Here is a 137327-nt window from a genome sequence, read left to right on the forward strand (position 1 = left end):
CCTTCCTCTGTGAGAGTAAACTTGATCTTCATATGTCTCTCTTTTTAAGTTTTATTTCACTTTATAGTACCGGGGCTTGAACTCAGGGCCTTGTACTTACCCAGCTTGCTTGCTCGGCTGTCACACTCTACCACATGAATCTCATCTCCAACCTAGATTTTTGCTGGTTATTTAGAGATGGAGGCTTGCAGGTATTTCTGCCCGGGCTGGCTTTGAACTGTGTTCCTCCATATCTTAGCCTCATGAGTAGCTGGGACTACCAGCAAGAGCCTGGCATAAGTGTTGTTTTATTTTTGATTTAGCATCCACTTGCAGTAAGAAGGGGTTTCGTTGTGATATTTCCTGCACACACACTGTCCCCTAGGAAAGAATTCACCTGCATATGTATTTTCCGTGAACATTTACACGTAATGCTCTCATCTTTTCTAGCAAGCCTGGACAGCGTGAGCCCTCTCTTTCAACTTGTCCATACTGAACTCGCCTCTCAGCATCAGGATCACCCCAGAGGCGATTCCCAAGGAGCAGGGAGGGAGATGTACGAGTCAGGAGTGAGGCTTCTTGTGACGGCCTTTCCACGCAATCCTCGGTGGCAAACCTCCCTGGACGCTGCAACTCTGCCTCTGATCCTGTTATACTTTTATTCTATAAAAGAAAACGCTATGGATAGCATCACTGCTCTTCTTACTGCTCGACATTTACGTGTTTTTGTCCCTTATTCTTTGAAGTGCTAACATTAAAAATGGGTCTAAACATTGTTGATTGGTCACGGGCTCTTTTTGTTGTTGGTGGTGGCCGTGGGGCCTGAACTCTGAGCCTGGGCGCTGTCCCTCAGCTCTTCAGCTCAAGGCTAGCGCTCTACCACTTGAGCCACAGCAGCACCTCCGGATTTTTCTGCTTATGTGGTGCTGAGGAATCAAACCCAGGGCCCCATGCATGCAAGGCAAGCGCTCTACCACTGAGCCACCTTCCCAGCCATGGTCATAGGCTCTTTTGCAAGCAAATGTATTTGTGAGTGTTGTATTCAGCTCTGGAAAGCTAGTTTTTGCTGCTGCTTTCTTATTTTCTGATGGCAGCCTCCCCTGGGCATAGGTGATGAGAGGAGGACACTCCCAGACCTGCAATGAGTCATGGAGGCAACTTCGAGGAAGAGAAAAGGAAGCTGGCAAGCCACCACAGAGGCCCAGCGTGTGAAGTGCTTTTCGGCACCGACCCCAGCCCTTACATCTGCGTGAAGCTGGCATCCTCGTCGAGGATAGCAAAGAATGGTGTCATTGGGAGGCCCTGGGTCCAGCCAGAGGATGTACTGGAGGTGCACAGCATCCTGCACGAGGGACCGCTGGCCCGGCAGGCAGGCAGGGAGACAGCATCGCACCTCCCACCAGAGAGGGAGCCCCTGGTATGGCTGGCTATCCCTGGCGGTGCCCACTGCTGTGGGTTCATGGAGAACGAAGTGAGGGCGTCTATGCTGGAAGGAACTGGCCTTTCAGAAAGAGCGAACACTCCACAAGTAAGCCCTCCCTGATCTGAGCACAGTTACAGCTGCACGCGCACAACAGAAACCCCACCAGGTCTGATGGAGGTCGGAGATGCTCCAGTGAACTTCTTTAATTCTGAGACTAAACACCAGCCCCATACAAGCCTTGTAATAGGGTGGAAAACAAAACATGAAGGAGGGAAACGAGGCTGGTCTGAACCTTCCCACTGCCAAAACAAGTAGCTAGAAGAAAATGGAGCTGCATCTGTATTTTAAAAGAGAAGCACGTTTGTGAGGGCAGTAGAAGGAAAACAAAGATGTGAGAGTAGAGGAAAACCATCTGGAACCACATGCCAGGTTCTTATAGAGACAGGGAGGCCAAGGAGGGAGGAGGCCGAGGAGGGAGACTATGAGTCTAAACAACAAGTGGAAAATGTGGAAGAGTTATTATCTTCAGCTTAAATGCTTATATTTCACCTCAGGGTAGAAAGATTTGAAGAGACTTGGTGAAACATTCTATAATACCAAAAAAAGGAACCAAAGAGAACATGAGGGACTCATCTGAGCATGTGGAAACCTGTTTTAAGGTGAGGAACATCATTAGACACCATCCCTCCACCTTGCTAGCGGCCAAAGCAGAGTGCGCATTGTGGTCAGTTGCAAGCCCCACAATAGCCATAAAGGAGCCTCGGTCCAGTGGCTCACACCTGCAACCCTAGCTACTCAGGAGGCTGAGATCTGAGGATCATGATTGGAAGCCAGCCCAGGCAAGAAAGTCCATGAGACTCTCACCTCCAATGAACCAGCAAAAAGCCAAAAGTGGAGCTGTGGCTCAAGTGGTAGAACACTAGCCTTGAGTAAAAAAGCTCAAGGACAGCAGTATGGTCCTGAGTTCAAACCCCAGTACAGTACTGGACGGGCAAAGAAAGCAACAGAGTTGTGCTCCCGATCCCGAAGGCAGGATGGTTAGATGCTCCCCTGGGACAAAGCGGGAGGGAGGGAGGAGGAGGAGGAGGAGGAGGAGGAGGAGGAGGAGGAGGAGAGGAGGAGGAGGAGGAGGAGGGGCTCTTTCCGGTGTTTGGACAACTCCACCACTTGATGGTGGTGGCAGTGACACAGATCTACTCTTGTGATAAAATTGCACACAACTCTACACTCGTGAAAAGTGTGCGTGAGGAGCAGGTGACATTGGAGCATGGTCTGTGGACTGCTGGGTCTTGCACACTCCTGTCAGTGTGCGTGCTATTCCAGTGATGGGGGAAGGAAGCTGTTTTTCTAATTTCTTGTGACTCTTATCATTATTTAGAAATAACTCCCCCCCCAAAAAAAGGCCCGTGCCACACACTGAGTCTCAGGATGAGAAACACAGCCCTGGCGCCCTGGGGCCATGGACCTGGCCGGCTCCCATAGCGTGGCTGCAGACCTAACGTCCTGAGCACATCTCAGTGGCTGTCACGAAGCTCTGGAGGGGACGCGGAAGGAGAGCGTGAGCACTCACCAGTGCAGAGGTGTCTTTATGTATCCACATGCGACCTCTGTTTGCTCACTTCCATCTATTTGCCTATTGTTTTTAACTTATATGGTCCTGACTTTCAGCCGTCTCTGAGGGGCCTGGTCAGTTCTTAAGGGGGGGGGGGAGGGAATTAATGAATGAACTTTAAAATGCTCTCCTTCTGCAGCTCTGAGAGAGGAAAGTGTTGCTGACTGAGGAGAATGTTCTAAAGGGCCCCGCACCAAACCTCAGTCACGGCCTCCCTTTGCTCCATCAATTATTCACGAGAGTAATGAGTGTGACACTCTCAGAGGCTTCAGATAAAAGTGACAGCACCCTAGCGCATGCACACACACACTCTTGAAAGAGAAACTCACAGGCCGAATGCCTCGGAACATTTAAACAACTATTTATCAAAATGAATTCCAGGAAATGGAAACATGACATGAGGTGGTGGTGGTGGTGGTAGTTTTTTGTTTGTTTGTTTTTTGTTCTTTTTTCTGTCTTTTGGGACGTAAAGGGGGCACAGAAATGGAAAAAGGGAGGAAGGGAGGAAGGGAAGGAGAGAGTGAGGGAGGGAGGGAGGGAAAGAGGGAGGGAGGGAGGGTGCACAAATGCGGCAGTGGCACTCACTGGACACTATGTTGAAAATGAGCTATCCAACTTGTGGGTGGGAAGGGAGGGGAAACTGGGAGAAAGCGAGGGAAGGGGTGACACTGTCCAAAGAGAAATGTCCTCATTACCTGGCTTATGTAATTGTAACCGCTCTGACATCTCCTTTTTAACAACAATAACATTGTAAGCACAGTGACAGCGTCTGCACAGCCTCCCCGTCCTCAGTGTGGCGGAGCAGTGCCGGGCAGGGATGGTGGTGAAGAGCCCCAAGGTCCCACGGGGGTCACCGCCCACCCCTGGCCTCTGCCCACCCCTGGCCTCTGCCCTGGAGAAGGACTGAGATCTGATTGGCTGGAAGCCTTCTCCTGTTTTTCCCATTGTCTCCCTCAGCCAAATGCTGGAAGTTCAAGCAAACAAGTGAAAACTGGAAAAGTAGCAGAGGTCACAGAGGTGGCAAGGCTGCCTGCTCCACTGCGCAGAGGTGAGCAGAGGAGGAGAAAAGATCCGAGGTGCTGCTTGCTAAGAGCCTCCTGGACCTGGGGGAGGCCCTGGGGCCTAGAACCCAGGAATGACACCAAGCCTTAGGTGAGATCAAGAGATCAGTAATCCATGAAAACAACTCTGTTCCAACTTTTAAACAAGAAATCCACAAGGCACTGGTGCCCCACACCTAGAATCCTATTCACTCAGGAGGCTAAGATCTAGAGGATCATGGTTCAAAGCCACCCAGGGCAGGAAAGTTTGTGAAACTCTTACCTCTAATGAACCACCAAAAACCTGGAAGTGGAGCTGTGATTCAAGTGATAAAGTGCTAGCCTTGAGCACAAAAGCTCAGGGACAGCCATGAGTTCAAACCCCAGGGCTGACACAAAAGAAATATGGAAGGAAGGAAGGAAGGAAGGAAGGAAGGAAGGAAGGGAGGGAGGGAGGGAGGGAGGGAGGGAGGGAGGGAGGGAGGAAGGAAGGAAGGAAGGAAGGAAGGAAGGAAGGAAGGAAGGAAGGAAGGAAGGGACGGAGGGAAGGATTCAAAGTCACAGTAGGGAAGAAAGTCCTTTCTGCTCTCAGGACTGCAGACCGAGGTTCAGGCACGGTGTGGTGCGTACACTGGGACTGTGCAGAGCAGAACAGACATGAGCCGCACCTGCGGCCCGGGAGTTCTCCTTGAGAACGCCAACCCTTCCCCTCCAAAAGTCAGTGTGTTAATGGACTTCAAAATTAAACAGAAATGAGATCTTCAATTATTCATCTGCCTCCTCAATTGTTCTCCTCTGGCTTCTAAATAATACAAACACTGAGATTGTTTCAAGCAGCGGAGCAGATGTGAGGACCCACCGTATATAGAAACAAGTTGGAGCGACTTTTCTCACTTTTCCTCTCAAGGCATCTTTACCACCTGCAAGCATGCTTCCTGGATGCCCATTCCTGTCTCACCATAGTCTTCATGTAAGAAACACTTTATTCAGATCCTCATTAGACGTAAGGAAGTAGCCCAGACTGACAAGCGGTGCTGGTGGTTGCTTAGTAAGCTCCTAGCGGGAATGGCCCTCTGTGCCAGCCAGACAAAGGACAACACAGCTCTGGTCAGAATCACTCGAAATGCTAGCACAGATTTCTGCATTTCTACATGAATCCAGATGAAGAACAGACAGATCTAGGGCCCAGCACCTTGCCTGACCACCCAGCTTTGGGAAGGATCAAAACTTGCTTAAAATCCTCCTTGCAAAGCTAACCGATGCCCACCCCGGAGACACGGCACTCTTTGGTACCTCATCTGAGCAAGCATGGAAGCTGGTCACTTACCCCAGGGGATGCGTTCTCAGCAAGGATTGTCTTGAGCTCCAAAGCCTGCTTATGTCTGCTCCTCATGGGAGGAGGAGGCGTTTTATAATGGAGCCTCCTCAGCTCCACCTCCTTCTGCAAGCCTCTTTGCAAAGGAGGAAGGAGGGAAAATTCTCCAACCAGGGAGAGAAGAACCCCAGTGTATGCAGAAGGCAGTACTGTCATGCTCATTAGGTCGTTGTTGTAAATTCTCCCTCTAGGCCTGTCAGTATTGTGGCAATATTAAATCATACTGCAATTTGATCTCCACTGTTAGTGGCATTTTTTAAAACCACAAATGAAATGGCAAATGCTCATGATGGGAAGTATTAGGACAGGATTAATGAAAAGATTAATGAGAAGTTTTTAATTACGAGTAGGGGGCAAAGGGTCTTAAAGAGAGCCAAGGTAGCTGATACTGGGGTTTTGCTTGGTTTGGTTTTGCTTTTCATTTTATTTTGGATTTTCCAAACTCCAACATGTATCCTTCATTGGACTAGTTAGACAGGCTTGTGAGCATTTCACTGAAGCTCGCATTACCAATTTACAGTAGTTTCTATGTCGCCCGCAAACTACTGTTTCTTGATAAAACCTTCACCAAGAGAGAAGTAATGTTGAGCATCTTAAATGAGGCTGCACAATCATAACAATTTTGTTATAACTGAAGCTCTGAGCATTGTCTATTCTGTGTTTACTTGAGAAGTCCAGGTGGCAGACGTGTAGAAACAGAAACGTGTCATTCAAAGTTAAGGCCATAATAGAAACAATTTCAATGGGGCTTGAAATTAAACAAGATTCAGGCTGAAGTGCTTTCTTTCAAATAAAGACAGAAGGATGTGTGCGAGGACCGGAAGGCAGGAGAGCATCCCAGTAATGACGCTTACAGAAAGTATCCTCCACTCCTATCCTTGACACACACAGAAAAACAACTCAACTCAGCCTCTACTTAAATATTCCATGCGCCAAACCTGTAAGAAAACCAAAGCAGAAACAAGGCCAAAACAGAAGGGCTGGGACTGTGGAAAACTAGAAGTGATTGATTTCTTATTTGAATGAAGATCCAAGTAGGAAGAGATCTTGCTAGAAACTACAGGACAGAGAAATAGGAAACCTCTAAGTCACCTTTCATGGAGATCCTGGGACTCAAACTCCCCGTGCTTCTAGGGTTTCCTTCCCTACCCCATGTGCTCTTCCACCCCATGGCCAGGAACCCCCTTCCTCTCAGCCAGTAATGTCGTCAGCCTTCACCAGCACTCTTCAGAGGTAGAAAGGAACAGGAAAGCAGAACCAAAAAGTCCTGATCCGAAACACTAAACACATGAACTAGAAAGTTCTAGAAAAGTGTGGGCACTAAGGCATACCCACAGGCTCAGAGCTGAGAAAAGAGGAGAACAGGTTAAGAAATGGCCGCAACACTGCCACGATCAATCCAGGAGGCAGACAGGAGGCGTCCGCTGGTCCAGTGGCAGGAAGAGCTGTGGGAAGCTGTGACTAAGATGCCCGGTAGATCTAGACGTCCGTCCGCATGGCGCCCCTGGAGCTGTGTTTGCACTGAAGCTTCACAGGACACACAGATCGTTGTGTATTGTAGCTCAGCCAGTGTGTGTGCTCTGTTTGCCAAAGGAGGAAGCCCCACAGGTAGAGGAGGCTGGCCAGGGGCTACAGCCTCGCAGGGCATGGGGGGCGGGGCGGGGAGGGTGCTGCTGGGAGGATCCCATATGGGACTGACGGTTTCATGACCTCAAAAGAGGATGGGGAATTGGATTTGATTTGAGGTTGATCTCCTGTTGTAATCAGTGAGGGCTAGACAGGAAGGGACACGAAGGTCCCAGGCAGGCTGAGTTGCAGGTCCACTGGCCACTGGCAGGTGCTGGTCCTGGGGGGCGGAGGAGGTGGGGGTCTCCGGTTCCAGGAAGCCACTGTGATCTCGGAGAGAGGGAGCCAGGTCTGGACTCCAGGCACGGAAGCTGCACCTGCTTCAGGTATGGGATGACTCAGCCTTGCTGACGCCTCCCAAAGTACTGGACTCAGCCCCTGTGGGTGCTGACCTGTCCTCTAAGTTCTGGTGAGGAACTAACCCTGCTGTCCCTAGAGAGATGATGAAGGCGACGTGAGGGGCTTGGCAGAGTCCTGACCTTCCGTATAAAAAGACAAAGTTTGAGCACAGACAGACGAGGATGCCGGGAGGAGCCGGCCTGGGCAGGCCAAGGGGCAAGGTCTGGAGGAACTATGCCTGCCGGTCCCTCATCCCAGACTCCAGCTTCCACAGGTGAAGAAAGGCACTGGCGCTGTTTAATCAGATGCTATGGCTTCTGGCATCCCAGCTTTCCAGAGGTCAAGACCAGGAGGAGAGTGGCTCATTCTGAGCAAACCGCCAGTGAGACCTTACCGCAACCAATAAGCTAGGTAAAGGGGGTGCTGTTTATCATCCTGTCTCCATGGGAGGCTGTAAATAGGAAGGTCTGGATAGGAGGGTGGCCTTGGGCAAAAACAGGAGACCCTATCTGAATATTATCTAAAAGCAAAACACCAGCCGGGGGCATGGCTCAAGTGATAGAATGCTTGTCTTGTCAGCATCTTGCCTTCAATGCAAACCCAATTACTGCCCCCAAACAGGAAATTTTTGTTTGTTTTAAAGGAAGGAAGGAGGGAAGGAAGGAAGGAGGGAAGGAAGGAAGGAGGGAAGGAAGGAAGGAAGGAAGGAAGGAGGGAGGGAGGGAAGGAGAAAGAAGTAAGAAACTTCTAAGCCAGGCTCTAGTGGCTCACACCCATAATCCTAGCAACTCAGGAGTCTGAGATCTGAGGATGGCAGTTTGAAATCAGTCCAGACAGGAAATCTATGAGACTCTTATCTCCAATTAACCATCACAGAAGCCAGAAGTGGAGTGGTAGTTCAAGTGGTAGAGGGCTACCCTTGAGCAAAAAAGCTCAGGGACTAAGCCCAGGCCCCTGATTTCAAGCAAGCAAGCAAGCAAGCAAGGAAAGAAGGAAGGAAGGAAGGAAGGAAGGAAGGAAGGAAGGAAGGAAGGAAGGAAGGAAGGAAGGAAGGAGGGAGGGAGGGAGGGAGGGAGGGAGGGAAAGAAAAGAAAAGAACCATCTGGTGTTTAAACACCTAGTGTGTGACATTTTGTGGTGGCAACCTAGCAAACAAATACAGTCCCCAAGGTGTAAATGTAGAAGTTACTCAACTAACACTTCCCTCAGGACACCCAGACCACCTTCATAAATACCCAGGAATGGGGAAAGCCCCAGTGAAGGCTTTGGCACACATGCACACACACACACACACACACACACACACAAGTCACACACAAAATGCACATACACACATGCACAATACACAAGTGCACACGCGTGTACGTAATTGTGCACACATGTACATGCACGCACACACACACACACACACACCACCTCTTCAACACAGTGTTTCAGAACAGCTCAACGTCAGAGGGAAACATGAGCTCCCGCTGAACTGGTGAACCCAGGGCCCGCCCCTTCTCAGGGGCCAAATGAGATGAGTGACCTTGAATGTTCCTCAATTATTTTATAGTTGCTAAAGTCAAGCCCTTTGCTTCACTCTTGTTTGCATTCTAATTCCTTTTTTTTGGGGGGGGGGGTCAATCATAGGGCTTGAACTCAAGGCCTGGGCACTGTCTCTGAGCTTTTGTGCTCAAGGCTAGCACTCTACCACTTTGAGCCACAGCTCCACTTCCTGGTTTTCTGATGGTTGATTTGCAATGAGTGTCATAGATTTTTCCTGCCTGGGTTGGCTTCGAACCATGATCCTCAGATCTCAGCCTCCTGAGTAGCTAGGATGACAGGCGTGAGCCACCAGCGCCGGGCAGCCGCACCGTCTGTGATGGCCAGCAGGGGGCTGCCCCGAGCAGCACCTGCCTCACCAGAACCCTCTGGCAGGTGAGAACAGTATTGGGCCTGCCAGGCCTCCAGACGTTCCTCTCCTCACCGGCCAGGACAGCAGAGCCACCCCTCACCCGCCCCCCACCCCACAACCTGCAACCCCAGCCTCGCGGCTTTGCTTCCCTACACTTTGTGCTGTGCGAAGGCTTGTCAGGAGCGGGTGAGCTGGAGGTGAGCGGTGGTCTGGTACAACACCTGAAGCCACGGAGCTGCGCACCGACCAAACCATCAACGGGGCCTGAAGCCTGAACTCAGGGCCTGGGCACTGTCCCTGAGCTCTTTTCGTTCAAGGCTGGCTCTCTACCCTAGCTTGAACCACAGCTCCACAACTGACTTGTTGGTAATTAGAGAGACGGATCTCCTGTCTAGGCTGGCTTCAAACTGTGGCGCTCAGATCTCAAGCTCCTGAGGAGCTGGGATTCTAGGTGTGAGCCCTCAGCACCCGGTTACCTCATGAGCATTTTGTTGCAAACACTGGCTGAAAGCATCTTGGTCTGCCCCAGGCTCTCACACGGCCCAGGGAAAGCTCCCGAGCCCTCCTACCGCCTCAGCCTGTCACTGTGTCTCAGGGGTGCCAGGATTCCTCCGCCTCCCCACAGTTCAGAGCTGGGTACTGGGCAGGTATCTGGCAGAGGCTGGCGGGGCCCCACCCTGCATGGTTCAGAGACGCTCTGACCCACCTGGTCCACTGTGAGTCCCCCTGTGTGTGACTGGGTCCCCAGCCCCAGAGACCGGCCTCTGCCATGTTGCCCATTATCATCTGCACTGTGACCTTTAAGAAAAAGCAAGATCCAACCGGGTGCTGTGGTTCCTGCTCTTATTCCATTGATGTGGGAGGCAGAGACGGGGGGGGGGGGGGGGGTTGGGGGAGGGATAGTGATGAAGCTCGTGAGAGGCAGGCATGGCACTACCTGCCATCCCAGCCATGGAGAAGGTGCGAAAAGGCTCACGATCTAGGCTGGCCCCTACAAAAATGAAAGACCCAGGGTGAACAAATGCAGCAGTGGTACTCACTAGACACTGTGTTGAAAATGAACTACACAGCTCGTGGGTGGGGACAGGAGGAAAAAACTGGGAGAGAGCGAGGGAAAGGGGTGACAGCGTCCAAAAAAATGTACTCATTACCTAACTTATGTAACTGTACATCACCTTCATAATAACAATAAAAAGGAAAAGTGATGGGCCCTATCCCCAAAAAATAATGAAAGAAGAAGAATTGAGGCTGCCTTGTAAGTACCAGGCTCTAAGTTCAAGAAAGATGAAAAAGTGAAGAAAGGGGAAGAAAAGGAAGAGAGGGAGGTAGGGAAGGAGAGAGAAAAAAAGGAAGGAAAGAGAGAAGAAGAAAAAGGAGGAGAGGGGAGAGAAAGAGGGGAGGGGAAGTGAGGAGAGGAGAGAGGAGGAGAGGAGAGGGGAGGAGAGAGGAGGGGAGCAGAGGAGAGGAGAGGGGAGAGGAGAGGAGAGGGAGAGGAAAGGAGAGGGGAGGGGAAGGGAGGGGAGGGGAGGGGAGGGGCTATACTTCCGCCATCAACATGGCAGGTGTGCCGTCTCTCTGCAGACACACTATCCAGGAGGAACTGAGGCGTCCACCCCAACTCCTCTTCTAGGAAGCAGTGTTATCCCTGTGCAAGTTTCTAGTCCATGCTGCTGGTCCACAGAACACAGGACAACTAGCAAGAGCCCCGGAAAGGCCCTTGATTCTGGCCAGCACCATGGTCAGCTCCAGAGCTTGCTTCAATGAGGACAGCGGGAGGGAGGGAGCGGTTAAGAGAAAATAGCACCGGTCTGAAATCCAGCCCCCAGGAGAGGCCACACACCCCTGCTGGCCGGTCAGCCCAAGGGGCCCACTGGGCCTGGTGCTCCACAAGTCCATCCTGAGGGAATCAGATTCTCCTGGTCTCCCGCCTCTTCTGGGCTCAGTCTCAGCCTAGATTGCCAGGAGGGCGGGGCTCACAGAGCACCTCCCCCTAGCCACCTGCAGAGCTCCACCCTGCTGTAAAGATCCAATTTGATCATCGATTGGAGAACACCCCAGGAAAGATCTTCTCACCCATGCCACAAACCGAAGACTTCCCTGTGAGTCTTTCACAGTAGCTGCGTTTAATGCACTTTTTATGATTTTCTAGTTTCAATGGAGGGCTTTGATATACCATCTTCCTAAGTTCTGCTCTTCATTCTCAACTATTTTGATCCACTCTGCAAAGTATCTGAAGCCTAGTACTGCATTTACACAAATGTCTGCATGTGGTCTTTTCGTATATGGCTTCTATCTTAAACTCCGCCACAGGGCAACGGTGGCTCACGCCTGTGATCCTAGCTACTCAGGAGACTGAGATCTGAGGATCGAGGTTCAAAGCCAGCCTGGGAAGAAAAGTCTGTGAGACTCTTACATCCAATGAGCCAGCAGAAAGCCAGAAGTGGAGGTATGGTTCAAGCCGTAGAGTACCAACCTTGAGAAAAAAAAAATCCAAGTGTGAACATAAGGTCCTGACTTCAAGCTCCAGTACTGGCACACAAAATTAGTAATCATTTCTCAGCTCCTTTTATCCCTTTCTTAAGTACAAAAGAAAGCTGATCTCTTACCTACTCTCTTCTTTCTGAGAAGAGCAGGAAGTGTGATTATTAAGTGTGAGGTCAGGTTGTGTAGGACTTGATTTCTTATAAAGATTTGTGTCTTCATTCTCAATGTCACTCGAGGCCGCTGGGGAGTTCCAGTTATGAAAAGGAGAGCTTTGTTCCTTTTTGTTTCTAAAAAGTCCTTCAGACTTGAGTGTCTCATTGGGTAGGAGGGACGGGTGGTGTGCTCTCTGGTGGCTGTGCCCTGGCCCAGGCTTTCATGGGGAGTGGGGGAGGGGGCTTGGACTCCCCAGAGCGGGTGTGGTTCATGCAGGCGGTAAGATATCGGCATATTCAGAGTGACTGTGGAGGCTGGGGGACGGACCAGCACAACGTGCAGATGGTTAGAGAACCGCGCCTTGTTGTGTGTGAGTGTGTGTGTGTGAGTGTGTGTGTGTCTGTGTTGGAACATTCCCCCAGTTGCAAGAACCCAGAAGAGGAACAGTAAGAGATACAGATTCCTCCCAAAGTCCAAGACAGGAAGCAAGAGCTTCCCCCCAAGGACAGCCTTCCTCGCTACGCTCTCGGACACACCAGACACAGACACAGAGCCCAGTGAGGCTTCTCAGCGGTCACTCACCCAGACTGGACCCACGGGAAAGAGTAGATGATACCGGCAGAAGTGCGGGTGGAGGGAAACAGAAAGAGAGATTTATACAGAGGGGACAGGCAGGCCAAAAATAACACACAGATCTAAGTTCTTGGTGTGCACCAGCATAAATGGAAACACAATGTGCTTCTGCTCTCCTGGGAAGGGTCTTGGATCAGGCACAATGCGACCATCCCTGTGCTCTGGTGCTGTGTCTCTGGAGTGAAAACAGGCCTGAACTGAAGTCTAGACTCCACGGTCCTTTGTTTAGGTGTCCAAGCCTCTCCATCCCTAGCACCTTTACTTGTAACCTAACAGCATCTGCAAAGCTCTTGCTCCAGCCTCCACAAAGGGTAGAGGACCGGTGACTGCCAGTGCCATGGGACAAGATGGGACTCTGGGACACAGCGCTGGTGTGACCTTCGATGTCAGAGTGGCTTGTTGATTCTAGCTGGTCGATGTGGATGGGTTAGAAAGAGGCTACGTAGCACATGCCTGTAATCCCAGCACTTGAGGGACTACGGCAGGAGGAACAGAGTTTCAGCCCAGCCCTGGTTACATAATAAGACTGTCTCAATAAAAGAAAAAGGAAAAGAAGGAAGAAGGAGGGAGGGAGGGAGAGGAGGGAAGGAGAAAAGGAGGGAGGGAGAGTGGGAGGGAGGGAAAGTGGAGGGCAGAAAGGAAGGGAGGAAGGGAGGAAGAGAGGAAGGGAGGAAAGATGGAAGGAAGGAAGAAAGGAAGGAAGGAAGGAAGGAAGGAAGGAAGGAAGGAAGGAAGGAAGGAAGGAAGGAAGGGAGGGAGGGAGGGAGGGAGGGAGGGAGGGAGGGAAGGCGGAAGGAAGGAAGGAAGGAAAGAAGGGAGGGAGAGAGACAGAGAGACAGAGAGACAGAGAATTATGAGGCCTAAAGTGGGTAATTTAAAAGGACTCTATTTGAACATCTGTCTTCAAGTGGCCGGCAGGGTGGGTTGCTTTTGAGGAACTCCTCCGGGCCAGCTCCAGCCCTTGCGTTTCAGTTCCTGAGTACAGCTGAAATTGAGACAGGAGGTATTAAAAATTCACATCCTAGTCCATTTGGCCTATATGACCTCTCCCTGCCCCATTTTAGAGCTCCAGGCAATAAGAACCATTTCTTCCCTTTTATCCAAATTACCGAAACTGGGCTTGAGAAGACCAAAAGAGTTCTGAGTGATTCCTGACCACTTACATGCGGTCACAGGGCAGCAAGAAAAACACATTGCAGGTGTCTGGCTGCCCCACCCCCATCCCCGCCTGGGCCTGAGGGGCGGAAGCCCCTCTCCAGCCCTGCCTGAGCCTGCCTGTGCTGAAAAGCCGGGAGGAGGCCGGGGTGAGGAAGGTAATGAGAGGCTGCAGCAGCAGCCACGGTGCAGGGACAATTAGCATTCTTAGTTTTACCATTCCACCGCGAGGGCCCTGAGGGCAGAAGGTTCAAATGGCAGAGACCAAAAATAGCCAGATGAGCCCAAATGGGTGTTGAAACCAGCCCCGAAAGTAACCTGGCGGGAAAGACATTTTCCAAGAGGAGAGGGGCCCCGGGGCCTGCTGGCTTGCCCCCCCCCATCTCCCCCACGTCCCATACCCAGCATGGGCTGGTGGCAGGCTCCAGGCTGGGGGCTGCCAGTGCAGGCCTGCATGTAAGGCAAGACCCCACCCAGATGTGCACACACCCATATGCAGACACACACACAGAGGCTCACGTCAACTCAGGCAGACACACACACACGTGGCCACACCTGCACAGACATGTGTGTGCTTGTGCACAGCTGGGCCAATGTGCATGTACGTGCGCGTGCAGACAGACACGCATGCACACCCTTGTAGCAATGTGCACGCATGGTTCTCAGGGTCATAGGCACAGGCCTGATGACACTCGGAGGCGCACCCCACTGTCTGAACCGTCCTTCAAGCTCGGCTTTGGGGGATTAGGTATCCAGATTCCCCAAGAATGTCCTATGGCCCCACTCAACTGCAGGCTGTCACCTCAGCCTTCCCAGATCCCAAACTGAGTGTCCCGTCCCACGCATGGCAGCCCTAGCCTGCACGGCCAGGCCTCCCCGGGTCACTGACCGCCGGGTGCCACCCCTCCCGCTCCTATCTGACCACCTCCCGGCCCTGACACCAGGCCACCTCTGACTCTTCCCTAGAAGGGGACCACGGCTGCCGGCTGGCCCGTGGACTCCCACGTTTGCTCCTGCTCCTGCGATCCCAACTTCCAGGAGTCTGCTGCCGGAAGACAGGTAAAGCAGATGCCGACCTCAGGCTCTGGACGCTGAGCAGAGGCTGCTGGGAGGAGAACCCCACCCCCACCCGCACCTGTGTGACCCTGTACGATGCTCCTCACCCAGAAAATGCCGAGCAGGGTTCCTGTGAGGACAAAATGATCCAATCCCATTAAGCATTTAGAGCAATGCCTTTCTCCAAAAACGGTTGCTGCTGCTATTATTTCTATCATCATCATCATCATCATCATCTGCAATGGATTTCAAGCTTGCACTCTGGAGGGTCAGACCACCATTTACCATTGGCTGTGTGACCGTGGACAAGGGACTGGTTCTCTCAATGCTCAGGTAGGGCTCAGATATGCAATATCCTCCAAAGAACCAAGAACCGTAGGCTGTTCTTTAAGTCAGTGGTCTTCAGAAGTGGCCAGACCAAGAGGGCTGGCCCATTGACGAGTTCGTTGCTGAATGGACAATCGAGAACTGGAGACTGTAGGGGGGAAGGGTCTCCTAGACTGTGAAGATCCTAGGCTGTATGAGAAAAACTAAGCCGAGGACTTGACCCTTTACTAAAAACAAAGAGAGGCCATAAAGGGAGACCTTAAAACGAATTTCACACAGAATTTGGCCCTATCTCATACCCTGCCCAATTAGAATGGTGCCCGCCATGCGACGCCGTGCATCCCACCCCGTGACTGATTGCCTCCTGCTCCAAGGGAGTCGATGCCTTGGTGTGCACATTGTGCATCCTCCTGTAGCTATCTCTGTAATAAATCTCCTGTAGCTGTCTTGGTAACCACCCCCAGCTTCAAGGATGCAGGGGCATATGACATTACATTTCTGGAATGTACAACCCCCACATGTAAGACAATCCACCTGCTTTGTGTGGGGACCCCGAATTCATGCGCCAGTTCAAACCAAAATGATAGGTTAGTTCAAACAGTTCCTAGGAGATAGACTGTAACCCCATCGGCCATGGACATAAACATGCAATCTTTATGTGTGTGCTATAATCCCATTGGCCACCTGCGTGTGGCCAGGCTTGACTGCATGGATTTTGCCTTTAAAAACCCTAGCTTGTGGGCCGCTCAGGGTCACAGTTTCAGCCCCCGAGTCTGTGCTGCGTCCCTGGCCAGTCAGCTCTCCACTTCCCCAATAAGGTCATCTTTTTACATGAGGCTGTCTCTGAGTGGTGGACTCTTCTCCCCATAACAGACTAGATGTAGGAAGTCAGTCACTGGGCACTTGAGTCTGAAGAATGAATCTTGTCTCTGGCCCCTTGCAGTCTACAGTATCTGTCTGTCTGTCTGTCTGTCTGTCTGTCTGTCTGTCTGTCTGTCTGTCTCTCTCTCTCTCTCTCTCTCTCTCTCTCTGTCTCTCTCTCTCTATCTCTGTCTCTGTCTCTCTCTCTCTCTTTTCCCCTCCCTCACACTCCCACTATGATGCCCTGCTTTATCACTGACCCAGAAATGACACAGCCAGATGACCATGAACTTACACTCCTGAAACTGTAAGCCAAAATAAGGCTTCCCTCACGCAGGCTGATTTTCCAAGGAACTTGTCACAGTGACAAAGTGAGCTGACACCAGTTTTTGTATTTATAAAAACACAGTAGTTTATTGTGCCCTCATAGATATCTTGTCAGGATTTTATACGTCAGCATCGTGTTCGGCACCTAGTGAGCCCTGGAAAGGGCTCATCATGAAGGCTGGAGGGGGCTCACATGGGAGGCGCCTGCCCGGCCAGGGCAAGGCCCTGAGAGGAGGAGGAGACAAGGTCAGAGGAGGAGACACAACCCTGGACGTAAATCAGAAGAGAAAGTGTGTTTCTGGCTTTGAAGAGGGAAGGAGTGGCCACAAGCTGAGGAACGATCTGGAAAAGACAGGGAACCAGCCCTTCCACAAGGAACGAGTCCACGCCAACACCCTGGTGTTAACCCATGGAGACCCCATGTTGGACTCCTAACAGACAACTGTAAAGGAAGAAACGTGTGCTGAGTCGATGTCGCAGGCATGGCGTACTTCGCTGAACAGTTTTGGAAGCAATTCATTTCTCTCACACTCTCTGAATCAGCTGGCATCACGTGACTGCAACAAAATTCCTGAGCCGGGCAACTGACAAAGAGGAAACGTTCCATGATTTAGCTCAGAGTTTGGGAGGCTCCAGTCCTGGGGTCCCAGGCTCTGGACTTTGGAAAGGATGTCAAAGGTGGAAGCATGTGTCAAAGAAAATGGTCGTTGTCAGCCAGAGACAGACAGGGGGAGACTCAGCTCCCATCATCCCTTTTGAGAGCAACCTGCCAATCACCTGAGGGCCTCCCAGTAGCTCCACCTTTTAAAGGTCTATAGCAACTCTCAGTATCGCCAGGGCACCGAGGAGCCTTTACTTACAGATGTTTTAGTGACATATTTAAATTATAGCCCACCTCGTTTGATTTCACAACTTGAACAGGAACTTATTCCAAACCCTTCAACACTTACAGACTGGGGGAGGGAGTGGGGCCTGGGTCCACTCAATATCTCCCCCCTCCCTACCTTGTCTCTCCTATTTTGAGTGATGTTCTAACATGGAAAGGCAGGCCTGGGTGGTCACAAGGTTCACACACGTAACATAAAAGTTTCCTTTCATTTTTTAAACTCTGAATGTAAGGAGTAGAGAGATGAATGGGTGTTCCACTTCCGGCAAGACAGGCATCTGTTTTCCAAAGTCTTGACTGACTTTTTCCTCCTGCCACCTTTCCTTCCTCCCTCCCAATCTCCCTCCTTCTCTCCTACCACACAGATGTGATCGTGATAGACAACAGAGAAATCATGAAGATAAATGATGATCAGATTCCTCCCCAGGGTTTGATTGAAAACATGCATGTTTCAAGTTGACTGTAACAAATGCCCAAGAATCAGAACCACCCCCCCACCCCCACCCCCTGTTCCACTGATGGGAACCTTCAGTATTCTCATTTGAAAATAGTAAGCAGCAGACAAGCTCTCTGCCAGCAAGTTCATCCATCCTGTTATTTGCCCTTGAACATTCAGAACCTGAAACAGAGAACCGAGCACATAAATGGTACCCAGTGGGTATTTATTGACTGGGAAAAAAGGAGAGAAATTTGTGGTATTTTCAGCCACCATGCTTGTGGGGAATCTTGTCACAACAGGGAATAAGAAATTGATATAGTCTAATAGAAACAGCACACTTTAATTTTTGCATTCATTTTTTTCATCTATCTCTGGAGTACTTAATTCATTTACATCATTACAGAAGCAAACAAAACTGGCAGAGACAGAAATTAGAAATAAACATATTAGACTCATTTTTGTCTTAGAGCCTTTAAGCGGTTAGAATTCAAATGCTTCCTAAAATTGACTTGTAAGCCAGGTGCCAGTGGATCACACCGTAATCCTGGCTACTCAGGAGGCTGAGATCTGAGGATCGCGGTTCAAAGCCACCTGTGGCAGCAAAGTGGCAGAAATGGTGCTGTGGCTCAAGTGGTAGCTTCAGCTGAAGAGACCAGGGACAGGGTCCAGGCCCCTGGAGTTCAAGCCCCACAACACACACACACACACACACACACACACACACACACACACACGTGTGTGACATAAGAAGCAAAGGTTGGGGATGTTATGGCCCAAATCCAGCATCTTTTATCATAGCTGATAGTTCAACTACATAGACACCAATTGAGAACACTGCTATTATAAACTTCATTGACTAACCCTGCTCTTTCCACCATGGCTAGCCATCACTGTACTGACTGTGATAACTTAGAGAAGATGGAGAATGTGGTGGAACTCCAGGCAGGCATGGTTGTCTAGATTGTGCTGCCAACAACATGACTCAGTTGAAAAATACCCACAAGCACAGGCTGCCAGCCCGAGCAGCTGTCCCTTGGCCGCCTGCGCACCTCTGGAATTGTCAGTGGCTCTGTGTCCACACCTGTCCTCACAGGAGACATGCCCTGGCAGCGCGTAGCTTTAGATCCTGTGAGACATCAGTGGGAAATTGAGACTCTGAGCATGGAACTGATGACTGTCATTTCTAACTACATCGCACTGACTACAACTCAGCCTACCTTGAAGAGAGTCAGGGAAGTGTGGCCCAGCTGTGTGAGTGGGAGGAAAAGAAAACGGGGTTTAAGAACTGCTGGCCATTTGCTACAAAAGCCATCTAATGAGTGGAGGATTTTATTCACCTTTGGCCTCAAATCCACATCTGTATCCTGATCACTTCAAAATGACATCTAACACTCTGTGGCAATTAAAAAAAAAAAGAAATGTTTCCTTTTTTTTTTTTTTTTTAAACTTAGCATATACTTCAATTCCCCAGGCTCAGGCCAATCAAAAAGGAAGAGGAAGGAGGAGGAGGAAGAAGTGGAAGAGGAGGAAAAAGAAGAGGAAGAGGAGGAGGAGGAGGAGGAAGAAGAGAGGAAATGAACTGAAAAGATAAAGATTACAAGTTTTCCCTCAGCCACTTATTTTCTGGGATTCTTTTTCCGTCAGCCTTGGGACCGCTCCGTGGGTTATCACCTGAGATAGCACTGTGCATTGCCTACCCAGTGTTGTACTGACTGGGAATTTTGTTTTGTATTGGTGATTGGCAAGTGCTCTGCTACTTGACCCATTCCCCTAGTTATTTTGCTATTCCATTCATTTTTCAGGTAGAATCTCCTGCTAACTTTTGCCCTAGCTGGTCTCTGCCTGTGGTGGTCCTATGTCCACCTACTGAGTAGCCAGAAGTTACAGGAGTTCACCACCACACTCAGCTGGGACTCATACTACACACTATAGTTTGGGTGCTGAGTTTTTCTTTGGCAAGTTTGCCTGGTAAAGCTCTCATAATCCTTTGACAATTTGCTAAGCTCTCCAGGCAGTGTTTGCTCATTGTTGCTCTCCTCGTACAATCATATGATCCATCTCTGAACACATTCATACCTTGGAAGCCAATGGCTTTTCTCATTATGAATTAAGGTGGTCCCAGTGAATTTTCAAATGCTATTAGTAATTGTACCAAAAGCATTATACTTGTGTTTATTTAATTCTCCTAATTACCCTAAGGTCATCATTATTATTCTGTCTCACAGAGGTGGAAATATAAAGTAACTTGCCCAAGTTTCAGCTTGCTAGAAAGCATCAGAATCACTGAGGGTGGGGCGAGGGAGTTGGACTCTATCGGCAGAGGGTTGGACTGACAAAAAGTATAAATGAGAGTGAATACAATCAAAATACAATACAGCTATGAAAATGGAACAAGGAGCGTACTTGTTCTGAGATGGGGAAAGAGGGAAAGAGAACTAATAATAGAGGGAAAGAGATGAATTAGAATATTATAAATATGTGAGAACATAACAACGAAAAACCCCACATGTAATTAACATAAGCTAATAAAAAATGTGTCAGAGTTAAAAACCAAAACCACAGTTTGACACTGCAGAATCTATGCTCCTGATGACACGGCATTTCCCAGGCAGGAGCTGCTGCTGGCTGGTGTTATGATGTTTGTTTGCTGTTGCTGTTGTTCTTTGTCTGCACAACTGTTCTGGCGAAGTTAGAATATGAGCTGACATCACCATCCTTGCTTCCTGGACTCATTTCACTGTGGAATCACATGTCTAGACTTAGCCAATGGATTTCCACTTGTGGGCCCTGAACTCACTCCCAGCACCTACAGGCTGCCAGAGCCATCCCTCTCTGGCTCAGGCTTGGTGTCATCTGCTCAGAATGGGCCGGCTGCTTTAGCATCCCCAGAGGTCTTCCTGGCCGTCCCTGTCACTTTCCGTGGTGTCTCCATCTCGGCCAGAAAGTCGGGCAGCATCAGAAAGGAACATCAAAGCCCCAGCTTCTTGGATGCCGGTATTGAGAGAGGCACTCTGCCACAGAGAGCAGTTGAAAGCAATTAGGGAGAGCAATTTAAATCCTAAATACACTGAATTTTAGAGAAAAAAAACTGCAGTGAAATGACACTTTTATGAAAAATATATGAGGTTGCTTCCAGTAATTATAGATCAGTGCGGATATGTTTCTTTCATTGGCCATTAATTTATATCCATTATTTATAGAGTCCTGTGATGCTGTATGCTTCACATCACTTAGCACTGGCTACTTCTACGTGCTCTTTAAAGGAAAAGAGTATAGATCCCACGGCATGATCTTTTTCCCCCTATGTATGACATAGAAAGGAAAAATCAGTAGTTGAGATCAAACTCAATCAGATTCTTAAATTTTAGTGATTTTTCCCAATCTTCTACTCCCTGAAGTTATGGTGAGAATTTTTACTACTTTTTTTTTTTTTTTTTTTTTTTGCTTATGTGGTGCTGAGGAATCAAACCCAGGGCCTCAGGCATGCAAGGCAAGCGCTCTACCACTGAGCCACCTTCCCAGCTCTTTTACTACTTTTTTTGCCATTAGCTTTTCCTCAAATCTGTAGATGTTCTTAAGAGCATCACTGGAATCTAGCTGTTCATGGGTCACGCCAATAATCCCAGCTACTCAGGAGGCTGAGATCTGAGGGTCAAGGCTTAAAGTCAGTCCAGGCAGGAAACTCCATAAAACTCTTATCTCCAATGAACCACCAAAAAGCCAGAAGTAGAGCTGTGGCTCAAGTGATAGAGCGCTAGCCTTGAATGAAAAAGCATCAGTGCCCAGGCCCTGACTTCCAGCCCCAGTAGGGGCACAAAACAAACCAATAAATGATTATCTTAAGCATAATAAATAAACACCACTGGCCATCCAAAATGACCAGTATAGTACAGCAGGAATTGTTCTAACCTAAGATACATTGCTGACTAGAGGACAATTGGGAGATCTTCCCACACCTGTAATCCTTTCCGCCCTGCTCCAAGATACCTGGTTACGAACGTAGGTAGTGGATCCTTAGCTCTTGAACAACCTGAGATCCAGGTGACATTAGTTAACATATGGCTGTTTTATTCTTTCCATCTTTGTGTTGTTTTCTGGTCTTAAATCTTTAACTACAGATAAACAAAAGGTGTGTCCTATATCGAATCTCATGATTTTAAGTTTCTAAGAGAAAAACTATGAAAAATAGTAAGACCGTGGTACTCACTAGACAATATGTTGTAAGTGAGGATGGGAGAGAACGAGAGAAAGGGTGACATTGTCCAAAAAGAAATGTACTCTGCCTGACTTATGTAACGGTAGCCCCCCTGTATATCACCTATATAATAACAATAAGAAAGCAAGAAGAAAAGTAAGTGAGACTGTATTAAAGATGGAATAGTGGCATTAATATCCTTGGGCATGGTTGTTTTAACTTCACGGTGAGCTAACTGCTCATTTTCCAATACCTTGGAAAACTATTTGCCAGTCTAGATCAACATGTGCAATTCCAACTCAGCTGACAACTCCCAACTCCAGCCCTCCCAACTGTACTTGAACCCTACCAAGCAGGCTGGCCAGCACCTCTTCTTTCTCCAAAATTGCTGGTGAGCAAAGTACTGGTGGCTCACGCCTTTAATCCTAGTTATGCAAAAGGCTGAGATCTGAAGATTAAGGTTTGTGCCACCCTGGGCAGACAAATCTACATGACTCTTACTTCCAATTAACCAGCAAAAACAGCCCTAAGTAATAGAGCAATAGCCACGAGACACACAGCTGAATGAGGACGTGAGGCCCTGGGTTCAGGCCCCAGTAACAGCACACACAAAGAAGTCAAAACTTTCTCATCACCTTTCAAAGTATCACCAGCCCTGACCTGCCTCCTGCGCGGATGGAGAAGCCCACAGGACGAGGGGCACCTCCAGCCGGAGCCTCAGCACAGATGCTGGTGACGGCAGCTCTTCGGGGATTAGTCCTACTGAAGGGATCCCCAGCCCCAGGAGGAGGCCCTCCCTTGAAGGGCCCAAACACAGCTGCTGATCCAGGCAGCAACCTAAAACCCTGGCCATCTTGGTCCGACAAGGAGAGCTCTGAAGCATCAGCAAGCTCCAGCAGGCCACACTGGGCCAGGCTCTGCTATCTGACCCCATCCACGCTCTCCCTCTGCTCACATGCATTGCCATCCTCGCCCTTCCTCCGGCGTGGCCCCAAAGTGCTCCCCACTCTGCCTCAGAAGCCCTTTGCAGGGAGACCAATCTGTGACCCCAGCACCGCCCCATGGGAACACATAGTGGGCTTCATGCTTACTAAGGGAGAGTGACGGTGTTCTTATCCCAAAGTCAGAGGAAAGACACCAGTGAGGTATTCAGGTGTCTCTCACACCCCTTTTTGGCCTCAGGACTTTGGGGGGCATTTGCTTCTTGACTATTTTGCCAACATTAGCAGCTTGTCCCATGCAATCCTCTGTAATGGTGAATCTTGTTCTAAGGGAGAGAGAGGGGAATTGAACAAAGCCTGCTGATTGCCATCACTATTGTCACTGTGACTCGGTGGTGGCGGTACCGTGGTTTTCTGTCCCCTCTAAAGAATAAGAAGGAAGGATCATTTACTTCATTTCCCTTGCAGTCATCAACCCCAAGTGCCAAGTGGAGCTACAACTAAGGGACTACTTTCTTCCCAAGCCTTCTCACCTACGTTTCCCGGTACGGTGGCTTGGTGAAGGTAAGTGGCAACGGGAACCTTTTCAGATGGCCTGGCAAGGCCACCTGTTCCCCTTCGGACCTGCAACAGGTCTGATCAATTCTGTGAGTGATGAATAATGAGGTCCCTCACTCCCCACTCTTCCCAGCAATGAGCCCAACGCTCAGGATGTTAATTTCACAACAAATGGACCCCTTCACGACATTAACAGACACTCTCCCCTCCCTGCGATCTGTACTCAATTATTAAGACCAGGCAGACCAAAATGGATGTCTAACCCCCAACGTAAATGGTTCTCAGAGCTGAACCTCTGCTCTCCAACAGATGAGAGGCTCCGGGGAAATTCGCCCAAGAAACGGAGCGGTTTAGAAATTTCCTCACTCTTATTCTCAAAGTGATCAGAAAGCGTTAGTAAAAGCCTCGCACTCCAGCAAAAAGGAAAGCCACAGCCTTCAAGGCAACGTGGCCTGTCCTGGTCATTTCAAGGTTGTGGCAAAGAAGTGTGAGACTGCAGACCTCTACGGGGCACAATAGTCCATTAAGCCCCACTAGCAACACAGTAGGTGTGCAGTAAAAGCCAAGAGAGAGCGTGAAAAGCCAGCACCTGAAAACGCTGGAGTATTGCCCTCCCACAAAGAAGAGAAGGAAAGTGATTTAGTTACTTGTCCCCCGCCATTTAGAAATCTCTGCCCTCCTATTTGCACTAATACTTATTTAGTTCCCATTTGGCTTTTGAAAACCATAAAGCTAGATTCAAGAGTTGTGCTCTAAAATAAGTTGGTCATTCTTTCCAGACAATTTCTTTTTCCAGGTAATTTCTTTTCTCAGAAACACTGTCTGATTTGGGATGGCACCTGCAGCCAGCCAGCTTCCTTTCTTACCTAGGTACCTCGGATGGCCATATTCCCATCAAAGCCCCTTACTTCCCTGCAGGGGGAATTGGAAGCAGTTGCTCTCTTCTTTGTATTCTCCAGTTCCGTGCCTACATCGTTATGGAATCCAGCATTCCTTACGCAGGCAGCATGTTTATGCCCCAAAATTGAACTCTGCCTGGCAAATTTTACTTTGTCCCTATAACTCTACAAAAGAGATTCCACTCCCATTTTACAGATGACATCTGTCCATGGGAATCTACTGGAATAAATTCTGTAAATCTGCAAGTCTTTTGCCCAAGGTGACCTAGGTTACAAAGTGCAGAATTGATTCTTCAACACATGTGCTTTCTCTCCTCTGTTTGGATGACAGAAGAGCACAGCACATGGGATCTGCTTAGCACCGTCTTTGCTCTGTGATTGTTCTAAGAACTTCTAAGAAGTGAGTTGTCCCAAGATCCATCTACCAATCCCAGTATATTATCCAAAACAGAGTCATTCAGCCGTGGGCCCCGATAAGACCCACTCCTGTGCTCATAATGTGTGCGATAGTTTGCATCTGCGTTGTCCCCACAGCTCCATGTATTAAAGGTCTGATTCCAGCCAGTGGCACTGTTGGGAGACGGTAGATCCCTTAAAGGGTGGAACCTAGTGAGAGGTCTTCCGGACTTTGATGGTGCACTTGAGAGGACCCCAAGCTCTTTCAAGTGAGCATCTCTGGCCCTCCCCACACTGCTCACTGTGATGTCTGCCTCCCCACGGGCCCAGAGGCAACAGAGCTCCTGCATCATGGACCAAAACCTTGCAAAGGGTGAGCTAGCGCAAACCTGTCATTGTTTAAAAGTGATTCATCTAGGATATTGGCTATACCAGTAGAACTCTAACACGAGGGGCAAAGACAAAGAAAAGGACAGCTTACCAAAAAGAAAGGGGTGAGGGGTCATGGTCATTAAACCAATGAAAATATAATAAGGAACACTGGAATCAGATGTGATGTTGCCTATCAGATTAGCAAATACCAAAGCTTCTAATAACACTCCACGGTCAAGAAGAGAGTGTGTGTGGAGGACTGACTGTAAGCTGGTGGACCGCCGCTCCATGTAGGTGGCTTTGGCTATCTCTGCACAATATTATGTGGTTACCAACTTAAACGAGTTCACCACCTGTGACTGAGCTTGTTTGCCTACTCTCAAACCTGCAATGTGTGCATGTAAGGAAACTTGGGACACTGTTTTCTTTGACAGTCAAAAAATCACAGTTGAGAACCATAGGATGGGACTGTCACTCAGCTGTAGGACAATTGCCAAACATGCTTAAGGCCATGGTGTTCAATTCTGGGCAACACACACACACACACACACACACACACACACACACACACACACACACACACACACACACACACACACACACACACACACACACACACACACACACACACACACACACACACACACACACACACACACACACCCCACACCCCATATGCTCAATGTGCTCTTCAGTAGGAATCCTGAGGCTTGAACTCAGGGCCTGGGTACTAAGTTTTTTTTTTACTCAGGGCTAGTGCTCTACACTTTGAGCCACAGCTCTACTTCTAGCTTTTTTGGTAGATAATTGGAGATAAGAGTCTCACAAACTATCCTGCCCAGGCTGGCTTCAAACCTCAATCCTCAGATCTTAGCCTCTTGAGTAGCTGGGATACTGTGGACACCTGTAGGAATCTTTTGAACAAAGAACGCTGCACTGTACAGCTGCATGCTCAGTAACTATTAAATAATTAGCATATTTAAAAATACAGATTCCAGAAGGCTCGTCTATCCTTAAACGAGAAAGCAGAAACACACAAAGTTTAAGGGGTCAGCCAGAACTTGGAGTCAAAGCAGACACCCTGAAAACATTACAGGAAGGAATAGGAGAAACTCTAGGTCTCCTTGGCACAGGCCAAAATTTTCTTAATAGAGACCCAGAAACACAACAAACCAAAGAAAGGTTTCCACATCCAGGGAAGGCAGAGGCAGCCTTTGAAACCTATTCAAGAAAGCAAATGCTTACTCTTGCTTGCTAGGCTGCAGGCTCGTGGGAGACTTCAAGCCTAACACATCTCCATTACGAAATAGCAAAGAACAAAAAGAATGAAGTAGGCAAATATGTTAAGCCAGATAACAACACACATGCAAAGCAAGAACGGGAGCTTAAACGCTAAATATAAAGTAAGCCTTCATAAATTATAGCTACAAAATAAATATAAACCACTAAACAATCCCACCTAGGAAGACAAAAAGGGAAAGCATAAAACATGAAGCCTGACAATTACAATGCTGGCTGAGCCCCCCCCCACCCCCCTCCCTTCAGCCATGAGGGCTGAAGCAGAGAACACTGTCATACAGCCAGGCAAGAAAGCAAGACTGAGATGCCGCCATGCTGGTCACAGCTCAGACCATCCCACATCACCCTTATCCCAGCCTTAGTGTTAGTAGGAAGAATAAATCCAGATGCCAAAGCCAGATGAGTAGGACCGTGGCAATCCTAGCTATCCAGGATGCTGAGAGTTGAGGATTAAGGTCCAAAGCCAGCCTGGGCAGGAAAGTTTGTGAGACTCTTATTTCCAATTAACCAGGAAAAAGCCAGAAGTGGAACTGTGGTTCAAGTGACAGAGCACTAGCCTTCAGCACAAAAGCTCAGGGACAGTGCCCAGGCCCTGAGTTCAAGCCTCAAGACCCATACAAAAGAAAATTAAAAATAAAAATAAAACCAGGTGAATTCTCCTCCATACAATTCTCAACCAACCAATAAATAAATAAATGCTTTTTAATAGATGATATTGCCCCATCCAGTAAGAAAGAAATTTCTATTTTGACGAGAGATGAGCACGAACGAAATCCTTGTGTTCAATTTCATCTAGCATGTAACTGGAAGGACTTTCCACAGACTGATTCTGAGGCATCTGTCCCTTGTCCTGCACATGAACTCCAGTACTGTGTATATAGAACACAATCTCTGATTGTTTGTCTATAACCCTGAGTGATTCTAGGCCAAGGAGGTAGGCAGAGTCATGAAGATTTTCCTATTCCAAGATGGCTACCAGTAACCTACATATTCAGAGGAGTAAGGGAGTATTACAAAAAACATCTGCACACCCCATTAAACCCAAGCTAGGGTTCTATGAGTCAGATCCTAAACAATGGCTATGGTCAGTTGAAAGACACCAACACCATCATAGCTGAGTACAAGCGTAAGTGAAAAGAGTTATCTGTTATCATCAGCATCAGCATCACCATTTTGGCATTACTGGAGATTGAACTCAGAGCCTCCCTGCCTTGCTAGGCAGGTACTCTACCATTTGAACCACACCTCCAGCCCCTTCTTTCACTGGGTCTTGCTTTATGCTCGGTTGGCCTGGACTGTGATCCTCATGTTACTGTGTTTCGATGTGCCCCTGAGGATGACAGGCACAGGCACGGTGGCTGGTCATGGGCTTCCCAGGAAGCTGGGACCACGCCCCCTCTCCCAGCCATTGGGCTGGCCTTAAGCCATGATCCCCTGATTTCTGCCTCCCAAGAAGCTAGGATTACAAGCTTGAGCTACATCAGGCTCGGTTGTCTTCACTGATTACATATATGGCTTCTTCTGGGTTGTTATTTTAATAAAAAGCTATTACCAAGTCAATTTAGGATAGAAAATAGGGGTCTCTAAAACTTGAGCTTTACTGGCCTCATCAATCTCAATTTTTCCATTTAACTAAATTTTGGCATAGTTAATTAATTTGAAAGGAGAAAGTCTTAGTTCTAAATCTTTTTTTTTTTTTCAGTGTAGAGCCAAGATCCCTGGATACCCTCAGCAAGCTCCCTCACACTGAGCTCTATCCCTGGTCCTCAATTCTAAAACTTGCTTGGCAACATATATAAAAATACATTCCCATCCAAGCACAGTGGTGTGCACCTGTAGCTCCAGAACTTGGAAGGCTAAAGCAAGAGAGTGGCCCGTTTAAGGCAAGCCTGGACTATAAGAGACACTGTCAAAACATACAAACGGAAGAACAAGGAAGAACAAGATGAGAAAAATCACAAGAAGCCACAAGACAGAGAAAATGACTTTAATCATATGACAAAGAGAGATACATTTCAATTTAAAATATTCTATAAGTAAATAAGGAAAAGGCATTTGATTGTTAACAATGGACAAATGTATACAATGAGCTCACCAGCGTTCAAGCCATGGAAGTCACAGTTGGTGTACTATACAAAAGTTCCCTTTTTAGTAACCGGCAAATATTTTTAAATGATCATGTACAGTGCCAATAAAATAGGTTAACTGGAATGCTCAAATACCAGTAATGAAAATGCAAATTGGAGTAAAATTCCTGAAAATCATTGGGTATCATATGTCAAGAGCTTTGAAATATTCATGCCTTGAGATAGTTCTTCTAGGAATGTCTCATAAGGAATTTATCTGAAATACAGACTAAATTTACATATAAATATGTTTCCTGACACCATTCTTTCTGCAGCAACTTTTTATTAGCACACGCTAATAGTGCAGGGGATTCCTTGCGATGGTGTCACAGAAGCGCACAGTGTGCTTTGAACAAGTTCACCCTTTCCATTACATTTTTAACACCTCCTCTTCTTTCTTCAAATAGTATATGTCTTTAATGTAATTCAATTCTCTTCACTCCTGATTACCTCCTTCCCCCCTCTCCCTCCTACTAATCTTTCTCCAGACGTTCTCCCTTTTACACTCATGACCCATTATCTTTATCATCTTCTTATGGCAGACACCATTCTAAGTTATAAAAATAAGCTGGGCACCAGCGGCTCACGCTTATAATCCTAGCTATTCGGGACATCTGAGGATCACAGTTCAAAGCCATCTCAGAGAGGAAAGTCAGTGAGAGAGCTGGAGGACCACAAATTGAAGCCAGTTGAGGCAAAAATTTCCTGAGACTCCATCTCAACCAATGATGGACACCGTGATACATACCTGTCATCCCAGCTACACAAGAAAACACAAATAAGATGATCAGTATCCAGGCTATGAGACTCTTATTTTGAAAATAACCAATGAAAAAAGTGCTGGCAGAGGGGCACCAGTAATATAATATCAAGCTATACCAAACAAGAAGAGCTCCATCACCCTCACATAATCAGATAAAGAAGAGCTCCAGCACCCTCACACAATCAAGATGCAGCAGAGCTCCATCACCTTCGCATAATCAAGAAGCAGAAGAGCTCCATTATCCTCATATAATCAAGATAAAGAAGAGACTATCATCCCTCACATAATCAAAATGCAGAAGAGCTCCATCACCTTCATATAATCAGATAAAGAAGAGCTCCATCACCTTCATATAATCAGATAAAGAAGAGCTCCATCACCTTCATATAATCAGATAAAGAAGAGCTCCATCACCTTCATATAATCAAGACACAGAAGAGATCCATCCTCCCTCACATAATCAAAATGCAGAAGAGCTCAAGTTGTAAAGTGGCTCAAGTTGTAAAGTCTAACCTTGATTGCAAAAGCTCAGAGACAGCACCAAGACCCTGAGTTCAAGCCCTATGACCAACTGAAAAAAAGAAGTAAGGAAGGAAGGGAGGAGAGAGGAGAGAGAGAGAGACAGAGAGAGAGACAGAGAGAGACAGAGAGAGACAGAGAGGGGGGAGGGAAGAGAAAAAACAGGCGGGGAACTGGTGGCTCACATGTATAATGTTACTCAGGAGACTGAATTCAAAGCCAGCCTAAGACTCTATCTCCAATGAACCAGCAAAATACCAGGCTGGAGGAGTGGCTCAAGTTGTAGAATTCCAGTTGTGAGCAAAAAGCCAAGTGAGCATAAAGTCCTAGGTTCAAGTCTCCTCCTCCCCCGAAAAATGAGACTAGCAGCCAAACGTCAGGTGATAGGATCAGGTGGATGCCTGAAATCCCAGCTGGGCAGGCAGTGGAGGTAGGATTATGGTCCAAGGCCAACCCCAGGCAAAAGGGAGACCCTACCTGAAAAGTAAGCTAAATCAAAAATAGCTGGGAGCATGACTCCCAGTGGTACAGCTCTTGCCTAACAAGCACAAAGCCCTAAGTTCAAATCCCAGTCCTTCCAAAAACAGCCTAGGAAAAAAGTGAGTGAGACCCTCCTCTCATCTCAAAAAAAAAAAAAAACCTTACCAAGCAGAGCAGTTCATACATATAATCCCAGCTGTGTGGGAGGCATGAATAGGAGGATTACAGTACAAGGCTGCCTTAAACATAAAGTAGAAGACACTAGCATAACAATAATAACAATTATTATTATTAAAGGAAATAAAGGTGGGGACATGGCTCAAATGACAGAGTACCTGCCTAGTGTGAATTCCAGAGTTCAAAACCAAGTACTGCAAAATACATACATGCATACATACATACGATAAGAAGAGATAGAGGAAACTTCTAGCATGTTACTTAGTGAAAGAAGTCTGTATGATTTCGATGTTATGCTAGTCTGGGAAAAGGAAAGCTATAAGCTCAGTGGAAGCTCATGGAACCCAGGGTACTAAGGGGCAGGGAGGGCCAGCAGGTAAGCCCAGAGGGACCGGGGACAGTGGAGATACTGTGTGCAGTACATTAACAGTGAAGGCCTGTCTGTGTGAACTCGCGCAGGCCCACCAGTGCCTCACACCCAGAGAGACCCGAGGTGGACACAGACATGGAGCCACAGGGCCACCCAGCGGGGGCTGGTCAGCCACAGAGAGCCCGGGTGGGGGAGGGGGGGGAGGAGCGGGAGGACTCCTGGGCTCCCGCTGTGCTGAGCCAAGGTCATGCTTGTGTGTGATGTCATCTGTACATAGAGACATATATGGTATCATTTGTATATAGATAGATAGATATAGATGTGTGTGATCTCATCTGTATATAGAGAAGTGTGTGATGTCATCTGTACTTAGAGACATGTGTGATGTCATCTGTACATATATATACATGTATGTGATCTCATCTATACATAGAGAAGTGTATGATGTCATCTGTACTTAGAATCATGTGTGATATTATCTGTACATAGAGATTGTGATGTCATCTGTACATATAGACTTTGTGATGTCATCTGTACATATAGACTTGTGTAAGCTCATCTGTACTTATACACTGTGTGATGTCATCTGTCTATATACACTGTGCGATGTCATCTGTCTGTATAAACATGTGTGGTGTCATCTGTCTATATAGATGTGTGTGATGTCATCTGTAAATATAGACTGTATGATGTCATCTGTCTATAGACATATGTGATGTCATCTGTCTATATAGACGTGTATGTCATCTGTACATATAGACTGTGTAATGTCATCTCTATAGACATGTGTGGTGTCGTCTGTACATATAGACTGTGTGATGTCATCTGTATATATAGACTGTGTGATGTCATCTGTACATATAGATGTGTGCGATGTGGTCTGTACATATAGACTGTGTGATGTCATCTGTACATAGACTTGTGATGTCCTCTGTCTATATAGACTGATATTGTCTATATAGATGTGTGTGATGTGGTCTGTACATATAGACTGTGTGATGTCATCTGCCCATATAGATTATGTGATGTCATCTGTACATATAGACTTGTGATGTCATCTGTACATATAGACTTGTGATGTCATCTGTACATATAGACATGTGGGATGTCATCTGTACATATAGACTTGTGATACCATCTGTACATATAGACTGTGTGATGTCATCTGTCTATATAGACTGTGTGATGTCATCTGTCTATATAGACATGTGGGATGTCATCTGTACATATAGACTTGTGATGTCATCTGTACATATAGACTGTGTGATGTCGGCTATCTCTATAGATGTGTGTGACCTCCCGTTCCACGCTGGTCCCCGCCTGGATTCCACTTGGAAGATTAAGGACATCGGGGTTCATTAAGTATTGGGCTTTTAAAGCTTCGCGTTTTCTGCCTTGAGGGCCACACAGGGCGGCCGGTGCCTGTGACCCCAGCTCCCCCGGCGGTGACGGTCACGGAGGCCGCAGCTGGCTCGGCCCGGAGCTGAGTACCAGAGGAGCCACCGGACCACCCAGGGCCGAGCCCATCCTTCCAGCCTCGGGGAGCTGCAGAGAGAGGATGGTTAAGGCCTCCCTGATCAAAAACGAAGGCCCCATTTGAAAATGTACCATGGGAAAATAAAATAAAGGCCGGGAGCGCGGCCTAAGTGATACAGCTTCCTGAGTTCACACTCCATTACTTCAAAAATAAGGAGTTGCATGATGCAAGCAAAACTACCTAACATAGAGAAGAAGAGCAATAGAGAGTTCTAAAGAGCCTCCATGCTGTGCATTTCAGAACAGAGCATTTAAGAAACAATATTGATGTAATGGTAAAAGTAGCCAAAAAATGAAGAAAAAGGAGAGACATGAAATATCATTAATTTAAGAGCTAATTTTAAATAAGAACTAGGTACACTGAATTTTTTGCAAAAATACAAAAGTAAGGATGTTCTGTGCACTGCAAATTCTCCACATGGAGGTAAGAACAAAAGCAATGCATACTTCTAAGGTAAATAATTAAGGAAAAAGATCTCACAAATTATAAATCAAAACTGCTATCACCTGTTTTAAAGTTCTCTACTCACAAATACCAGAAGGGCTACTCTTTGAATGCTCCAAAGAAAAATGTCCTGAGAGTTTTTAGATCCATAAATAATAGGGCTGATTAAAAATAGGTCATCCAAATCAATCTAATTGCCTTCTATTTTTAATGTAAATTCTTCCATTGATTTTTTTTAAAAAATGGGTAGCCCATTAAAACACATTTATCATGACTCTAAAAGTGTATTTGTCTTGAAAAAGGCCTAAGGTTAAGAATAAAAAGCTATTTCCCACCACACAAAATTGGAGCAAATGCTTTGCCAAAGGGGGGGCCCAGTTTTCCTTCTCCCAGGAAGAAATACTTCTGGGAGTGAGGCATCAGGATGAAACACCCTCTCAGCACAGTTAGAATGTTTGGGGCCTAGCATATCATACTTGGATTAAAAATCCTCCAAAAATGGCCAGTAGGCGCATGAAAAAATGTTCAACATCTCTGGCCATAAAGGAAATCAAATCAAAACAACACTAAGAGTCCATCTGACCCCAATCAGAAGGGCCATTATCAAGAAAACAAATAACAACAAATGCTGACACAGATATGGGAGTGGAGGGAGAACACTATTAAACTGTTGGTAGGGATGTAAATTTGTTCAATCACTATGGAAAGCAGTGTGGAAATTTCTCAAAAAATTACACATAAAAATATCCATGGATCAAGCAATTCCACTCTTGGATCTTTATCCAAAACATTACAAACAAGGATATAGTAAAGCCATCTATACAACCATGTTCCTTGCTACACTATTTACCCCAGGCAAGTATAGAATTAGCCCAGGTGCCCCTCAATAGACAAATGGATCAAGAAAATGTGGTATATGCCAGGTGCTGAGGGCTCACGCCTGTGATCATACCTACTCAGGAGGCTGAGATCTAAGGATCACAGCTCAAAGCCAGCCCAGACAGAAAAGGGCATGAGATTTTTATCTCCAATTAAACACCCAAAAGCCAAAGGTGGAGCTATGGCTCAAGTGGTAGAGCTATAGCCTTGGGCAAAAAGCTCAAGGACAAAACCCCGGCCCTGAGTACAACAAGCCTGAGGACCAGGTCCAAAAGAAAAAGAAAAAGAAAGTGTGGTGTGTATATATATATAGATACGCAATAGAATTTTACTTATCCATTAGGAAGGACATTTGCAAAGGGATGGGTGGGCCTGGGCAGGGGATACATTAAGTGGAGTAAATCAGATCCAAAGAGACAAGGGCTGCATGTTTTCTCTCATAGGTGGAAGCTAGACCTAATTTATAATTGTACAAGTGAACACATACAGGTTGTATGCAAGGGTACACAAACATATTAACCAAAGTATGGAATGTGCCGGGGAGAATTCAAATGACCTAATTCCTTGGAAAAACAAACTCACAGTCTAACAAAAGGAAACCTGGCAACTGGCATTTGAAAGGTATGGTGGGGAAGTCAAAGGGACCAGGGCTGATGAACGAAGAGAGGAAGGGGCAGCAGAATGCAGTCATAATATTCAATGCACATCCTATGAAATTAAGAAAACTGAGGGGAAAGCCAGGCGTCGGTAGCTCACGCCTGTCATCCTAGCTACTCAGGAGGCTAAGATCTGAGGATTATGGTTCAAAGCCAGCCCAGGCAGGAAAAGCTGTGAAACTCTTGTCTCTAATTTAAAAAACCACCAGAAAAACCCGGAAGTGGCACTATAGCTCAAGTGGTAGAGCACTCACCTTGAGCTGAAGAGCTGAGGGACAGCGCTCAGGCCCAGAGTTCAAGCCCCACAACCAACCAAAAAAAGAAAAGGAAACTGAGGGGAGAGGTAGAGTTGGGAAGGAAGGGGAAGAATGGTGAAAGGGGTGACGTTGATCAAAATTCGTTGTGTCCATAAGTGCATTTGTCAAATGCTAATTCATTTGCACAACTGCTTAAAGATAATAAAAGTTTAATTTTGACCCAAGAGCCAGTGGTTCACACCTGTAATCCTAACTACTCAGGTGGCTGAGATCTGAGGATCAAGATTTGAGACCAGTTCAGACAGGAAAATCTGTGACACTTTTTTTTTTTTTTGGGTCTGGTCCTGGGGCCTGAACTCTGGGCCTGGGTGCCGTCCCTCAGCTCTTCAGCTCAAGGCTAGTGCTTTACCACTTGAGCCACAGTGCCACTTCCGGCTTTTTTCTTTTTGCTTATGTCGTGCTAGGAAATCGAACCCAGGGCCTCATACATGCAAGGCAAGCGCTTTACACTGAGCCACCTTCCTAGCCCAATCTGTGACACTTTTATCTCCATTTAACCACCCAAAAGCTGGACCTGGAGCTATGGCTCACATGGTAAAGTGCTAGCCTTGAGCACTATAAAACTCAGAGACAATGCCCAGGCCCTGAGTTCAAACCTTAGGACTAGCACAAAACAAAACTACTACTAAAGAGAATCCACTCTACTATTAGAGATAGCCCTGAAACCATTTTGATATCTCTACACTCAAATTGTTAAAATATTCAGGCATAATATATATATATATATATATGTATATAGGTATGTATGTATATGTAGTATAATGTGGAATTTCCTTTTATATTCAAAACACATGTTCATTTCAAATGTGAATAAATACAGTTCATCAAAATTGCAATTGGCACACAGGTAGCTTCTGTCCCTTCCTCTAGCATGGTGACAGCACTGGGACATCAGATCCGCCAGCTAAATCTCTGCCAACATCTTTAATTACTAAGGATTATTTCAAGGAGTAACTCGTTAAATCAAAGAATAAACATGTCTAGAGTTCTTTTATTCACACCACCAAAATTGACCTCTGGAAACAACTGCTGGAATTAATGAAGTAGTCAATAGCCCACATTCTCACTAATATTTGCGTTATCCCTTTGTTTTTTACTAATTTCATAGGCCTTAAGTGCTGGTGCCCTGATGTGTGGCTTTAAGCAGCTTTGTCTGTTCTGATTTGTTGGTGATACCAGAGCGGGAATTCATGGTCAGCTTTCTTACTCTCAGCTGATGCTCTACCACTTGAGCCACATCTCTAGCCCAACTTTTTGCTGAAGATGGAGTCTTGCAGTTTTTTCTGGCCCAAGCTGGCTTCAAATCTTGATCCTCCAGATATTGGCCTCTTAAGTAGCGAGGGTTACAGTCATGAGCTACTAGCATGCTACTAAACTGGGATTTTTGAGGCAGGAAAGTTCATACTGATGGCTGTTAGTTCCATCTCTTACTGACAGCACTATAGGATCTTTGCCTTTTCCTTTCCACGGCTCTCAGGAGCCTGCTTTTCAATGTTCTTGTCATTTACACTTTGTCACATTCAGCCCCTTTCCTTATTTTTGTTCTTCACCTAGTAAATTTGTCTTATTTTTGGCACAAAGAAAATGTTTCATTTCTGTATATTTACATTTCTAAAACTAGTTTTTCTTGATATTTTCTGCCTTGGTCTTGGACAGCCTTTCCTGGCTCAAGTGGTAGAGCATCTGCTTTGTAAGCACAAGCAGCTGAGTGCAAATCCCAGTCCTGTCAAAAAATAAAACTAAAGACATGAATAGAATACTCTCCTAAGAAAGCCTTTCCTGATCTCAGTAAATGAATAAAGTCATTCATAACCTAATGAGATGCATTTATGCAAATAGAGAGGTTCTGGGTGGACCTTAGTGAAAGGCACTGCCCTGACAGGCAAGACACCAGGTCTTTTCCTCAACACCACCAACAGCGTCAACAGACACAACAAGTGAACATCTGAAGCCAGCACCCAGAAGCAGAAAGATGAGGGATCTGAGATACCAAGGAACAGGAGAATGAAAAGACTGAAAGCCAGATGCTGCTGCTCATGCCTGTAATCCTTGTTACTCAGGAGGCTGTGATCCAGAGGGTCTTGGTTTGAAACCAGCCTGGACAGCCAAGTCCAACAGACTCCATCTCTAGATAACTAGCAAAAAGCCAGGGTGGAAGCATGGCTTCAGTGGAAGAGTACCAGCTAAGCCAGCCAACCCAGGCATTGTGAAGGTCTGAATTTAACCCCAATACTGGAAGAAAAAAAAGCTGAAGTGCTTTTATGTAAAGCTACTGTAAGTAATAGAGGGCCCTATTTATATGGCTATGGTAAGAAAGGAGATCATTTTAATAGGAGAAAGACTACAATCATGTGCAAATGACTATTAGAAAGGTTTCTGTTTGCACAAATGTCGGGGCCCTTGCCTTCAGGATTGTGTCCAAGGGTTTTTAGAAACAGGAGGGCCCTGTAGCACCAGATCCTTCACCAATGGCTCACCAGAGAATGACTGGGAAGCCCAGGACCACACAGGAAAGTTATTTTTGATGGTGTTTGTGTTTGTGTTGGTCATACTGGGGGTTAGACGCGCAGCCTGGTACTTCCTAGGTAGATGCTCTTCCACTTGAACTACATCCCCAGACATTTTTGCTTTTACGGATAGGGTTTCACCTTTTTTTTTTGGCCTGGGACAGAAAACAGACCACAATCCTCCTATCTGGCCTCCTGCGTGGCTGGGATAATAGGTGCATACCACCACACCGGCTGAGTGCTGGATGAGAGTCTCCTTTTGGCCCAATCTGTCTTCAAGTCATGATCCTCCTGACCTTTACCTCCCAAGTAGCTAGGATTATGGATGTAGAGAAGTTTTAGAGTAGACCACTAGACGGTTGCTTGGAAGTTAAATGGCATATTGGAGCCAGTTATCCAGAAATACATTACTCAATAGTTAAACTTCATGATAAAAAAATCTTTCATCATATTAAAAAACTACTTCAATAACTGGTACTCTATAGAGGGGAAATGATATGTTTTTAAATAAGTATTATTTAATAAACTTGAGTGAGATCCCTGTAAAAATTTTGGCCCAAATCTCAGATCTGTTCTATTACATAGGTGGAACTGGCTTGATTGATTGTGCAAGAACTCCATTGTGACTCTGAAACTGTCCCCACTTAGCTGTGTAACTTTACATAGATGAAGTCAGTTTGTTAATTGGTTAATAACTCAACTAATTGTTCCTAGAAAGGTGGGTTAATGCTTAGGTTGATGGACTCAAATTATACTGCTAAGTAGACCTTTATATGTGATCACTGCAAGGCCACCGAAGTTAGTGTCAATACTCTTCTCCTCATCTGTGTGTCAAAAATATAAAATCCTTGAGAGTTGTTTTTAATAATGGAAGTGTATTGATTAACCCCATAATCATCTCCCTTGCTGTAATTGGATTAGCCTCACTTTTGTAAGGTTAACAAGGATTTCATCTCACTTTTTAAAATAACTTCATTTTCCATATTTTAATGTTTCATTTGTAATTGATGATGGCATTTTTTGTATCAGAGAATCAAATCTTTTTTTTAATCTGTTTCATATGGAGAGCCATTTTGCTACTCAGAACAAAACATGCCCATGCAGTCTAGGCTGGTCTCTAGATTCTCCGGCCTCTGCCTCTCCACTGCTGGGATTACAAGTGTGCACTCCATGTATGCCTGCTGCTTAGCGTTCATCAGCATGTAGTCTTTCTCTCTACACACCAGGAGCAGAATAGAGATATTTTTCAAGTACCTTCAGAACATTACCACAAAACAAGCCTCAACAAGTTTAAAAGTTTAAAATCATACAGATTATGTTCTCGGAAAATAATGGAAAAAGTAGACATCAATATACATCTTTAAGCTTGCAGAAATTGAATGACACATTTCTAAGTAATGCATGATCAAAGAAGGAGCCACAAAGGAAATAAATGAAAATTCGTAGACTTGAAGGAAAATAGCATTCCCAAAATACGTGGGATGAATTTTCAACAGTAGTTCATACTGGGGACATTTAAAGCACTGAAGTGTTTTTTAAAAAAACACAATAATCTACATCCCTACCTCAATTGGAAAAGGAAGAGCAAATTAAAACAAGCAAGAGCAAAATGTTATTTTTGGGAAAAGCATACAAAACCTTAAAGACACACCTTTTGCGTTGTTTCCTACAATCACATGTAAATCAATAATTACTTCAATAGAAATCTCAATTGAAATTGAGTAACTATTTTAATTGAAAGAAAAACTTTTCATGAATATCACTTAAAACTCTAAAAGCCTAACAAAAGATGAGTACATATAAAATTATAACTGATAAAATTATACTGATGAAATAGCAATTATGGAAAGAAATAGGATTCATTCACTTAAAAAAAAATAAAGAATTCCAGCAAAATAGATCATAGATTAGAAGACATTGTATTATAGAAACATGGTAATATCTCCTAACTGGTCAGTAAGACCAGGAAATTTGAATCAAAATGTCCACAGAGGTTTTGATTTGGTTTTTCTTGAAACAAGCTATTTATAAAATGTATGTGAAAAAAGTCCAATGTCAAGAACAGCCATGAGCTTGTTCCGGGAGAAGGGCCTCCCCGACCCAGTCATGAGGAGCAGGAGGAGGAGGAGGAGGAGGGCCTCCCCCACCCAGTCATGAGGAGCAGGAGCAGGAGGAGGAGGAAGAGGAGGAGGAGGAGGAGGAGGAGGAGGAGGGCCTCCCCCACCCAGTCATGAGTACAATAAAAATACATAAATAAAGACAGTACAGGATGCAGCAGTAGAGCACTCGCCTTGAGCTGAAGAGCGCAGGGACAGCGCCCAGGCCCAGAGTTCAAGCCCCACGACCGATAAAAAAAAAAAAGAAAAGAAATTGACAACCAACATTGAAATCATATGAAGGTGCCTTCACTCTCCTTAACAATTAAGGAAATGCAAATTAAAACTACCATGAGACATTAATTTGCCTTTTGGAGATAAGCAAAAATGTAATACTAAGTATTTGTATAAGCTCGACAAAAACTCCTCTGTACATTCACGGATGTTTGTTTCTTTGTTAATACCCATGCATTAGGCATACACAGATTTTTTAAATACAAAATTATTTAAGTTTTGCTGGGAAGGTGGTTCAGTGGTAGAGCGCTTGCCTTGCATGCATGAGGCCGTGGGTTCAATTCCTCAGCACCACATAAGCAGAAAAAAGCCAGAAGTGGCGCTGTGGCTCAAGTGGTAGAACGCTAGCCTTGAGCTGAAGAGCTCAGGGATAGCGCCCAGACCCAGAGTTCAGGCCCCACAACCGACCAAAAAAAAAATGTTTAAGTTTTGATTTAATAAAATACTTCTAGAATTTGTCATTAAGCACAGCACTAAGCCTGTATACTTTAACTATTTTCTTTTTTATTATTATTCTAGATTTTTTTTATTGTGAAAATACTGTACAGAGGGGTTACAATTACATGGGCAACTTTAACTATTTTCATACTCAATACCTTTCACATTAATAATGCTAAAATTTTCTCTAGCAACAATTGAGAGAAATTTTTTAAAACTACTGAATAAAATTTGGATTAAAGAAGAAATCAAGTGAATCCACAATCTAGTTACTAAAGAATGGATGGCCAAGCCAGATTCTAGTGGCTCTCGCCTGTAATCCTAGCTACTCAGGAGGCTGAGATCTGAGGATCGCAGTTCAAAGCCAGCCAGGGCAGGAAAGTCTGTGAGACTCTTATCTCCAATTATCCACCAGAAAACCAGAAGTGGTGCTGTGGCTCAAGTGGTAGAGTGCTCGCTTTGAACTGAAGAGCTGAAGAACAGCCCCAAGGCCGAGGTCCACAGTTCAAGCCCCATGACCGACAAAAAAAAAAAAAAAAAAAAGAATGGATGGGCTGAGATGCATTTATTAGAAAACAAGAACAAATGAGAGCTTTCATTTCAAGAGATGACAATAGAACAGATGAGCACAACTTACATAAAAGAAAGAAATCAATTTTAAAAATAAGCCAAGAGTTAATAAATGCAGCAGTGGTACTCTCTAGATATGTTGAAAATGAACTCTACAACTTATCGGTGATGATGGATGGGAAAAATTGGGAGAAAAAACAGGGAAGGGATGACTCTAAGGGGTGACTCTGTCCAAAAAGAAATGTACTTTTTACCTGATTTATGTAACTATAGCCCTTCTGTACATCACCTTTATAACAATTTTTAAAGTGTTAAAAAAGACAAGAAATTACAAAAATTAAAACACAAATGTATAGGATAGATAATAAACATTGAAACATCAGTTTCTTTAAAATCCAAACAAACTAAGAACTGTAAAAAGAAAGAAAAGAAAAAATCCAGTAAAACAGATCAATTTCAACAGTATAAGTAAAGGGAAACCAAATATACAGATACACAACACAAATTAGAACCCAGAGCTAATTGAACCACAAATGACATAAATACTTAAGCCAAATTACATAAAATGTTATTAGTTCAACATTTAAGCCATGCTGAAAATTGTTTTCCTTTTCTTTTTTTTCTTTTTTTTTTGTCAGTCACGGGGCTTGAATTCAAGGCCTGGGCACTGTCTCTGAGCTTTTTTGCTCAAGGCTAGTGCTCTGCCACTGAGCCACAACTCCATTTTCCAAGTTTTCTGGTGATTCATTGGAGATGAGTCTCATGAACTTTCCTGCCTGGACTGGTTTTGAACCACAATTCTCAGATCTCAGCCTCCTGAGTAACTAGAATTACAGGCGTGAGCCAGCAGTGCCGGGCTGAAAATTATTTATGAGACACCTTACATTCCTTTTTCACATACTGTATCTTTGAAATCAGGGGTGCCGTTTACACTTAAAGCACCCCAAAAAATTGCAATAGCTGGGATCATAGGCAACCTCGTATAGGAAGAAAGATTTTACAGACATTTGAGACATTAATATAGGCAAAGGAAGAAAGTTCACTGTGACTCTTAGCAGAAGCTGAGAATCAAATGCACCATCAACAACCCCATCATTACTTACCCTAACAGACTGAGCGGGAGCCGTTCTTTCTCAAGTTGATGAGGTCCTGACTGTCACCATGGAGGCTCAATAGGGTACCCAAGCACACACTGCACATTGGTACTAATCCAATCATTTGTCTTCAAGACTGGATCAGATTGGAAGTACCCAAGCACACACTGCACATTGGTACTAACCCAATCATTTGTCTTCAAGACTGGATCAGATTGGAACAGAGGTCAATCAACATAGGTGTGTATCTTATGGAACGCTTGTGCAATGAATAGACACAGGATGACCCAGCATCCAACTAAGAGAATTAGAACAAGACTTTCTGCTTAAAATAGTCACTCACAGCTGCACACACACACACACACACAAAACAAGAACATAAGCAAAGATATTTTCCAACCAAAAAGTCTAACCAGAGTCTGCAAAGATCTAGACCCAATTATTCCAAAGGAAGACTTAATGTGGTCACAGATTCTCAGGGAAGAAAACGAACTCAGCAGTGAGGCCCAGTGAACAGAGACCAACTCACCTGGCCACAGGTGTGAAGGAGAGAAGGAGCGTGTCTACAAGGGGCCCACAGAGCCCCTGCAGGGCTGAAGACGCCCTAAGACATTTGTTTCCAAGGGAGCACCTTTAGAATCTCTAGCCTCAAACTAGCAGAAACTCACCATGCTGGGTAGAATGAGACTTCACACTCACGGTCAGAACAAGAAAAGCTCCACACACTGTCCTCAGCTGCAAGCTGTGTCTGCCGACTCTAGCGGCTGCAGGGTGTTTGCAATCACATGTGTCTGCTTTGGATAAATGGGCTCTAACTCTGCGGCACCTGAGTAAAATCACATAATAGGTGTTCTGGTTCTAAAGGATCTCCAAAAGCATGCATTGAAAACTTACTCTGGCCTGACACCAGTGGCTCACTCCTGTAATCCCAGCTTCTTAGGAGGCAGAGATCTGAGGATCAAGGTTTAGAGCCAGGCCAGGTAGGAAAGTTGTGTAAGACTCTTCAAAAAAGCCAGAAGTGGAGCTTGGCTCAAATGATAGAGTAACAGTCTTGACTAAAGATGCTCAGGGAGGCTGGAATGGTGGCTCAGTGGTAGAGTGCTTCCCTCACATCATGAGGCCCTGGGTTTGATTCCTCAGCACCACATAAGCAGAAAAAGGTGGAAGTGGCACTGTGGCTCAAGTGGTAGCGCACTCGCCTTTTGAGCTGAAGAGCTGAGGGACAGCGCCCAGGCCCAGAGGGATAGCGCCCAGGCCCTGATTTGAAACCTCTGCTTAGCAACAGAGTTGACAGTGACTAGGCCAAGAGGCCAAAGGGAATGGATTCGGGTCATTATTGAGCAGTTGGGCATTAGAAGTGGAAGAGCCACGTCCTACCTTGCTCTCTCTCACCTCATGTTCACTCTCCATCCCCCCATGTGGGGTAAGGCTGCAAGAAGAACCTAGAAAGAGGCCAAACCCTTGATCTTGGATCCCTCAGCCTCCAGAATCAGGAGGAATAAAGATCTGTTCACGTAAATTACTGCCTCTAGTATTGTGTTATAGCAACACAAAGTACACCCCCACAGTTGGTCTACTGGGGGTTTGTTTTTGGTTTTTTTTTTATCTATAAGAGTAATGCAAGAATGCTTGTTCTGGAAATATGGCCAAGGAAAACTAATGTTGAAGATAATCCATCAGATTATCATCATCCAAAGAGAATCCTGACAATAAATATTATAGATAGATAGACAGATAGATAGATTCCTTCTAGAAAATATTACATGATTGATTAGTTGCATTGAAAAAACAAAAGTCTGCAATCAGAAATGTAGGGGCAAGTGTGATATATGTGTATTTAAACTATAAATTATTTAAACATATATATTTAAATATAAATATATAAAAACCCATATGCATTTACATATATTTTAACTATATAAATATAGATTAAAAACAAAATTATAATCTAGGTGCTGGTGACTTATGCCTGTAATCCTAGCTACTCAGAAGGCTGATATCTGAGGATCATGGTTCAAAGCCAGCCCTGTCAGGAAAGTCTGTGAGACTCTTCTCTCCAATTAACCACTAGAAAACTAGAAGTGGCATTGTGGCTCCAGTGGTAGAGTGCTCGCCTTAAGCTGAAGAGCTGAGGGACAGCGCCCAGGCCCAAAGTTCAAGCCCCATGACTGACCAAAAAAAAAAAAAAAAAAGCGGTTATTTAGGAAAACAAGATTGCTAGCATGATTTACCACAAATACCAAAAGAGCCATTTCCTATTTCCCCAAATATGTAATTATTATGGCACCATCATATTCTTTTATTATTCTAAAGATGGATTCTTAAGTACATATGCATATATACACATAAATAGGATACAGTACTGTAAATTCAGTAAAATGCTATATAATGATAATATAAAAAATTCTAACACCCTACCTATTCAACACAAGAAAAATGTCGGGAAAGATGGAGAATTATAAAAGTGTGATGTTGATCAAGATGCATCATAAGCTGATTTGCTGGTTTAAATCCCTTTGTACAACTACTTAAAGATAAATTTTTTTAAGTTTTTTAAAGAAGAAAAAATGTCCTCTGCATATTCAATTAACTTTACATACATCACATGCTGCCATCTAGTGGTAACCTTGAGAACCCACGAACCGTTGTTTTTGGTTCAGCCTACCTACTAATTTTTTTTTTTCCAGGCACTAGTTGTCTTGGACATTAACAAATCGGCTGCTTCCTTAGTGATTGCAATGGCATCAGTTATGTCCATTTTCCCCCAAAGCCCATGGCTTTTCATCATGGCAGTAGAATCTGCCCAAACATTAGAACCGTGTCTCTAGCCTTAAGGCACCCCCCCACACACACACACACAATGCTCTTATTTTTTGAGATCATAGTGAATGTGATTATCTTTACGTAGTCTTACAAAGTAGTTTATGAATACAATGCATCCTAATCACTGTTGACCATTCTCACCCCTCCCTCCCCAGCCCCCACACTAAATGCATTTTTGCTCCCTAATCCAGAGGCTGAGTCAATGATGTTCTAGTGTTTGGGGAAGAAAAATGTCTTTAATGTTTTCATCTTCTAGCATAATTGATTCAGGGTGCGCTGAATTGTTCTCAATGGCACTAAGAACTTTCAACAACAACCCCTTTTCCTCCACTTCCTCAATCATTCAATAGTGAGCGCTGCTGTTCAAGCCTTTGTATTACTGTGCCAAAATATAGAAAGGAGATCTTTTCTTTTGGGTCGAGATGATTTTGGATCGCTGGCACACTAAATACAGTAAGTCACATTTTATTCTGTGGCTAGCAGCATTAGTACATAATACTGGGGTCAAATGATCTTTAAAACCATTAAATCTTTTGCCTTGCCTAGTATTTTTGCTGCATACTGCATATGACCAGGGATCTTTTTCTAAAATAATCTTTCATATTATTCTTTTTATTATCAATCTTGGTCAGGATGCCTATAATAAAATATATATATATACCCATAAGATATTATAACTGGGAACCAGTGGCCCATGCCTGCAATGCTGCTACTCAGGGAGCTGATGAGACTCTGGTCTCCAATTAACCACCAAAAGCCAGAAGTGGAATTGTAACTCACGTGGTAGAGCATTAATTACTCTTGACCAGAAGAGCTTCAGGACAGCTCCCAGGCTCTGAGCTCAAGTCCCAGGCCTGGCACACACACAAAATTAATTATCATCACTATGATCATTATTATATGATTATCATTATCAAGCTTGGTCAAAAGACGCCCATAAATGTGGCCATTCTATTGTTCTCAAGCCTATAATAATCCGCCCACAAGGCGGCCTCCCCGCACCTAGCAATCCGCAGACCCCGAGGGCAGGGCCGGAAGATGCTGGAAGGCGGCGCAGGGGCGTGGCCGGAGGACCCAGCCCTCCCCCGAGGGCGAGCCAAAGCCTCTGACTCTGCCCGCCCCCAAACACCCGTTTCCGCCGGAAAGCGCACCTCGGAGGCGGGTCCGAAAGCCCAGCACGGATTGGCCCGGAGCAAATGCCTTGAACTCTTTTTGAAATGCCCCAATCAACGCCGGCCTCTGCCCGCCAGCCAATAGAAAGCCGAGATCGAGCGGGAGGGGGCGGAGCGGCCTGTTCGAGCTGCGCGCGCGGGCTGGGCGCGGGGATTCGGAGCGGAGTCTGTCCCGGGATGGCGTCTGTCATGGAGGCCGGGAGCCCGGGGGCCGGGGACCCGGAGGGGGAGCTGCTGTTGCGGAGGCTCAAGGAGAGCCGCTGCCGCTTTCAGAGGCGCATGCAGCAACTGATCGAGAAGGTGGGCTCCCGGCCCGCGGGCTGCAGGGGCCGGGCGGGCGGGGCCTGGGAGGACCGCGGGGGTCGGGGACCCGCTTCCGACGGGCCGGGGTCTGACCCGACGCTCTTGTCCCCACAGTACAGCCAGCCCTTCGAGGACGACCCCCTGGTGCAGATGGCCACCCTGACCTACGAGACCCCCCAGGGTAGGAGCCGCAGGGCCGACGGGAAGGGCGGGCCGCGTGGGTCCGGGTCTCGGTGTGGTCGGGCCCGCATGGGCCCGGGTCTCGGTGTGGTCGGACCGCGTGGGCCCGGTCTCGGTGTGGTCGGGCCGCGTGGGCCCCGTCTCGGTGTGGCCTCCGCCCTCCTAGCACCGTCATCTTTGCTTGGTCCTTTGCTGGGTCTTCTTGAAATTAGAACTGACTTACTTGGGATGGAAATGCGTGCTCTGCGCGGCTTGGGGAGCCCCTGTCTCCTCCTCGGGGGTGGGAAGGACGTGGCAGTCCCGTCCTCTGGGCGTGGATGTCTCGGGGAAATAGCGCCCGCGGCTCTTCGGGCCCCAGGAAACATTCACAGGGAGCCCGGCACGGGTGGCTCACGCTTCTAATCCTAGCTCCTCAGGAAGCTGAGATCTGGGGGTCAAGGTTCAAAACCAGCCAAGAGCCAGAAGTAGACTTGTGCCTCAAGTGGTAGAGCCCCATCCTCGAACCAAAAAGCTAAATGAAAGTGTGAGGCCAGTACCATTGGCTGTTTGTCCTGTCTTCATGTTTACTGTATCAGATATGCAGAAGCAGCTGTTTGGCATAATGGTGAAGTTGTGTAAACTACCTTTCATCTCAGAGACTCTCTGCTTAAGGGCCTGGAGAACATTTTGCACTGAATGAGGCCACTTTGATTTGCTGAAAGCAAGACAGGTACAAAAAGTCATTCCCTCATGAGCTGGTAGCTCATATCCTGTTGCTTATCCTAAAGACATTCATTTATTGGCTTAGCCTTTCTTATTTAGATGGTGCTGGCCCTATGTGCATAATAGTGTGAGTGCACAAAACAGGGCAGCACCTTAGCAGGCAAAGCAGAACTAACCGCAGCAATTGTGATGGAGACAGGAAAGAGTAGTTGTTGACATGTATTAACAGCTTACCGTCTGCCCTACATAGTTCATGTTCTTTTTATTCCATGTTCTCATGCCAATCAAAGGTAGGAGCCAATCAAACCCTCACAAACCTCTGGTTAGAGCACAGAAAGTTTAATTTGCCTCATGTCACTAATCCCAAGTGGCAAAGCCTTGGTTGGACTGTGAGCCCAGGTACTCTGAGTCACTCCATTCTAGAAAGGTTACATGGCATCATGAGAATACCAGAGAGTCACCGCTGCCCACAGCTCACATCCTGGCTCGCCACACAGACAGGTGGCCTGGTCTAATCATTTGCTTGGATATCTCCTTGCCTTTGCTCATCAGTAAAACTAACTTGATAAATCCTTGTCCCATAAAGTATTATGGGGGTGGGTTTTGAGTATAAAATGATGTATACTTGGAGCTGGGCACTGGTGGCTCATGCCTATAATCCTAGCTACTCGGGAGGCTGAGGTCTGAGGATTGAAGTTCAAAGCCAGCCCACTCAGGAAAGTCAGTGAGACTCTTTATCTCCAAGGAACCACCATAAAACCAGATGTGGCATAGTGGCTAAAGTTGGTAGAGCACTTGCCTTGAGCTGAATAGCTGAGGGACAGGGCCCAGGCTCAGAGTTTAAGTCCTATGACCGACAAAAAAAAAAATGATGGGTATTTGGAAAAGACTTAAACTAGAACCCAGAGCATTATAAGTGCCTTTCGTATTAACATTTTTCCAGGAAGTTTAGAAGAGGTTGGATAGATCACCCAGGATCTATGTGCTAGCAGGTAGCAAGGAGAGTCACACTTGGACCCCAGAACTCAGTGCTCGCCCTGGGCCTGGCCCTGCCCTATACACATCCTGCTATACAGATTGCCTTCAGAAAGCACTGTACTCCTGGCATTATGGAGAGTGCTGATGGTGCTTACTCTATATTCTGCCCTAAATAAGTGATATTTTTAAGGACAGTATCTGCTGTGTGTACATTTTGTTTAACGTTTCCAGTTAATGATAAAATCTGATGACCTGTTGCCTACTAAGTAGGAAGGCTGCCATTAATGACAACTTTGTCAAACCTTGATTTCTCCCCCTTCTCCTCTTGCGCCCCTCTCCCGGCCCCCATGGGGCTAGAACTCAGGGCCTGACCTCTGCTCCTGAGCCAAAGCACCGCTTCCTGTTTTCTAGTGGTTAATTGGAGATGAGAATCTCACAGATTTTTCTGCCTGGCTGGCTTTGAACCGCAATCCTCAGATCACAGCCTTCGGAGCAAGGATTTCAGGCATGAGCCACCAGCACCCAGCCAAACCTTGATTTTTTAAAAACTTGCTTCACAAAGATGAACAACCACACAGAACAATGACTATCAGGAGTGCACTGATGATTATCAGAAATACAATGTGATTGCTTTTCATATTAAATCCTTTTACTATCTGTCATGTTGGCTCTCTGTGAATGCAGGTTGAGCCAAAATGGAATGTTCGAGATTATTTAACTTGTTGTTTTTGTTTCTTAAGGATTGAGAATTTGGGGAGGAAGGCTAATAAAGGAAAAGAAGAAAAAACCAATCCAGGTATTTAGTGCCAAATTGTATCACTTAAATGCTGGGCTGTGGCAAAGTTCTGGTGTGAAAGAAACTGACTGGTGTGCTGGGCCCTGGAACGTCTGCTGAGACCGGCCGGAAGCCTCCGGGGGCCTGGTTTGCTCAGCGTGATGACCTGTGTTTGAGGATTTAGGGAGAAACATTTCTTCTGTTGCCTGGCTTGTCTGTGGCTCTGCTTCTTCGTCAGAGGGCCCAGGGCTGCCTGAGCTAGTTCCTACGTTCTGAGGTTGAGTGAGCCAGTTCTGCAGGGCATGCCCCAGCCCAAGCTCATGTTTTCCACTCCTCTGAGGACAGAAAAATGCCTCTTTTCCTCTTCTGAAAAGGGGAAGAACAGAGACAGGCCAGGTGGAGTGCAAGATTGCTTCTTTCTGCCTTTGTCTACCTTTCGAGAACAAGTCCTACATCCTCACCCTCACCCTGGGGCTCTTTAGCCCGTGATCTGCCCTTGTTTCCCAGGTGGCACCCATGTGGTTTGCCTTCTTACTGTGAGACCCTGTTAAGCAGCATTTGTTCACATAGCTAGTGCAAAGTTGTCTAATACCCTGTTTGACACCAGGTTCCCAAATAAATGACCCATGCTTCCTCCTCATGATCACAAGAATGAAAACTTTGAGGTTAGGGTTATACAACATTAACAGCAACCCTGCAACAACCTTGGTTGTTTTAGCCCTAGAATTATGTAGAACTGCTTGATGTTAGGCTGACCTCTGTGCACAGAAGGTCACTGGCGCCTCTTAGTTCGTGTTTCTTGCACACGTGTTTTATAAATAGATACAGTTCCACCTTTACTTACAGGAGGGCAGCCCTTGTGTTGGTCATCCATTGTGTAGTCCGGTTCCATTCTCTGAATTGCTCTTCTGTTGTAGACCTGGGGCCCTTTGTACCTTCTTTTAACATAAATCAGGGCTTGCATGCTCTTTCTGCCCAGGATCAGGAGTAGTTATTACAGGCTTTGCAGCTCTGTGATAAGGAAAAGCGGCCGTCGCCAATACGAGTAGGTGTGCATGGCTCTTAACAACTTGCCCTTGTTATGTAGAACTCACAGAAGCATCCTGGGACCTGTGTTCAGTGTGGGATTGGGAGCCCCAGGATGTGTTCCCTCTAACTTGCACATGGTGTGGCACCTGATCATAACGCCGGGGCTATGGTGGTTGTCTTGGTAGCAGAATGTTTCTGTCTGGACATTGATTTAAGGTTTTTGCTTACAAAGTAGGCGAGCCCCTGCCTGGCACTTACAGAATTATTAGTCCCTATCTTAGGAGTAGAAAGACAGGGGTTTCCTGTGAGTATAGTATGGACGCCCACAACTTCACTGGTGTGGTCTGGGCCCAAATCCACCTTGCCCTGACACTCCTCCTCCCCCCACGCTGACGGTTCCTGCAAGCCCTAACTCGCTGCTGTGGAGTCGGGGGAGGCCGTGAAGGAGGATCACTCCGAGCCGGTGCTACCAAGCAGCAGGGGCCTTGGGAGGACTGGCTGCGTCCCCATACCTGTCCAATCCGGTGCTGCCACTCCTCAGCTCTGCAATCCCTGACCCTCGGGTCCTGACTTGGCCTCCTGTCCCTTCCCCCGTCATCCCTTCCTCTTCCCCGTCCCCGTCCAATGACTGAAAGCAGGGGGTGCAGGAAGAAAGTGCTACTGCTTTGCCCAGGGGAACCTGTGCTCCTCCCCAGTCTCGGCCCTTTTCGAAGCAGAGAGCCCTTGCAAAGCCTCCCATCCTCAGCCAGGATGGCAGGTATGTTTTTACAGTGGCTTCAAGTGTGATGTTATTCAAACTCGCTTCTCTTCACTGATTTTTGCGCCTGGAGGACTCCCCTGTGAAGGTGGTTAGCCAGATAGAGGGCCTCGTACAAGCTGGACCCGGAAGCAGCAAGCATTCACCTTGTCGCCCGCAAGTTCTGAGAACAGGTGAGTGCCTGCTTATTGGAAAGAGGCTAGAAGGGATGGGGTCAGTACCAGTGTGTTACAGTGCCCAGCACGCAGATAGTACTCAGATATTTCCTGAATAAATGAACATATTCCCTTTTGACAAAGGGTTAATCTCATGAGGGGTACAGTAGTTCGTATCTATAATCCCAGCACTCGGGAAGCTGAGGCAGGAGGGTTGCATATTCAAGACTCTCCGGGGCCACAGAGCAAGACCTTGTCACAAAAAGCCTAAGAAAGCCAAGACTCTGTGAGACACCAGGACGTGGGGAAGGCCCCCTGCAGATCCTCCTGCCTGCTCACCCTCTTCCTCCCCTTCCTCAGGCCGCCACTGCCTAGGACCGACCCTGTCTCTTCTCACAGTCCCTCCATGCCCTCCAGCCCCGCCCTGCCCACGGTGCCCCCATCAGTGTTGAAGCCAGCTTGCCTTTCTCCCTGCCAATCCCCCTGCTACATCTCCCCACGTCCCTTACAACCAGGCTTCAGGAAGGAGCCTGTGTCTGGCCTCGGCTCCCTTGAAAACCAACCCTGGCCGGGGTCACCGGCCATCATGGCCAGTGATGGTTCCTCTTTTAAGGGGAACATTCCAGAAGTGACAGGATTTTTACCATAGAACACAGGCTGATAGAAAAACGGTCCTTAAAATGAGACTTGTGAACTTTCCTGCAAATTCTGGCTGCGATTTCCCTTTCTGACTCTTAGATGCAGACAGCAGTGACGCGTCTGCCGCTTCTGACTCAGAGGAGTCCTCGGCTGGTGCCTTCATGGTGAGACGTGAGGTCAGGTCAGGGACGGGTGGCCGGCGGCAGGGCCTCAGCTCTGGGAGACGGTGCGGCCTGGGGCAGTATCCCCGAGCCTTTCTGGAATCCTCTTCCAGGGCCCACTCTTGCTGCTGCCATGCGTGGGCGTCTGGTCTCCCATGTCGGTCCTGGCGATGGACTCGGTCCCTCAGTGGCAAAGGGACCCCGGGGCCTGCTTGTCCTCCGCAGTCCTGCTGCAGAGGCTGCCGGTCGCCTCCTGTGTCACTTCTACTGTTTAGAAAGAGGAGACAGACCCCAAGGAAGGCTACTGGAAGTGTCCGTGGCTGTACCCCGCTGCGCAGCACTGAGGGCCAGGCCTGTCTCCTGCTGTGGGGCCTCTGACTCGGGAGTGCAGTGAGCATGGCTGAGAGCTGGCTAATACTAATACTAATAGCTGACTCCTGACCTCTCCCACCGGTGTTCAGCTCATCTTTCTTCCATCGCTGCTGTTCTCTACGAGGCTGTGGTCAGTGCCCTGGGCCGTGTCTGGTGTGGGCCTTCAGCGCTGGGGAACTTGCCTCAGTCACCCCTCTGGAACAGGGTGCCCGTGCCCGGCCACTTCCTACTGCCCACAGCAAGGGCCGAAAAGTGACTTAGCACTCACAGTCCTTTCAGATGCGTGCATTAAAGAGCTTCCAGTTGGTTCTAGAATTCCCCAGAGTAGTGGACCCCCTCCCCCCGCCCCCCCCAAAAAAAAGCTGTTGGGAGCCCTGACTCCTCTGTTTGCAGCCGGCAGTGCCCGGGAGCCCCCTGAAAGACGAGCTGAGGAGGAAGTACCTGGCAAAGGCGGACCTGCTGCTGCGAGGCGCAGAGGACCCGCAGGTGCGTACCCCCAGAACCGCGCCAGGAAGGGCGGGCACAGTGAGCCCAGCACAGTCGTGTTTGGGGGGCTGTCCACTCAGAGCGTTTGGGGGACTTGTCCATAGTCATACCCTTGTGCTGTCCTTGAATGAGCACTGCAGGTCTCCTGGGGCTGAGCCATGGGGGACCGGCCTGGAGGGGGGGGCAGGGCCTCCATTGCCCGCGCTCCCGGAGCAGCCTGGTGGACAGTGAGTGTGGGGCTCCACGATCCTGGGTGACCAGTGGCAAAGCCTCTGTCCCTGAGCGCCCTGCTCCACACCCCCTCCCCCAGGGTGGGCCCCCACCGCCCACTGCCTCTCCCGTTCCTCCTCTGCCTGAAGATGGGGGAGGAGCCGTTTCTGCGGTGAGGCGGTGGAGGTTGTAAAGCCTTCTCCCATTTAGGGTCGTGGGGACTGGGAGTCATTCTCCCCTCCCCTCCTGAAACCCTTGCTTCCCCTGAGCACCGCGGGCGGTGTCCTCATGTGCCGTGCGGGTGACGGGAAGAGACTGGAACGAGGCCCAGGCTTCTCCGGTCTTCACCCACTGTCCAGCTGCCCAAGATGTTTTAGTTGGGCCAACACCCCCCCTCCCCCAGCCTCCTGGAGGAGGGGTCGCTGTGGCCAGGTGATGAGTGCTGCCTCATCGAGGACCTTTGCTCCGCGGGCGCCGTTACCTCCTGTCGGCTGCTCATCGGGGTCTGCTCAGGGAGGCAGTGCTGCCCTGCTGGGGGCGCAGCTCCCAACGCCGTCCCCGGGGACGCCATGTGGTCTAGAGAGAGCCCAGCTCCACGCGCCCAGGGGCTCGAGGTCCGGCCGCTCTTGTAATGGTTGGTTTTGCTTGCAGGGTGCGCACGGTGGGAAGGATATCCTGGTCATGCCGGCCCCCGCCTGGGCCCTGCCTGCTGCGCCCGCCCCCGGTGAGTGGGAACCGAAACCTCAAGTGAACCGCGCACCTCTGTCTGTCGCTCCGGTTGAACCACGGGGCCCTCTGTTCTGCTTGGATGAGCTCAGTCCCCCCAGGCTGGGCATGCTATAATCAAATTCCCTCAAGGGAAATGAGATTCCACTTCCAGGCCAAGTGTCAAAAACAGCAGTTCGACCTGGCCAGTCGTTTCCACCAGTAACCCTTGATTAAGACTCACGATTGTTTCCTCCTAGTTAGATTTGTGGTAAGCGTTTTTAAAATAAATACCACTTAGCAAGGTGGCATTGGGTCCTCTTTGCCCATTAGCATGGCCGTGGTCGGCCACAGTGAAGTTGAGCCCTGGCCAAGGAGGAGCTGCCTAACATCTCTGAACAAGAGCTTTTTCCCTAGAGACAGTGGGAACATCTGGTGACTGTCTTTGTTGGTGGTTACAGCCCAGATGTGTTCTGTCTCTGCCATTCCTCTGCATTACATTCTGAAGTGGCATTCTCCACAGGACAGCTGCCCTCATTCCGTGTGTCTGTCTGTCTGTCTATCTGCCCCATTCTAGCTGGCCATTGTGGCCCTTAGACAATGTCCTCAGGGAGCACAGGCAGTGTTATATTTAAGATAGTTTGGATTCTTTTCTTTTATAAGTTTGGTAGCCAGGTTCATTTTCCTGTTTGCATCTAGTTACTGAGCTTTTTCCATTCTCCCTGGCTTGTGTTTGCTTTTTAAGAGCATGTGAAAGCATTTCATATGAGAAAAGTTGAAGCTGCACATCTGAAGAGGCGTGTTCCCAATCCCTCCCTCCCCCCCCCCCCCCCCCCCCTCCACTGCAGGTAGATAGGGTCATGGTGCTCAGGTTTCTGATTTACTTTGTAAGAGCCAGGGTTAGGACGCCTTTGAGGAGAAAGGATGAAAAGTAGAAATCTAATCTCTGAAAAGAATCTACTCCTAAAATTTGTTTAGGTTTCGAGTTGGTCATTTATACTGTTGAAAGCAGTCATAAGCCAGGGGCCAGTGGCTCACGCCTGTAATCCTAGCTACTCAGGAGCCTGAGATCTGAGGATCGCAGTTTGCCGAGTTCAAGCCCCAGGACACATGCATGGGTGCACTCGCGCATACACGCGTATACACACACACACACACACACACACGTATGTGCTTTCTAGCTTCATGCTCTGGGTGAGGAAAAACTCCTAACCATTGACATACCTTCATTCTATGTGTTTCCCAGATCCCTGCCAGGGAGGATCTGCAGGAAGCCCCGGTGACCCTGCACCGCCAGCATCTTCCCCCGGAAATGACAGCATCTTGCTGGGAACCAGCAGCAACAGTTACTTGAGCAGCCAGTCCTTTGAGGCCGATGACATTTGCAACGTGACGATCAGCGACTTGTACGCGGGCATGCTGCACTCCATGAGCCAGCTGCTGAGCACCAAGCCGGGGAGCATCATCTCCACCAAGACCTCCATCGTGCAGCACTGGAAGAGGCTCCCGCACCGGAGCAGGGTGCCCGTGAGGGAGATGGGCTGGCGCAGCAACCGGCACTTCCGGAGGAACCCCAAGGAGAGGGCTGCACCCAGCTCAGAGCCCGGGAAAGACACAGGCGCGCTGATAGGCTGCAAGAACTTGTCACACGTTGCTTGCCATATGACAGATTGGAAGTTGAAAAGCGCTTTTCTTGAGGGAAACAAACATGAGGTCCACAGATTCGATCCAACATGGAAGGAGCTCCAGGTGCCTTCACTGACTCATGTAGCTGGCAGCCCCGTGCACAGGAAACTTGGGGATCGCGAGGATAGACTTAGGACACTGATGTGGTTAATTTCCCCTGTGAAAATGGTTTCCAGACCAAAACCGCAACAGGGTCTTGGAGAGCACCGAGTTAGGGAGATTGAAATCCAGTTCACCAAGCTTCATCGGGAATGCCTCCTGTATCCCAGGAAACAGCTTCCCCTGCCCAGCCCCCCGGGTGCCTGGGCTGTGGACGTGTACAGAGGGGGTTCTGGGAGCCCAGGTGGCCCCCAGGCCTTAGAGACCCACAGGCTAAGTTTACCTTCTGGCCAAGCAAGAGCTAAAGGGCAAAGTGAGGCTTTTGGGAATGTGGACAGATGTGAAGCGAACAGCTGCCCTCGGAGTGACGTCTCTCCTGTCTCAAAGGGCCACCCCTTCCAGAGCCCTGACCACCCCTGGCGGACATCTGACCTTTTGCCCAGAACCAGTTCAAGAATGCTGAGTGAGGCAGCATCACCCACCCAGGCTAGTTCAGTACCACGGACAGGGCCGCTGGGTGGCGGAAGGAGCCACTACAATGAGATCAAAGAAAAGTTTGACAAGCTTCATCAACAGTGTTGCCAGGCCTCACCACGGCAGGCAAAGGCATGTCCGGGCAAAACCGGCATGGAAGTTCACCAAACAGGAGACTCAGGAACATCCAGGGTAGATTTCCTGAGTTTCCAAAAGTTGAAAGCGTCACCCCAGTGGTGCCTACGAAGTCCCTGGGGCACTGCATGGGCCACCACAGAACACACTCCGCGCCCTACGAAGAGACGCAGGTTGTCGTACCCCGAGGCCGAGCCTCAGGACTCTGCAGGAGAGGGGGCAGACCCCTCATGCCCTCCCTGGTAAGAGCAGGCACAGTGTTACTACAAGAAATGTGTACAGCCTCCCGGGAGGCCGAGGCTCTGGGCCGGGAGGCTGGGGAGAGGGAACCCGGGGCCTCCTGTGTGCTGGGCAGGTGTTCTCTGGAGCCCCGCCCACACCCCAGGCCACGACACACCCCTACCCCTGCAGGGCTCTCAGGGAAGTGAACCAGTACAACACCTCCTTTTCTTTTTTTCGTCTGTCATAGGGCTTGAACTCTGAGCTTAGGGCACTATCTATCCCTTAGCTTTTCCGCTCAAGGCAAGTACTCTACTGCTTGAGCCACAGGCCACTTTCAGTTCTCTAGTGGTTTATTGGACATAAGAGTCTCACGGACTTTCCTACCAGGGCTAGCTTTGAACTGTGATCCTCAGATTTCAGCCTCCTCAGTCGCTAAGATTACAGGCGTGAGCCACCAGCACCCGGCTACAGCACCTCTTAAAGAGAGAAGTATTGCATCTTTTCCATTGCAGTGCATGTAGGATTCTAAAGAGCATCACTACCCTATAATCTTTGTTCATCTTGTCCACCCTTTTTTCTTACTCAGAAAATAGCTGCCTTGACTAATCTGGAAATAGCGACTTTCTGTCCACTTTCTGATTCCAAGTAGACCGGCAGGAGGGCAGGCCTGGCCTGTGCAGAGCAGAGCAGCCAGCACACACACCTCCGGGCTCTGGGCATGGGCCCTGATCTGTCTGCAGTCACACAGACCCTTGTCATGGAATCTTGGCTGCCCACCACGCCCATTTCCTTGCTTCCTATAGGATGGAGAGGCCGGCCAGCTTGAGTTGCCCCCAGCCTAGTGAGACCAGCCGTCTCCACTAACTGCACTGGTTCACCCCCTGGCTGTGGGTTTGTTTGTAGTTTGGGCAGGTGAGGCAGTGTTCACAGCCCTCTCTTCCTCTTCCCAGTGGGCAGCTCTCCAGTGGGGGTTATTGGATGGACCCCTGCCTGCTGTGTCTTGGATTCTTTCCTGCCCCCTCACGCCTCCTGCTCTGCCTGCGTCCAGCAGTGCTGAGCACGGGTGCGTGGTGACTGTCCCACGTCCCTTTGCACCTGTCCCCAGCGCCCTGTCCTTTCCAGGGCACTCACGGCGTCTCTCACCTCAGCACTTGCTTCGGGCTTGGCTCGAGCCCTCCCTGTGCTCCTGCAGCCTCCTCTCGGGGTGCTGCTCCGCCACCCTTGCGGGCAGGGTGGGTCTGTGGCTCGAGTTCCGGGGTTGGGGTTTTTTTTCAGTTTCCTCATTTTTTTCCATGTGTAAGCTCTTACATGGGCTAGGCCGAAGCAATGCACACAGGCTTGTGTCCTCCTTTGTCTCCCTGCTTGTGGATGGATGGAAGGCCCTTCCTAGGGTTGGGACCACAGGTGAGACCCCTGTGGAGCTCAGGAGGGTGGGCCGGACCTGGGAAGGCCCCGTTCCCAGGGCACTACCCCTGCAGGACCCCACCCCACCCCTTGTGTCTTGGTCTTGACCTCCAGCTGTTTGCCCCACTTCCCCACCCCCTGTGCCCACTCAGCTCCCCCAGCTGCAGCTCAGTGAGTCCCAGAGGGGAGGTCTCAGAGCCCAGCCCCGCCTGTGACAGAGATGACCTGGAGAGCAGAGCTTGGGCTCAAGGTGTGGCTCAAGTGGTTGAGCACCAACAGTGAACAAAAGCATCAGATACTAAGTTCAAGTCCTGGTGTCAGACAGAAGTAGAGCCTCATACCTTCTGGTCACTTGAGGATAACCTGAGATCTCTCCCACCCACCCACACCTCGGCTGTGCCTCTGGTCTCCACCTTAACTCTCCCACAGTGCTCTCTCCCCCTCACCACCCTGCCTGCCCCTTGCCCTGCTGTCCTGTGGCAGAGCGCCATCTCCTGCCCTCCAGATCTCTTGGGCCTGACACCAGTGCAGGCCTCCTTGCTTTTTACCTGCTTTTGCCTAGCTGTGAAGAGACGACCTCAGCTATACAGAGGCCTGCCCTGAGTCACGGCCAGTGGCACAGGGAGAGGGGGCCGTGCCGAGAGCCCTGCCAGTGGTGCCCACGGGCCCTCGTGATGCCCCTGGGGTTTGACGTCAGCTGTAGCCCTCCAGGCGCTTCTCCCATTCCATCTAAACCACAGTGTGGACACTGAACTGTGTCCTACATTTTCCTTTCCCTATCGGTACTTTATGTTTCTGCGGAAGAGCACCACATCTCAAGCTGGGACTACAGGGGGAAGGTCAGTGGCTGGTGTGAGCACTTGCTGGATGTCCGTTCTGCAAGAGGCAGCTCTGTGTCTAGGTCTAGTAACTTCTAAATTCCTGTAGGTGGGGCCAGAACATGGGCCTTGCTCACCCAGGGCAAGAGTGAAGAATCACGCCTCAGGTCCTTCATTTGTATTTGCTAGTCATAGGGCTTGAACTCTGGGCCTGGGCACTGTCCCTGAGCTCTTGCTCAAGGCTAGCACTACCACCACTTGGAGCCACACCACCACTTCAGATTTTTGAGTAGTTAAATGAAGTTAAGAGTCTCATAGGGACTTTGCTGCCAGGACTGGCTTTGAACCACAACCCTCAGATCCTCAGCCTCTTTAGTAGCTAGGATTATAGGTGTGAACCAACGGCGCCCAGCAGCAACTTCATTTATGATGGCATTTTCCACAATGGACACAATTATTTATGTGCATGCATTTAAGGTTTTGGAGGCTGACCTGGGAGTTCTGGTGAATTTCACTGAAATCCTTGTCTTTTTCTTCTAGGGAAAAGAAGAGCACATCTCTCCGGATGGAGGAGAAAAATGATGTTTATTAGAAAAATTCAAAGCTAGAACAAATATATCACCAGGTTATTTTAGAGCACTGGCCCTCTTGCTCCGGTTTTATTGACTTACCTGTCCTGGAGCAAATCCAGGGAAAACTGGCATTGTCACCGTTTTCTGGTTTAAAAATTGGGGGAATGAACTTGCTCAATGCACATTTTTAATGTTCATTCTTGTAGGCCTCTTTTTCTTCTGTTTTCTTTTTCTAATTTAGACAGTACCCTCTCCCCCCCCCCCCCCCCCCCACCTTTCCTGTTGGAGTCTTGTTGGTTTAGGGCACCCTCACGGAGCCCTCGTTGAAGCGCCGGCCATCGACGGGGAGAGCACTGTCTTCACGTCCACGTCACGAGGCAGCAAGGTGAAACATCAGTGATGGAGTGTCTAACGAGCGGCTGTGGCCGTGCAGACCTGCTGCATTCCACATCCCCTGCACACTGCCTCTGTGATACCTGTTGGTTTCTGTTGGGTTTGTCTATAATCAGGTACCACGGGGACCTGAAATAGTTTCATGTGTACAGTGACAAAAAATGCCTGTGTCAGCCATCTAGAGTCATTATGGACATACTTCTCTCTGTCTTATGAATTCTTTTTAATAAAAGGCTAGTGATAGATTGTCTGTTTCCTTCCTTTCCCCGGTGATGGCTCTCCTGGGGTTGCTGTTTCTCTTTCCCTCACATGGCTTTAGCCGGAGCCACCTCAACAGTCAGTGTGTGTGCGTCAGCTTGGGCTGCCGTAACAAGATACCACAGACTGGGTGGCTTAAGCGACAGGCTTATTTCCTCAGGGGCTGGAGGTGTGAGATCAGGGTGTACTTAACAAGCTGGCGTTGGACTGTGTGGCGTCCAGCCGGGGCGGGGACAGCCTCTCTCCAATTTGGCACCTTTCTCCTGAACCTGCTACTTCCTAGCAGCAATCCATCCCTTCCATAAAGGCCTGGTCCACACCCCATCATGCCCCATAGACGAGTTCTCTGGCCAGTCCAGACCAAGCTGCCGAGGAGGCTGGAAGAGGCTTTTCACCTTCTACCTTGGTCATGGCCAACTTTTGCTAGTAACTATGCAAAGGCCTTTGCCTTTAATTCCCACAAGTAATTTAGAACGGTGCATATGCCTCAGCTTTGTTGTTTGCATTCCACCAGAGCTGGAGTACATGGATACTGTGGTCTGAGTCCCAAAAGTTCATGTATGGCAAGCTTAGTCTCCAGAACAGCAGTGTTGAAGGTAGTGTGGAGCCTGAAAAGCTGGCACCCACTGAGCTTTTTAGCCTGATTGGGAGCTCTGCTCTCCAGAGGGATTATGGGATTTCTCCTGGGTGGGAATTCCAGGCTGGGGCCCCAGCCAGGGCTCTAGCTTCCTATTTCCTCCCATGAGTTCTCACCCTGTAGTGAGAGGCACTCACAGAGCGACTCTCACAAAGCCCCGTGCTCCTGCATTTTCACAGCAGTGAGCTAACCTCACCGCTCCATGTAATTCTGTGCTGGTGACAAGATTGGTGGGTGGCGTGGCTCTCGTTTGAAGAGTTCCCTACGCTGGCCCTGCTTTTTCTCCCTTTCCCTGTCCCACCTCTTTACAAAGACCTCACCCCCGACTTCGTCTCCAGCCAGATGGCTGTCGTGATGATGAGGCTGGGCATGCCGTCCTGGGATCCTGGCTCTTTCCACGTCCTTCCAGGACCCTTAGTGCTTCTCTGGTCAGTGTGGGTGCAATCCAGATCCAACCCCTCTCTACGGATCCCCTCTCCTCTGTAGTTCGTTTGGTTTTGTACTGCATAGAAGTTACACTTGACCTAATCAGAGTGCTCACCCCTTTACTCTCCTGACTTTTTAGGGAAAACCCAGGCTTAGGCGTCAGGGGCGCTTAGCTATCTTCAGCCCTGCTGCTTCCCCGAGCAGCCTAGGGAAGTCCTTGGGGGCTTGCTCCACTCTGCTCCACCACAAGGGTGTCCTGGAGCGGCCAGTGCTCCAAGCTTCACTGGCGGCTACAACTTCATCACTGAGCAGAAAAACAACTTCACTAGTTCTCTTAAAACCCGTAGAGAGGCCTTGCTGTGGGTGCTCTGGGTTATTCAGAAGCCCCCTCTGTTGAAGCGCCCCCACCCCCGACCGTTGGTGCTGCCTTCAGAGCCTCCATTGGGGTTGGAGGGCCCCGCCAGCTGGGCCGTTCTGTGAGGGCCCTGCTGTTGGGGCTGCTACCCTGCCCCCTCCCCTGGCCATGGGTGGGGCGGCCCTGTGTGAGGATGCATAGGAGGGCCGGAGGAGGCCCAGGCCCTGTGGGCTAAGGGGAGAGCCAGGAAGCTGGGGTCCGTGAGGGCCAGGCTGCGCTTTGCCCCTTCATCTGGTTCTGGGGTGCTGTGCCCCTGTGGTCAGCAGCCTGCACTCCATGTAGCAAAGGAAGTTTATTTCGGTGGGAGATAAGGAAAGAATAGTCGTTCTTTTCAAAAGGTTTTCCTACAAAAACGGGTTTGTGTCGCTGTGGGAGGACCTGCTGCTCCAGGACGCTGTTCCTGTCCTACGTTGGATCGCTCGGGACACTCGTGGGCGCAGCCACAAGCCCGCGCTGACTGCAGCTGTCCAGGACTTTGAGCGCCTCCAGGGATGCCCTCCTCACCCCAGTGTCTGAGTCCAGCTGCAGCTCCTGGAGCGCTGAGGGCACAGAGGAGGGAAGCGGCCGGCCGGTCAGGACCACGCAGCCTCTGCCTGGGGCGGCGCGTGCTGACCCAGAGCCTACATAGGCAGCCAGGGGCTTCCAGGGCTTCAGTTACAACTGACAGGGACAGGAAGGTCATCCATCGTATGTGCATACATACATGCATGCATACATGCACACACAGGACTGCAGGTCTATGTAGAAGCCACGCATCAAACAGCTGTCTTCCCAGAAAGTGCCCATCCTCCCCGGGTGCAGCATCTCCTGGCCTGGTTACCTTCCACCTCTTCCTCAACGCCTCCAGCACAAGGCCACCCATCCTTCCTGCAGAAAGGTCTCCCAAGCTCCGCCCAGGTCCTGTAAGCCATGGACCCAGCAGAGCGAAGCCTCAGCCACTTACCATTCCGCAGCGCCTCAAAGTCCAGCTGCTTCAGGTAGGAGGTAGACATCTGCCTCATCATAATCCCTAAGGCAAAAACCAGAGACACTCATCGCACAGGTCAGAGGTCAGTGGGTCCACCCTTCTCCTAGGTCTGCAACAGGCTGGGTTCAAGGATTTGGAGCCAAGGTTGGCAAGGAGGAGCCTGATTCAAGATCAGGTATGGTGTAGTAAGGGACGTGGCGAGTAATGATGACGTCCAAGCTCTGTCACCTCCCTCCCTCCCCATCGACTCCTGCGGTTGACCAGATGGCCTCCAAGATCCACCGAGTCAGGGAGGGCCCGAATGCACCTGCCAGGTTGCAAGCAGCAATTCTGATTCTTGAGAAGTTGTTTTCAGTATAGGTCATTGTTTCCAGCAAGAAGCCATAGAGAATGGCAGGTTTTTTCTGAGTCTGGAAAAAGAAAGTGGTATATGCACAGTGTTGGAGGATGCAATCTGGGAGGTGGGCTGAGGCCGAGCTGCCAGCTGTCTGAGGCCCCAGTGCCCTTCACCGACAGGACTCATGTCAGCATCACACAGCAAGGTGGGCAAGCTGGGCACGCTCAAGAGCATCATCGGATTCTAGAGGGGCAGTGACACTGGTCCTGAGCCTACGAGGCCCACCCAGTGAGCGCTAGCCGCACGCGGCCCCGAGCGCTGGCACCTGGCTGGTCCAAATTAAGCACAAGTGCTGCAGAAACGTAAAAGATCATGATCCTTTGTATGTGGCGGTGGTAATTTTATCATGTGCTGAAGTGATCATGATTTGGCCTCCTCACTGTTTGGAAGGCGGCGACTTAACATCGGCACGTGGCTTGCAGTCTACCACTACTGGATGTTTCCTGTCTGGAAGATGAACTCAGGTCTCCAAAAAGAAGGCCCCTTCTCATGGCCCCTGGGATGGCTGGACTTGCCGGGCTGGCTGGCCCCCTGGGTAACGTGTTAACCGCCCCCCCCCCCGGCCCGGGATGGCTGAGCCCACAGGCTTCCTCACCAGGAAGGAGCACACCGTTGTCTGGAACACCGTCATCTCATCACCGTTGCTGGCGGTGCTTCGCTCTGAGGGATTCCCCAGGGACTTCCAGCCCCAGAAGTGCGCACACTGAAACATGGTGGCCATACAGGCCTGGAAGGACACAGACAGCAGGAGGGAGGGCGTCAGTGCTGGGGCCACTGCAGTGAGGCAGAGACAGCCCCAGAAAGGCCTCCACAGTTGAAGAGGAACGGGCCCAGAGGCTGCTGGGAGGGCTGCCTGTTTCAAGATGGCTGCCCTGGGGGACAGGGACCAGCCCCGCCTGCATTCTTGTGCACCTCCTCATCCTTCTAAGTCCACTCTGCCAGCCCTGCCTCTGCTCCTGGGGCTGCTGGAGAAAGGTGGGTGTGTCCCCCACAACATGAGCTGTGGGGCCTCACTGCTGCCCCGGGGCAGCGTTTCTGGGTGTGCCTCCAGCCTCTTCCTGAAGTGCACCCCACAGCCCCACCACTGATGGAGCAAGACAACTCTGTGGCTACAGACGGAGGCCGGTGGGGGCCACCAGGGAACCACCACGTGCTGACCTGTCACTCCTGAGAGCCTGCCAGAACCACATCCACCCCACCCCACCCCCAACACCCCCCACCCCAACTTCAGAGAGGTAGGGTGTAAGCATGTGTGGTCCCCAGAACTGGGACTGAGGCACCATTGAAAGACTGGAGTACGTATGTGGGGCCACTTCCATACAAGGTTTATGGGAGGAGACTGAACACCCCAACCCCAGCCACCTCCCCGCTAGCCGGCCCTACTCGCGTAGGAGAAGCCAGGCGCTGTGGTCATGGGCCAGGTGGAGGCACAGAGCCTCGGGGAGGACCGCAGATCCCTCGAGATCATCTCCCACCCAGCATTTGCTCTCCTGGGCCCTAGGCCTCACCCACCCACAGCAAGGGGGGCTGAGCCGGGAAGACGAGGCCAGGCTCGACTCCCAACAGCCCGGCTGGACCTGCCCACCGGGAGGGGGAAAGTGGCCACTTTCCCAGGCCACTTTTTCCAGGCCAGACAAAGTCCTGCAGTATTAGTCTGCAAGGTATAGAATGGTCTGGAAGGAAGGAGGACTGGGCAGAGAATGGCTGTAGGCAATCACTGGAGCAAAAGGAAACCATATTTATTTCTGCACAGAGCTGAGATTGCTTAATAAGCTGGCTTTGGGAGTCACCTAAATGGCCCCTGTGTTCCCAGCTTGCATGTGAGCTGGGACAAGATGGCACCCAGGAAAGACTAATGAGGACCCTCAGGACTGGTTGCTCGTGGGGACAGAGGACCAGGGTGTGTCTTACTTGGGCTGTGCTGGAGCAGGGGTCCTGGCAGTGTAGCATGAGGGCGATCCAGGCTTTCTTTACTTCGCCTTTGAAGAAATGCTTCTTGGAAATCCCAACCACCTTTGCGAGCTTCCCAAAGAGGGTGAATGCCTTTAGCCTCAGCAGCTCGCTCTCCTGTGGCCGGAGTGTAGACAGGCTGACATTCCAGAAGCGGGAGGTCCTGCACAGCCTCCCGGCATTCCTCACAGACCACTGTCAGTGCTGTGGGCCCTGCTCAGCCTCCTGGATCGTTCCACAGGGGCAGAATCTCCCTCCACAGGGCACATATGACACTGGGGAGACTAAGCGTGACTCTGGGCTTTGGGGCCCTCCCCTCCCTGTGGAGGAGCTGGTGTTGACTCTGAACACATCCTAGCACCTACCCAGGCCCAGACGCCACAGGGACCCCAGGGGTACACACTGGCTCAGAGAGCACTTCCCACCTAGCAGGCCTGAGCTCAGGAGTACTCAGATCCAACAGCACTGATTATCTGTAACTTAGCACAAGACAGAGTTTAAGAGATCTCGTGACTGCCAAGGCACACCTGAACCAGGTGCGACCACCAACCACCGCAACCCCAACTCATTCTACAATACAATAGCCCAATTCTTTTCTTGAGCTGCGGGGCTCTGCCCCCTCACGCACTGAGCAAGCTGAGCACTGTGGTTGGAATGTGTCCCCTAAGAGTTAGGAAAGAGTGCTAGACACTTCTCCCCCAGCCACCCGCTGATGGCACTGCAGGGGGAAGGCCCTGGAGGTAATGAAGATCCGTGGCTTTATAAGAAGAGACTCAATCTGGCACCGCATGAGGCAACATCGAGACCCTCACCAGCCTTCAGATCTGTGAGCTACTCCAACCTCCAAGCTTTGTAGACCGCCAAGTCTTAGGTGTTTTGTTATAGCATCAGAAACCCCCACTTAGGACGCCGAGGAAGGCTTCCTCTGCACTCACATTGTCGAAGAAACCCCGGCACTGCTCACAGACGGCTTCAAATGAAGACCCCATGTCGCCCTCTCGGAGCTCGGCCAGAATCTTGGTCAGGGCCTCCATGCTCTCGGCGGCCACACAGCTGCTCGGGGCCCTCCGCAGGGAGCACAGGCACTTCTCCAGCAAGACCTTGCGATGCTGCTTCACCTGCAGGGGCCCCGGCAGCTCAGCCCCCGCCTTGCTCACTCGCCGACCCATGGGGGCCTCAGCCCCCCAGGAAATGGGCCAGGGCTGACTCGGTACCTTCTTGGGGGCCCCAAGGGCCATGTTGCCCAGGGCTCGCAGAGACAGCACCTGCAGGGCCTCGTCCTCCTCCTGGTCCACGCCCTGCCCCAGTGTCAGCACTGCAGACTTCAGCAGTTTCTCCCGGTGCAGAACTGAATCGCTCATCAACTAGAAGAGGGAGCATGTTTACAATTACCCCCAACGGAGGCCCACCTCTCAGCAACGAAGTGGACGGGGGTCGGGGGCAGAGATGATGAGCAAAACGGTGGCTCTGAGCAGGAGAAGAGAGGGCCCAGTGCCTCGGCCTCCTCCTCTAGAACCCGAAGGACCAAACTCATACCTGCCTCATGATTGTTGTATACCGCCAGTAAGGAAATACGTAGAAAATGCGAGATTGTTGTTGCCTGTACAAAGATACATACTCACTTGTCCTCTGGGGTTTGTTGACATTAGTATATGGAGCAGCTGGTGGGAGCAAGAGCCTCATCCACCCATGCACAAGAGGGGCTGGGGAGGTGGCTCAGTGGAAAGGTGCTTGCCTAGCATGCATGAGGCCCTGGGTTCAATTCCTCAGCACCCCATACACAGGAAAAGCTGAAAGTGGCACTGTGGCTCAAGCCTTGAGAACACAGAGGCTCAGGGACAGGGCTCAGGCCCCGAGTTCAGGCCTCAGGACTGGCAAAAAAAAAAAAAAAAAAGAAATAGAAAAGTGCACAAAGAGCAGAGTGCAATGGATTTCAGAGCATCATCTCACCCAGGCACACAGAGTTGCCAAGACTGCAGGGTGACTGAGACCTGCGGGATGTACGTGCACACGCACGCGCGTGCGCACACACACACACACACACACACACACGAATGCCCAAGTGTGCTTTAAAGTAGAGGACACCAAGTAGGTGGCTCCAGAGGCAAGAGCACCGAGCTAACTGAGTGGCCAGCCCCAGCCCAGCGCCCGAAGCCCTCTTCCCAGGTGCTGTCTCCGCCTTGCTTCTCAGCCAGCTGGCCTTCACGCCAGCCTCCAGCTGAGCCTCTCTGTTCCTGTAGCACCTCTTGAGCACCTATGAAGGCCCAGGTAGACTGGTAGGAAGCAACCACGCCCCATTTTACATGCTCCTTGGGACCCAGTCCTAACTTCTCAGCATGAATTTTAAGTGTATAAAAAGGCTCATCAAGCTGGGCGCTGGTGGCTCACACCTATAATCCTGACTACTCTGGAGGCTGAAATCTGAGGACTGCAGTTTGAAGGCAGCCTGGGCAGGAAAGTCCATAAGACTCCTAATTCCAATTAATGAGAAAAAAGCCAGATGTTGAGCTGTGACACAAGTGGTAGAGTGTTAGACTTCAATAAGAAGTTCAGGAACTGCACCTGGTCCCTGAGTTCAAGCACCAGAACTGGCTCCAAAAAATAAGAGTAAAATGAAATTCTCATCAAATTGAAGCCTTAAAGGAATTTCTTTCTTTTTTTGGGGGGGGGGTCCAGTCGTGGGGCCTGAACTCTGGGCCTGCGCGCTGTCCCTCAGCTCTTCAGCTCAAGGCTAGTGCTCTATCACTTGAGCCACAGCGCCACTTCCGGCTTTTTTCTTTTTTCTTATGTGGTGCTAAGGAATCGAACCCAGGGCCTCATGCATGCAAGGCAAGCACTCTACCACTGAGCCACCTTCCCAGCCCCCAAGGAATTTATTTCTTAAACGCTGAAACTAATGTTTGAAAAGCAATAGTCAGTGAGCCACTAGTGAGAGCTTACTGAGCACCTTCGCTTACTCATTAGCTTATCTTGTTCTATCCAATCTACTGTGGAGGTTGGGCCACTCTGATTTCAGCAGGGAGAAGTTAAAGGTAGAGATGTTGAGGAACTCAGGGCTGCCCAGCTGTGGTGTGAGAAACAAGTCTCCCCTCCCCCAGGCCAGAGCCTGGCCAGTCATTGGGCCATTCTAACTCCTGGCCACTTACGAGCGTAAATCTCGCCTTGCTGTTGTTTTGGGGGTGTACACGGAGATGGAGGGGACCATGACCATGGCTCCGGGTTGGTCATGCAGAGGCCAGGAGCTTTTGTACATTGCAAAGCTAAGACTTACTCTCATGTTTGTAAGTGGTGGAGGAAAACAATCTAAAGAGAGACATGTGGAAACTGAGACGTTTAAGCATCTGTCCACCAAGGACCTTTCCCCCAGCCATGCCTGCTGGCTTTCAAACGGTTGTGTGGCTGTGTCTCCTAAATAAATACTGACAACTGTTTATGGACAGTGAGACCCCTGCACAGAGAACGCTGGATTCCACACAGCACAGTTACACTCCTCCGGTCTCCTGAGGACTGTAGCGATGCTAGAATAGCTGGGCCAAGTGGCCACCTTCCTGGTCAGCAAGGCCTCCACCTTGCGGAGCCCTCCTGAAGAGCCTGCCCTGCCAGAGCGCAGTGCCTCCTCTGGGTCTCCGGGCAGCCCCACTCACTTTAGCATAAGTCAGGTTGCTTCACCTCCGGGCTGGGCTGTCTCAGCCGCGATTTCCCCTGTAGCGCCAGGCTGTACTAAGTCAGGCAGTGAGTGAATGAAAGCAGGAAGGCGTCCGTATTCACAGAAGGACCTGCCTGCCTTCCACACTCACATGTCCCTTAGAGTCTGGATGCCTTCCTTAGAGATGGGTCCAGGGGACACCCTCCCCCCTCCATCCACCCCCCACCGGGTCCGGGCACCTCACTTCTACACAGACCGCGGTGCTGCTCACACGGCAGCTCAGGATTTCAGAGCCCAGGCCCCCGAGCACCAGCTCCGACAGCCTCCGCTTGTGGACCTCCATGTTCTGTATGCACAGCCTGCGAAGGAGAGAAGGGGTGGCCCAGGGTCAGCGGGGTCACCCCAGCTCCAGTCTGCTGCTCTGGGGTCTGCTGCCAGCTTGCGGGATGACCATGAGATCTTAAAACATCTCTTGGCCTCTTCTTCATCCCCAGGAACCTTGGTGGGAGTTGTCAGTGAAATTCTTTCCATTTCTTGGGGACCAGAACTGAGGACTGAGCTATGACAGGGACCCAGTGAGTCACAGCCGCCGATCCTGCCTGGCTCGGAGGCTGCGTGGCCCTGGCTGGCCTCTCCTCTCTGGCCTCCTATCTCCTGCTCTGGAGTCACTCAGCACTGCACAGAGTGCAGGGACCCTAGAACTGAGGGATTTGGCTGGGGTGCTCACAGGGGCTTCCGTGACCTGCACATGCCTCTACGCATGCCCTCTGCCCTCTGCCCTCTGCCCTCTGCCCTCTGCCCTCAGGAGAGCTGGGCCCCACCTGGCCAGCATGCTCACTCCCTCCAGGAAGGTCCCTTCGTTCTCCAGCAAGGCCCACACAGACTGCTCTTCCAAGGCCTTGGCCAGGGGCTTGCTGTTGACGTTCTTGAACAGAAGCTTCATGCACTTGATGGTGACCCTGGAAGGAAGTGGTGTGTGTGAGGTGGCTGCCACCTGCTGGGCCTCCCGTGAAAGGCAATGGGTCTGCCAACTCCGAAAAGCCACACCACCTGGACACACATGAAGGAAAGGGGACGACTGAAATGAGTCTCCCAACCCCCCCCCCCGGGGGTGAGGTGACCCGGGGCAGCAGCAGCTTCCAAAGGACCCAGGGGGAATGGCCCGAGCTGCTGCTGGCCACTCCACAGCCTGCTCCCGCCTGCCCGCCTGCCCCGTGCACCTCTGCACGCTAATCTCCTCGGGCAGGGCCCCCGTGTGGACCAGTCTCCAGGTCTTCAGGACCGGCGAGGCGGCCTCAGGCCTGTGGCTGCTGCCCAGCTGCAGCAGGAAGGTGTAGATGAGGTCGGGGAGCAGGTCTGCGAACTTGTCATCCTTGTCCATCTTCTCCATGAGCAGATAGATGGCACACTGGGTCTGCAGGGAGAAGGGCCACAGGGGCATCGAAGGGCCCGGCCCCCAGACCCTTGAGCAGCCAGGGGCTTGCCCCTGCAACCCACCATTAGAGGGTCCACTGCAGCCAGGCGCCAGATGTCAGCCTTCGAGGTGGCTTTCATCTTGGGGGCGAACCGCGACTGCAGCCGGTCCAGCAGGCCGTGGAGCATGGTCCTTGCGAAGGGCGCGTTCTCCGCCACCGCCAGCCACACCTGCCTCAGGTGGCTAGCCAAAGACAGGCACAAGGACGGGAGGCCTCGTGCCGGTCCGGCCACAGGCCCCAGTGAGCGGCCCTCATGCTAGCCCCCCCCCCCCCCCCCGCCCCGACTGAATTCTGAGAGCTGCATCTCAGAAGGTGACGTGCGTGAGCCACCGCCGATCACAGACTCAGGACCAGATCCCTGCCTCTGGGCCCAGCTGCCATTGCAAAACCTCTGCTCTCCCACAGGGGCCCTGGCTAGGTAGCCTCCAGGTCCCCACCCAGCCCACATTGGATGACATCCAACTGCCTGGGGGCATCTGAGGCCACGCACTGATGCTCTTTCAGCTAATCTTCCTGGCACACTTTTCAAGAAGGGTATTTCTCTCTCCATATGCCCCAAGAGGCGCACTATGCCTTGCCGAGATCTGTCCCCTGCAATGGCCCTCCTGGTCCTCAACCCAAGCCCATGGCTCTGCTGAGAGGAGAATGCCCTAGGGTGGAGACTCGCCATGCCAGTTCCACAGCTCCAGAGTCTGGTAGCTTTCAAAGGGCTACAGCTTCAACGCTGGCACCAGCAAACTGCCCACCTGAATCCACAGACTAAGTTAGGGGTGGGGAATGGTGACCTCAGGGGAATGGTCGAATGAGTGAAGAAAGCAGAAACCTCACCCCCACAACAGCAAGACACTCTACCAGCAGTCCCGTGAGTCCGGGGGGAGGCCCTTGGGTCTAGAATGCAGACAGATGACACTGCAGTTGTCTTGTGACCCTGACCGGAAGACCAGATTAAGTCCCATCCAGGCTTCTGACCCACAGAAACTGTTAGCTAATACATGAGAGTCCTTCAAAGCAACTAAGTTGGTAACTTTTGTTACACAGTGATCGCTAACCAATACAGCTTTTGCTGAACTAAATGAAAGCCAGTGTGATGTGGCTGAGAAGGGCAGCAGGAGCTGGCAGTACACGGCTGGGAATGTACCTGCTGCACACAGACCCCCTCACCCCCAGATTGCTCCTAAGGCCGTATCCCTTGGTAACTCACCAGCCAATTGCCAGCCCCTCGCCTGGACTCTTAGTGGGGCTCCCTGTGAGAAGCAGCTCCCCAAACCTACTCCCCACATTTGGGGACCTCCTGCCCACACAGAGGAGCTTGGTGCTCTCTGTAGAGACAGAGCAAGAAAGGGCGGGATGGTGGTACCTGTGACTAGAGACTGGGCCATCACATCTCCTGGGACATAAGACAAGTCACTTCCACCCTCTGGTGGGACAGGCTGTAGTATCTCTGAAGCTTGTCTGAGATACTGTGGTTTAAGCACCCAGGGCTCTGTTCCCCACAGGGAAGAAAAGGGAAGGTACTGGACTCCCAGGGCGTTGACACAGAGTGGGTAACCAAGACAGGAGAGGGGCAGGATGCAGATTCAATACCGTGATGGGATGGATAGAAGTCTGGGCTCGGAATCCGTGATTCACCCAGGGAAGGTACCTCCAGTACAAGACACAGGGCGGGGTTCTGCCCCATCTCCAGGTGGGGACAAGGGACGGCCCAGCCTCCCCAGGCCTGCCTGCCACCCGCAGGGCACCCACCTCTCCATGGGCAGGGGCTGCCTCAGGAGCGAGGTGAGGACGGTCTCCCGGTGGTGGAACGCCAGCAGGAGGATGCCTTCGATGAGGAGCTGCCGCACCTCCACATGGTCCACCACCGGCAAGTGGACCAGGATGGCTCCTAGGACCTCGGCCACCTGGGAGGGCGGCAGGGGTCACTGGGGCACTGCTGTGGGACATACCTCATCCAGGGAGGACAGTGGGCAAGTTAAATGGCCAGTATGCTGCCCAGCACACGTTGTTGGTCTCCTCCTCGGAGTCATATATTGGGTCTCTGGCGTGGGGGAGGGTGGCCTCTGCTCTCTATCTCTTACTGACCAGGTTACAATTGGGCAGATTGCTTTCTCCTTCTAGAACTCTAGTCCTTCCTCCTCATTAGCAAACATGGCTCGAGGGAAGGTGGTCTCGGCGAGTACCGCAGGAGCGGGAGTTGGGGTACACCTGTCTGCCCCAGCCCACCTCTGCGATCCCCTGCTGGGCTCTGCCACCTTGTCCTCCAGCTCCTTGACGCGCATCTGGAGGAGGACGCCTATCCAGGTGACAGCGGCCTTGTCGTGCTGCAGGTCCATGGCGCCAATGTTCTCGCAGAGCTTCTGGATGAGTGCGACCACCTCGTCACAGTTCAACTCCACGCAGAATACCTGGGGCCAGAGCAAAGCCAAGTCCCGGGCCCTCCTCTGACTCCTCCGCTTCCTCCCCGTCTCATGGCTCTACCTGGGACGGATCCCGAGGTGGCCCTGATACTGGGGCCATGGCCCCACGGGGCTCCCCGTCCAGCCTCCACCCACTGTCCCGATCCTGGCTCTGCTCAGACATCCGTCCTCCGTGACGAAGATTCAGCCAGCTTCCCCAGCTCCTCTCCGTCCTCGTGCCTGCCGCCCCTGCTGGGCTCACTCCCTGTCCTCACTCTGCAGCCCACGGCCTGCCTGTCCCGAGCCCCGGCGCCCTCTCACTTGTCTTTTGACTCTGCCCCTGAGGATGAAGGAACCTGGTGGCACCTGCTAAGTCCTGACTGGGCACACTTACGCTTCAGTGCACTTTCTGCATGCCCACACGCCAAAGCCCTATGCAGGGCTGTCTGGATCCACACTCCGTGTAGTGAATCCATGGGCCAGGGTGCTAGGGAGTGCTTGGCACCTCCGTCTGTGCCAGCCACTGGGGACCTGACCAGGTACGGACCGTTTCAGTGCACAGACCTTGGGGATAGCAAAGGCTGGGACCTCCCCAAAGGGGAATGTGAGGTGTCCAGCCAAGAAGGGCCCTGACCCCAAGAGATGGCTCAGACATGTCCTCCCGAGACCAGTCGATCATCACCTTGGCGATTCTGGAGGAGGCACAGAAAATTGTCTCTGTGTCTGTGCCCCAGAGGTCCTCCTTGCATTTCTCCAGCTCCCTCTCCTTGGAAGCGCCCCATAAGGAGCAGGTCTGGCTTACTGTTGGAGACACAATTTTGAACATGATCAGCTCTGCCCACAGCTCAGCTGGGGGAGCAACTCTCCCTCAGGCTCAGCTCTGGCCAGTTCTTGATGTCTGTGAGTTGACTTTATCTAGCATGTGTCCACAAGAACCAACCAGAAGCCATGAGAGGCTCCTGCTGTGAACTTCCATAGCCTTCGTTGAGCTCTCCTGCTTGCTCTGTTCTGTCTCTATCTGTCTCTCTCTTGTCACTTGCTCACTCTGTCTGTCTGTCTGTCTGCCTCTCTGCCAGCCCCTCTTTTGTGCCCTCGCCTGCCCACACAAGCAGGCCACTGTCTCGTGCAGCAGCTGGTCCACACTGACCCCCTGGTGCCAGCTCCCTCATAGCCCGTCTTCTCATACCGTGAAGCTCTAGCAGGCTGGACAGGACATTGCTGGAGGTGATGCGGGTTCTTTTGTGGGTATCACAGGTGTACGGGGCGATGAGTCCAACAAGCATGCCAAACTGTCCCAGCTTCAGGGGGATCTGAGGGACAGGAGACCCCAGAGCTGACCCCCCCCACCCTCATCCTCACATGTACCCCTGGGCCCACAGGGGTAGCAAGGGAAAATGAGCTCTGCTGTGAAAACACTTCTCGGGGTCACAGAGGTTGCTGCCTCCCACCCAGGCACCAGCCTCCCCCCCACCCCATATTTGGTCCCATGGAGGCCAATCTGCCAGGATTGGAGGGGTCCTGCCTAAGGGGTCCCTGCTGTAAGCTCAGGTCCTGTTTCTATGTCCAGGAAACGGCCTCATCTCTGTAACTGAGGCCTGGGCTCCAGCACTAGCTGAGCGGCCTGGTCACCTCTCAGCGTCTCGTGCTGCCTGTCTGTGGAGTGGAGTCAGTAACAGCGTGCCTTTATCAGGGAGACGGAGCATACAGGCAGCACCTTCGCCTCGGCACATGGCCTCCTGCATCCCTTAGTGTCTGTCCTGGCTCGCTTGGCGCTTGGACAGCCTTCCGCCCACCCGCATTCGGGTCCCCCAGGGTCTTACTACACCACCCTCGAACGCCGAAGCCACCCCGCACCCCGCCCCCACGACGCCATTGGCCTCCAGTGCACAGCCATCCCTGAAGTCAAAGCACTGGGAATACACCCAACAAATGCAGGAAAGGAGACTTCCGGAGCCATCAGCCAGTGAATCAAGAAAAACATGTCTATGGTACTTTGACATGTAAAATGAGTGACATTGTAGCGATCCAGTATCTCATTCTAAACAAATGCCTTCTTTCCCATGTGGTATGCATAGTTGTGTGGCCTGGGTTTTTTGTTGTTTTGTGTTTTCAGAGGTCTTCCACCTCTACAGGAGCCTCATACCCCACAAAACCTGATCTACATCGGCTCTCTAGCCTGTCCTCTTCCCCCGCCCTGGCTTGCTCAAGACAGCCTCTTCCTAACGGACTCTTCAGGGCAGGGTTTGATCTGAGAAGTATTCCTCTCACATCTGCAGGAGGCTGGGGCTGGGTGGACCGGACTCACACAGACGCCGATAGTTTGGACATAGATCTGCATGAGGTGGAGATGGAGGTGCATGGCCTTCTCCCGCTCCCATTCTTTCTCCGACAAGATCCACTTCTCCAAGAGCTGTATGCAGAGCCCAGAACACAGGAGCATGCATTAAAATAAGCCCTGGGCAGTTTCTGCCTCTTGGTCCCTCCCACTCAGTTTGCCCTCCAATGCCACTGCACTAAAATGCTTCTGGCCTTCTTCCAAGGCCTCCCAGGAGAGAGATGAGGCCATGGGTAGAGAAAGAGGAACTAAAGCCACCTCACCAGAATGGTGCTGGACTTGGCTCCAAATATGTGTCAGGAACCCCATCCACCCTGCCCTTTGATGGTCCAGGAGTTGGGGGTAAGGGAAGCACTCTAATAATATCCAAGTTCACTTCGGAACAAGGAACATCACGGTATGGCTTGGGTATTAAATGGTCCCCAAAGGCCATGTGTTGAAGGCTTGATTGACAGCCCGTGCCACTGTCAGGGGGCAGTGGAACCTTAGGAGGTGTGGCTTAGTAGAAGGAAATGAGTAATTGAGGATGTGCTCTTGATGGGACTGGCTTCTCCTCTCCCCCCTCCCACTACTTTCCAGTAGCCAGGAGGTGAAACAGATCCCCCTGCCAGGAATTCCTGCCACGAAGCTCTGCCTTGTCACACAGAAAGCAATGGAACCAGTCAACCACAGAATGAACTATCTGAAGCAATGGGCCAAAATGAACCATTCTTTCTTTTAGGTGGATTTTCTCAGATACTTTGCCAGAACATCTGAAATCCGGGTAACACACTACTATGGATAAAGACACATCATGCCATCACAATGGAGGACCAATTAATAAAGAAAATACAACAAACTCAGGGTATGGTGCTCACATCTGTAGTCCCAGCTACTTAGAAGACAGAGGTCAGGAGAGTTGTGGTTTAAGGCCAACAGAAAAAAAGAACGCTAGTAAGATCCCATCTCAATCAATAATCTGGGTGTGGTGCAACTCTTCTATTAAGTCCCAGCTCTACTGATGAGTAGAAGGATCAGTCTAAGTTTGGCCCGGGACAAAGCCACAAGACCCTACCTGAAAAATAACTAAAGAAAGAAAGGACTCAAGGGTAACTCAAATGGTGAAGTGTCTGCCTAGAAAACTCAAGGCTCTGAGTTGAAGCCCCAGTACCAACAAAAGAAAAAAAAGGCCATATAGAAATCCTATATGTGTATGCACTCAACAACATAACGAAAGAATACACAAAATAAAAAATTAGAGAACTTGAAAAAGAAATATACAAACCCATAGTCAGAGACTTCAGTATCTCTTTTTCAATAAGTATAGAGAAAAAAGTATAGAGAAAACTTGAAGTAATATTACCAATCAACTTCATTTAAATGACATTTAGAAGCATTCTACCTCAAACTTCTCAATAAGTGCACATAGAATATTTACCAAGATAGATCACATCTGGGCAACAAACACAGTAACAATCCATTAAAAAGGATGTAAAGCATATCAAATATGTCCTCAGAAAACAAAGCTTTATAAAATACATTAGGAATCCTAAACAGAAAGACTGCTGGGAAAAAAACTCCCCAGATAGCCCTAGAAATTTCTAAATATGAGGGAAGTTAAAATGCACTTTGAACTAAAATTAAATTAGAACACAACCAATAAGAATTTATAAAATGCTGAAAACATCTATGGACTTTCATGATCTAGTCCTGATTTTGAGATTTATTATAATATTACAGTGGTCAAGACAGTTTGGCAATGGAAGGGGGACATTGATCAAGATGCATTGTACTTACAGCCTGACCTATAGGACAGAAGCCTCTTTATACAACTACTTAATAAGAACATTTTTAATAAATAAGAAAGATAGCTAAAAATGTAAAGATAGACAAACACACTAACGAAGCAGAAATAGATGCACACATACATGATCACTTGGTTGCAAAGGTAATTCAGTGGAGGAAGAATAGTCCTTCCAGCAAATGTGCTGGAACAGTTGGTTATCTATGAGTATCAAAATAAAACAACTTTATCCATAGCTCACATCATATAATACTCAACTCAAAATACAGATTTAATGTGAAAGCTGAAAATATAAAGCTTCTTGAACAAAATGTAAGAGAAAGTCATAATTAGAGAACGATTTCTTAAGCTTGACGCAAAAAAAATGAGCAAGAAGAAAATTTAAACTTCATCAAAATTAAAAAGTTATTTTCTGGGAAATTAGCTGGGTGCCAGTAGCTCACACCTGTAATCCTCACTGCTCAGGCAGGAAAGTCCATGAGGATCTAATCTCCAATTAGTCACCATAAAGGCTGGAAGTGAAGCTGTGGCTCAACTGATAGAGGACTAGAGCAAAAAAGCTAAGGAGCAAGGCCTAAGCTCAGAGTTCAAGTCATACTGCTGGAACACACACACACACACACACACACACACACACACACACACACACACACACACACGTATAACCTTGGAAAATTAAAGAAAGTCAAACCATAGACACTCAGAGAAATTATTTGAAAATCATATAACTGATACACTATATTCAGAATATATGAAACTTTAAAAAATTCATTAGTAAAAAAGCAAACAACTCAAATCAAAACCAAAACCAAAACAAAACACATGAGCCAGTACCCTTAGATTTGGCAAAGATGAAGAAAAAAAAAAAACACCAAAAAACCCTGCACCATTGTTCCAGATTACAAGGAGAGTAAAGAGACAACTAACTGCCCATCGGGAGTGGATCCCAGGCACTGTGATTGAGGATGGTGTTGAGACAAATAGTGGTTTGAATTTGGATCTTAGATTTTCACATAGCATGTACCCACATCAGATTTCCTGATTGTGGTCACTGCTTGGTTGTAATCTGTAATCTAAGGGAATGTGCTTTTCTTAATGTCGGCAAGTACCCTATCATGCTCCCAAAGGTGTGTGTGCGTGCGTGTGTGTGTGTGTGTGTGTGTGTGTGTGCGTGCGTGTGTGTGTATGTGTGTGTGTGTGTGTGTGTGCGCGTGTGTGTGTAAAGAGAAGGAGCAAGCACAAGGAAGATAGGCAAGGCAAATGTGGTAAAGCATGAAGAATTATGAATACTGGTGAAGGGGGTCTTTGTATTCTTCTTGCTGTTTCTTTTTCCAGCATAGTGGAAGTGTAATCGGAACAACGCTGCAGTGCTCCCCTAGTCTGCCGCTCGCAGCTCTGGACACTCTGCCAGGTCACTCACGTGCACCATGTCCTGTAGCCCCTTGGGGTCAGGCTGCCTCTGCAGGAGGCTCTCCATTAGCTTCTCCAGAGAGCAAAATGCATTCGCATACAGGGTCTGGAACCAAACAAGAGAGCTGGGCAGCCGTGAGCTCCGTCCCCTCCAGCCCCCGTCCCAGGACAACTGAATGAAACAGCTCCTGCTCTTGCCCACTAATGACTGGACTTGCATGAAAAATAAACTTTAGCCTGTTTAAACCACCCAGGGTTCAGGGATTATGGGATAACACCTAGCACCACCTTGCACTTACTGCTTGAACTAAGAATGTGGAAACTGTGCTTGCCAATGTAAACTTCCAGATTCTTACCCAGCAAAGGAGGAGGCCCAGAGAGACCTACCTTAATGGACTCATTGTCTTCTCCTGGGGGTTGGAGAGAAATTACAGAGTGTATACTGATATCCATCAGCTCGCTGCTTTCCTCTGTGGAGTAGAAAGGCTTCAGTGTGCTGGGGAAAGAGGCAGTGACAGGAGGCGTGTCACCGGGGAGCTGAGCCCCTGCTGCTCTCTGCCCTGTTGCAGAACAGCGAGCGGCTGACTTCCCTCATTTGGGGGTTCAGGCACACCTCCTGGCCAGGGGTGTTGCAGTGACGGCCACCAGGGCTGCATCTGTGATTGAGGCAGGATTCGGAATCCGACGCCTACTTGGATCTACCTACTACTTCCTCCTTTGCTTTTCCTGCTGTGAGCCTGTGAATCTTCTTCCTCCCCGATCACAGCCAGGCATCTGCCCTCTCTCTCTCCCCTCCCAGGCTGGTTCTGGTCCAGGAGTTTTCAAGTAGCAGCTGTAGTACCTTGGCATGGATTAGCCATGGATACTTCTGTCCTCACTTGGGACAGACAGAATCAAAGCCTCTGGAGGAAGAGCTCAGCCACCTGTTTTCATAAACCTCCATAGGTACAGCTAGCTGAATGGCACATGCCTGTTCATCAAGTTGCCCAGCCTGGCCATGCATTAGAGTCACCTGGGAAGCTGTGCACTCCCAAGGGCTACCTCCCAGCTCCAGCAATCCTTATATAAAACCACCTGGCGTGGGACCAGGATGGGGGTTCTGTTACAAGTTCCCAGAGGTTCCACTGTGGTCCAGATTTGAGAGACATCATCCTATCTTAACTTGACACTCCTCCTGCCTGGAGGTATTGTAGACCGCACTGCACGAGGAGGCCCTAACTTCTTTTTTTTTTTTTTTTTTTTTTTTTTTTTTTTGTCGGTCGTGGGGCTTGAACTCTGGGCCTGGGCGCTGTCCCTCAGCTCTTCAGCTCAAGGCGAGCACTCTACCACTTGAGCTACAGCGCCACTTCCGAGGCCCTAACTTCTAAATAACTCTAGTCCTTCCGTTTAAGCCAGGTCGAAGGTCGAGTGCCATCTCCGGCAGTGACCCCTGTGGAGATACCATGCTGTACAAAGGCAGATCACAGTAATCCAATTTGTGGACTTGGGGCTGTCTGTGGCAAGAAGGTTACCTAACCAGTGCGTTTTTTTCTCACTCCACTCTAACTTCTAATTCTGTTTGTGCATGCTTGTCTTTTTTTTTTTTTTCAAGTCCCTGGAGGGCTGGGACCAGGTCTTGCTCAGCATCCAGCTGAGAAGAGTGAACATGTTCTTAATCTTTTCATTTGCTGCCTCTTAGAGAAGTACTTAGCTTCTGCTAAGCACCTAAGGAATAGTTCTTCTGGTATCATGAGGTGTGCTAAAGGTAACCCAAACACTAATTGAACAAATATATAATTGCTTCCCTTTTCCCTGTCCACCCTCGGGCATGATAACACCTTGTATAAACCTATCAATAAATAGCATTCAATTTGTGGGCTGAGGCCAAGCCAACTTGCAGGAATGCTGTCTCCTTACGATGCTTTTATACCATCACCGTCATGATTTCATGCTCAAAATACCCCTCAGCTCATCTACCGGGGAACAGATGATCCAACTGCCGTTCACCTCCCTGTCCAAGGAGTAGCACCCAACTTCACATCCTGCTGAGAGTTCTGGAAAGAAGCAGAGCTCATCTTGCAGGCTGGAAAGGGGCAACCCTGGGCGCTGCCACAGAGGCGGCCGGGGAAGTGGAGTTGTGAGCTGAGGGTGTGTGGAAGGGTGGTTTCACACACGGTCCCCATCGCCATCAGTCACTCGGGTTCCAGCAGGGGTCCAGCTCACCTCAGGTGTGAGAGGGCATCTATGGCCATTGTCCGCACAGGAGATACCAGATGGTCCGCCGGTTCTGCTTTGATGATGGCCTGCCCGGAGGTCGCCCAGAGGTCAGGAGAGGCCAGAAGGGGTGGCTGACACTGAACGCAATGGCAGCTGTCCTCCAGTGTTAGTACAAGGATGACCTGGACCTTTAGCAAATGCTCCCCACCCCACACCTCTTTCTTGTTTTCCAGGTTGCTCTGGCCTCGACAGGACAGTGAGGAGAAGGGACCGAGGGTGGCTGGGGCTCCTTGCTCAGGGCCATCAGTGACTAGCTGCTGTGTGTCCGTGGCCACACGCTTCTCCTGCTTGAGCCCCAGGACCTCTGTTCACATAAGACACAACGCTTGCTTCACAGAGCTGGGCCAGGCTCAAGGAAAACCACATGTACATAGCTCGGGGCCCAAAGTGGGAGCCCACGAACCTTCCTGTCCCTGCTGCCTCCTGTCGGGCCCGCTTCTCAGTGACTGTTTCCAGCCTGGCTGGAAGAAGGCCCCCAGGCGGCGGCAGCAACGCCAAGAATGGGGTGGTCTGAGGTTAGAGGGCAGCAGTAGAAACACGGGCTCCCCACTCTTTGGGCAGTTGCTCAATATTTGTGCCAATGTTGCTCTAAACCCTGCTTCTAGATCATCACTGAGCCCTAAATCCCCAAGGCCTTTCCACACAGACAGCCCAGGCAAGAGCTGGCCACCCAGTGGACCTGTTTCCTGGCCTCTGTTTACTGGCCAGAGTCCTCTGGACAGCACCAGGTCCAAGGTGGCTGCACTCCCACCCAGTTTCCTAACTCATTCCTGGCTATGAAACGCTTTATCAAGTACAAAACTTGTCTCGAGAACTACAAGGAGGTCGAGGTAGGAGTGGGAACAGGGAGGGCTCTGTGGCCCTTTGTCCCACAGGGGCAAAGAAACTCCAGTGAGCTCAACGCGAGATCATGTGGAGAATTAGAACCCCTACACCTCCCACGTCTGAGGACCCCGTCTGGCTTACTGTGATGAGGCTGGTAAGAGTTGGCTTGTGGGAAAACTGGAAGTCCTCAAGGTCCTTGATGCTTCTAATGGAGTTGGTGACCTGCACCACACTCTTCATGAAGGCCATCTTGAGACTGGTGTCCTGTGCCCAGCACAAGGGTGAGAAGGACAGTCTGTGTGTGAGGAGCCACTCAGGACCCAGGTGCCGCGCTCACTCCCCGCCCTGGCTCCATTCTGAAGAAGGCTCGGTGACAAGGGGGAGCTCTGGGCCACAGCCTGCTCATTCTACCCTTCAACAGCGTTGACGTAGTGTCGGCCTAGGGGAGGGGGAAGGGAGGGACACTGGACAGAGGACAGCACCCCAGAAGATGCCAGTCCTCCATTGCCCCTGTCTGTGCCTGGGGACAGCCATGAAGCTCAGTGGGCCACCTCAGTGACCAAGAACATGGAGCCTTTGTGCCACCAAAGAGGTAGAGTAAGTGATTGAAGTAACTGGACCGTTAATGTATCATGAGGAGCCTGGCATCGTCAATTCATAGAGACAGGAAGTGGGGTGGTGATTGCCGGGGCTGGGGCGGGGGATGGGGAGTTAATGTTTCATTAGGGCAGTGTTTCGGTGTTTACAGAATGAAGGATTCTAGAGATAGGTGCTGGTGACCCCTCCACAGCCATGTGAATGCAGCTGTCGTCATTGAGCTGTGAATCTCAAAAGCGTGATGAAGGTGGTGATTATGTATATTTGACTGCAATTTTCAGAAATAATACATTTTTACTTCAATCTTTGAGTTCCTCCTCCTTGCTATCCCAAGAAAGTACCAGACAGATCCTTTGCATCTTCTTTTAGAGACAAATCCCATTTCTGATACCTTTCTACAAGGGACTTGGCAGAGGGAGGGGGGAGTTGAGAGGGAATAGAGGAGTCTTGGAAGAGGTGGGGCCTACACAGAGACTTTGAGGACCCCGCATTCAGGGGATGGCATTCCCCACCTCCCCAGCATGCCACAAAAGCACAGGGGGCAGCTCTGTAATGGGCAATAGACTTTCCAAACGCTGGCCAGATAGGAATTTCCTGGATGGGGCATCCAGTGAGGGACACAGGGAGACTCTCTGCTGCCTGGCTCAAGGACAGCACCTCCCTCTGACATCAGATCTGGGCTACCTGGCAGCTGCTAGAGTAGTGATGGACGATCTTGGCAGTGATGGGGCTGTCCACGTGGGTGAGGAGCATCTGGGGGTGGCAGTAAGAGGACACGCAGCTGTACATCACCATGAGGGCACTCTTCACATTCTCCCGCTTCCAGGGGTGGTCCTTCTGCAAGCCATTGAGAGAAGGGAGAGCTTCTGAAGGGGCAGGTGTTGCCCAGCCCTGACACGGGGCAGGCACCACCTTGGCTGCAGGTAGGATGGTATCTGGTCACATGACCAAAGTGGCTGTCCAATGATGAGAAGGACTTCAACTGACTGCTCTCTGGGAACAGAAATACTCATTCATTTTCTCATATGAGATATTGGGCAGGAAATAGTGAGCCAGATACATGAGGACCCCCCGCAATCCCCGGGAGGCTTCAATCCAGTGACATGTGCCCAAACCAGCCATCAGAAGTGAACAGAAGGTTCATGTGCATACCCTCAAGCAGAGTCTACCTTCAGACCTTCACCAGCTCAAGGTCAAATCCTAGAGTTCCAGTGAGAACCAATGGCGTTGGCCTTGCTTTCAGGGAGTGTGTAGCCACTGAACAATCTGAGTTGGAAGAGGCCATCAGCAAATACCCAAGGAGCTAGGCCTTGAGTGACCATTCAGGCCTCATGTGCTGCTGTGAAGCAAAGCTCGACAAACTCTCAATCCTCTCTATTCAAATATCCAGAGGCCAGGGCAAGGGTCTGAGATCAAGGCCAAGGACAGAGGCATTGGTGACTCCATCTGGTTTCTCATTGAGGATTCAGCCAGCCTATTGGACCATCCACTGGGACAAGGAAGGGTAGATCCCAGAGAAGGTAGCCAAGTTTGAGTTCTCAACTGACCAGCCTCTATGTCTGGACAAGCTTCCTTGTTATACCCTATAAATGGTGGGAATGTGGACCTCCAATCAACCACCAGCAAAGGAAGATGCATGGACAGCAGCCATACAGGGTGTTTGACTCCCATTGGGCTAAAGTATACCCTGCTGGTGTGAGGAACCCACCCTGAGTTCCCAGATGCTAAGATTCTGGCAATATATATATATATATATATATATATATATATATATATATATATATATATATATATATATAATAGATATAATATATATATATGTGTGTATATATATGTGTGTGTATACATATATATATTTATTTATTTATTTATTTATTTATTTATTTATTTATTTATTTATTTATCTGGCTCCTGGGAAGGCCCAATCTGTTTATCAGATAACCCAACAGCAAAAACTCTGGAAGAGGATTCTAATCTCAGTCATATTGGTGGCAAGAGACAGACAGTGGGAATTTCTCATTGAAGCCTAGCAAGAATTTTGCTCATCTGTGAACCAAGTGCTACAGTCAGAGGTCCTGAGACCCAGCTGTGGACTGAAGGGATCTTACCCGCCAGGCACTGATCTGCCAGGACTGTTCTGACTCCTGGATCTTCTCCTCAAACTCATGGAGCACATTGAGCACCGTCTTCACCTGACCCCGGGCACACAGGCCAAAGCACAGGATCACACCCTGCAGGAAGACCCAGCTAGATGAGGGCAGAGTCAGGAGGGGATCCCACACACAGGTGCACACACACAAACACACACACACACACACACACACACACACACACACACACAAATGCACGAACCCATTCATGTTCATGTGCATACTTAATGTGTACACATGTATGCAGGTACATTCCCCCAAGCCCCCTGCCCTCCCTGCCCTGCCCCCAGGTCCAGAGTGATCTGGTGGACAGGAGGGGACTGCAGGCATTCTCACCTCCCGGTCAAAGTCGTTGCCATAGTCTGTCTTGTACAGCAGCTCCAACAGCTGCACCTCCACCCTGTCAGCCTCCAGGCCCATGGCCAAGGTGAAGCCCAAGGCCCGGTACAGAAAGCCCTGGAGAAGTAGAGAAGAGCTCAGGCTTTCCTGTCACATCCTCCAGGGGCACTGGTAGGATGTTACCATCCCTCCTGGTTGTTTTGTTTGGGGTGGGTTTGGATTTTGCTTTTTAGTTTTGCTTCTGTTCTTAATATATACATTTTTATATTAAAAATATTCAGGTCATTCTGAGGAGTCAGGCTATATATGGCCAAGCAGTTATTTTAGCAAATTATCTACTACATAGGTTGAACCAATGTACACTGCCTTCCACAACCTTAGAAACCAATTTTTCTACCTTTGCCCTGATATAGCATATTATCTATTTTTTTGTATCTTTGATTATTAGCCATGTTGCTCATATTTCTCATGAACTATTCTAGTTCTTTGAATTTTTGGATGTATTTTTTCCAATGGATTCATTTTTGTAAGAACTTCATTTGTATATTTGGAAATTTAATATAACCATGTGTTGTTTCATTAAATCCTCACAATAACTTGTTTGTATTTAGAGATGAGAAAACAAGCAGAAAGAAGAACCAAGATTTTTTTTAATTTTTTTGGGGGGATCCAGTCGTGGGGCCTGAACTCTGGGCCTGGGCGCTGTCCCTCAGCTCTTCAGCTCAAGGCTAGCGCTCTACCACTTGAGTCACAGCGCCACTTCTGGCTTTTTTTTTCTTTTTGCTTATGTGGTGCTGAGGAATCAAACCCAGGGCCTCAGGCATACAAGGCAAGCACTCTACCACTGAGCCACCTTCCCAGCCCCAGAAGCAAGATTTAAATTAAGCAGTTATTTTTCTTTTCTTCTCCTCTCTTTCCTCTCCTTTCTTATTCCCTCTCCTCTCTTCTCCTTTTATCTCCCATTTCCTTTCTTCTATCCTTTCCTCCTTCCCCCTCCCTAGTTGTTCCATACACTGCTCTGCTCTAGGACAAATCCTTCATTAATGTGCTTCTTTTTCCATATGTTCTTAGTATATTCTCTCTCTCACTTTCTCACTCATGAACTTGGAAATAATCTGGTCAAGTCCCATAAAACTATAACCATTCTACAAACACTCCTTGAAGTAATGTGTCACGATTCCACAAACATGCCTTGAAGGAGAAAACCATGTCAGAAATCAATCTGAAGCACATGGATTCATGTACCCACTGAGACTTTCCATGGAAGAACAAGAGATTGCTTATTTTTCCAAGAGTTTATCCTTGCCTCTTTCTCTGCAGTCCTAGGAATGGAGCTCGGGGCCTCACACATGATAGTCCTACACTCTACCCCTGAGCTACCTCTTTAGCCCTCAGACTCACTTTCCACTTCTTTGCACTCCTTACAATGCTTTGTTCTTAGGTTGACTCCATGTCTTTCATATGCTCCACATTTTATCTGCTTACATATGTTCCATTGTGTTGCTACTTTGAGTGGGAACTTTTTCCATTTTATTACTATTTTGCACACAGGGAATATAATCATCTTTGCATTTTAATTTTGGAAATGGCTGGTCTATTAAGATAACAATCTGGGTGCCACCACCTAGCCAACATGAAGGGTACCAGCATAAGAGACAAAGAGATGGTGAGGGTCTAAATGGGATGCCTCTGTTAAAGCAGCTAATCAAGACTTTTCAAGTTATTTGAGCCACAGGGAATTTTTTGTGTGTTGATCTTAAACATGAATTTTTTTTGTTGTCAGCCGTGGGGCTTGAACTCTGGGCCTGGGCGCAGTCCCTTGGCTCTTCAGCTCAAGGCTAGCGCTCTACCACTTGAGCTACAGCACCACTTCCAAACATGAATTATTTTAATGTGGTTGGTGTGCTCATTGGATGCTAACTACAATTTCCCTTCAAATACAACACAAATTAACATGCGATAAAAGCGTATACCTACAAGTCTATGGGCTTAACTGTGAAGATATCTGTAGGACACCCTTTACTATCTGTCATTTTCACATGCTTAGCTACCATGTATGTATTAATAGGAGTAATTTTTGTTGACACCCATAGAAAATCTAAACTTCTATTGAAGTGTGTAAAAATCATTATTGAGATACAGTTCATATGCCATAAGACTCATCCATCCAAAGCACAAAATTCCAATGGTGTATTTAGAGCTGCGTGACCATCATCACAGTCTAAGTTGAGAACACTTTATCATCCTCTTAAAGAAACCCCATACCGCCGGGCGCTGGTGGCTCACATCTGTCATCCTAGCTATTCAGGAGGCTGAGATCTGAGGATCACAATTCAAAGCCAGCCCAGGCAGGAAAGTTTGTGAGACTCTTATCTCTAATAAACCACTAGAAAACCAGAAGTGGTGCTGTGGCTCAAGCGGTAGAGTACTTGCCTTGAGCTGAAGAGCACAGGGACAGCGCCCATGCCCAGAGTTCAAGCCTCATGACCAACAACAACAACAACAACATAAAGAAACCCCGTACCCATTTACAATTATGGCACATTCCCTTCAACAACAGTTTACTTTGTGTCTTCGTGGATTTATCTGTCTCAGACATTTCTCATGTAAAGGGAGTTATATAACACATGTTATTTTTTTTATTATGTCTGACTTCTTTTATTTAGGACATAATGTTTTCATGGTTCATGTAAGATGCTGTATGTATTGATATTTCTTTTCTTTTTTTTCTTTTTTTTTTTTTTTTGGGTCCAGTCGTGGGGCCTGAACTCTGGGCCTGGGGGCTGTCCCTCAGCTCTTCAGCTCAAGGCTAGCGCTCTACCACTTGAGCCACAGCACCACGTCTAGCTTTTTTCTTTTTGCTTATGTGGTGCTGAAGAATAGAACCCAGGGCCTCAGGCATGCAAGGCAAGTGCTCTACCACTGAGCCACCTTCCCAGCCCCTATTTCGTTTCTTTTTATGGCTGAAACTATTCCACTGCATGACTATTCTACCATTGTTTCCCTATATGTCCACTAATAAGACAATTGAATTGTTTTTTACTTTTTTGTTTAATAATGAAGGTAGGAATGTTAACATACAAGTTTTCATGTGCAAATAGTTTTTTTCGTTTCCATGGCCACGTATAAGAAGAAGTAAGATTGCTAGATAATAGAGTGATACGTACTTAACATATTTAGGAAATACCAAATTATTGCCAAAGCCAATTCACACTTTTACATTCCTACCAGCGGTATATAAAAGCTCCAGTTTCTCTGCATCATTGACAACACTGTTTATTATCTTTTTATTATACCTAACTGGTGGATGTGCTGTCCTATTTCATTATTCTGTTAGTGATTTACATTCCCTTAATAATAATGATTACAAACATCTATTCATATATTTTATGGCTATTTGTGCATCATTGTCCATTTTAATTGGTTTGCCTTTATTAATGAGCTGCAATATGTGTGTATCAAATATATGGTTTGCCGGGGCTGAGAAGGTGGCTCAGTGGTAGAGCGCTTGCCTTGCATGCTTGAGGCCCTGGGTTCGATTCCCCAGCACCACATAAAGAAAAAAGCCGGAAGTGGCGCTGTGGCTCAGGTGGTAGAGCACTAGCCTTGAGCTGAAAAGCTGAGGGACAGTGCCCAGGCCCAGAGCTCAGGCCCACTACTGGACCCAAATATATGGTTTGTCAATATTTTCTTCCATTCAGTGGATCATCTTTTCACTATACAGTTGCTATTATTTTCAGCACAAGACAATTTTTGTGATAATTCAGTTTAATCTATTTTTTTCTCTCTCATCGTGTGTGTGTTTTTAAGCCTGAAAAGGCTTTACCTAACTCAGCCATGAAGACTCGTGACTATATTTTCTACTAAGATATTTACACTTTTAGCTTTTATATTCAGTCCCATTATCTATTTTGATGAATGTGTGTACTGTGTGAAACTGGGTTCTAAATTCATCCTTATTATGTGATTGTTTTAGCTCTGCTTTTGAAAAGATTTTTCTTTCCTATTTGAATTGTCTGAGCATCCTTACTGAAAATCAGTTTATTCTAGATGCTATCTTATTTCTGGACTTCAATTGTATTCTATCAATCTAGATATCTACTCTCAGGTTAGTATCACACTGTCTTTTTTACGGAAGCTCTGTAAGAAGTCTTGAAATGGGATGTGTGAGTCCTCCAACTTTGTTCTTTCTCATAATTTCATTATCTATTCTGGCTCTCTTATATTCTTCTATGATTTTTGGGATCAGATTGTCAATGGTGGGGGCCGTTGGGACTATAATGACAGCAACATTGAATATATAGATATTGGATTGCCTCCAATCCATGAACATGGATTTAGATTTCTCTCCTTCAATTTTTTTAAGTTTTTTAAAATTTTTCTTTAAATAATAGTCAACACTTAAAAGAATAACATTTTTTACAAATAAATATACAGAGGTAATCATGAACCAGGAACTGAAGGATAAATAAACTAAAACTCACTGGACTAAACCATCTATTTCTCCTCACATGCCCCTGTACAACAGCCACAGGCCCAGCTGACACTACCATCACGTCTGCCTCCCGTGCCTGAGATCCCCTCCCCACCGGCACTCCCTGGTCCTGTGGGACGAACCTTTTCCAGAGAGGGGCTGCTGAAGGTCTCGATCTGGTTGTTGAGCTCTTTGCTCAGGCGAAGGCTCCAGTTGGTCCCTCGGGTCTTCTTAAGGGAGTTTCTCAGAAACTAAGGAGATAGAAGACACTGGAGGTGAGGGGATGTTGTGTAATCCTCTCTAGAGCATTCTCTCTCTAGAGCCCCAATCTAGCACTGACATTCTGGCTCTGAGAGTATAGGGAATAACTGAGACTTCGGTGTGGTGGGTGAGGTACAGCCCTTGCTATTTTTCCTGGTATTTGGTTCTCACCATTTTTCCTTGTTGATAGAGCGATAGACTCCATACTTGTCAAGTTTTTGTGGGGTTTTTTGGATAGAAAGAAAACATGTATTCTAGGGGATTCTAAACATGTCAGCCCCATCAAAAGACTCTCCCATTTGTTCTCTTTTTGTCCCCCATCCTGGTCTCAGACAACTGCTCATTCCTTTACCTGAATTAGCTTGTCCTCCCAGGCCTTCTGATTCCAGGTGTACTCGGTGTGTTCTGCAGGAGCACACACATGGTCTCACGGCATGCTCTCCTCCTCGGCCCACTCTGGCTCAGCCTCCTTGGTCTGGCATCTGGGGCCCTCCATGGATGAGCCCATTGTATGCACCATCCATTCCCCCACCCCGCCTCCCCAAGCTGCTCATCAAATCCTCAGGACCATTTGATGGGACCACCAGGAGCTGAGGCTTCTGTTGCTTGAGGCACACAGCGAATGCTCAGGAGGCTCACCGAGTGAGCACCTCACCTTCCAGGTACTGGACCAGCAGTGGGATCTCCGCCTCCCACATGTCCGCCATGGCAGGCGCAATGCTCTGGCTCAGCGTCCTCAGGAGGCTGAGCATGGCTATGCCGCGGCCCTCCCCTTTGTAGGGTGAGGACATCAGCACCTGAAGGGCACAGGACAGCAGTGCGGCAGGGTGGGGCTCCCTGCTCCCAGTCCTCACTGTAAAGGGATATTTGAACCTGGGGTCCTCACTCATAGCCCACCAATGAAGAAGCTCCTGCAGAGAGCCCAGGTCTGGCCTCCTACACTCCAAGCCTCCATGAAGCGTTAATTTAGTGCCTCTAGGACACTAGTGGGAACAGAATACCTCTTAGGGGCAAGCAGGCCACTGGCAGTATCCTTAGGGTGCCTTGGACAAAAGAATTTGGGGGAGGGTTGTGTCTGAGTCCTAATGTCTGAACACAAGTGCTGCTGGCCATAGCTCCCCAAGATAGACAGTGGATACCTGGGACACTCTCCTGACAGTGTCCTGCTCCTTCAATGCACCTGGCTCCTGCCTCCCTCTGGGGCCCTGGGAATGAGGAACTCAATGGAGAGGTGCCACGGGGCATGGCTTCATGAGGACAGGGCAGGGACAAGTCAGCCACTCACCAGCAGACGGGCCAGCAGCTTCTGAGGCGCAGGCAGCTCCACTGAGGAAGGAGATGCAGCCTCAGCTAAGGCTGCCCAGCCCACACCAGGGCAAGCCCTGTGTCCCCTGAGGACCCCATGGTAAGGGGAACATAACGCTCTCCCAGCATGACTGCGCTGCCCTGCCCCCCACGTCCCAGAATGAAGGCTGAGTGGTCAGCACAGGGGATCCCTAAAAAGTACGATCCCTAAAAAGACCACCGTCGTGGTCTCTGACTTCTCCCAGCAAGAGGGAGGGTCATGCTAATGGGCTGGGTTTAGAGGATGCCTTCTCAGGCCATGCCTATTTTGTAGTAGATGCCAGGACTTAAAGTGATGATTCTCCTACAGGGACCTCTGGCCTCTGCCCCAGCTTCCCGCTACCCTTCTCTGCAGGTTCTGGAAGCCAATGAGCCTTTGAAAGGCAAACTCACCGAGCTTGAGTTGACGGGCAAGGGAAGGGTTATGCCTGAGAAACTGCAAGTGTGGGAATCAGGACTGGGGTCAGGGGTGTGAGGGCCACAAGAAGGACCTTAGGGGGCCACGAGTCCTCTCAGATCAAACACATCCATCCCTGGACACTAACAACCCTACATCACCTCCACTCTCAGCCAAGCCCTGCTGGGGACTCCTCCCCAGGTCCGTGAGAGCAGCCATCTTGGAACTAGAAGTGGGAAAGGACAGAAGAAAGGGGAGGAGGGTGGATACTGCAGTGATAGGCTATAGGTGACATGCACTTGAGAGCCTGTGCCCACATTGTGGGGTTGATTTTCACAGGAATTGGTTGGGACACCTATAGTCCCTCTAGTTGCCTCAGAAAGTCTGGATGATAAAGACCATGTCAGGAGCTCATTAGGGCAGGAGACCAGGCCAGGATGTGGGCTGGGGTATGGAAGAGGAAGAACAAGCTTCTGGGAGGAAGTCTGTAGGATTTTAGCACCCCCTTACACATGGCAAAGTAGACTGTGGGTGATTCCTGGAGAGAGGGAGGTTTGGGGAAGCAATGGAGAGGAGTAACAAGGAGCCATCCCACCTGCCCAATCCCACCAGCAAGCACAGGGATGCTGCCCACCACGCTTGTTCTTGCTGGCTCCATTGGCCTCTTCCTCCTTTTCCTGGAGCTGGTGCTCTGCCAGGTTGGTGAGGCTGATGCAGATGGGGGTCAAGGCCTCGGTGTAGTCTGTCTCCATGATGTAGCACAGGAGCCTCACCCAGAACTCCTGAGGCAGGGATGGGAAAAGGGTGTCCAAGATAGCATGTCCCACAGCCTCCAATCAGTCAGGCTCTATCCTCAGTGCAGCTCCACCCAACACCCCCAGAGTTGTCCTATGCCAGCTTTCCACAGACTCTCCTGTTAAGCCTGGCATCTGGTGGCCGCCACCCAGCCATCCTGTCATGCACTCTGCCCAATCCATGTCCCCATGAGCCTCAGACCAACCCTGTGCCCATTATATCCTCTCATCCAGTTCCCCCCCCCCCCCCCCGCCAAGTCCTTTGGAACTGCATGCTGGGCAAGTGACCTAGATATACATGACAGCTGAGCCAGTCAGATTTATCAACTTAGCTGGATAAGAGAACCTAGCCATCCAATAATCAAACATCAATTGGCATCAAATAGCACTGCCATGATGGAAAGTCCATGCTCCAGAAAGGAGATCTTCCTTAGGAAGTGGTCCCATCCAGGCAGCTGAAAGGTCTTAGGAACACAAGACTGAGAAAGAAGGAATTCTGCCACCAGACTGCAGCTTCCCTTCCAGCCTGCAACTCCAGCCTGCCATCCTGACCTGCTTGCTTCACACTTGCCAGCTCAGCCCGGCCTGAGTCAAGTCCATCATATAAATGCGTTGCCTTCTGTTGGTCCTGTTTCTCTGGGGGAGCCCTGACGGATACAGATTCTTGGGTCCCCGTTCCTGGAGTAATAAACACCCCTAGCTAATCGAGGTCACCTTCAGCTTACTCCTACTTTTGGGAATTTAGGATGAGGCTCCTGTATTACCAATAATAAGTGAGATAATGTGATCTGTTCTAGTCACCAGGATGTCTTCTTTTGCCTGGGTTCTGCTGGAGAGGCACACAGTGAGTTATGAAGCACATTTTTATCCTGGCTTTACTGTTTACCAACTCTTACTTTCTTCTTCTGTAAAATCAGGGTAATTAGAGAACCTACCATACAGTTAAATGAGATTATGCATGTCACATACCTGCTACACATAGGTCAGAGACTGTATCCATTACTATTAATCTCATTATTTCTTTAATAAAAGTAAGCTGTCTCTATACAGGATGCATCCAACTGTGGCCTCACTTAGTTGATACTCATTTCCTCTTTGATCCTCTTGTGAAAAATTTTTCCTGTCTTGTATTTTATCACTATTCACTGCAATTAAAAGTCTACATATTTGTTTCTCCTATAACCTATGAAATCCTGGTGATCACAATGAGTTTTCCTAGTGCATACCTTCATGCCTTTCATGTAGTAGGAACTTGCTGGATATTATCTTACACACATGTGCACATACACACTTGAATTAAAGGTCTTTAAAATATGAATACATAAATCAAGTAATATATATTGAGGCCTACTGTGTGCTGAGCACTGTCATAGCTTCTGGAGAAACAGAGTAGGTTCCTCCTAAGGACCAAGTTGTAGAACCGGGTTTGGAAGGAAAGAACTCAGTCAAGAGTTTCCCTGCCCCAGGCAGGGAAAAGGAACAGGTGAAGGGGAAGTAAAGGATTCTGGGTAGGGAATTCTTGGCTCCTCTGCTTCCATGGGCAATGGAGCTGTAGGCTCTGCTGTGCTGACCGCTGGGCGGGGAGTGGACTCACTCACATTGGTCATGCCACTGACAGAAGAGGTTATGATCTTCACGGTCTCCATGGTAACCTTATGGACCATCTTCTCCTCCAATTCCCTCTGATAAAAGCACTCCCGGTGATTTGTCTGGAAGGCAGAATCGAAGCGTCCCCACTGGAGGACTGGCGGGGTTGGTGTCCTCACTGCCCAGGAGGCTCCCTGCCCAGATCCTGGGAACCAGGATGCTCGGAGCTATGCTTAGGCCTCCTGCCTGGAAACCTAAGACATCTTGACCTGCAGGGTCTCTGTGTCCTTGTGCCTATGTCCTATGTGCCTACATAGATCCAAATGCAAGTGCACTGAGTAGTATTCTTTGCTCAGTGCTTTGGAAACTTCCAGAGCCCAGCTGCACCTCACGTAGGGACCACTCACCAGTTTGTAGGTGGATAAGGTCAGCTGCACAGACACGTATTTCAGACCCCAGCCTTTGATCTTCTCCTGGTACCCAGACAGAGCCAGCTGGCCAATGATGCGCAGAATCGCCATCCTCACCTGAGGGGCAGAAACATGGACTTGCTGGTGAGGTCAGCCCTTCCGCAGGGACTCAGCCCCGAAAGCCCAAGGCTTAGACATGAGACACCAGCAATTTGAGGTTCTCTGAGCTGGAGGGGGCTCTAGGGACCACTCTGTTTGCCATCATCTTTCCTAGGAAACACCCTGCTGTGAGCCCACCTGTACTCTGCTTCTGGGCCTTTGGCCAGAGCCTGAACTGAGAAGTATTCTTTGCTCAGTGCTCTGGAAACTCCAAGCTGCCTGTAGTGGCATAGGGTCTGTGATTGGGGCCTTTTCTCCTGTGTGTGTGTTTGTGTGTGTGTGTGTGTGTGTGTGTGTGTGTGTGACCTTTCTCACTTTCATTGAGTGTGTGTGTGTGTGTGTGTGTGTGTGTGACCTTTCTCACTTTCATTGAAGACCTTACACCAGCCCCATACAGCAAGCAGTTATCACTGAAGCAAGGTGGACCCAAAGGAGCAACCTGAAGACTCCAGGCCCTTAGCAAGAACGACATTCCTGGGAGGAACCTTGGCTCTTATGGGCCTTGCTCCCCTCTGTCCCTAGTAAGGCTGCATGTGGAAGCCAGGCTTCTTCCAAAAGCCTCTGCCCTACAGAGCTGGTGCCCCTGATGGAGTCCTTGGCCCATTACCTTGGAGCGGCTGTCGGAGAGGATGCTCTTCACCACCCGGATGGCCAGGTAGATGGTCTTGATATTCATTTTGGGCTCTGAAAGAGGAAGGCCGACCTGGAGGGCTGCAGCTTAGGGTGGCAAGTCTTTGCACCCCACATCAGGACCCTTCAACATCCCACAAGCTCAGGGGTAGTTTTTTAGGATCCTTGCTGGCCAGCCTCTCCCCGGCACAACCCTCTCCTGGGATCCACAGTAGCACCCTGCTCTTGAGCCCAGAGGGCATCATTTCTACACCTTATTGTCTTGGCCACTGCTTGGCATGCACCTCATCGGCCTCGGGTGACCACCCTGGGGACGGGGTCCACGCTGAGGAGCTAAAGCTCTGCACCGATTTCCCATGGCTCGGCATAGCGCTTGGGGGCACACAGTCTGCCAGGGGTGGAACCCTGGCTCCACCTCACCCCAGCTGTGTGACCTCACATGAATTACCAAGCCCCTCCACGCTTCCGTTTCCCCCCCTGCGAGCTGTGAGAGCACCTGTGCCTCCCCCGCAGAGGGGCTGTGGGCAGCAAAGGAGTTGATGCTGTGGCCAGCACACGGAAAGGACAGGGGCTAGGGTCAGGGTGTACTCAGGGGCCCAGGGCCGCACATCTGCTCAGCCAGGTTAGGCCTCATCTCCAGCTTTGATTTAGCGTTAGAGGCCCACAGCAGGATTCAGGTTTGAAAGTCAGACTCCATGGAGCAGCTGTGACTCCAGATGGGGCAACCTGGCAGGTTGGGCTCAAGGCTAGAAAATGTTTTATAACCAAGGGGCCTGGCAGCCTGGCCTCCATCCTTGTTTACAGAAGAGGAAATGGCAGTGGCCCGTGTACAAGTAAGGCCCAGCTCCCCTTGCCCCACCCTGCCCACCCTGCCCATCCCTCCTATGCTCACCGTCCGCGCTCACCACTGCTCTGATCAGATTCAGCGTCCCCACGCGGATGGCCTCCTTGCTCATCTCCATCTGACTGAAGAAGAACTTCATCAGTTCCTTGGGGTAGGAGCGAGCTGCAGGGTAGAAGGAGCGCTGTGGTCATGCCCACTGGGGCCCCAGCCAGCACAGGACAACAGCCCCCAGCCCGGGGCTCAGCTCAGAGGGCCTGGGACTCCCCTGGGCCCCGCACAGAGCTGAGCCCTGTGGGGGAGCCTCACCGAGGGCTATGAAGCAGTGCACGATCTCCATCAGGTTCTGGCTACTGAACTGATGCTGGGCTGGGGCCTTGTTGCACACCTGCAGAGTGGGGATGGAGGAGGGGCAGTTCACAAGAAACCAAGGACCCGAGGGCAGGACGCCCGACGACCCCCACAGCCCAGCCCCACGACGCCCAGCAGGTTGCAGGAGGGATGAGTGAGCCAGGGGCCCAGTCCCTCCCCACAGCTGCTTCCTGCTGACACACCCTGAAGATGCCAGTGCCAGCCGGGCTTGCTGGCCTTACCTGCATGTGTAATTCTGTGAACACGGGGTGTAGCTGCATTTGCGGGATAGGAGTATTGGTGGTAACTGCCATTTCTAGAATCTGCCTCAGTACCTACAACGATGGACAGAGGGTCGCATGCAACCTTTTACCCACTCAGGGTCCAACTCTAGACCCTTACTGCTCAGTAGGTCACTGAGTTGGTGGTGCCAGTGTCCCCCGGAACTGATAAGAAGCATGGACTGAGCCCTATCTATACCTCCTGGGCCCCGTACTCCCACCAGCCCTGGGTGATTTCTATAAAGTGAATGTGTGAAGCACTGTGCAGGGCCACCTAGCATGGCATTCAAGGCCCCTTCCACCTCCTCTCCTAGTCCTTTGGAATGAGTCCCATTCCTTAGTCAAAGTGATCCACCGGTGGTCCCATAAATCTGTTACACTCCTTTCTGTTCCTTGCTTTTACAGTGCAGGGCCCTGCACTGTAGACCCATGACCTCATGTAGACCCATGACCTCATGTAGACCCATGACCTCTTGTAGACCCATGACCTCTTCCAGTGTCCACTAGCCCAGGCCATAACCCCTCTTGGAACCCTGCAATGCCTATACCTCGCATGTGCCCTTATCAGCTAAGGATCTTTAGACTATGGTAGCTCTTAGCTGTGGCTGTCATAAGAAACCAACACAAGGACCTTCAGGCCCCTCTGGTCCCCCCCCCCACACTGGGAATGACAGAGTTAGTTTCCCACATACCCAGCAAGGGCCAGGGCTCTTGGCCCCTCCCAGGGTACAGACGTTGAGTCTGCTGACAGGATATCATAACCACTGCATGTCCTTCTACCCAGATGACAGCCCCGCGTTTCCTGAGTTTCCAGGCCCTCACCTGGGTGATGAAAAGGGCCTCCAGGCCGCCCTGGTACTCGGCCAGCAGCACGGGGATGTAGTCGTAGACCTGCTCCCGCAGGTCGTCGTTGGGCAGGAGGAGGGTCAGCATGGGCCTCAGGGACTTGATGACCCCCAGCTTCACCTGCCATAGGAAGTGGGGTCCCAGAGCCCCGCAGAACCAGCGGTCTCAGCCACACCCACAGATCCCAACAGTCAGAGTCCAGGCCCTGCCCCGGAGCCCCACAGTGCTGGGGAGTGACCAAACTACCTGGCTGGAGTCCCACCTATAACCAAATGACAGTAGACAAGTGGTTAACCTCTTTGTGCCCCAGTTTGCTTGTTTTATTTCACTAGGAAACTTCTCTTTCAAGTGGTGGGTGTGGAAACAGCCCGGTCGGGGAGATCCTGGAGCAGGCCCAGCTCTGGAGCAGGTGTTCAGAGGTTCACTGCGCATACCTAATGCCTTCCTGCTGCCTTTATCGAGGTCCGGCTCACACCAGCCTCCCGTGACCACACCGCTTAGGCATCCACAAGTCCAGGACTTCTCCAAGGTCCCAGCCATGAGGGCCGGCCCCCGACCTCTCCCAGCCCCACAGTCTGGGGAGTGCCCTGGAGGGAAGCACGGCTCCAGAGCGGGGCGCATCAGCTCACCTCGGGCTGGGAGTGCTTCAGCCACACGGTCACAAAGTAGCGATACATGGGGAAGACCTTGACAGCAAACTGCTCCTCGGTCATCACGGGGTACAGGCTGTCCTCCAGGTGGCGCAGATAAAACTGCACTGTCTCACAGAAGGTCTCCATGGCTGCCAGTGGGGGGGGGGGAGGGGGAGAGGGAACAGATGGGACTCAAGAGCCAAGCCCTCCCCTTGACCTCCCATGCTTGTGGAGACTACTCCTCTGGCCCTTCTCTGCTGAGAGTCATTCCCCAACATGGAGCAGCCTTGTCAATACTGAGCACCCCATGTGATTAGGCCCCTGCTCCCCTTTAGGACTTGGGGTCAGGGGCGGGGCTTGTCGGGTGATTCCTGACCACAGCCTGGGGTTTCGAGTTTGAATGGCAGCAGGCACCCTGACCACCACCACCACCACCACCACCCCCGCCCTTTGTGAACACTGGATTTTCTCAGCCTGCAACGAAGTGAAGCAATCAAATCTCTGGGCCAAGTTATCTGATTTAAATAGCATCAAATACCTACTCCAAGTCAAGCCTCCAAAAGAGACATTTTCCCTGACTGCCATCCTCTCCTTCAAACATCCCGTCACCCTTCTCTGGTCTCCTGAAATTCTTCAGTAGTCTGAGCTACCCAGAGTCAGTGACAGCCCCAATCTTCTCACAAGCACCCACGTCTCAGCCACCTGCCCCTACGTGCGCTGCTCACATGCCAAAGTGAAGTAGGAGAGTGAGCACAAGTACAGGAACAAATGACAGCACACCTCTTGTTCAACAACCCTTCTTCCTGCTCCGTTTCCCTTTCTCCCCCTCCAGCACCCGGGAGAGTCCAGGTCCACACGGGACACGCACCACTGCAGATCACCTGTCGCATCTTGGCTTCATTGGCAAGTCTTAGCATCGTGAACAGGGTCGCCAGGGTGATGCCCATGTACGGCATGAACTCAAACACTGTAGAGGAAGGGGAGGGCACGAGGAGACAGGAGAAAGCAGAGAGGACAACCCTGCTGCCTGCATCCCGACAGCCCAGAGCCAGAGAAGGCTTTGTCCTGGCTGAGACACAGGAAACTACGGCAAGCGCACATGTAAAAAGAATGAACTAGAATTAGAGGCAGAGCAAAAGAAGACAGGACAACCAGGAGAAGAGGTACAGGGAGCAAAAGGACAGGAGAGAATAGGCCAAGAGAGGCCAAAGAAAGGAGAACACAGAGAGCCACAGGGAAGGGGCAGGCAGGTGTGGAAAGAGAACAAGGCTCCAACTAGGAGCTCACAGAGTATCCGCCTCCAGGGACACCCGTAGACCCTGGCTCTCAAGTGGATAATAGCTGGTGGGAAGACAGAGAAGACAAGAGGCTAGCTGGAGACAGCACACAGAAAGGAGTCACAGATTAGGAAGAAGGGAGCCTGTGGCAGACCCAACACACAGGAGGCCGCTCTCTGCCTGTCCTTTCCACTCATGCTGAACACCAGCTCCACCTCTCTCCCACCTTAGAATATGTATAAAACCATATACGCAGAGGTGTATATGTGATGGTGATAGAATGTCCATTCCCCTCCCCCCTGGCTGGAACCCTGCCTCTGGCATCTTTTCCCTTCTCCCAGTACACCAGCCTCATCCTAAGGTCTCTTCTCTTCCCTGGGCAGGGACATACTGGTGGTGCCTTGGCTTTTTGGGGATTAGACTTTACCATGCTGCAAACAAGACACCTTCCATAGAAACCATACTTCTGCTTTTGAGCATTGCTAGTCTAGGGTAACAGGTGCCCCCCTCTCTGTCATGGGGCCTCCCCAGGCGGGCCCACAGTCCTCCCTTGCGCAGTGTTGCTAAGGCGTAGTGCTTCGAGTGGTGGAGGCAAAGTACTTTTGACTTGGGGTAGTCTCCTCTTGTGATGGTCTGTTAGGATGCAGTCCATCACCTCCCAACCTTCTCCACCCACCCCTCCATCAACATCTAGAATGGTTTTCCATTTGGAGTCTAAATGTCATCACATATCTGCAGCTCAGAATCTTTCACTACCTCTTGAATAACCTCAAGTAAATCTCAGACTTTATTGGGGACCCAGACCCTTTGTAAATCTCCCCCTCATCCAATACCTCTAACCCCCTGCGGTCCCCACTTCCAGGCACAGTGACCTCTCCATGCTTCAGAGAACTAAGGTCATTTCTGCCTCAGCCTTTGTAAGAAGTATTCTCCCCTGTCCTGCTCTTCACAGAGTCATCTTCCTGTCACCTTCCATCTCTCCCCTGAAATATGGTGTCCTCACTCAGAGCCCCACTGGGACAGGGTTCCTCAAACAGCCTGAGCTCACATAGCCACGCAGCTCTTCTCTGTCATCGTGCAAACACATCTACTTCCTGGCTTGTTTCTTATCCTGAAGACAGAGACCATGCATGTTTTATCCAATGTTGTGGCTCAACGCCTACCACAAGGTCCACATGAAGGAGATTAGTTTGTGAACCAGGAGAAAAGGACAGAGGAAGGAAAGAAAAAGAAAACGGAGAGGAGAAGACAGAAGACAATGCAGGCAAAGGGAGAGAAGAGAGAGAGGGAAAGAGGAGGGAAAAGTGAGAGACAGAGGCACATGGAGACAAAGAATATCAAACGAAGAAAGAAGAGAAATGGAAAGCAAGGGGGTGGGGGAGGCAGTTAGAGATAAGCAGGGACTAAAGAACAGAGACCAGGAGAGAGCTTTCCGCTGGGCTGAAGGGACCAGGAACCAGGCCCAGGCCTCAGAGCCCTACCATTGCCGTTAGCCAGCTTGGCCAAGGTGATGATGACAAACTCGTCAGCAAGGTCAAGGGGCCTGAGGTTGTGCTGCAGCTCGTACATGACCAAGCTGAAGTGGTTTCGGGACAGAGCCACCAGAGTGTCGCTGGCCACCTCTGCTTGCACGTAGTTGTCCATCTGAAGGGGACAGGAGAGGCACCACCACTGGCTGGGCCTTCATGAAGCCCCAACCCCACTCCCTTCCACCCTCCTGGTTCCCTTGGGCTCAACCTGCTCCAGTGTCATAAGGTTACCACTCAGGGCCCCAGACCTCCCACGCCAGACCACGGGGGGGGGGGGAGGCGCTATGGAGCCCAGACCCTGGCACCTCGGGGCTCTCCCTCATCTCCTTGGAGGCAATGGTGACAAGCCTTTGCACACAGTGCTCCTCCAGCTCTCCCTCCTGCTGGATGATGGCCTGGAGGATGTTGTAGATGTTGATTTTGCGTTGGGTGGAGATCTAGAACAAACATGGCAGGTGGGAGACTCCTGGCTGGGCTGCTGGGTCAGGGATGACCCCTTTCATGCCCCAGCACTGAGAGTCCACCTCCTCTTCCTGTATGTCATCTTCCCCCAGCACCAGTAGTCCACCTCCTCTTCCTGACACTCCTCTTCTGTACCCCATCTTCCCCCAGCACCCTTCTCTTCCTGACACTTCTCTCCCCATCTGAACAGAGGAGACATCATCCTCCAACTACCAAGTCTCTTCCATCTTCTCTCACTCCCTTCCCACTCATCCAAGAGGCTGTCACTATGCTTGCAAACTTATCTGTTTCAGTGAATGTTAAGGCAGGTTTTGGATGGTCCATACAAAGTCCTCTACACAAGGAATACTAGCTCTCTTGAGAGCCCCAGGAGGTAGTCTTGCCCTGTTTTGCTCTGGTGATGGAGCATCTGAGACAAGAAATGTTTTCCTCTCTTTTGGAATTATTTTGGGGGAAGTACTGTGTGTTTTCTGGGTGGTACAGTGCCAACTGATTGCTAGGCTGGAACTCTACCAGCTGAGCCACTCCTCAGCCCCCTTCCTCTCTTTTGATTCCTACATGAGCAATAGTGACGATGCTGGTATAAGCCCTGGGGTAGATGAGATGACTTGTGCACCTAAGACCAGACAGAATGTCTTCATTCAATTAAGCATGACAATGCCACTTCATAGGGCTTGAACTCTGGGCCTGGGCGCTGTCCCTGAGCTCTTCAGCTCAAGGCTAGTAGTGCTCTACCACTTGAGCCACAGCACCACTTCCGGTTTTCTGGTGGTTAACTGGAGGTAAGAGTCTCATAGACTTTCAGGGCTGGCTTTGAACAGTGATCCTCAGATCTCAGCCTCCTAAGTAAGTAGGATTACAGGCATGAGCCACTGGTGCCCAGTGACAAAGCCACTTTTTAAAACTTTTTTGGCTGTACCAGGGTTTGAACTCAAGACTTTACAGTTTCTGGGTAGGTACTCTAGCCCTTTTGTTCTTTGTGTTTCAAACCTTGAACCTCACTCCTCCTACCTATGCCTCTCATGGATGTGGAACACGGTTGTGTGCAACCTGACTTACTTTGAGATGATGTCTTGAGGTGGCCTCAAACCACAATTTTTCTAACTTTGCCTTTCCAGTAGACAAGCCACTGTTAATGAAGGTGACTTTATACATGAGGACAATGCCTGAAAAGCCTGTTAGAGACACGCCTGCTGCTTGGGTAGTAGACATCCAGAAATCTTAGCAATTTTGGAGACCTCAAGAAGGGAAGAATTCCAAAAAAAAATGTTTTAAAAAGAAGGGAAGACTTCACTCAAGTTTTTAAGATCTCCTGGTGAAAACCAGTAGAGTAGTCTTGAGAAAACAAATAAGAGTGGTAAAACTCCAGCCATTCCTGGATAAAAACGAAAGACATCTACCCAGCTTTAGACCAGGGCTTCTGAACATTTACCACTATCAGTGTAACTGCCCAACAGAGCTGCTTCCCAATGAAGCATTCATGGCATATGTACATTAATAGCATGTGTATGTTTAATGGCTTGTATACATATCTATATTTTCAATATGAAAATTGAAATTTTCTTCATTGCCTAAAAACCAAGTTTGGCCGGTTTGGGAGAGCAATACCATCCCATTGAGAATGTATGCTCCACACTTTAAAAGCACCTTATAAAAATACCCAGGAAAAGTATAATAGGATAATTGTGATCAAAGTGATCTTCAGTAAATATGAGAGAGTATATTTAGGATATCCAAGATACGCAATCATCCATGGATATGCCCATCACTAGATGAGTGGATAAAGTATGATATATATAAGAATATATCATAGAAAATATAGTGTTGAAAGTATATATATTATGGAATCTTTATTCAGACCTAAAAGGATGAAATTCTGTCACTTGTGCCAGCATGAATGGACATAGAGGACATTAAGCTATCTGAAAATGGAAAAGTACAGCCAGGGTGCCAGTGACTCACACCTGTAATCCTAACCACCTAGAAGGTTGAGACTTGGAGCAGTGTGGTTCAAAGCAGCCCAGGCAGGAATGTCTGCGAATATCTGTCTCCAATTAACCAGCAAAATTCTGAACTGGAGGCATGGCTCAAGTGGTAGAGCAGTATCAGCTCAAGCTGGTGTGAGAGAGTTGAGGATCTGAGTTCAAATCCCAGTACCAGCGTGCACACACACACACACACACACACACACACACACACACACACACACACACACACACACACACAGTCTCACTCCTAAGTGGAATCTAAAGATGTTGATCTCATGGAAATGAGAGTGCAGTGGTGTTTACCCAAGCCTGGAGAGAATAAGGAAGGGAGGGGAGAAGTTGATCAGTGGGTACAGTATGGCAGGTCTAGAAGAGGAGCACGTTGTGATGCTCTCATGGACAGTGGGGTGACTATAATTAACAACAGTGCACTGTGAATCTCAAGATAGCCAAGAGGGGATTTTGAATATACTCTTCACAAAGAAATGATAAAAAGTTAAGGTGATGAGTTTGCCCAATTTGATCTTTATGCAATGTGGACATAAAGCAAAATGTGCATTGCTATCATCATCATCATCATCATCATCATCATCATCATCATCATCATCATCATCATCATTATCATAATCATCATCATTATATGTAATCAGAAAGAAGGAAGGAATTCAAAGGAGGGAAGAAGAAAAGGAGGGAGGTAGGGAAAAGAGGAAGATGCATGGTTACGAGAAAAACTGACTTGGCAGTTGTCAAGAGCGACCCCTGGTGGCTTCCAGAGGAAGGGTTGATGAAGTCTGGCCATCTGGAGCATCTACAGAAGAGTGCTCTCTCTGTGTGCATGCTCCAACTCTGCAAGCCAGGATGAGAGCCTCGGCAGAAACCAGATCTGCTAGCACCTTCATCACAGATATCTGGGCTCCCACATCAGGAGATGTCTTCCTGTTATTTAGGCCAAGTATTCTCTGGTGCTGTGCATGGCAGACTGAGTAGACTAAGGCATCAGCCAATCCAGAGTTCAGGTCTCAACCAGGTGGCTCCCAAACTCACTGTCTAAGATGATGGCAAATCTTGAACATGTGAAAGCCTCAGCTCCAATCGGCTCTCAGCTCTGCCCCTTCGCACTGTCTGTGCTGGGCACAAATGTGGGCTGAACGGCGTGTGGACACACAGGCAGCCAAAGGTGGCTGCCGCAGAGGAGGGCATCCATGGTGAAGTGGTCTTACCTTGGGCATCTGCAGACAGTGGATGAGAGCATACATCACCACAGAGGGCTCGGTGGTGGCCTTCTCTGTGATGATCACCGAGGCGAGCGTCTTCCGCATGTCAAGGCCAGCGCCAACTGTGTCTGTCTTTGATGGCTCAGTATCCATGATGTCCAGGAGGGTCGTGACTTGTTGGAAGGTTCCTGAAACAAAGATGGCACAAGTATGGGATTAAGATGACCACCACAGGAGGTGCGACAGAATCCCTCACCTTCCCTACCCCTGCACAGCTCTGGCTGCGCCGTTGGCACCATGTCCCCCATGCAGGGCGGAGGAGGAGCTGAGATGTTGAGGGGACGGGTGGCACCCTTACTACTGTCAAGAGGCCCCAGGTCTTCTGCCTCCCTTGATGCATCTTCATCCAAGTCTGTGGCTTCTTCTGTCATCTTTTCCTCAAGTTCTTTGGAGACAAATGAGATTTGTAAAGCTCTTGCTGTGGCAACACATACTAAGATGGCTGCCCCCAATCCCTCACACCCTTGTTTAAATCCCACGGAGTGTGGGCACCACCTGTGTCTTGGTTCCAATTGTTAGAATATGGCAAAGGTGGCAGGAAATCACCACCGGGATCACATAATTAGCATTAAGACTCCATCTTATGGATTTGACAGAGACATTTTGATGGCCTTGAAAAGTAACCTGCCATGAACAAACCACCTATGGAGGGCCACAGAGTAAGGACTTGGAGTGTCAGTCATAAAGCCATAAGCCAACAATCAATCACATGAGCTTGGAAAAGGAGCCTGAACTCCAAAAAGGAATGCAGCCTTGATCACAACCTCTAATACCCACGGCAAAGGACTTAGCAAAACCACACCTAGACTCCCAACTCATGGAAACACAGTAAGAAATAGCTGTTCTTTCAAGCCACTAGTTAGTAATAAGGAATAGGATGGTTAGAAAGGGCCACCCCTTTTCTGGACCTGGAAAGCTGGTGACTAATGATCTCAACATCCCAGCTTCATAAAGGCTAACAAACACTAGCACTGATGTGAGACAGGGGAATGGAAAGCTCCCAGACCATTTTCCCTTCTTCTCCTAAGTTTTTCAGTCCTCAGGCCCATCACCACCCTGTGCTTTCTCCTTAAAGAGCCACCCTGGGACCGAAGTACTGGCCTTTTCATCTGTCCTCTTCTGGATGGAACAAAACTGTATCACAAGGAAAGGTCTGTTCTTTGCCCAATTACATATCAATGGATATACAAACAAGTGACAGGATCCATTGTCCAAGAGAGACAGTTGGGCTTCTCCACAGTAATTCTCATTGGAAATCAGCTTTCCTGGCCGGGTGGGAGAGTTTCATTAGAATTATCACCGTTAGATCCCAGACCCTTGGAACTCTGAGATCCAACTGCCTCCCTGACAGCCTATTAACACAGGGTTTTGAGGAGTGTGTGGCTCCCTAAGATAGAAGCTCAACTTAGATACTTCTGCTACCCGTGTGTGTGTGTGTGTGTGTGTGTGTGTGTGTGTGTGTGTGTGTGTGTGTGTGTGTGTGTGTGTGTGTGTGTGTGTGTGTGTGTGTGTGTGTGTGTGTGCTGATGTGTGCTGATGTGTGCTGATGTGTGGTGACCTGTGCCAGAGAGAGAGACAGCAGGAGAGGGGACATTCATAACTAAGCTCCAGGAGGCTGGAGCCCAAGATGGGGGTATGTAGAATAAAGGACTCCTTGTCCAGGGACTGGGTAACATACAGGATGGGATTCCCACCGACAAGGTACTTGGAAGACAAACCCCAAAGTCAGGTAGGAGAGGAGGGACCCTGGCTGCCAAGTATGCACTGTTTCTTGTAGATAAGAAAGACAAGACAGTCCAAGACTGGGGGAAAGTGAAGGAAGTGGTGACATTGTCCAAACAAAAAAGGCATTCGTTATCTGACTTATGAAACAGTAATCCTCTGTACAACATCTTAATAATAACAATAAAATTTATTTTTACAGAGACAGTTCAGATCAATTGTTGACACAATGAAATACTATTCATTACAGGGCAACAGAACAATGCTCAGAGCCCTGTTGGCCCCAATGTCCTTGTTTAAAAGTTTCACTTCCAAGTCTGCCCATCCTGAATTCCTCAGCCTCTGCTAGGACACTTCTCACACCAGGGAGCTCATTTTTTTCCCTGGTTGGAGTCCATTTCCACTTCCTGGAACCTGAGTGGCCAGAACATGAGATTTCTGTGCCTACTGCCAAGCAGGTCTTTCCCTCTGAAATCTTGGCTCTTCCCTTTGGAGACCCACTGATCCAAAATAGAGACACAGTTTTCATGTGGGTCTTCTTTCCCAGTCCCCTCTGCATTCCCTCCTCCTATTCCCCACTGGGCCCTTTATGTCTCTTCCAAAAATCTCCCAAGTCATATGGCTATAATTCAAATTCCACTTACCCTGACTGCATGATGACTATGTGCAGCAATGGATTAGTGCTGAGTAGCACTTCTTTGTCTTCTGGGAGTCTTCAGCCCCAAGACAGGAAAAACTGTGGATTTAGAGCCCAAAGTGAATGGGTCAGCAACTGGTATATAACACATCTCCTTGAAACTTACTGGCTGAAAACAATTATGTTTATCCAGGAGACATAGGCCAGCTGGCTGCTTCTGCTACCCTTGGCCATGTCCAGCCAAGCAGACGTGGAATCACTCCTGTGTGCAGTCAGATGGTAGGTGGCTGGTTGCTGACTGGCTATTGGCTGGAGTGATGACGAGGTGGGAGGGACCCTTGCAGCAGGGCTTGCTGTTGTCACAGTGGGACCTGAGTAAGAAGCCTGAGGGCCTCTTGGGGCCTAGAACTGGAAGCAATACCCAATTGCTTGCTGCCATTTATCAACTGAATAACCGAGGCAAGTCTTAGACCAACCCAGACTCAAAAGTGGGTAAACAGGTAAGAGCTGAAACCTCCCCTTGGGGAAAATGTAGCTCTCAAGGGAATGGAGAAGAGTTTTTTGTTTTGGTTTGGTTTGGGGTTTTTTTGGTCAGTCATGGGGCTTGAATTCTGGGCCTGAGCTCTTCAGTTCAAGGCTAGTACTCTACCACTTGGGCTACAGTGCCACTTCCAGTTTTCTGGTGGCTGAAATAAGTCTTACAGACTTTGTTGCCTTTGCTGCCTTTGAACTGTGATTCTCAGATCTTAGCCTCCTGAGTAGCTAGGATTACAGGCATGAGCCACCAGCACCTGGCAAAAGAGCTATCTTTTAAAGTTACACAAAGTGGGTAAGCAATGGCCCAAAATGCAATGCACTTGAATGTATTCACTAGAAAAGGCATTAGGGCAATGAGATCAAGAAAAAATGATGCGTCTTCCTGCTAGAAGCATGGCTTAGAGGTAGACCGCCTGCCTAGCGGGCACAAACCCCAGTACCATGTGTGCACGTGCGTGCGCACGCGCGCGCGTGCACACACACACACACACACACACACACACACACACACAGTTCTTGATTTCCCAAAATTAAAGTACTTTTTCCTGATGATGACGTTTGATTCAAATGTGGTATATTCATACACTCAGCCTCTCTTCGGTGCTGTCATTCTATTGAGCTCCCTGCTCTGAGTCTGTGGGAACTTTCCAGGAAATAAACAAACTATCAATTAATCTATAGAATTTCAAGAGCTTGAATTCATGAGCCAAATATGTGTTTATCTTTATAGGTTACTTGACTCAGAAACTTCTTCATTGTAGTAATGAGAAACTGATTAGTACAGAATATTGGTATTGGAAGTGGAATCATTACTGATATTCAAAGATGTGGAAGAACTTTTGGATTGGTTAATGGGAAAAGGTTGGATGAGTTTCAAATAGCAGGGTAGAGACAGCCTAGAATGCAGGAAGAAGATCCTTATAGGTGGTTCTGGTCAGGGCTGGGAAGACCAGAATGCTGATAGAAATGTGGACAGTAAAAGCCACATTAGTAACATTTTAGCTGGAAATAAAGATTTGCTAACATAAAACTAATTTATATAGAATGTTAGTAAACACCAGATATCTTTGGTATATTGAAAATATTTGCAACAATGTGTATTTGTCAAAATGTGGAACATTAACTGTCAAAATTAGCTGTGCTAACCTTTTTTAATTACTGTAATAATACCTGAGATAAACAGGCTTAAAAAGAGGAAAGGTGTACTGTATTTGGGCCCACAGTTTCAGAAGATCTCACCTTGGGTCACTGGACCAACATTCTGGGCCTGTAATGAGATAGCACATCATAAAAAGAGTACATGGTAGAAACTGCTCCATTCAAAGTGGCTAGGAAGTAGAAAGATAAAGGGTATGGGGGAGGTGAGGGGTTGAGGGGATCCCAATATCACCTTCAAGGTGATATTAACTATGAATCACTAACTAATCCTAATATTTTCCCATTGGGCCCCACCTTTTTTTTTCTCTTTCTTTGGCAGTACTGGGGTGTGAACTCAGGCCTCATGCTTTCCAGGCTGGTGCTCTATCATTGGAGCCATGCTACCCAGCTCTGAGGTTCTAGAAAAACATTCTAGAAAATTTTTCTACCTAGGTTAACATGGATAGGGGCTGGGAAGGTGGCTCAGTGGTAGAGCGCTTGCCTTGCATGCATGAGGCCCTGGGTTCGATTCCCCAGCACCACATAAGCAAAAAGAAAAAAAAGCCAGAAGTGGCGCTGTGGCTCAAGTGGTAGAGCGCTAGCCTTGAGCTGAAGAGCTGAGGGACAGCGCCCAGGCCCAGACAGAGATCAGGCCCCACGACCGGACCCAAAAAAAAAAAAATCTAAAAAAAAAAAAAAACATGGAATTGAGATTCTCCAAATCTCAGCCTCCTGAGTAGCTAGAGCTGTAGGTGGGAGTCACCTGTACCAGCCAGGTCCCACCTAATAATGGGTCCACCATCTCCCAATGGTAACAATGGCTGGGAAGACCAAATCTTCCACAGAGGCCTTTGGAACAAAGTCATGACCCAAAACTATACAGTAACAGAGGTTATTTCTGGGCAGTGCAATTGCAGATGATTCTTATCTTGTGTGTGTACCTGTGCACATGCAAAGTCCATGTGTGACGATCTCTACTTGCCAATTTTCTGTCATAATCATGTATTACTTTCAGAATTAGAAACTGCAATTTCACAATAAATGTAATATCGATGCAGAAAAAAACACCAACAAAATACAAAATAAAAAAATATTTATTAAGAAATTCTTAGTTGTAGGAAATATCACAGAAAATGTATGCGCCCAACACTAGGGCAGGCGCATTCAGACCATGCGACACAGTGATGATGCAACAAGTTGAAAAATCCCCAGGACCCAGACCACCGACTCAGAAACCAAACCTTGATTATGAGGAAATTTATTAGCAAAAGGAAATTTGTCAATAGCCAATTTTAACTGGACGGGAACCCACAAGCAGCCCCAAATAGGAACAAGTAGGGGTTTTTATACCCCAAAATGGGTGGGGGAGGAGAGTCATGTAAATGGAATCTTTCCAACCCTCCTATAAGTTTTACAAGCCAAGCAAAATACAGAAGCAGAATACAGAAGCTAATCTGGTTGTCAGGAAGAAAAAAAAATATGTAAGTGCCAGGCTCACCACTCAGAATAGAACTGGGCACCCACAAATCCCTCCTGTCCTAAGTTCTTGTTTGGAGGGCGTTTGTGAGTTTGTCTAGCAGGTTCCTGCCATGGCTCCCCAGCATCGTCACCACCCCTGCCCTGGCTTTCCAGCACTATCATGGCTCTTCTCATGCTGCCGAGTGCCTCCTTTTATTTACCATAGTTCAGTAATTACCCTCTCAGATACAAGACTCATCAATCTTATACCATCATTCTTTTCATTCCCCTTCCCAAAGCAAAAACAGTACACTGCTCCCAAGGTCTCCAAGCCATTCAATGATAACAGTACACTCTAAAAGCTCAAGGTTTCCTTCTAGAAACACACCAAGTGACACCTATGAAGCATGAACATGAATAAGAACCAAACATCATGGAGGAAGAGGGTAACCACACTTCTGCAGAAATCAGAGGATGAAGACAAAGTAAAAACTATCATCCAAAGTGCAGGGAACCACAGGACAACTTCCAAATTCTGTCTTGTGTTAAGAGGTCACACTTATGATGAAGAAAATTAATGAAAGTGCAATCCTTCCATAAGTCATTTAGTTAATAAAAACAAGTACAGTCCAGATTAAAGATACTGGAGAGACAGAATTCACATTCAATATGAATTCTGACCAGTGATTGAATTATGTTTATTTATTTATTGTTGGTTGTGGGGCTTGAACTCAGCCTGGATGCTGTCCCTCAGCTCTTTAGCTCAAGGCTAGCACTTTACCACTTGAGCCACAGTGCCCCTTCAGGTTTTCTGAGTGGTTTACTGGAAATAAGATAGGACTTTCCTGCCTGGGCTGGCTTTGAACTGTGATCTTCACATCTCAGCCTCCTGAGTAGCTAGGATTATAGATGATTTTTTTTTTTAAGTTATGTGCTTACTGGAAAATACATTAAAAGTTCCCTTTATTCCCCAACACTTCTCAATGGGCCTTGGTTTTGTGGGATTTCTTAATTCGCCCTTTCTTCCCAAAGCATTTCCGACAGCCAAAGGCACAACATTTAAAGATGAGGAAGGCCACTGTCAGCACAATGGCCAGGAGGAAGCCAATCACATCCAAGGAGTGGTACTGGTACCAGGTGAGGTCATGGGCTGCAGGGCGCAGGTGTGGCGCCCCCTTGTGCCTCATCACATACTCCACCCAGAACACGGCCAGGTCCAGGGGCTCAATGGGGCGGTCCTTGTGAAGGCTGGAGAGGCGCATGATATTCTCCTTGTAGCTAGACACAAAGACAGTTAGTGAATGAGGGAGGACCTGGGTAATGCACGGTCCTCCCTACGCTGGCTTCCCAGTGGTAATGGCTACCAGGTTTTCTCAACTTGGGGAGAAATGTATTTCTATTAAAACCGGAAAACACTCACACACACACACTTCATACATGTTCTTTATTTGTAAAAAAGGACAAAGAGGATAAGGAAAAGAAGGGGGGATATGAGACGAGGGAGGAGGAAGATGAGGAGCAGAAAGAGAAGGAAGAGAAATACAGAGAAAAGGAAACGAATATGAAGACTTGCAATCAGGATCAAAATGAATAGGTGAACTTAAACAATAGGGGATATCTGCCAAATCATTTTTTAGGAATCAAGAAGAAAGAAATTGAAGAAAGAATCTAAATTCTATTTATAACGTGAAACTCAAGAATGAGTTTCATCGGTGCCTGGAAGAAGCCAGGCGCTGTGATGTGAGAGCTGACCAGCCAGGGCACGAGGAGCCAATGGGAGCAAGAGATGAGAGCCCCACCACACCCGGGCTCTGGGCTTGGATCTTGAGGTTATTTGGCTTTTTGTTTCCATCCACAAGACCATACACACTTAGCACCTCAATTGATAAGAGCGTCTTCCATTTTCCCTGGGCCAGGCTTGTGTTTCCCTGTGTCCTGTTTCCTTCCATGGAAACACTGTTCCCGTGTCTCCTCCTTGATGCCTTTCAAAAGGACAACTATGGGTTTAGCCATACTATGGTTTGACTCTGCCTTCTCCCACACCCCATCATGCACTGGAACTTTAATTCCCAATGCAATGGTACTGAGTGATGGTGTCGTATTTGAGAATTTATTAGGGACATTAATGCTTTTCTCACAGGACTGGATGAAAACTGTGAAAAAAGTGAGAATACCTTGGGGCTGGGAAGGTGGCTCAGTGGCAGAGCGCTTGCCTTGCATGTCTGAGGCCCTGGGTTCGATTCCTCAGCACCACATAAGAAAAAAGAAAAAAGCCGGAAGTGGCGCTGTGATTCAAGTGGTAGAGCGCTAGCCTTGAGCTGAAGAGTTGAGGGACAGCACCTAGGCCAGAAGTTCAGGCCCTACGACTGGACCCCCAAAAAAAAAAAGTGAGAATACCTTGAGTTGCCTCTTATCACAAACATTCATGCCCTTCTACTTGTATGAAGCTATGAGAGCCACTGAATGTGACAACCCCATCTTGCACATGCCAGCCTCTACAATTATGAGAAAGTAAACATCTGTCTTTTGTGTATCACTGAACCTCAGGTATTCTTATTGCAACAGAAAATGAAATAAAGGAAGTGGAGGCATGGCTCAAGTGGTTGAATACCAGTCCTGAGCAGGAAAAGCCAAGTAGAAGCCCAAAGCCTCGGTATTGGCACACACAAAGACAACAGACTAAGACAACGTACCTAAAACTCCTACACACACACACACACACTCATAGGCAAACACACCCAAACACACTATTGTTGAGTAAAATCTACCACTAGCCATCATCTGCTCCCAGAAGGTAATGATGATCTAAATATCAGTAAGCTTGACAGCAGTACCCTAAATTTCATGCAGAGATCATGTCAACTGATACATTTTGAATTCTGAAATTGCCAAGCTATTTTTTTAACAAAGGTGCCTTTGCTTATGCTACACTGTGGTCTGTGGCAGCCTCTGACTCCCACATTTACACGGCTTCATGGAGACAATTTCTCACAGATCCCAGGCAGGGAAGTAGGTACTGACTTGTTCTATGTTATGGCCACTATGCTTCTTTTCAAAGTCTTTCTCTTTGCCAGAATTTTTCATCATTCAATTCTGGTAACATTTTATTTTAAACTGAAGTTTGTAACTACTAGGGAAAATAAAACATTAAATTAATTCTATGATAAATTGCACAGTAACTGAAGTATCATTTTTTAAAGTAATATTAATCCCCCAAATTATCTTATTACAATTCTATATTTTTACATATTTGTTTTCACAATGGAACGTTTCTCATTAGTGTTAAGGCCACTAGGAAGTACTCTTCTTACTTATTTCCATGTCATTTTTGGCAACACTGGGATTTAAACTCAGGGCCTTGCATTTGAGCCATGGTTCAAGCCCTACCTCTTTACCCTCTCTCTTACCTTTTGTCCTTGATGACTGTTTTGAGGGCCTTTGCTAAATCATCAGAAGTCATTGTAAAGACATCCAGGATCACACCAGCCCCCCGGGTCTCCATGCGCTTTGCATTGTCCAGCTGGTCACCCATCAAGGGTATCATCACCATGGGGACGCCATTGCATATAGCTTCATAAATGCCATGGGAGCCACAGTGAGTGACAAATGCCCGGGTCTTTGGATGACCTGAGAAGCAACAAGGAGCATTACTGATAGTCTAGTTGAGTTTCCTAGTTTGACATTATCTAGATTCTGAAAGTATCCTGAGAATTTGTTGATGCTCCCAAATGCTCTTGATGATTACCAGAAAAAAACAAAAAACAAATAAACAAACATGCAGTGACATACCCCCTAGATAAAAAGTAATGTGGGATATACTGGCCACAGTATGTTCAAGCTAAACAACCTTTTTTTTTTTTTTTTTTTTTTGGTGCTGAACCTAGAGCTTGAATTCAGGGCCTGGGCACTGTCCTAAGCTAAGGCTAACACTCTACCACTTCCGGCTTTTTGGCGATTAAGAGATAAGATCTGGAGAATCTCACAGACTTTCCTGCCTGAGCTGGTTTTGAACCACGTCAGAACCCTGTAGCTAGGATTATAGCTGTGCTGGAAACACTCCTCTTTTTAATACCCATGCCTAGCCATTTTCTTAATTTAATCTGGGTTTGACCTACACATCAAATCTTCCCAACATACCCAGCAGATCATTTTGGGGTAACCACTTGACAAGTATTGTATTCTTGGCAAGATTTGATGGCCGGCTTCCAGCATAGCTCCACAGGACCTTGCAGGGTCAAAAAGAAGAGGGTTTAACAACAACAACAACAAAAAATCCATGATCTTTAACATATGCTATAGTAGCTAGAAAGGTGAGTCCCACTAGGTAAACAGATTGAATACAACCTCTGCACAGGTCGGAGGTTTGGTGGCTCAGAAGGCTTCTGGGACTGACACTTCATTCAGAGGCATGGTGCTTAGGAGTATGCTTGTTATGCATAGTGAATACTATGCATTTAAAAGAGTGTTTTTACTTTTCTGCACTTGAAGCAAGAGTTTACTTAAAGAAGTAAGTTGATACAGCACTCTAAGCAAAAGTATACAAAATAAATTCAGCGTTCTAACCAATAGCCTTTTATTCTCAGTAGTACTGGGTACTGATACACTGGTATGAGGGTTTGAACTCAGGTTCTGGGCTTCACACTCCCATTTGGTTTGCTTGTTCAAGGCTGGTACTCTACCACTTGAGTCATGGCTTCAGCCCAGCTCTCTGCTAGATAGTTGAAGAAGTAGTCTTGTAGACTTTTCTGAGTTAGCTGGCTTCAAACTATGATATACCAGGTATCACCCCCAGAGCAGGTAGGATTATGGGTATAAGCTTCTGACTTCTGGCTCAACACTGGGGTTTGAACTCAGGGCTTTGTGCTTGCTATGCAAATACTCAATCACTTCAGGAACATACCATATCCTTATTTTTGAAATCTTGCACTTTTTGCCCAGCAGGCATTAAGAAACACAGATGTGCCCCACCATTCCTGGGGTCTCATTATCCTGCAAATATGGAGGGGTTGATATGGAACCCTGATTCTTCCATATCTGACATTCTTGAGGCTGGGATTCCAGGCATTCTCCACCATGAACAGATCTAATGAGTAACTTTTTGGTGACATATTCCTATTTAACATGAACCAGCATCATGTTGATTTTTAGCTGAAAGTTAACACTTTAATTCTCCTAAAAGAAAAAGATAGCAGACCATGGTTTAAAAATTGAGTTATATGTAAAAAGAAAATAACTTCTGAAGGATACCCAAATCCTAATTCCTGAAGATCAATTTCATTTAGAGCCAGGTTTTTGGGCTTTGAATCCCTTTGTAGTGAGATATAAAGGAGTTGCAGAGAATTGTCTTACCGTCTGAGGTATTTGGCCCAGAGCCTCAGCAATTGCCATAGCTTTCTTCTCCGGAATCTCTGAGACTAATGATCCCAAAGAGAAAACCACAATCCCATGCTCCCCAGAGGCACTGACATAGGCTTCAAATTCCTACAGACAAAAGAGAGGTTTCCAATTCACTTTTTCTCATATTCTTTAGTGATTACATAATTTAAGCACTGAGTTAAATACATTCTGTTAAGCTGTTAAAGATGTGTATGAGATAAAGATAACAATTACTGAGATGTAGTTTTGTAGCTTCCCTTCTACCCTAGTCCTTTACAAAGGAGAAGTGATTTATACAGGGTTATCTTTGGAATTGTTGAGAAACATAATCCAGGCAATGACCAAACCTGACAAAAGAAAATCAGAGGAACATGTGTGTATGTGTGTATAAACATGCATCCACAGGTGCACACATCACATGTACCTACATGCTTGCACACACAGTCACAGATCCACGTAAAAGGACATTATGTGCAGCAAGTCTCCCCAGCAGCAAATTACTAGGGAGCCAACTTAACCCCATAGTCTCCTAAATGGTTTCATATGTGTCCCAGAACATTGGGGACACTAACAAGGTGGTGTGATATGGCAGGCTGACCACAGCTGAAAGTACCTGGGACTGGACACTTTTTTTTTTTTTTTTGACGGTCGTAAGGCCTGAACTCTGGGCCTGGGTACTGTCCCTCAGTTCTTCAGCTCAAGGCTAGCGCTCTACCACTTGAGCCACAGCACCACTTCTGGCTTTTTCAGCTTATGTGGTGCTGAGGAATCGAACCCAGGGCCTCATGCATGCAAGGCAAGCACTCTACCATTGAGCCACCTTACCAGCCCCAGACTGGGCACTTTTAACACTAAAACCTGAGTAGTCCTGGGCTAATCAGAACCTTGCTCTCCCTATACGGAAGATACAGATGAGCTAACTAGAACCTTGGTCTCCCTATTTGCGAGATACAGGTATTTCTGACTGGGTTCACCATCGATGAACTGAGGTCTGAAGAACCCAGCTTGAAAAGGCCTAGGAAATCTCAGCCACTCAATAGCCTTCTCAAAGGTGTGACCAACTCCCATCAGCCCAAGGCCTTGGCCCTCAGCCTTCTAGCTCATCACAGTAGCTACACCTTGGTCATGTCCACTAGGCCAGTCTAAAGGATGAGGATGAAGGATCTCTCCTCTGCTCTAGACCATACATTATATCTTTTGTCTATGACAGGAACATATTGAAGTTGGTTTTCTTTTCCAGCTCTTTCTCCCCCAAATCTCACAACTTCCCTTTTCTCCATTCCCCATCATATCCTCTACTAAGGCAGCTCATTTGACTGTCCTTTCATCTCTCAATTTCCTGAGGCACATGGCTGACCTAAAGCCTCAAGACCTTTGTTCCTTTAAGCTACATTTAATCTCTTCTGGAAAGGAATTGGGCTAATTTCCCTTTACACCCTCCCATGCCATCTCAGTACCTGACAGGATGTGATTAAGACTAAATCAAATCTACAGGTCCAAAGGTGAATAGCAGCAGGGTTTAACCAAAGTTTCACTCTCTTGCACACTTTCATGTGCAGAGGGCACATAAGCAGCAATAAGCAGCAATGCTGAATGGTGCCCAACGCCTCTCTCTGAATTGCTTTTTTTTTTTGGTCAGTCGTGGGGCTAGAACTCTGGGCCTAGGCACTGTCCCTCAGCTCTTCAGCTCAAAGCAAGCTCTCTACTGCTTGAGCCACAGCACCACTTCCGGTTTTCTAATGGTTTATTGGAGATAAGAGTCTCACAGACTTTCCTGCCTGGGCTGGCTTTGAACCGCGATCCCCAGGTCTCAGCCTCCTGAGTAGCTAGGATTACAGGGGTAAGCCACCAGCACCTGGCTTCTGAATTGCTTTTATGGATTCAATAAAGATTAAATTCTGCCCTACTTGGCAGAACTGCCCTTTTTACCCCAAGGTCACTCCTTGAGAAGGAATGTTAACTAAAAATGTGTGATTCTCCTACACCACAAGCAAATACTTCCTAAGCTAAAATGTTTGAGAAGTACACAGGAAATGGGTGTACTGTTCAGCCCAAGGTCAGACAAAACAAATTCCTGTCATCTTAGCATTGTGTCTATGTGTCTGTATCCTGTCAGTACCCAAGGCTTCAAGGCTTGAAGTCAAGGCTTCACACTCTCACTGAGTTAGGCTTTTCTGGCTCTTGGCTGAGGCTCTACCACTTGAGCCACACCTTCAGTCCATCATTTTTTCTGGTTCACTTTGATGGGGTCTCGCTGGTTGGCTTCAAACCTGGATCATCAGATTTCAAGCTCCTAAGTAGCTAAAATTATAGGAGTGAGCCATCAGCAATAGATCTAGGAAAAACATACCCTAAGGCACCCAGATTCATCCTCAGCTTTCCTTTACTTTTTATGAACCTGCCAGAAACTACACCTCTGATCGTGACTTTCCACTTTGCAGGCAGTGCGCTGCAGAGGCAGGGTCTAGCTTGGCCTCTAGGCCTAGGCGCCACAGTTACTAGGTAACAAGGCAAACCCTCCACTCTCCCGTGGAGCACTGCATTCTGGATGAAAGACCCAGACAGCATCAGCCAATCAGATGCAGCCACGTCACAAGAGCGACGCCACGCCTCAGCCAGCAGCCTCAACCAGAAGCTGCCTTTGCCCTGCCTTGGCCCCAGGGCCGCGCCCCGCCCGCCCTCCTCTAACCCCAACATGGTGGACTACTACGAAGTCCTGGGCGTGCCCCGGCAGGCCTCCACCGACGCCATCAAGAAGGCCTACCGCAAGCTGGCGCTCAAGTGGCACCCCGACAAGAACCCCGAGAACAAGGAGGAGGCAGAAAAGAGATTCAAGCAGGTGGCCCAGGCCTACGAGGTGCTGTCGGACGCCAGGAAACGCGGCGTCTACGACCGCTATGGCGAGGCGGGCGAGGACAGCGGGGGCGCCGCGGGCCGCCCCTGCCACGACCCCTTCGAGTGCGTCTTCAGCTTCCGCGACCCCGCCGACGTCTTCAGGGAGTTCTTCGGCGGACAGGATCCCTTCTCCTTCGACTTCTTCGGAGCCCCGCTGGAGAACATTTTCGGGGGCCACAGGACCCCGCGAGGAAGCAGGAGCAGAAGCAGGGCGTCCGCGCCTCTCTTCTCCACCTTCTCCCAGTTCCCCGCTTTTGGCGGTGGCTTTTCTTCCTTCGACACGGGGTTCACATCCTTCGGGCCCCTGGCCGACGGCCTTTCTTCCTTCTCCATGTCCTGTGGCGGTGGCGGGGCAGGCAACTTCAAGTCCGTGTCCACTTCCACAGAAATCGTCAATGGCAAGAAGATCACCACCAAGAGGATCGTGGAGAACGGCCAGGAGAGGGTGGAAGTGGAGGAGGATGGACAGCTCAAGTCCCTCATCATAAATGGCCAGGAGCAGCTGCTACGCATCAACACCTAGTCATTCCCTTGGACTTAAAGTACATGTTGAGGAATAACAGGACACTTTTTCAAAGATTGGAAGTGATCTCTACTTTCACAACAACTGTAACTCAAAATTTATTAAAAGTTCTTGCTAAAGCTTATTTGTAGTGATTGTTGGGAACACACAAATAGGCTCTCTCTTGGTCTTAAACTGGGATGGATGGATGCTGCACTTTGCTTTCTCTTACAAGTAATACTAGGCAAGGGCTCTACCACTTGCTCCAGGCCTCTGCCTGTTGCACCTAATTCTCTGTTGAGGATGCTAGGGAAGATAGTCACCACCATGCTGAGCCTTCCATGCATCCTTTGGTTGGAAATGTGAGCCAGGGAGCTTTCCATGAATCATTTAGCTTTGTTTTGATTTTTTTTTTTTTACTAAATTATAGTGAAAGAAGTGAATATATTTAGACTCCTTGGTTAAAATCAATTGAAGTTGTCTTTCAGGTGTACACAAATACTGGTATGTAGGAAGAGTGGACCAATGTTCAAGTAAAACATTAAGCCTATCTCTGTACCTATAGGTTAGTGTAACAAATGATCATAACACTGGTTTAAATTCATGCATTGTCCTACAAATACATTTCACTGGGCTGATGTAGTTTTATTAGCACATTGTCCTCTGAAAGGTTGATAGTAAAACAGTCAAGACAATGTCATGTGGTTTGTTGGAGCCGTGTTAGGATGGCACTCAGCCCTACCTTGATTATCTATGGGACACTTTCATAAAGCTTTCCTCAAAGCTGCACCAACTTCGCCATTACCATGCAGTAGACATATATCATGGCCTTTTGACCAAATGCTGATTGGGTGAGGACTCATATACACATTTGAGGAAGTTGATTCTGTTCACCCAGCTTATTCCCTACCTGCAGGCCATTTGGGGAATGATTGATTTGTGAGAGTCTACCACAAAGTGTCTCCTTCCTATGGTCAAGCCTCCAGATTGCAGAAGAAAGAGAACAAAAGGGGAACTAAACTAGGCAAAGAATGCAACAAGTTGTTAACTCTCTGTTGAGAGGTCATGGGGCCTAATTACATTGTCCTAAGTTATAAGACTGTCTCTGGACTTCAAGGAGTGAATTCCACCCTGAATGAAATGCCGACATATGGCAGAAACATGGGCCCTGCACTGTCTAAGAGGTGTTCATAGCATCTGTTGAAACCACATCAGTTTCACAGACATACATTGGTAGCTGCTTCGTGTGTGACATATGGACAGAAATGCCAAAATAATACCAGCTACCAAGGAATTGGAAACACATTTCGTCACAGGCCAGGGAACTCCCACCAATGAAGATATTCACTGAGTGGTTTGGTGTGGTGAGTTTGGCTCTGAAGTAGTGAGGATGTGAGGAGTTAGGGGATGAGAAGGAGCAGGCCCAGATCCATGGTTGTATATAGTGGAGATAGCCAATCTAGACAGGATAGAATTGAGTGTGTATGTTTCTACACAGTGGGCTAAACGATGTCAGGAAGTCCAGTCGCCAGTAGCTTATGCCTGTAATGCTAGTCATACAGGAGACTGAGATCTGAAGATCACTGTTCAAACCCATCCCAGACAGGAAAGTCCTTGAGAGTCTTCCCTCCAATTAACCACAAAAGAAAAAAGCTAAAAGTGGAGCTATGGCTCAAGTAGTAGAGCACTAGCCTTAAGTAAAAAAAGCTCAGGGACATCACTCAATCCCTGAGTTCAAGTCCCAAGAACCAACACACACAAAAAAGATGGTCAGCAAAAAGATCAATGGTAAAGAGCTTGGCAACCCCGGGAGGTCAAGGATTTCTAGCTATCTCCCTAGTTTTAACAACAAACACAAAAATCTGTTTTGCTATGTCTTGTACTGGTGCTACCATTAATGGGCAGTTGGTCTTTCACCGAAGAATAAAGCATCAGACTCAATTTTCAAGCTTGAAATTATCTTTCACACTACAGGACATATATGGCCACTCATTTGTTCTGAAAGGTTTTAGTAGACTTTCAGAATGGAAATTGAAGGGCATTTCTTCCAGTGCAGAGACAAATATCTGGACTCCACTGTAGTGGATCCACTCCATGGAACTCACTACCACCATTCCCTAGAGTACACTAGGCAAGGAGAGTCACTGACTCTAGGCCACTGAGCAGAAACCAAACAGTCAACCAACCACTTCTGACAGGAGCTCCACACACAGCTGGAAATCAGTCTTCCTCAATGTTATCAATTGGTTCAGCTACCCTCACACAACAGAAACAGAAGAAAAAATGGTGTTTTCTAATAACCACTAAACAATCTATCCATTTGATTCTACCTGTCTTGACTCCAAAATGGCAGAGTTAACACCTTCTTTCTCTTAGGAAATCACTTGAATCTGCTTACCATTCTAGAAATTTATAATTCACTTTCTCACTAGTTTTTTTTTTTTCAGTGAATACAGATTCACTTCAACTTCCTCCAGTTTTCATTAAACCACTTTAATATCAGTTGCCAAAGGTCAAGTGTGGGAAGCAGTACATGGACTCATGATGAAATACATAAGCCATTCTGCCTTTATTCCCCCTAAAAAGTACACTTTCATGAAGTGGATTTCTCTAAGTAGAATTCTTTATTTTTTGCTTTGTTTGCCTAAATAGAAAAAGTTAAAAATACATAACTTGGAAGTACCATGGAATAATTACCAACATTGATCATACAGTTACCACTAGGAACACATAACTAATGAGCACTTGAAAAGTGGCTAGTCCACATTGAGACATCTAACTACACATTAGATTTCCGTTCTTAGGTCTCTTGTGAGTGCATCTCTGCCCTCCCAGATAGCACCATTAAAATGAATGTAATTTGCTAGTTTCCACTCTTGGTACTTAAAATCTGAAAGCAGTATTTCTGGGACAGGCCAGTTCAGTTCCTCTGCTTCCTCCTGGGAAGATGACCAGTGGCACTGCTCCTCAGTCCTATTTCAGACTCATTGCAAACACTGAGTATATATATATAACCTTTGGTGTTGTATACCTTCAATGAAAACGTGCAGTGTTTAACTTATCAAAGACTATTAGGTGGAGAGGTAGAACTCTTAGGAAAGGTAAGAACTTGAAAGAATTAAAATAAAAATTCTGCCTGATGCTTTGGCTAGATAAAAACATCAATATATGCCGGGTGCCAGTGGCTCATGCCTGTAATCCTAGTTAGTTACTCAGGAGACTGAAATCTGAGGGTGGGGGTTCAATGGCAGCCAGGGCAGGAAAGTCCGTGAGACTCTTATAAGCAATAAAACTACTCAGAAAAAGCTGGGAGTGGTGCTGTGGCTTAAGTGGTAGAGCGCTAGCCTTGAGTACAAGTCTAGGGCTCAGGGACAGTGCCGACACCCTGAGTTCAAGCCCCAGGACCTGCAAATAAATAAATACAGACCTGAGAGAGTGGGTTCCGGTTGACACAGTTGATGCCCCCGACGAAGACCATGTTGGGCATGATGGGTCTGGGGTAGTCCAATACAAAGTCCCCTCTGATCACCCACAGGGAAGCGTGGCTGAAGATATCCACCACCGACACCTCTCTCTGCAAGAGCTCAGAAGCGAGCCTTGCATAAGGAGAAAAAAGTACAGAGCAAAAACCTTCCATGAACACAAAGGCGAGTATATTCTTGACCCTCTCCAGAAAGGTCATGTGGTCTGAGTTCATCGTTGCCAATTTAGGAATGTATGAAGGTGGGTTGGGACACTGTGTAGCATAATAGTATGCCTCGCACAACATGTAGCGCAGAAAAAACACGGCAGGAACATTCAGGTACTTAGCCAGCACTACTCCGCAGGCATAACCAGGGTCCGTCAAAACCACATCGAAGGAACTGGAATTCAGATGCTCGAGGAGGGGTGTGTTATGTAGTAGCGCCTCACAGGACCTCGCAAACAAACCCGGTAACTTTTTTATTCTTGATACACTTTTGTAAGCCACGTCCAGAAAACTTTCTGCTTCGAAGGCGACATTGAGGTGGTTCAGGTAGCAGTCCTTATACTCTTGCTTCGTGAAGGGAATGGCGTAGGGCAAGAAGGTGAAGAAGGCCTCTTCCCTCACGTACTCAAACACCTCGGGGACCAGCACCACGGCCTGGTGGCCCCGGGCGTGCAGCTCCCGCACCACGTCCCGCAGGCTCAGCCAGTGGCTGCCCTCCATGGGCACCACCAGCACCTTCCCACCTTCGGCCCGGGACAGGGCACACAGCAGGCCGAGCAGCAGCCCCGGGAGGGCCCGCCGCCGCGCGGGGAGGCCCGCCGCCCCCATTCCCGACGCCTCCGGCGCCCGCCTTCCGCGCCGGGCCGCGCCTCGCCGGCTGGACCGGCGCCCCAGAGCCTGAACGCCGCGACGGAAGCACCGCCAACGGCCCTGCTCCCGGGTGCAACTAAGCAGTTAGGTATCAGGAAGAACGCCAGCCGCTGTCTATAAAGGCGCCCGGAGGCGGCCCTTCCCGGTGGCGCCAACTTATGACGCATTTCGAAGCGCGCCCAGAAGCGTTTCCGACGGGCGCGGCATCCGCAGGAGGTAAACGAAGCCCCTCTGGGAACGTGGACCTGGGTTTGCGCATGCTCAGTAGCGTACGACGCCCCTCTGGGAAGCGGGTTGGGGGTTGCGCATGCTCAATAGCGTGACTACGTCTGGGCTTTCTGGATAAATCCTAATGCTTGTGGGGCTGGTGCTGAGACCCGCTTCTGTGCTTCTCCAAGCCGCCTAACTTAATAAATGGACACTGTTTTTCAGTCCTCTGGTGAGTACCATGACGGCTTTCCTCCTGGAAAGTCTGGCTGCTGCCCTTGATGTCCCTGCCTGGGGACATGGAGCTCGCCCTTGGGTGCTCGACTCGGTTCCGAGACACAGCTGTGGGTGCCCGCTTTGAGTCACCATCCCCTGCCGCTCAGCCTTCCGAGTGCTGGCTGCGATTTGGTCCAGAACGTCTCTAATTGTTTAAACTATCTTCTCCCATTCACAAATAGCACTCGTGCTCATCAGAATTTAGGGCAAACGCTTCAGTCACAGGAATTTTAAAAAATGCATTTTTTCTCCTCTTTCCCCCCCTTCCCACCTTCATAATAATCTGATCACACACACACACACACCATACCAATATGTCAGTTAAGGACATAATTCGTAAGACGAGGGAGATGAGATTTAGTGAATAAGGCAGCACAGTCAGAGATAAAGTAGGCATTTAGCCCATCTGTGGGGCAATGTGTGAGATTTAGGTTTATAGAAACAGGAAGAATTGGACAGGAGGTGAGAGATTTGCATAACAGCCTTTGTCAATGGTTTCCGGATTATTACCTCAATTCTGGGTTTTGCAAGGTGGCCTGAAGAAGTGTTTAATGCCTGAGAGAACAATTCAGTTACCATAAGACAATTGTTCCCGTCTGGGGAGAGTAAACCTAATCGTGGTATGTGTTAGCTTCTCCCCCCAGATTGGACAACAAAGGGCCTTTCTGGTGCGGGCAGCTGCTAACCAGCTCCCACCTCTCACCTCACTCCAGTCACAGCCATCAGTGGTAACAGCAGGCCCCTTATCTACTATTCTGACCGGCTGCGTAAATCTTAGCCCACCAGAATGGAATCCTCTGCTCCCACATCCTGCAGGAAATCTCACCCTTAGCCCCTCTAGATTATAAAAACCTCCTTAGATAAAGACAAGCACTTTTTCCCTCCCTCTGGTGACAGAAGTACAACCTTTCTCTGTACATGCCTGTGTGTCTACAAGTGCTATTCCTAGATTGCAGAGTATTTAAAGGTTTAGAATAATGAGATGTCCAGGAGCCCTTTGGCAAGTTTTGATAGGAGTTGTTAAAAATTAAAAGATAAAAGTAAAAATGTTTCGGTTCCTCTTCTCACTTTAATTTCAGCCTCAGAGGGGTAGATCATACATGAGTTATCAGTTCTGAGACAGACACTCCTTAAGCAATTAACATGTGTATGTGAGAGTTAAGTCTTGTCTACCCAAAGGTTTAAGACAAATGAGACTGGCATGGCTGAATGTTTACTTCTTGTCCAGCTTTTAGTTAACTTGTGGGGCCAAGTGAGGGGTCAGTGCTTTTAGCAAAACTGTTTCTAAGTACCTATCATATCAGCACAGCATAAAACAAAGCCATGCTAAGCCAGCTTTCCCAAAACAGGGAGCAATTACTGGCTCTTTAGCTTACTTTGAAAGTAAGAAGGTGCCCCCAAAACAACCAAAAGTTAAGATACACCAACCAAAAAGTCAAGGGAGACAAGATTTATTGTATCAGAACAAGTCAAGCTCTCCGGAGATGGCCCCGACCGGCTCCTCAGAGGATCCTTTTATATCGTAGGGGACCGGAAGTGAGAGGTGCCTCACCTACTACGCAGACGCTGCCATCGAGGGCCAGGATTAGTCTGTGGGGGTGGGGGAAGGGGGCTTTCCTTACATACTTCACCAGTGATATCGCTATCGTGATCAGAAAGCAAACTCTATTTGAACTGCTGGCTACTGACAAATGTAGGTATAGATACAGGGACCTCAAAGTCAAGGTTTAACCATTTGATTCTGCAGAAGGACCTCCTCTGAATCCCACATTGAATTGAGAGTTACTATCTAAAACACTCACGGTCCACCCACAAAAGTGATGAGACACAATGATGGGCTCAAAAGTTCACTCTCTTCCCATGCTTCCTTATTCCTCTACCATTTCTCTAATTTCTCCACCTTTTCCCCCTGGGCTATTCATCACAAGTCCAGAGAATTTCAGAGCCTATCTTCATGATAAATTCCCAGAAGTAACTATGGATAGGAAGAATGTAACTCAACATAATAAAGGCTGTCTATGATAAACATATAGTCAACACCATACTGAATAATGAGGTAAAATGAAAGCACTTCCTTCACAGTGAGGATTAATAATGTCCATTTTCTCCACTCTACTCAATATGGTGCTTGAATTCTTAACAAGAATAAGGCAAAAAACATGAAACAAAAAAAGGAACACAAGTAGGAAAGGAAGAAGTCAAATTGTTCTATTTCTAAGGGATATGGTGCTATATTCAAAAGACCCTAAAAATTCTACCAAAACACTCTTAGATCTGATAAATACTTTCTACAAAGTACCAAAATACAAAACCAGCAGATAGCTTTTTTGTATACTAATTACAAACAGGCTGCAAAAGAAATCAGTAAAACAATTCATTTACAATACTCACAAAAATAAATAGGAGTAAAAGACCTCCATAGTGAACACTGTAAAACTAAAATCAGAGGAGACACTAGGATGTAGAAAACCATGTTTGTGTGAGTGTGTGGATCTCCAGGATAGTGAAGCTGTGACAGAAAGGAGGGGCATGGAATAGTGTCCATGGGCCCAAGCTCACCTGGGGCAGGAAGGTCACTGAGGTGTCTGGTGGATGTCTTGGGAGGTTTGAATGTCCAGATGTTTCAGTGCACGGAGCACATTGCTGTTGTCACATCTTCCCCTGGAAGAGGTGATAGAGCCTTGGGACATTGTTTTGTCATCCATCCAGCTCCATCACTACACGCTGCCTTCCTCTTCCCTCTAGAAATTTGGGAATCAATATGCTGTATTTTCCAAGTGAATTCAACCAGGACTATAGGCTTAGCTAACACTTTTGTTGCACTGTATAGAACTCCCAAGGCAAATGCCAATAAAAGCAGCACTTTGTGTGTGGGATAAAGAATAATCTTTTTTTAAAAAACCTCAAGAATGCATACACACAGTTGTAATGATAGGGAATAAACCTAAGTTTCCCTCAATGGATGAAGAAATAGTGGTATATATTTTGAAGAATACATATATTTTAATGACTGCACATGTGTGCTGAAGAATATATTCTTAATATGTGTATATATGAAGAAATTTGGTAAATATTGAATATATTAATGGTGTATAGGTGGCATATATATCCACTTATATCATGAAATACTCTTCAGTCCTAAAGAATGAGATCCTATCATTTGTGTGTCATAAGATTTATGGGTAGACATGGAGAACAATATGGTAAGTGAAATAATCCAGGCATCAGAACACATATACCATGATTTCATCCATATATATAATCTAAAAATTTGATCTCATGTAAGTTGAGAGTGGTAGGATGTTGGTCATTGCATAGAGTATTACACTCTAGAAAAAGTAAAAGCTCTGATATCCTATTACATCCATGAATTAACAATAATGTGATGATGGGAGTTTGAATGTACTTAGTCTAAACAATAAAATTTTAAGGCATGGAATATGATAAACACCAATACCAACTTGATAGTGTTAGAAATAGCTCCTAGGAATAAGGACATCGACTCAAAAGGAACTCATCAAGGCACAGTTTACCTCTGCAGAAGGGTGCACCATCAGGGGCTGGTGGTAGAGTGCTTGTCTTGCATGTATGGGTTCAATTCCGCAGCAATACATAAGCAAAAAAAAAAAAAAAAGCCAGAAGTGGCACTGTGGCTCAAGTACTAGAGCACTAGCCTTGAGCTGAAGACCTGAGGGACAGCACCCAGGCCCAGAGTTCAGGCCCCATGACCAACCAAAAAGAAAAAATAAAAAAAAGGGTGCGCCATGCGCCAAAAATCTGGCAAGCGAAGCAAAGCAGGCAGGCTGCTCCCTTTGGAGCCCTAACCCAGTAGGCCCCTCCCCTCTGCTCAGATTGGCTGAGCTCAGGTTCATAATCTGTAGTAGGATGAGGTTTAACAGAATATAACTGGAGTTCATAAAGCTTCTAACAGAATATCTTAATTAAAGTGCAGCAGGAAAAGTAGGTAATTAACAAGGGCCAAGCCACATGGCCAAAGCAGGAACTTTCAGAAAACAATTCTCAAAAGAGTAACAAAAAGGAAGCAAACTACTTTGATAGAAAAGACATTTTTCTCACAATCATTACAAAATGTGTACATGAATTAAGGAAATCACATGGTATCTGATAAGTATGTATAATTGTGTCCAAGTTTGTTTCTGGTTAATTTGAGGTAAGACTCAGATTTCTCTGCCTTGGCTCACTCAGTGAAATGATACATACTGGAGTTAAGGGGTAAAACAAAGCCAAGAGGGAGACCTAGGTCAGTAAATATACCATCAACATCCAATGCTGGTCTGAAAGCTTCTGGCCCTGTGCAAACCAGCTTGGGAGAACAGCCAGAGTGGAGGAGGCCCACGCCTTTGGGGTCCACATCTCACCAGTGTACCTCAGATGCCAGAGGAGCTTCAGCCATCAGTGATGGCCCTGCTGGATTTCATTCCTACTTGAGCCAAGGGCTACCTTTTATTTTCCTTTGAGAATGTTTATCCTACAACAATTATACTACTGTATCTTTGTAATTTGTAATTTATTATGCTTACAGATGCCTTGCTGAATGTGCTTCCAGTCTTTGGTGTCTTGGATATGTATGTGTGCATGTGCAATGTAAACATGTGTGTATTTTTCAAATTTTCTGTCATAGTTGTGTACTGCTTTCCTAATTACAAAGTGGAACTCACAATAAGTAAATTTAACAAGGAAGCATAAAACACCTAGGAAATATAATTACATGGATTTATTAAGAGATTCTTAGTTGTGAGAAACGGGAGAAACATTTTTTCTACATTATACATTTGTTTATTTTAATTAAATTCAGACCCACTTCATACAAGGCAGTGATTCTTATCTCCTATACAACACTCATCAATTTCATAGCATCAAAAACTGCACACTGTGTTCCAAAGATGCAATACATATGTGCATCTGATCATATAAAATATTTACAAAATGAACTTCAGGAAAAGGAAACAAGAGGGTTTTTTCCCTTTGTTTCTGGTGTTATTTTCTTTTCCTTTTGTCTTGTTCATTCAACTGTCTTTGGGAAGGCAAGATGGGAACACAGAAATCATGGGACAAAAGGTGAAGAAATGTATCAGTGATACTAGATACTATTAAAAATGAACTATACAACATGTGGGTGGGGACAGGAGGGAAAAACTGGGGAAGAGCAAGGGAAGGGGTGACATTGTCCAAAAAGAAATGTCATCATTACTTATGTAACTGTCACACTCTGTGCATCACCTTTACAATAATAAAAATGCAATTTAAAAAAAGCTACCCACTGTTCTGAAGAACTCCAATCCATCCAATCATATCATTACATCCAAACAGCACAAAGGTTTCCTTTTTCAACATACAGAGTGACACCTGATGAAGCATTGACGAGAACTGTCACCAGAGAAGGGTTTGACCAAAATTCTACAGGAATTCTACTGTCATCCAAAGTGGTGGTGACCACTTTGTATTCTATGTATACAATCTTTGTATTCTATGTTATCAGAGAAGTCACATTCTTTGTTTCTTCTATGTTGGCCAGGACCAGAGCTTGAACCCAGGACTTCCAACTCTCTACCCCTTGAGTAACACCGCTAGTTCAGGTTTGTTGCTGGTTGATTTGGGATAGAAACCACAGATATTTTTTTCTACCTAGGCTGGCTTTAAACCACAATCCTCATATCTCTGCCTCCTGAGTAGCTAAGGTTGGAGGTGTAAACCAGCTGGTGCCTTGCTAGGGCCTGTCTGGGACCACATTTCTGAATAAGAAAATTAATGGAAGTGCCAACTTTCTGTATGTCATTTGAGAGATAACAGGTACAGTAGTCAAATAAACTGCAGACATAGAACACTTATTCAATATTTTTACCATATGTGTGCCAGAGATTGGATTTTTATTATTGATTTTAATGGTGCTGGGGCTTAAACACAGAGAATCACAGTTTGCTTAATTCCAACTGGCATTCTATCCCTTGTCCTATGCCTCCAATCTAGCATTTTGCTGGTTAATTAGAGATGGAGTCTATTGAATTTCTTTTGCTTTTCTGTCTTCAAACTACAACCCTCCAAACCTCAGCATCCTAAATAGCTAGGATTACAGGTATGAGTTATGAACACCCAGCTTTGTTTTTTTGTTTTTTTTTTTTTTTAGCATTCTGGGTATGCCTAACATATGTAAAGTATTTCCTAATACCTTCTAGTGTGCAACTGATTGGAGAATACATCAAGACTTTCCCTTATTTCCCAGAACATCTCAATACACCTTGGATTTGTAGGTTTTCCCAACTTGTCCCCTTTTCCCCAAAAGCATATCCTAAGATGATGGCCATTGCCAGCACAGTGGCCAGGAGGAAGCCAATCCAAGGAGTAGTACTGGTACCAGGTGAGGTCATGGGCTGCAGGGCTGGAAGACGTGTGTATTATAACCAGAATCATAAAGAGACACAAATATCACAAAAAATACTTTATAAGAAAGGAGGAGGAAGAAGCAAAGAAAAATAGAGAAAAGAATGGAAGAAAGAAGAAACTGGATCCCCAAATCATGTTACAAATACTTAATTCTTGCTTCCTACTCTAGAGAAACGTTTTTGGTGAAAACTTTTGTGTGTGTGTGTCAGTGGTGGGGCTTGAACTCTGGGCCTGGGTGCTGTCCCTCAGCTCTTCAGCTCAAGGCGAGCACTCTACCTCTTGAGCTATGGCGCCACTTCTGGTTTTCTGGTGGTTTATTGGAGATAGGAGTCTCATGGTCTTTCTCGCCTGGGCTGGTTTTGAACCGTGATCCTCAGATCTCAGCCTCCTGAGTAACTAGAATTACAGGCGTGAGCCCCTGGTGCCTGGCTGGAAACTTTCTTTTACAGTGAAATAAAGAACATAGAATTTTGTGAAAATTTATATTTTACTTTCTAAAACATTCAAAACAAGTATCATTCTCTATTGTAAAACAAAGGAAAAATCATATCTAAAAATCTGGGATACTGTTCCATTTGTACAGTATCAAATAACTACATCGGGCTGTGCAAAAGTGCCAACTCACTCCACTTGTTGAAAAGTCACACCACTGAGTTTAGTATGAGATTGTTTCTATGAAGCCTGTTTGTGCTGAATGATTCCTGTTTATTTCAGATTGTGCTGATAGCTGTCAGTGAAATTTGTTGACATTTCAGCTGTTGGTGTGGACATATTAGAAGGAAGAACTGGAGGAGCAAGAGGGAAAAAAATGAGCAAGAAAACGAAAGAGAAAAGGGAAAAAGAACAAGACACTCCTAAATTTAAGACTAATTACAATAATTGCTGTCTTTAAACCTGCCTGTAGTTATATTTGGATATACAATTACAATAGAATATTGATATCTGAGCATATTTCACATATCCTATGGTACTTTCTTATAAGTTCTAGTCTTTTAATATTTCTTTCTTTTCTGTCGGTAGAAGTGCTTAAACTCAGGGCCTGGGTGCTGTCTGAGCTTTTTCTTTCAAGGCTAGCACTCTACCATTTTGAGCCACAGTGCCATTTTTTTGTCTGTAGTAAGAACACATTGAAGATAGTTTCCCAACCCTTCTTCTCTAGAATCTCACTCATCCTTTTTTCCCTTCCTTCTGGCTCATTTCATTATTCTTAGTCTCTCAATGTGTGATGGAGCAAAGCTGACCTACACCCATGGGACATTTGTTCCTGTAATCGACAATCACTTCTGAAGGTCATAGTCTAATTTCACTATTACATCCTATCATGCCATCTCTGCAGCTGACAAGATGTGACTTATACAAAATCAAACTCCAAGTCCATAAACATCCAAACTTGAATAGCCTCAATCACACACTTTTCATGTACAGAGGGCATATTATAGGTAAGCAGCGGACACTATGGAATAGTGCCCAATGCCTCACCCTGCAATGCTTTTATGAGTTCAATAAAGTCCATTCCCTACTTGGCAAAGTACTCCGAAACTTCATCCCAAGGTCAAGCCTTGATAAGGTCTGCAAGTGAAGGAATACGTTAAATATATTTGAGGTCCCCATACCACACGCCTAAAGCCTGAGTACTGCGCATGAAAAGAGAGTACAGGAATGGGAAACTGGCTTGATAGTAGAGTGCTTGCCGAGCATGCATGAAGCCCTGGGTTCCATTCCTCAGTACCACATAAACAGAAAAATCCGGAAGTGGCACTGTGGCTTAAGTGGTAGAGTGCTAGCCTTGAGCAAAAGCAGCTCAAGAACAGTGCCCAGGCACTGAGTTCAAGCCCCAGGACTGCAAAAGCAAACAACAACAAAAACCGTGGCTCAAAGTGGTAGAGCCCTAGCTTTCAGCACAATAAGACCAGGGATAGCACACAGGTCAAATTCAAGCTCCACAACTGACAAAAAAAAAAAAAAAAGTGCAGTTCAGCCCAGTCAAACAAACGCTATTCCTGTCACATCATAACATCACCAGCCTGGGCTACGGGGAAAGCTTGATTTATAGTCTATTTGAAGAAATGTGTGTGTGTGTGTGTGTGTGTGTGTGTGTGTGTGTGTGTATGTGTGTGTGTTTCTCTGTTGGTCTGCTGGTCTTCTGCCTGTGTATGTGGGAATTCAAACTTGAACTCAAAGCTTCAGACTCTAATTGGGCTTGGCACTTCTGGCTCTTGCCTGGGGCTCTACCACTTGAGCCACACCTGCAGACCATCATTTTTTTTCTGGATAACTGGAGATAGAGTTTTGCTGGTTGCCTTTAAACCTGGATCATCAGATTTCAAGTTCCTGTGTAGCTAAAATTACACGCATGAGTCACAAGCAGCAGGCTAAGAAAAATGTTTTCTAAGACACCCAGAATCACTCTTCTATCTTCCTCCTCTATCTCAAAGTTGAATATTTATACAACTTGGGGACAACAGACACTGAGCTTCAAAGCAGGCCTGAGCGTGGGGAGGGCAGGTGCAGCGTTTACTTCAGACTTGGACTTCAGGCCTAGGCGCCACGGGTACTAGGTAACAAAGCAAACCCTCCACTCTCCCGTGGAGCACTGCATTCTGGATGAAAGACCCAGACAGCATCAGCCAATCAGATGCAGCCACGTCACAAGAGCGACGCCACGCCTCAGCCAGCAGCCTCAACCAGAAGCTGCCTTTGCCCTGCCTTGGCCCCAGGGCCGCGCCCCGCCCGCCCTCCTCTAACCCCAACATGGTGGACTACTACGAAGTCCTGGGCGTGCCCCGGCAGGCCTCCACCGACGCCATCAAGAAGGCCTACCGCAAGCTGGCGCTCAAGTGGCACCCCGACAAGAACCCCGAGAACAAGGAGGAGGCAGAAAAGAGATTCAAGCAGGTGGCCCAGGCCTACGAGGTGCTGTCGGACGCCAGGAAACGCGGCGTCTACGACCGCTATGGCGAGGCGGGCGAGGACAGCGGGGGCGCCGCGGGCCGCCCCTGCCACGACCCCTTCGAGTGCGTCTTCAGCTTCCGCGACCCCGCCGACGTCTTCAGGGAGTTCTTCGGCGGACAGGATCCCTTCTCCTTCGACTTCTTCGGAGCCCCGCTGGAGAACATTTTCGGGGGCCACAGGACCCCGCGAGGAAGCAGGAGCAGAAGCAGGGCGTCCGCGCCTCTCTTCTCCACCTTCTCCCAGTTCCCCGCTTTTGGCGGTGGCTTTTCTTCCTTCGACACGGGGTTCACATCCTTCGGGCCCCTGGCCGACGGCCTTTCTTCCTTCTCCATGTCCTGTGGCGGTGGCGGGGCAGGCAACTTCAAGTCCGTGTCCACTTCCACAGAAATCGTCAATGGCAAGAAGATCACCACCAAGAGGATCGTGGAGAACGGCCAGGAGAGGGTGGAAGTGGAGGAGGATGGACAGCTCAAGTCCCTCATCATAAATGGCCAGGAGCAGCTGCTACGCATCAACACCTAGTCATTCCCTTGGACTTAAAGTACATGTTGAGGAATAACAGGACACTTTTTCAAAGATTGGAAGTGATCTCTACTTTCACAACAACTGTAACTCAAAATTTATTAAAAGTTCTTGCTAAAGCTTATTTGTAGTGATTGTTGGGAACACACAAATAGGCTCTCTCTTGGTCTTAAACTGGGATGGATGGATGCTGCACTTTGCTTTCTCTTACAAGTAATACTAGGCAAGGGCTCTACCACTTGCTCCAGGCCTCTGCCTGTTGCACCTAATTCTCTGTTGAGGATGCTAGGGAAGATAGTCACCACCATGCTGAGCCTTCCATGCATCCTTTGGTTGGAAATGTGAGCCAGGGAGCTTTCCATGAATTATTTAGCTTTGTTTTGATTTTTTTTTTTTTACTAAAGTATAGTGAAAGAAGTGAATATATTTAGACTCCTTGATTAAAATCAATTGAAGTTGTCTTCCAGTTGTACACAAATACTGGTATGTAGGAAGAGTGGACCAATGTTGAAGTAAAACAGTAAGCCTATCTCTTCTCTAAGCAAGTTAACCTAGAAAAGTTAGGCGTTATTGGATACCCATAGCTGGTGTAACAAATTACAAAAACTATGGCTTAAAATAGTGCATTTTTGTTTTGATCACAAGAGAGTGAAATACCTCACAGGACTTAGGAACTGTCAGCCTGACATGCTTCTTTCCCCAGACTGGCAGACAACGGGCCCTTTTGGTACAGCCAGCTAATAAGCCACCTTTCTCTCACCTTGACATTCCAAATAGCAGACCCCCTTATCTATCTGAACACCTGCCATAAATCTTAGCCCACCATAATGGAATTCTTATCCTGCATGAAATCCTACCCTTAGCCCTTCTAGAGCATAAGAAGCTACCTAAACAATAGCAAGAGCTTTTTCTCTCCCTCTGGTAAGAGAACTAGCCTTGCCAGCCACTGCTGGCAATAAGCCTCTCTCTGTGTATGTGACTATATGTTCACGCGTTTTTCCGGCATGATGCTTTCACTGGTGCTGTGACTTGGATCTAGGCTCCCCTGGCAAGTTTTTCTCTTCCCCTTTGGGGAATCTGAGCTGCCCCAAGGACCTGGCAGTCAAGCTCAGGCCCACATCCAACAAGGTGAATTCCTCCTGACTGAGCACCTTACGTGCATTCAACACCAGCTGATTGACCCTTCTTCAGTGGTAGGTGACAGTTCAGAGCACAAGGGTAAACGCTCAGTGTCGAGTTCAGAGTCCAGCCCAGTAGGCCAAGGCCACTTGCCGGCCATAGACCAGGGATCCAACAATTGCACAGTGATGACCCCTCTTGCTGATTGCTCCCTCAGTCAGTTGACAGAAGTCAACTGGGAACACTCTTGGAAGCTCTACATCCACTCCCCACCCTCACCATGGAGGAGTGAGCCTATCTAAAATTCCTCAGGGTTCTCCTCCAGCAGTCTTTTGCATAATTTGGAGCCTTTAAAGCTCCTGCCTGGCCTTAGGCCTCATAAGATTACACACTTATGCAAATTTTGCCCCAATATTCACTGGACAGTGAGTGCATGTGGCTCCTTCATGGGCCACTAGACCCTGATATTTTATGGGACCTATATATAAGCACTTGGGCAACTGAAAAGGCCACCTATATATAACCCCCTCACCCCTCCTGCTTGTGCCCTTGAAAAGGTGAGGCGCAAGGAGGGTTCTTTCCCCACTAGCTTCCCTCTCAAGGCTAGCTGTCCTGACTTAAAATTCTCTTAGATAAGATTAACTACATGGGCTGGGAAGGTGGCTCAGTGGTAGAGCGCTTGCCTTGCATGCCTGAGGCCCTGGGTTCGATTCCTCAGCACCACATAAGCAAAAAGAAAAAAGCCAGAAGTGGCGCTGTGGCTCAAGTGCTCTATAGAGCGCTAGCCTTGAGCTGAAGAGCTGAGGGACAGCGCCCAGGCCCAGAGTTCAGGCCCCACGACCGGACCCAAAAAAACAAAAAAGATTAACTACAACAACTTTGTCTTAACAAGCTAACAGTCCTGCTTTGCTCTGGGCCTCTTCAATATAAATTGCTCCAGTTTCTTAAGAGTTCTTGTCATCTGACAGACCATGAAAGCCAATTGTTTGCTGTTCTACCCCATTTACTTCTTTTTATGTTCAGCAAAGTTAAGTTTTCAGTTCTACCCCACCAGGCCTCTGTCACCGACCCCAGCCCCAGAAAGGCCTTGGTGGGCACCTGTGCTTTACCTCCTGCCAGATCACCATCACAGCCTCTGCACTTCTTGATTACTCTAATTCAAACCTCCCCCACCTTCTTTCTACAGGTTCTAGAAATTAACATCTGCCTGAAAAAGACAAAGGCTACGTGGTAGGGTTTTCCTATCACTGCCAGTCTTCCACCAAGCTTCCATACCTTCCTCTAGGTTTTCAAAGGTTCATTTATATGCTTATATGTCTCATTACCAAAATTGTTTTAAATGTTTTCTGTTCTTGTAAATTCTGCTTGTTGTTGGCTAAATCTCAAGTTTTGTCTTATATTTTGGTTAGTGTTGCCTGTTTTTCTAGCAATGACCTAGGGTTCTAAACTTATGGCTGATTTTCTTTTTTTTTTTTTTTTCAAAAAAAACAAAAACAAAACCCTATGCACCTCTTAAAACTTGTGCACAAGTGTGTGTGTAAACATGTTATCTCACTATAATATGTAAAAATTGTCATAGTGTAAAAATTATTTGCTTTTTGACCATAGCTATAACTAATGTAAACCTTGTGTTAAGAAGTTAATTATCAAATGTGCTGCTTGTTAAAAAAAATCTTTACAAGCAGAAAAGTTAGGTAAGTTGATGTTAGGTGAAATAAACCCCTAGATAAGTAGTCAAATGGTTTTTCTTTCATGTGATTGTCTCTAACATATTTATAAGATGATTTCTTTGTTGCTTTGTATATCCCTCCCCCATAGTATAACCCCTGCTTTCACTGTATTTGATGTTGGTAAAATTTGTGGAGGGGAAGGGAAAAAACAAGTCATTTAAATAGGAATACAGGTGGACACATTACAACAATGAGATGTACAAGTCGTTATGTCGAAAACAAACTTTACAACTTTGGCTGGGGGGGGGGGAGTCCGGGGATGAGGTGGGGGGGTGGGGGGGTGAGAGATAGGAAGGGATGGGAAGGGGAAACAAAGGAGAAGGCAACAATGCTTGATAAGAAATGTACTCATTATCTTGCCCATGTAATTGTAATCCTTCTGTACGGTATTTTCACAATAAAAAAAAATCTTTAAGAATGGAACCCGTAATATGACCTAACCTATATGTGGGTAGAGTCTCCGTTGCCTTGAGGCAGTTCTCATGTAACCTTGCTACACAGGCTGAAGATAAAAGGGTAATTTGAAAATCAAACGGCAAAAAAAGCTCATCAGATTTGGGTACAAACAAATATGTCTAAGAGTTATGACATTAAAAAGCTTTGGGAAGGGGCTGGGAAGGTGGCTCAGTGGTAGAGCGCTTGCCTTGCATGCATGAGGCCCTGGGTTCGATTCCTCAGCACCACATAAGCAAAAAGAAAAAAAAAGCCAGAAGTGGCGCTGTGGCTAAAGTGGTAGAGCGCTAGCCTTGAGCTGAAGAGCTGAGGGACAGCGCCCAAGCCCAGAGTTCAGGCCCCACGACCGGACCAAAAAAAAAAAAAAAAAAAGCCTTGGGAAAATAATTTAAAAATGGTTTCCTCTGGATAGGAGATGGTATGGGTACATCTTTAAAAACAGAACTCATGCTGGGCACTGGTGGCTCACACATATAATCCTAGCTACACAGGAGACTGAGATCTGAGGATCAAGGTTCAAAGCCAGCCCAGCAGGAAAGTCTGTAAGATTCCTATCTACAATAAACCACCAGCAAACCAGAAGTGGCACTATGACTCAAGTGGTAGAGCACTAGCCTTGAGCTGAAGAGCTGAGGGACAGCACCTAGGCCCAGAGTTCAAGCCCCATGACTGACAAAAAAAAAATACAGCTTATGAGTAAAGTTGGTATATAATTAAGTTGGCAATGATTTAAATAAGGTCAAGATGAATACACTGATGTAAAACCAACATGTCATTTTTATCTACACTACTTAGTTTGGCAAGTTTTTAGTTTGTGTTTTTCAAGTATGTAAGCAACCTTGGATACAGAGCTGACAATGGTTTTCTTCAATCTTCAGTAGTATCCCGAAGGAGTATATTCAGTTAAGCAGTTGCTATTTTAAAAATCTCATCATATCCAATGAGTTTTGTAATTACAGGTTTTACCCTCTGCAGCATTTAGCCAGATCCAAAGAGAAATAACTCTGACAAGTATTTTCTTGCCAATTCTTAACAAGTTACAGGTGATCTCTACTTATTATTTCCACTGGTTTCCTTGTTACTTTAATTGGAAATAGAAAGGGTTTATGTGGCAAAGACTCTTCTGATCTGAGGATTGCAATTCAAAGCCAGCCCTGGCAGAAAAATACCTCTGAAACTCTATCTCCCAACTAACCAGCAAAGAGCCAGACTAGAAGCATGGCTTAAGAGACTCATATCTCTAATTAACCAGCCAAATGTTGGAAGTGGTGCTATGGCTCAAAGTAGTAGAGCACTAGCCTTGAGCAGAAGTGCTCAGGGACAGTGCCCAGGCCTTAAGTTCAAACCCTGTAATTGACAAAAGAGATGCCAACTGGGACAAGCCATCCCAGCAATGAGCACTTAAGACCTCCAGGACAAAGCCACTCCTGACAACCAGGAATCATGGAGAGGGGTAAGAGGAGACATTGTCACATCCTAAATGGAGCCACTCTGCATTCACCCTATCAAAATAAAACAGAGGCAAGAGATCAAGAGAAATACTTAATAAGCCTGCCCATCTAATATCCATACCTGTCTACCTTCTAACTGGACAGGAACTTAACATTTTTGCCTTTGTTACCTGCTATTTTATTTATAGTCAGTCTTAGACTTAGGAAGTTGCCTTGGCAACTTCCTGGGCTTCCCATACATACTCTATAATCCAGACATTCACCAAGGCCTTCTGTCAGGCTCTTAACCACTCCTATCCAACCCTAGCTTCAGACTGATTATTCTCACCCATTCCGTCATGCTCTCCCCTACCTGGTCACCAAAAACCCTAGACATTCCCTTCCTGCCCCTAGTCCAGTTACATGGAAATTCCTCTTTCCATATAATAGGGCACAACTGGTTTTGTACTCCAATTTTTTCTGGCTTGTGCCCAGGGTGTGTTTTCCTGTATCATTCATATCAACCAGTCCTACAACCCTGTCATCCTTTTGCCTGATCTCATCTTTTCAAAACTTTCTGTATAACAGGTGCCCTTACGAGGCTCAGGACACCACCTGGAAACAAGTCAAGGCCATCCTATTATGTCTGGCAACCGGAGGCTTCACTGCCCTGCCCTGTCCAGCGCAGACCCTAGAGACCCCAGCCCCAGTGACTCCTCTATGCCCCCATGCCAGCAGGAAGTGTCCAGAAAAGACCACAATGCCTATTGGCTCTGCTACCTTTAACTATTTCTGCTACCTCCTCCCCAAGCTCCTATGATCCTAAGATAAAGCTGGAGAGGTCTTCCTTCCCCTTCCAGGATATAGGGACTCAGGTACCATGCTATATCTCGAAGACAGAGAAGGCATCCTCCATTTCTTCCCTCTGCTGCTCAACCAAGGATTTTGTTATCACAGCCCCAGTGGACTGCTATTTTGGTCTAAATCCTCCTTATGGGACCTAGCACACCCTTCCCTTGTATTGTGGTACCCCCAGTTTCCCAGTACA

The 137327-nt window shown here is 48.1% G+C and overlaps 5 protein-coding genes across 10 annotated transcripts; 3 read left to right on the plus strand and 2 right to left on the minus strand.

The window, feature by feature from the left end:
- Positions 1 to 45713: 45713 nt before the first annotated feature.
- On the plus strand, positions 45714 to 59021 carry Hjurp (Holliday junction recognition protein). Its single transcript, XM_070011881.1, has 9 exons — positions 45714 to 45834; positions 45952 to 46018; positions 48438 to 48493; positions 50332 to 50431; positions 51152 to 51216; positions 51979 to 52071; positions 52933 to 53005; positions 54233 to 55622; positions 58365 to 59021. The coding sequence occupies exons 1-9, from the start codon at positions 45724 to 45726 to the stop codon at positions 58414 to 58416; spliced, it is 2007 nt and encodes a 668-aa protein (XP_069867982.1). The 5' UTR covers positions 45714 to 45723; the 3' UTR covers positions 58417 to 59021.
- Positions 59022 to 60817: 1796 nt separating this feature from the next.
- Positions 60818 to 105241, minus strand: Mroh2a (maestro heat like repeat family member 2A). 6 transcript variants are annotated; one of them, XM_070012192.1, is made up of 43 exons: positions 104952 to 105241; positions 103687 to 103850; positions 102884 to 102970; positions 102532 to 102713; positions 99167 to 99298; positions 98814 to 98976; positions 96924 to 97022; positions 96053 to 96204; positions 95400 to 95468; positions 94539 to 94631; positions 94255 to 94333; positions 93997 to 94110; positions 93082 to 93158; positions 92313 to 92432; positions 91917 to 92027; positions 90120 to 90306; positions 89069 to 89109; positions 88439 to 88580; positions 88136 to 88188; positions 87666 to 87773; positions 83046 to 83165; positions 82668 to 82790; positions 81244 to 81396; positions 80104 to 80226; positions 79084 to 79163; positions 77269 to 77377; positions 76892 to 76987; positions 73659 to 73763; positions 72540 to 72663; positions 72036 to 72154; positions 71210 to 71362; positions 70704 to 70858; positions 68983 to 69142; positions 68706 to 68899; positions 68307 to 68444; positions 67730 to 67844; positions 65054 to 65203; positions 64775 to 64957; positions 63801 to 63956; positions 62485 to 62616; positions 61800 to 61902; positions 61469 to 61534; positions 60818 to 61064 (listed from the first exon to the last, which is right to left on the minus strand). In XM_070012192.1, exons 3-43 carry the CDS (start codon positions 102954 to 102956, stop codon positions 60931 to 60933), a joined length of 4986 nt encoding a protein of 1661 aa, XP_069868293.1. In that variant the 5' UTR covers positions 102957 to 102970; positions 103687 to 103850; positions 104952 to 105241; the 3' UTR covers positions 60818 to 60930. The 6 variants fall into 6 exon arrangements, with proteins under 6 accessions (XP_069868293.1, XP_069868235.1, XP_069868164.1 ...); XM_070012134.1 differs by having other exon boundaries at positions 90159 to 90306; positions 95400 to 95543; XM_070012063.1 differs by having other exon boundaries at positions 67757 to 67844; positions 95400 to 95543.
- Positions 105242 to 107694: 2453 nt separating this feature from the next.
- On the minus strand, positions 107695 to 121344 carry LOC138820603 (UDP-glucuronosyltransferase 1-2-like). The gene is made up of 5 exons (XM_070012385.1): positions 120277 to 121344; positions 113426 to 113557; positions 112214 to 112301; positions 111484 to 111703; positions 107695 to 109354 (listed from the first exon to the last, which is right to left on the minus strand). Exons 1-5 carry the CDS (start codon positions 121144 to 121146, stop codon positions 109057 to 109059), a joined length of 1608 nt encoding a protein of 535 aa, XP_069868486.1. The 5' UTR covers positions 121147 to 121344; the 3' UTR covers positions 107695 to 109056.
- On the plus strand, positions 115986 to 116994 carry LOC138820680 (dnaJ homolog subfamily B member 3-like). Its single transcript, XM_070012471.1, has one exon. It carries the CDS (start codon positions 116001 to 116003, stop codon positions 116868 to 116870), a length of 870 nt encoding a protein of 289 aa, XP_069868572.1. The 5' UTR covers positions 115986 to 116000; the 3' UTR covers positions 116871 to 116994.
- A 9392-nt stretch (positions 121345 to 130736) lies between the features above and the next one.
- Positions 130737 to 131666, plus strand: LOC138826132 (dnaJ homolog subfamily B member 3-like). Its single transcript, XM_070021248.1, has one exon. The coding sequence runs from the start codon at positions 130825 to 130827 to the stop codon at positions 131545 to 131547; it is 723 nt and encodes a 240-aa protein (XP_069877349.1). The 5' UTR covers positions 130737 to 130824; the 3' UTR covers positions 131548 to 131666.
- Positions 131667 to 137327: the final 5661 nt, after the last annotated feature.

The sequence above is a fragment of the Dipodomys merriami genome, unplaced genomic scaffold (assembly GCF_024711535.1).
Source record: "Dipodomys merriami isolate MVZ:Mamm:240054 unplaced genomic scaffold, mDipMer1.0.p SCAF_1, whole genome shotgun sequence".
Taxonomy (NCBI): domain Eukaryota; kingdom Metazoa; phylum Chordata; class Mammalia; order Rodentia; family Heteromyidae; genus Dipodomys; species Dipodomys merriami.

What these genes read in the sequence shown, in the direction of transcription:
- Hjurp (XM_070011881.1), top strand. Translation starts at nt 45,724, where the DNA reads ATGGAGGCCGGGAGCCCGGGGGCCGGGGACCCGGAGGGGGAGCTGCTG. An exon ending in TGCAGCAACTGATCGAGAAG is followed by an intron (nt 45,835 to 45,951) that starts GTGGGCTCCCGG and finishes TTGTCCCCACAG; the next exon opens with TACAGCCAGCCCTTCGAGGA. An exon ending in GAGGCGCAGAGGACCCGCAG is followed by an intron (nt 52,072 to 52,932) that starts GTGCGTACCCCC and finishes TTTTGCTTGCAG; the next exon opens with GGTGCGCACGGTGGGAAGGA.
- LOC138820680 (XM_070012471.1), top strand. Translation starts at nt 116,001, where the DNA reads ATGAAAGACCCAGACAGCATCAGCCAATCAGATGCAGCCACGTCACAA.
- LOC138820603 (XM_070012385.1), bottom strand. Translation starts at nt 121,146, where the DNA reads ATGGGGGCGGCGGGCCTCCCCGCGCGGCGGCGGGCCCTCCCGGGGCTG. An exon ending in ACCGGAACCCACTCTCTCAG is followed by an intron (nt 113,558 to 120,276) that starts GTCTGTATTTAT and finishes TTTTGTCTGTAG; the next exon opens with GAATTTGAAGCCTATGTCAG. An exon ending in ACAGTCATCAAGGACAAAAG is followed by an intron (nt 109,355 to 111,483) that starts GTAAGAGAGAGG and finishes CTTTGTGTCTAG; the next exon opens with CTACAAGGAGAATATCATGC.
- LOC138826132 (XM_070021248.1), top strand. Translation starts at nt 130,825, where the DNA reads ATGGTGGACTACTACGAAGTCCTGGGCGTGCCCCGGCAGGCCTCCACC.
- Mroh2a (XM_070012021.1), bottom strand. Translation starts at nt 102,956, where the DNA reads ATGACAGAAGAAGCCACAGACTTGGATGAAGATGCATCAAGGGAGGCA. An exon ending in ACTACTCTAGCAGCTGCCAG is followed by an intron (nt 80,227 to 81,243) that starts GTAGCCCAGATC and finishes TGCTGGGCACAG; the next exon opens with GACACCAGTCTCAAGATGGC. An exon ending in TGCTGCTTGCAACCTGGCAG is followed by an intron (nt 61,535 to 61,799) that starts GTGCATTCGGGC and finishes TTTTTGCCTTAG; the next exon opens with GGATTATGATGAGGCAGATG.